The sequence below is a fragment of the Saccopteryx bilineata genome, chromosome 2, assembly GCF_036850765.1.
Source record: "Saccopteryx bilineata isolate mSacBil1 chromosome 2, mSacBil1_pri_phased_curated, whole genome shotgun sequence".
In the NCBI taxonomy this organism is placed as follows: Eukaryota; Metazoa; Chordata; class Mammalia; order Chiroptera; family Emballonuridae; genus Saccopteryx; species Saccopteryx bilineata.
In genome coordinates, this window is record NC_089491.1 from 115,792,899 (window position 1) to 115,904,549 (window position 111,651).

Below are 111,651 nucleotides of genomic sequence, written 5' to 3' on the forward strand. Positions count from 1 at the left end.
GCTGGCACGGCCCCAATGCTGAAAGGTAGCTCTCCAACTTTATTCTCAGCAATTCGTTCCTTAGGTTTAAAAATTCTTCAACATCTTCAAGAGTCCTTTATTAATTCAATTTTTGGAGGAGTAATGCTATCAGTGAACAAGAGTGAGATGACTCTAGGCACTTAGCAGAGTTGCCTGGAGCCAGCCTAGTAACATGGACAATATGCCTCAGGACTCAGGTGCATTTATGTCCATAGACTGCATTCCAGGGAACTCTAGATGTACCTGTGGCATAGGATGAAGATATTGGAGTTTACAATTTTAGTGGAGTGATGTTGGAGACTCCTGCAGTAGGTCTGATAAGGCCTCTGTTGCCTGGCCCTAGGAAACACTTGTGCTCAGGAAATGCCATTCTCTGAAATGCAATTGAGTTGCCCCATGTTCTGCGGTCCAGACTAATATTATTGATACTCCACTCACTACCTATCTTACCCTCTTGGGATGGGACTCAGGGGTAGGGGACTCTTTTGCTTTTTTGTGTTCCTTGGTTCTTTCCATTGTAAATTTATTCTTTACCCAAAGAGGCAGGGTGAACAGAAATGTTTTCGCAATACAAAACTCTTGAGCTCTTCTTTGTCAAGGACTAAAGAAATCCCTTCGGTAGGATGGTGGAGAGTACCGGGGAATGTCCTGCGGCCAGTTTGTAATCTCAGATAGGTTGTTTGTACTTTACTAGTAATTCACCTCACTTCTCTCCTCTCACTATTTTTTAACCATTGGACTCTGACAATGAGACACAGGGGAAGAAAACTTCCAGGAACACTGTAGAGAAAAAGTAAACCATTCTGGATTGTAAAGACTAAAGGAAGCAGAGGTTTTCCTTTCCAACACACTTGGTAAGTAGCTATAATTTCTCACATTTATTTCATCTCGTGGTTCATATAAAAGTGAATGGATCCGAATTCAGAAATTTTATGAGAAAAATGTGGAAGTGTACTATATGGCTCCCTCACTACATTGGTTTTCTTCTGAATTATAACAAGTTGTATTTTTGGAATGAATTCAGTCAAAAATATTTATTGAGCACCTACTATGTGTCAGACACTGAGCTAGACCTTGGGTGTGTAGTGGTGAACAAGATGAAGCAACTAAATTCATGTCAGGAAGTGGTAAGTGCTGGAGAAAAATAAAGCTGGTGAGAGGAGAGAGAGTGGTAGGGAGGGTGGGGGCTTGGGTGGCTCTTTCCAAACAGATGACATTGTCCAGGGATGTGAACGGGCGAGGGAGAGGGCCGCACAGGTATCTGGGAAGGTGTTTGCAGACAGAGAACTTGGAACAGTGCAGGTAAGAAGAGGCTAAGCCAGGAGAGTGCTATGTCCCACACTGCACCCCAGATGGGAGGCAGAGCTTACCCTCTCCATCTCCTCTGTCCAGCCTGGCTCTTCCTGTGACCAGTTATTCACACCAGCAAGACAGATAGGTGAGGTAAGGAGAGAATAGAGCTACCTGTTTACCCGCCCTCCTGGGCACCATGCTCTTCCCACCTAGTTGAACAGCCCCAGGCTCTGAATCTGGTGGACCTGAGGGAGTCAGGGTTTTCTCTCCTGAAAGAGAATGCAGAACACTGCTGAGTCGGTTCTAAAAATTGCCAGAGGGCAGTGCGTTTTCATATTTCTAGCCATGAGGAAGGCTGAGAAAGGCTCTAAAAATTAAGGTATTCTTGGTCTTTAACCTCATAGGCCCACAGTTATGGAGAACTTTCTGCCTTTATTTATTTATTTTAAGGGAGAGTGAGAGCAAGAGAGAGAGAGAAATAGAAGAGAGAGAGACAGGAAGGGAGAGAGAGGGTGAGAAACATCAACTTGTAGTTACTTTCACTTTAATTGTAATTGAGCTTCTCCTAGGTGCCTTGACCAGCCTGTGCCAGTGTCCCCTTGCTCAAACCAGTGACCGTGGCCTCTTCATATCAGCGACCTTTGGGCTCAAGCTGGTGAGCTTTGGGATCGTGTGGAAAATCCTCCGCTTAAGTCAGCTACTCCATGCTGACAAGCTGCGCTCAGAGCCAGCAACCTTAGGGTTTTGAACTGGTGACCGCAGCATTCTGGGTCAACACTTTGTCCAGTGCACCACCATCAGTCAGGCAGAACTTTCTGCTTTTAGATAAAACCAGACTATATCTTGTATTTGCCATTTGAGTGTCTGACAGTCATTAGCAATTCTAGACTTGTGCTAATTAATATAGTGTCCACAAGCCATATATGGTTATCAAGCACTTGACATGTGGCTAGTCTGTGTTGAGATGTGCTGTAAATGTAAAATATACTAGGTGGGGGTTTTTGGTTTTTTTGTTTGTTTGTTTTTTGTAGCAGAGACAGAGAGAGTCAGAGAGAGGGACAGATTGAGACAGACAGACAAGAACAGAGAGAGATGAGGAACATCAGTTCTTTGTTGCAGCTCCTTAGTTGTTCATTGATTGATTTCTCATATGTGCCTTGACCGCAGGCCTTCAGCAGACCGAGTAACCCCTTGCTCAAGCCAGTGACCTTGGGTCCATGCTAGTGAGATTTGCTCAAACCAGATGAGCCCGCGCTCAAGCTGGCGACCTCGGGGTCTCGAACCTGGGTCTTCCGCATCCCAGTCTGACGCTCTATCCACTGCGCCACTGCCTGGTCAGGCTGGTGACCTTGAGTTTCAACCTGGCAAGCTCAGCATCCTTGGTCAACTCTCTATTGACTGCGCTGCCACTGGTCAGGCTCTTTTTACTTTTTTCTGTTCTATTTCTTTCTTATTGGGGGGGGGAGAGGAAGGGAGAGAGAAGAGAAGAATCAGCTCAGCCTGACCAGGTGGTGGCACAGTGGATAGAGCATCAGACTGGGATGTGGGTGACCCAGGTTCGAGATCCCGAGGTAGCCAGCTTGAGCGTGGGCTCATCTGGTTTGAGCTAGGCTCACCAGCTTGAGCCCAAGGTAGCTGGCTCGAGCAAGGGGTCACTCGGTCTGCTGTAGCCCCCCAGTTGAGGCACATATGAGAAATCAATCAATGAACAACTAAGGAGCCACAACAAAGAATTGATTTTTCTCATTTCTCTCCCTTCCTGTCTGTCTGTCCCTCTCTCTGTCTCTGCCACAAAATAAAAAAAGAAGCATGAACTCATAGTTGCGTCACCATAGTTGTTCATTGATTGCTTCTCATACGTGCCTTGATGTTTGAAGAGTGGGGCTCAAACCAAGCCAGTGAGCCCTTGCTCAAGCCAGTATCCTTGGGCTTCAAGCCAGCAATCATAGGGTCATGTCTATGATCCCATGCCCAAGTCAGCAACTGTGTGCTCAAGCCGCTGACCTCAGGGCTTCGAACCTGGGACCTCAGCATCCCAGTTCAACGTTCTAGCCACAGCACCACCACTGATCAGGCTTTTTTTACTTTAATGTGGCCACTAAAGCCGGACCAGTGGTTACACAGCGGGTAGACTGTCGACCCTGAATGCCAAAGTCACTGGTTTGAGAACCAAGGTTGCTGATTTGAGCTGGAGTTTACCAGTTTGAGCCCAGGGTAACCAGCTTGAGAACAAGGTTGCCGATTCGATCCCTGATCAAGGTACATATGAGAAGCAATCAATGCATAACTAAGTGGAACAGTAAGTTGATGCTTCTCTCTTTCTCTCTCATCCCCCCCCCCAATAAATAAATAAATAAATAAATAAAGATGGCCACCAAAAAATTTAAAGTTACATATATATGTGGCTCCATTATATTTCTGTTGGATAGGACCCGTCTAAATAGATTTACAGTTAATTTTCTTAAACCTAATATAACCTACTCCAGCATCTTTCTACTGTTTCAGAAAGTTCTTTATAGCTAATCTAAATTCCTATATTGCAGCTATATTAAAAATCTCTCCTCCAAGCCACAGTCGAGATGGAGGCAAACTGGTTCTTGCCTTCCTCATGATAACCTTTCATGCCTTTAAATATCTTTACACTTTTTCTTTTAAATGTTCATCCTCAAAACTGAATAGTGCCATTCTTTTTTTTCTTCTTCTTATTTTCCAAGTGAGAGGAGGGGAGATAGAGAGACAGAGTCCCACATGTGCCCCAAGCGGGATCCACCTGGCAACCTCTTTCTGGAGCCATGCTTCTAACCAAGCTATTTTTAGCACCTGAGGTGGAGGCTTTATGGAGCCATCCTCAGTGCCTGGGGCTGATGCACTCGAACCAATTGAGCTATGGCTGTAGGAAGGGAAGAGAGAGAGAAGGAAAGAAAGAGAAGGCGGAAGGGTGAGTATGGGGTGGAGAAGCAGATGGTTGCTTTTCCTATGTGCCCTGACGGGGAATCAAACCCAGGACATCTACACTCCAGGCTGATGCTCTATCATTGAGCCAACCGGCCAGGGCCTGAATAGTGCCAATTCTTACGTCTGGTGGTAGGATGGGGAGGAGAGTTCATTTGGTACAGTGAAGTCATCCAGTCAAATGCCCTGCCTCATAAGGAAATTCCAAGAATATTCTTCATAAAATGGATTATTCAGAACTAGACAAACAGCTCCCTTGAGCCCATGGAGGGCGAAGGGCAGCCAGTTCTATTTTGGGCCTTCTCCTCTGGCCCTGTCAGATCTGCTGAAGATAATAGTGAAGCTGTTTTCCAGAACTCTCCTGTCCAGCAAAGGTCTCAGAAAGTCTGTGCCACTTTTGGAACTTGATCACCTTATCTCCATTCCCAAAGGTAGATCTTCCAAAGACTACCAGGCTAGGGCAACTTTTTATATTTGACACTATGATGTTTTCCTCTATTTTATCAATGGCAAAGCCACGGCGAAGCGTTTATCTCTACTGATGAAAGCAGACTGAACATGGTATATTGAAATGAACTCAGACAAGCTTGGTCAAGTATTCCAACTTGGTCATTTACTAACTGGGTGCTTTGGGTGAAGCACTTAATATTTTTTATTTTTATTTTTTTATTTTTTTATTTTATTTATTCATTTTTAGAGAGGAGAGAGAGAGGGCGAGAGAGAGACAGAGAGGAGAGAGACAGAGAGAGAGAGAAAGGGGAGGAGCTGGAAGCATCAACTCCCATATGTGCCTTGACGAGGCAAGCCCAGGGTTTCGAACCGGCAACCTCAGCATTTCCAGGTCGACACTTTATCCACTGTGCCACCACAGGTCAGGTTTTTTTAATTTTAATTTTTTAATTTTATTTATTCAAATATTTTTGAATCCACTCCCTCATCTGTAAAACTGAAATAACATGTAACTGTAGAATTGCTGTGAAGTTTAAATGAGAAGCAGAATAGCAAAGTGGTTAAGAGCTCTGTATGCCTCAGTTTACTCATCTCTAAAATGGACATTATAATGTGACCAGTGGTGGCACTGTGTATACAGCATCCACCTGGGACACTGAGGACCCAGGTTCGAAATCCTGAGATCGCCGGATTGAGCATAGGATCATCCAGCTTGAGTGTAGGGTCGCTGGTTTGAGCATGGATTCATCAAAATGATCCCAAGGTCACTGGCTTGAGCAAGGGGTCATTGGCTCACCTGGAGCCCCCCGGTCAAGGCACGTATGAGAAGTAATCAATGAACAACTAAAAGGCCACAATGAAAAGTTGATGCTTCTCATCTTTTTCCCTTCCTGACTCTCTCTAAAATTAATTAATTAAATGGAGATTATAATGGGACCTACATCATAGTGTTGTGAGGATTAAATGCACTGATTCATGAAAAGCTCTGAAAATATTACCAAATACATAGTCAGTGCTGAGTAAACGTTTGCTATTATTTGGGAACTGTACACACACATGCACGGGCTTTCATGTCTGTGCTCACATGCGCGCGCGCACACACACACGCACACACTTCTCCCCTTTGCTCTCACAGGACAACTGGATCAGGTATCCATTATCTTGTTTCTGGCACTATTTTAATTGTTTACTTGTCTATCTTCCCACTAGACCCTAGGCTTTTTATCAGGGTAAGGTTTTCATGTTTTTTTGTTTCTTCTTTCTCTTCTTACACCAAATTTGTTGAATGGATTGTTCAGCAGGACTCTGGAGGACACAAGAGGAAACAGGTCACTGTTCCACCAGCTACTGAGATGATGAGATGCTGGAACAGCCTGTTGAGCCCCCAACCTGGTTTTTCCAGTTATAGAATCCAGCTGCTGTCATAGGGACTCACTTAAGAGTGATTACCCTTTCTATTCATCCCCTTTCCCTTCCACCCATGGAGATTATTTTCCAGCCTCTCTTGCCCTGGGCTCTGTACCCTAATCTTTACCCTGCAAGCGCCCTTGAAGAATTTGACAAAGTTGCTCCACTCTTTCCCAACATTCTGTACCCCTGAGCTCTGACAGAGACTCTGAGTCACCTTTCCTCTGCTGTCAGCAGTTCTCTTTCTCCCTCCTGTGTTTATCTACTTTCTTTCTATTTTTATTTATTTATTTATTTATTTATTTATTTATTTATTTACAGAGACAGAGAGAGAGAATCAGAGAGAGGGATGGATAGGGACAGAGAGGCAGGAACAAAGAGAGATGAGAAGCATCAATCATTAGTTTTTCATTGCGACACCTTAGTTGTTCATTGATTGCTTTCTCATATGTGCCTTGACTGGGGGCCTTCAGCAGACCGAGTAACCCCTTGCTCGAGCCTGTGACCTTGGGTCCAAGCTGGTGAGCTTTGCTCAAACCAGAGCCACACTCAAGCTGGTTTGAGCCTGCACTCAAGCTGGTGACCTCGGGGTCTCGAACCCGGGTCCTCCACATCCCAGTCTGACGCTCTATCCACTGCGCCACTGCCAATCAGACAAGATGGTATCTAAGTATTTTATTTTTATTTATTTATTCATTTTTAGAGAGGAGAGAGAGAGGGCGAGAGAGAGACAGAAACAGAGAGAGAGAAGGGGGAGGAGCTAGAAGCATCAACTCCCATATGTGCCTTGACCAGGCAAGCCCAGGGTTTCGAACCGGCGACCTCAGCATTTCCAGGTCGACGCTTTATCCACTGCACCACCACAGGTCAGGCTACTTTCTTTCTTGTTTCAATTTCCCTCCAGTTTTTCCTTCCTCCTTGCCTAAGCTCTGGGCCTGCCCTTGGCACCCATGGACATGACCTCCACTTTGTAGTGATGCTCGTGCTGACAAAATCACTGACCATTGGCCCTGGCCAATTGACTCAGTGGTAGAGCATTGGCCCAGCATGTGGATGTCCCAGATTTATTTTTTTTTACAGAGACAGAGAGAAAGTCAGAGAGAGGGATAGACAGGGACAGACAGACCAGAATGGAGAGAGATGAGAAGCATCAATTATTAGTTTTTCGTTGGGCATTGTGACACCTCAGTTGTTCATTGATTGCTTTCTCATATATGCCTTGACCGCGGGCCTTCAGCAGACCGAGTAACCCTTTGCTCGAGCCAGTGACCTTGGGTTCAAGCTGGTGAGCTTTAACTCAAACCAGATGAGCCTGTGCTCAAGCTGGCAACCTTGGGGTCTCGAACCTGGGTCCTCGGCATCCCAGTCCTATGCTCTATCCACTGCGCCACTGCCTGGTCAGGCAGGATGTCCCAGATTTAGTTCCCAGTAAGGGCACACAGGAGAAGCGCCCATCTGCTTTTCCAACCTACCTCCTCTTGCTTCTCTCTCTCTCTCTCTCTCTCTCTCTCTGTCTCTCTTCTCCTCCTCTTCTGCAGCCATGGCTCAGTTGGAGTGAGTTGGCCCTGGGCCACTGAGGCTGGCTTCATGGCCTTTGCCTAAGGTGCTAAAAAATGGCTCCGGTTGCAAAGGAGCAATGCCCCAGATGGTCAGAGAATTGCCCCCTAGTGGGATTGCCAGGTGGATCCTGGTCAGGGCATATGCAGGTAGAGTCTGTCTCTACCTCCTCTCCTCTCATGAAATAAAAAAAAAAAGAGAAATAAAATCACTGACCATTATCTAGGAACCATGTCACAATGCCTAGTGTTTGTGCTTAGTGAACAACCAATGAAAATGATGGTGGGCTAAAGGAAGCCACATTGAAACTTCTACCCTGGAATTTGAACAATGGCAAGATGCAGCTGCATTATCTTACAGGCACATGGCATTTCTAAGGACCTGTCTCGGGATCTGCAGAGAGTGTTGGCTGAAGACTAACTTGAGATGGGAAGCCATATGAATAACCACAGAGACCGTTAAATAAAATAATAAGGAGCAGCAAATACTTACAGGGTAATGAAAAGACTAAAATGTATGTGATTCAGTGGACAGTACAACTGGACAGTACAAGTAGGAAAGGGCTCAAAGGTGGAGAGGAGCATGAAGACAAAGGGCTCGAGCCAGTGAGGCCGTGATGAGTAGGAGGGTCCTGTAGAAGATGGAAATGAGTTTGGGGCATGCTGGACAGAGGATCTGGGCTCTGATTTGTCATCAGAGGGAGCGGCAATGGGAATTTTTGAAACATGGCAACCAGATGCGAGACAGCCAGATGGAGACAGAAGATCATCGTTTGCCAAGTGGCTGGCCCTGCATCCCTCCAGAGGTTCCCAGCCCCACAGCTTCCAACATTCACTGACCCCCAACCACCCCTCAGGCCCCCAGCAACCTCAGAAACCTGAACCGGCCTCAGCGACCCAGCTCATGAGACTTATCTAGGGCTTAGGGAAAGTGAGGCTGTGGAACGGCAGGTGTTGACCCCAAGGAGGCTTTGAAAGCCTCTGTGCTGAGAGGAATTAGGGTCTCTGCAGCTGGTGGCACTCAGCAGAACACAGAATGCTCTGCGAAGTGATGTGCTGGGTATGTGTGTGGGGAGTCGGGGGTGGGGGTGGGGAGCGTCCCTGCCTCCGGCCAGAACTACTCCCAAAAGTTGTGGTGAGAGAACAGATCTTTAAGGCAGACCCAGGTTACATGGGTCCCCAACTTCACTGCACTGAAGGCTTTCAGGAACTCCATATTCATTACGGTACGTGAGAGTGTGGGGGCAGGGGATGGTGTTCATGGCTGCTGGCAGGCTGAGCTGAGGATTGCCTTACAGAAGACCTCAGGCCCAGGACGAGATACAGATGGATGCTATTCTTGTCGCCCAGATCTCCACGGCGCATTGAGAATTCAGGGATCTTGCTTCTGCATCTCTGGCTGGCCACTAGACAGGAGGGCCCCTGATGAAGTTGTAGTCCACTTGCCTGCAAGAAGGGTATACTGTCCAGAGACCAGAGCAGAAAGTTGTGGGTGGGGTAGAAGTCCTGATGTGAGGCTGACCACTTCTGGGTGGCCTGGGCCTGCCAAGTCAGGAGTCTGTGTAGGTGCAGCTCACCTTTCTGCTCTCTGCTAGCTCCTGGCCAGAATAGGTGGACCTCTCTGAAGAATTCCAATGATGTTCTTCCTTCCACCCCTAAGTCTTCATATGAACTCTAAATATCCCCCAGGCCTCTCACTGTGTAGATGACAAAACCCCGGCATCATGGGCAAGTAGCTGGAGAAGCAGGGTGCCAACACAGGCCTGGAGTCCTAGCTCACAGCCTGTCTGTGCCTCCTATTCTACCACCAGGAGGCCGGGGACTGCCTGTCTTTGTGGCCTGGAGCAATCATTTCTCCAATGGACCTTGATAATACTGAAGACATGTGACTTTTCTTTTCTTTCCTTAAGTGAGAATGGGAGAGGCAGAGAGACAGACTCCCACATGTGCCTAGACCCAATCCACCTGGCAAGCCCTCTATGGAGTGATGCTCTGCCCATCTGGGGCTATTGCTCCATTGCTCAGCAGCTGAGCTATTTCAGTATCTGAGGAGAGGCCATGGAGCCATCTTCAATGCCTGGGGCCAACTTGCTCCAACTGAGCCATGGCTGTGGGAGGAGAAGTGAGAGATAGAAGGGAGAGGGGGTTGGGGTGGAAGAGCAGATGGTCGCTTCTCCTGTGTGCCCTAATGGGGAATTGAACCTGGGACATCTACATGCTAGGCCAATGCTCTATCACTGAGCCAACCAGCCAGGGCTTTACTTGTTTTCTTTCTTTCTTTCTTTCTTTCTTTCTTTCTTTCTTTCTTTCTTTCTTTCTTTCTTTCTTTCTTTCTTTTTTTTTGTATTTTTCTGAAGCTGGAAAAGGGGAGAGACAGTCAGACAGACTCCCGCATGAGTCCGACCGGGATCCACCCGGCACGCCCACCAGGGGCGTCGCTCTGCCATGAGCGACCAGAGCCACTCTAGCGTCTGGGGCAGAGGCCAAGGAGCCATCCCCAGCACCCGGGCCATCTTTACTCCAATGGAGCCTTGGCTGCGGGAGGGGAAGAGAAGAGACAGAGAGAAAGGAGGGGGGCGGTGGAGAAGCAAATGGGCGCTTCTCCTATGTGCCCTGGCCGGGAATCGAACCCGGGTCCCCCGCACGCCAGGCCGATGCTCTACCGCTGAGCCAACCGGCCAGGGTGTTTTCTTTCTTTCTTTTTTCTGACAGAGAGAGACAGACAGAGATAGGGACATACAGACAGGAAGGGAAAGAGATGAGAATCATCAATTCTTCGTTATGGCACCTTGGTTGTTCACTGATTGCTTTCTCATATGTGCTTTAATCAGGGAGCTACAGCAGAGTGAGTGACCCCTTGCTCAAACCAACGACCTTGGGCTCAAGCCAGCGACCATGAGGTCAAGTCTATGATCCCATATTCAAGCCACTGATCCTGTGCTCAAGCTGGTAAGCCTGCACTAAAACTGGTGAGCCTGAGCTTATGCTGCATCACCCAGTGCTCAACTGGTGACCTTGGGGTTTCAAACCTGGGTCCTATCTGACTTTGGGTGATGGGTATGCAACATAATTGAACGACAAGATAACCTGGACTTGTTATCTTTGAATATATGTATCCTGATTTATTGATGTCACCCTATTAAAAAAATAAAATTATTAAAAAACAAACAAACAAACAAAAAACCACCTGGGTCCTCTCTGTCCCAGTCCGACGCTCTATCCTCTGCACCGCTGCAGCTCTATCCTCTGCACCGCTGCAGCTCTATCCTCTGCACCGCTGCAGCTCTATCCTCTGCACCGCTGCACAGTCAGGCGGGCATGACTTGTTTTCTAATGACCTACCCAGTTCTGACACGTTAGGGTCCTAGGTAAAGGGACCTTCTTTTTTCTGTCACCATTCCTAATCAAAAGTGGGGAGAATAGGATATTCCCAGAGTCCTGATGCTTCTCTGAGTACTCAGGAAATTCTCCTTCACCTCTGGTTTGTATCCACGCACCCCATACACATACCATGGAGAAAGTTGGCAAAGAGAAGGACTGTTGACTAGAATTACAGATTTGGAATTATAAGGAAATTTGGAAACTCTCTATACACACCTTATTTATTTACTAAGATTTTATTTATTGATTTAACAGAGAGAGGAGGAGAGGGGGAAGTGAGAAGTATCAATTCATAGTTGCCTCACTTTAGTTGTCCATTGATGATTTGTCAGATGTGCCTTGAATGGGCAAGCCCAGGGTTTCCAACTGGCAACCTCAGCATTCCAGGTCACTTTATCCACTGCGCCACCCAGGCCAAGACATGCCTTATTTATTAAAGTTTTTTTTTCTTTCTTAAATTTTATTCACTTATTGATTTGAGAGAAAGAGAAAAAAAGAACATCAATTTTTTTGTTCCACTTATTTATGCATTCATTCATTGATTCTTGTATGTGCCCTGACCTGGGATCAAACACAGAACCTTGGCATATCAGGACAATATTCTAACTAACTGAACTTTCCATCCAGGGCCCCTTAAAATTATTTTTAATTGAGATGAAATACTCATCAGATTTACCATTTTAAAGTATACAATTCAGTGGCATTTCATTCATTCATGATGCTGTGCAACTACCACTTTTATCTAGTTCTGAAATATTTTCATCACCCCAAAAGAAAACCCTGAACCCGTTAAGCAGTCAGCCCCCATTCTCTCTTCCCCTAGCACCTGACGACTCAATTTACTTGCTGTCTTTACCTATTTGCCTAGCCTAGATATCTCATAGAGCGGAACCGTACAACAGGCAGCCATTTCTGGCTTCTTTCACTCAGCATGCTGTTTTCCAGGTTCATTGACATTGGAGTGAGGATCAGTACTTCACTCCTGCTTATGGTTGAGTAATATTGCATCCACTTACTACTATTACCCTAGGAACAATGGTCATGGTTTATTTATGGAGGGTACAGTGTGCCAGACACTTTGCCAGCACTTTACTTATGTGACTTGATGTAGTCTATTAATTTATAAACTAGCGGCTGCTAGGTACACATGACAAAACTGAAAACCTGCGGGGAACAACGACCTTCCCAAAGGTCACCTACCTGGTTAGTGGTTGGTTAACGAGGGCTAGAACCCTGATGGCGTTTTGATTCTCGGGTGCCTACAGGGCTGGAGGGAAGTGGAGACAGAGAGGCAGTTGGGCAGGCCAAGAGAAGCCCAGCTGGGGATGATCTTCAAGGTGGCATGAGAGAGGGGCAAGAAGAGGCGAGGTGGCTCTCTCTTCCGCAGTCTCTCAGCTGCCTCCCCGCTGCCACCCCCACCAGGTCCCTTGCAGGCCCTCCCTCACCTAATCTCCACCCAACCTCGGTCAGAACCTTTCTGACCAATGTGGTTTGCCTGCTTCCCGTGTAGGCCCTTGTCCCTGGCACCCCATTGTGAAAGCTAAGGGACTGGGTCAACTGCAGCACAGGCCCAAGGCCCTAACGTAACGCTCTGGGGCGACCATTCTGACCTTGGCCTGCTCCTGTCCCTCTCTGGAGGCCTGGCCAGGCTTCTTCAGACTTGACTCTTCCATCCTCTACCACCAGTCTCAGCCCAACTGACCTCTGCTGCCCTAAACCTTGTGTAGGAACTGCAACCCAGCAGAGTTGCTTCCACCCCTTGCCCAGACGTCAAATGGTCCATGGAAGGGGTGGGATTGAGGTCCCACCAAAACACTTGCTGCACTCTGACCAATCCAAGTCTTATTCCAGTGGGCTATGGGAGTGGAGGTAACTTCTCACCCACATTTCTTACAGTGCCTCTTCCCCCTGTCCCCCTCTGACACTATCCCCCCACACACACCTTCTTCCTTCCCATTCTCCATTCTGTCCCTAGGAACGGGACACACACACACACACACACACACCCGCTCTCCCTACTCTCCTCCCCAATCCTCCCTCTTGCTGTGAGAGAGTCCTCCAAGGAAGACATAACAATTTAGAATTTTAGTAGAGTCCTGAGGAGCCTGGGCTACCAAGGTGGTTTGAAGTTGAGAAGATGGTGGAGAGGATCTCTGTTCTGAAGAAGCCAGAGTCCTTCAGCCTCTACAAAGGCTTCTTGCTTAAGGTGCATTGCTTAAGAACACTGGAGCCTGGGAGTCTGTGCGCCCGCCGTGGCCCCCTCCCATAGGGAGGCTTTCCCAGGTCTGTCCAGGTCTTCTTTTTCTCTTCCTTGAAAAGGCTTTTGCTGGGTTGTGGCTTGAACAGACAGTGGAGGGGCAAGGCGATGCGGTCCTTTATCAGGGTTTGGTAATTCTTCACGAGATCCTGTCCTAGAGGTGCACTTGGCAGCAAAGCCAGCTTTAGCACCTTCTCCTGGTAATGAGGCAGAGGGTTTGGGCATGGCCAGCTCCTGGAAAAATCATTGGGAAGTGGGTTGGGCAGGAGCTGGAGGCCGAGAGGTTCAAACCTTCCACCAGCCGAGATGCGTTGGTACCTGTTGGCGGGGAGGGGTGCAGAGAGAACAGAGAGGTCAAAGGAGAGATCAGACATGGTGGAAGGGATGAGAAGGGAGAGCTCGACACAGCCCTCCACAAGCCACGAGCAATCAGTCTGTAGGGAATCTCTTCCATCTCTTTTTCTGATGGGATATTAATCTATTCCAAATGGCCTATACCCTGTGTGTGTGTTGGACCTTAGGCGGGAATAATTGTGTTTAGCTGGTCAATCTTCCATCCTTTTGGCATATTATAGGTAATTTTCTTATTTAGATTCTAACCATTTTTTTTTAGAGAGAGGGAGAGAGGTAAGAAGGATCAACTCGTAGTTGCGTCACTTTTAGTTGTTCATTGATTGCTTTCTCATATGTGCCTTGACAGGACCTTGGGTTTTTTTGTTGTTTGTTTTGTTTCGTTTTCATTTTTCCGAAGCTGGAAACGGGGAGGCAGTCAGACAGACTCCCGCATGCGCCCGACCAGGATCCACCTGGCACGCCCACCAGGGGGCGATGCTCTGCCCATCTGGGGCGTTGCTCTGTTGCATCCAGAGCCATTCTAGCACCTGAGGCAGAGGCCACAGAGCCATCCTCAGTGCGTGGGCCATCTTTGCTCCAATGGAGCCTTGGCTGCGAGAGGGGAAGAGAGAGACAGAGAGGAAGGAGAGGGGGAGGGGTGGAGAAGCAGATGGCACTTCTCCTGTGTGCCCTGGCCAGGAATCGAACCCGGGACTCCTGCATGCCAGGCCGACGCTCTACCACTGAGCCAACCGGCCAGGGCCACGGGGTTGTTTTTTTTTTGTTTTCTTTTTTCTTTTTTTTTTGTATTTTTCTGAAGTTGGAAACGGGGAGACAGTCAGACAGATTCCCGCATGCGCCCGACCGGGATCCACTTGGCACGCTCACTAGGGGGCAATGCTCTGCCTATCTGGGGTGTTGCTCTGTTGCAACAAGAGCCATTCTAGCGCCTCAGGCAGAGGCCATGGAGCCATCCTCAGCGCCCGGGCCAACTTTGCTCTAATGGAGCCTTGGCTGCGGGAGGGGGAGAGAGAGACAGAGAGGAAGGAGAGGGGGACAGGTGGAGAAGCAGATGGGCACTTCTCCTGTGTGCCCTGGCCGGGAATCGAACCTGGGACTCCTGCACACCAGGCCGACGCTCTACCACTGAGCCAACCAGCCAGGATGGACCTCGGGGTTTTGAACCTGGGACCTCAGCGTCCCTGGTCGATGCTCTATCCACTGCACCACCACTGATTAGGCCAGATTCTAACTATTCTTCAAGTGCCACATCCTCCACTAACATGGTGCCTGTGGAGAGAGTGAACACAGCACATATACTCCTTCTCATTCTGGCTAACGTGACACTACACAAGAGCCTTTCCTACTCTCACCTGCTGCCTTCTGACACCTGGTCCGATGGCTCCTTCTCCCATAGTCTATAGTATTAGATTCAACAGTGGGAAATTGACTTCTTAAAAAATCCTAGTTGAGACCTGACCTGTGGTGGCGCAGTGGATAAAGCATCAACCTGGAAACGCTGAGGTCACCGGTTCAAAACCCTGGGCTTGCCTGGTCAAGGCACATATGGGAGTTGATGCTTCCTGCTCCACCCCTTCTCTCTCTCTCTCTCTCTCTCTCTCTCTCTCTCTCTCTCCCCTGTCTATAATGAATAAATTAAAAAATCTTTAAAAAAACAACAACAAAAACTCCCCCCAAAACCCTAGTTGAATAGTGGCAAATTTCCTGTGGCTCAACATGCTTTGCACTGGTCAACAGAGAGCCTCTGTGTGCTGTCGCCAGTTTATATCAGAGGTTCTCCGGCCTGGCCGCATGTCAGAACCATCCTCAGGAGCCTTTTAAAAATGCCATGCCCAGCCTGACCAGGCGGTGGCGCAGTGGATCGAGTGTCGGACTGGGATGCAGAGGACCCAGGTTTGAGACCCCGATGTCGCCAGCTTGAGCGCGGGCTCATCTGGTTTGAGCAAAATCCCACCAGCTTGAGACCAAGGTCACTGGCTCCAGCAAGAGGTTACTCGGTCTGCTGAAGGCCCGCAGTCAAGGCACATATGAGAAAGCAACCAATGAACAACTAGATGTTGCAACGCGCAATGAAAAACTATTAATTGATTCTTCTCATCTCTCTCCATTCCTGTCTGTCCCTGTCTATCCCTCTCTCTGACTCACTCTCTCTGTCTCTGTAAAAAATAAATAAATTAAAAAAAAAATGCCATGCCCAGCCTGACCAGGCAGTGGCGCAGTGGATGTAGCGTCGAACTGGGATGCAGAGGGCCCGGGTTCGGCAACCCCAATGTTGCCAGCTTGAGCACGGGTTCACCTGGTTTGGGCAAGGGTCAGCAGCTTGAGCCCAGGGTTGCTGGCTCGAGCAGGGGGTCACTAGGTCTGCTGTAGCCCCCCCCCCCCCCGTCAAGGCACATGTGAGAGAGCAATCAATGAAAAACTAAAGTGTCACAATGAAAAACTGATGAGGATGCTTCTCATCTCTCTCCGTTCCTGTCTGTCCCTATCTGACTCTCTCTCTGTCTCTGTAAAAAAATAAAAAATAAAAAATTAAAAAAATAAAAATAGGCTCTGGCTGGTTTGCTCAGTGGTAGAGCGTCAGCCTGGCGTGTGGGGGACCTGGGTTCGATTCCCGGCCAGGGCACATAGGAGAAGCGCCCATTTGCTTCTCCACCCCCCCTCCTTCCTCTCTGTCTCTCTCTTCCCCTCCCGCAGCCAAGGCTCCATTGGAGCAAAGATGGCCCGGGCGCTGGGGATGGCTCCTTGGCCGCTGCCCCAGGCGCTGGAGTGGCTCTGGTCGTGGCAGAGCGACGCCCCGGAGGGGCAGAGCATCGCCCGCTGGTGGGCATGCCGGGTGGATCCCGGTCGGGCGCATGCGGGAGTCTGTCTGACTGTCTCTCCTCGTTTCCAGCTTCAGAAAAAAATAAAAAAATAAAAAAAATAAAAAATAAAAAATAAAAATGCTATGCCCAGACTGCCCCAGGTCAAGTAAGTTAGTTTCGACTCAACATTTTTCTACAGAGGCCCAGGTGATTCTAAAAAGTACTGTTAGAGTTGAGAATGGCAGGGTTTATATGTAAATGTTCTGTTTCCCAGCAAGATCATGAGACTCTTGAGGCTCAGACCATGTCTGAAACCCTTAGGGTCTCTCATGCCCAGAATGTGCTCTGTGATCAGGCGTCATTTTATTTTTTATTTTTTTTATTTAAAAAAAAATTATTTTATTTATTCATTTTTTTAGAGAAGAGAGCGAGAGCGAGAGTGAGAGAGAGAGAGAGAGGAGAGAGAGACAGGGGGGAGGAGCTGGAAGCATCAACTCCCATATGTGCCTTGACCAGGCAAGCCCAGGGTTTTGAACCGGCGACCTCAGCATTTCCAGGTTGACGCTTTACCCACTGTGCCACCACAGGTCAGGCTTGATCAGGTGTCATTTTAATGATTTATGTTAACCCCTTGCAGAGTTGTGTAAAAGAAATGAAAGAACACCTGGCAATATCATTTGACTAGGTTTTTTTGAGTAATCTAAGTGTCCTTCACCTTTGTAATGCCTCGTATTGGCACATATTGGCCATCAATAATCTCCATTGCAGGGACATTAGAGAGAAGTGAAGGTCCTGAATAATCCTCTCTCAAAATCACCAACTTTTCTTTTTTAAAAAAGATTTCAAATCTTCATTCACAACTTCCCCCTCCAAACCCTCAGTGCTTCTGTTAATGCCCTTAGGGTCAGAATTTGAGATATTCTATCCTTACTCCTCTTTCCTTTCCCTACCACTCATGCCCAGTTCCTGGACTGGACCCAGTATGGCCACCTCGGTGAGTTCCCACGATGCGGGTGGGGATGGCGTGGGGGCTGCGGGAGCTGCAGGGTTCTCAAATAGCTCCTTTTGCATTCCTGTCTCTGCTCACACCAGTCAGCCCTCCAACCCCTTTCTTTACTAAGGCTTCCTACCCATCCAGCCTTCATTTATTTCCTCATCCACTGAACCAGCCGACCAGGGCCTTTAGTGAAATAATTGAGCTCCTCCCTGGCTGTCCTTCCCTTGCCTCCATCCCTTCCCTCCAGATACATTCAGAACAGAGTTTTTGTTTCTTTTAAAATTATTTTTTATTTATTGATCTTAGCAAGAGACGAAGGGGGAGAGAGAGAGAGAGAGAGAACAAGAACATAGATCTGTCCCTGTATGTGCCCTGACCAGGTACCAAACTGGCAACTTCTGTGCTTTTGGACGATGCTCTAACCAACTGAGCCATCTGGCCAGTTGGTTGCTCCAGGCCATAGCAACCCTTCCCTCCCTCTTCTGAATGTCTGTAATAACATCTATTTTTGTTTAGTGCTTCCACATTAGGTATGGTATTTACCACCCCATCTTACCAATGATGAAATTGAGTTTGGAAAAACTAAGCAATTTGCCAAAGTCACACAGCCTGGACTTTACTCCGAGCTTCCGACTCCAGCTCTCAGCTCTTTTTTCCATTAATAACTGACATCCTTACAACATCCACTCTCTGTCTCACTCAGCACTTGGCGTATGAGAGCTTGCATTGATAGCAGTCTTTCCACCCATACATGCACGTATCTGCCTCTCATAAGCTCCTTGAGGGCAGGGACTGAGTGATATTTCTCTGTATCCCCTGGGTGTATAGCACCTGTCTACTACAGTACATAGTTGTATCTACTAATTTTTAGTTAAGTAATTTTTTTATCATTCAGTGAGAGGAGGGGAGGCAGAGACAGACTCCCGTATGCACCCTGACCAGGATCCACCCAGCAAGCCCACTAGGTGGTGACGCTCTGCCCATCTGGGGCATGCTCTCTTGCTCAGCAACTAAGCTCTTAGTGCCTGAGGTGGAGGCCATGCAGCCATCCTCAGTGCCTGAGGCCAAATCCCATGCTGCAGGGGGGTGGGGGGAGAGAGAGAGAGAAGCAAGAAGGGGAGGGGTGGAGAAGCAGACGGGCACTTTTCCTGTGTGCTCTGACTGGGAATCAAACCTGGGAAATCCACATGCCAGCCCAAGGCTCGACCACTGAGCCAGCCGACCAGTGGAATAATTGAGCTCCTCCCTGGCTGTCCTTCCCTTGCCTCCATCCCTTCCCTCCAGATACATTCAGAACAGAGTTTTTGTTTCTTTTAAAATTATTTTTTATTTATTGATCTTAGCAAGAGACGAAGGGGGGGAGAGAGAGAGAGAGAGAGAGAGAGAGAGAGAGAGAGAGAGGAAACAAGAACATAGATCTGTCCCTGTATGTGCCCTGACAAGGTACCAAACTGGCAACCTCTGTGCTTTTGGACGATGCTCTAACCAACTGAGCTACCCGGCCAGGGCCAGAGTTTAGTTTTCAGATTACCAGAGGTGGGAAGGTTAGAGTACCAAGTTAGATATCAGACACAGGAATCAGAGAGAGAGAGGGGTCCCCTGAACATGGGCAGGTGGGCGAGCTCCCTGAGGAAGCAGTGCCTCTTACTTCTTGAAGTCCTTTGGAGGCAGGATGTTGCCATTGCTGTCGAGTGGAGGTGCCCTCACTTCACTCCTCAACTTGAGTTTCTTTAACTCCCTTAGTTCCTTCACTGTCCTGGAAATCATCTGATTCTTCCTGCTCTCGTCCAGGAAGATAGGTGTGGAGTGGATGAAAGTCAGGAGGCTGTTTCGGCCCATACAGGAGGGAGGGGGGATGTGGGGCTGTGCCGGGGGGCGGCAGTGGGCCTTGGGGTCCGTCAGCCAGCGCCAGACATTGCTATCGTAGGGTTTGTCGGGCCTGGTGGGAAAGATGGCGGGCAAGCGCCCCACGTCAAGCCATGTGTGAAAGCCCCAAGTGTGCTTGGCTTCATCCTTCAAAGGATGGATTAGTCGGTGGCGTACCTCGGACTTCATGTCTGTGCAGGGCGGCAGCTTCAGGGCCAGCTGGTGGTAGGCTTGCCGGGTAAAGCCAGGCAATTCCCAGGGCTCATCAGGTAGGAGAAACTCCCGCTGAGCCCGTGTATAGACTGTTGTGTGCTGGGCCAGGAGGGACTCATCGGCCTGGACCATCTAGAGAGAAACAGAAGGCTCCTGGGGCACCCTGCCTCTCCTTCCTAGGAACAGCCCCAGGGGAACAAACTGCCTGCCTCCTCCAGACCAGGACTCTCCACAGCACACCAATGGGCTGGCCAGGCCAGGCCATGTGAAATATAGAAAAAAAGGCTTTTAGCATAAATAACTTCATTTAGCTTCTCTTTCATCTTCTAAGTAACCCCAGAACTTACTTAGGTCTAAAACTCCCTACCCCTGGCCTTGAAGTTAGTTTTGCCAAATTGCAGATGTGTCAGGGGTGGGTCATAAATCCTACCTAGAATGTTTAGAAATGTTTTTGTTAAGCATGCGAAACATTTATCACTACTGATTATCATCTTCAGAGCTTATGGTCTTAAGTGTGTAAAAATATTTTTTCTTTAAATTGATCCTATAGATAAACATTGTAACAAGACAGTAAGATTTAATGAGCTTATTAGCAAGATTAATGAATACATTTTATTGCTTTTGTACCATGCTTCGCTGAGCTCCCCTTCCTTCCTGTACCCCAATCAGTATGTGATTTTGTCTTTAAAAGCTGGCCCCAAACTGTGTTAGGGGCCACATGATTTGGCTGACTTAGGTCTCTGTGCGGTCACCGGCTTTAAAATAAAGACTCCTTAATTTGGCTACTTAATTTTGTGGCAAAACGTCTGTTTCTCGCTGTTCCAATACAACACATTTCCTTTTCTGCCCTGAAGCAGTTACAATGGCTCTGTATTATTCTCATGGACCTTTTATCTTCTGTTCTCTTTCCATCTACCAGTTTTGGGTTTTGACTTTCTACCCTTTCCTCAACTTGAATTTTCCCACTCTTCACTTCTTTTTAAAAATTATTTATTTATTTATGTATTCAGTGAGAGGAGGGGAGGCAGAGACAGATTCCTGCATGTTCCCTGACCGGGATCCACAAAGCAAGCCCACTAGGGGGTGATGCTGCCTATCTGGGGCTACTGTTCTATTCTCGGCAACCGAGCTATTTTAGCACCCTGGGTGGAGGCCATGGAGCCATCCTCAGTGCCCGTTGTGGCCAACTTGCTCCTATCGAGCTATGGCTGCAGGAGGAGAAGAGAGAGAGAGAGAATAAAAGAAGCGAGACGGGGAAAGGTGGAGAAGCAGATGGGCACTTCTGCTGTGTGCCCTGACTAGGAATCGAACCTGGGACATCCACACACTGGGCTAATGCTCTACCACTGAGTCAACTGGCCAGGGCCCCACTTTTTACTTCTCACTTTCACCTGCCCTTTTCATTCTGGTGCCCCATATTCCTGCTCAGGAACTTGTGCTCCCAACAGGGCACATCAGGACTGAGGAAGCCCTGAGGGAAAATGCCCCTTACCAAGCCAATTGTGGAAGGGAAATCTTTCCACAGAGAATGGAGCCTGGGTGCTCTTCTACCCGGACTCCCCCTATTTCTCATTCCCGTCATTGGTGTGTTGCCCTTCCATTAAAATACAAGCAAGTGTAGAAAGCATCTAGACTGTTGGTTCCTTTGCTTCTCTGTGCCGCCCCCCCCCCCAGTGAAATTAATAGTTGCAAACATGTAGGCACTGTGCTAAATATTTACCCACATCTCATTTATTTTCCACAACCCTGTGAACAGGTGTTGTTATGGTCATACCATTCCAAAGATGCAAAAAGCAAGACACAATAAATAACTCACCCAAAGTGCCAAGTGAGTAAGTAGCAGAGCTGGGACTTTGGCCATCTGTCTGCACTAATCATACTATGCTCTTCAAAAATACCTCTACCTCCAGTCCACTCCTAGGACTTTTCCTGTTCCCTTGGACCCAGTCCCCTAAATCGTTTCTATGTGACCACCCCAGTGGGTTGGTTCAGATGTAATAACCAGGCATCTCCTCTCCTCTGTTCTCAGCTCCCAAGACTAAGACACAGACAGTGGAGAGTTCACAGGCTGGGAGATCTGCTGCCCTGGAGAAAGCATGGCCCACCCCAGGAGGACAGCATCTAGCCCAGTAGGGTACTAAAAGGCAGGCCTCAGAGATGGGACCTGCCCCCTACCTGCAGAAAAGGGTCTCTGGTATGTGATGGGTTACTCCACCCTCTGGGTGATCTTCCTGGGTTGCAGGCCATTCTTCTGGGCCTGATTGCCAGGAGCAGCTTTGTAGGGACGACCTCATTGGCAGCATTGTTTGCTGTTGGGGTTGCCATGGGGATGCTTCCTGGGTGGTGCCTCAGGGAGGAGGGCTCACGAGTAACCTCCAGTCCTGACGGCTTCAGGTGAGACAGCCAGGGATGAGACAAGTTTTGACTAGGAAGGATGGTAATGGGAGCTCTACTGGGTAGGACTTGCCTGGGGAAGGTGAGGAGAAAGAAAGCCAGGCAGGCTAGCATTCAGACCCTGGGTTGGGGGTAGCGGTGGACTGGAGGCACCTGTAACTGGCCCATCCTTTCCTCATGTCCTGGATTGTCTGCCCCATCTACTCCTTCCCCTGAGTGGGGACCAGCTAAGCAGGACCAGTGGTTGGGAAGCTGTTTCTGAGTTGGAAAGGCTGTGTGCTTGTGCAGGGTGTGGGAGGCGATCCAAGCTAAAGCCCTTGGCACTCTCAAGTGCTGTGTGCTGGCTTCAGGCCTTGCTCTACCACCTATATCACCCATTTTCTTTTCCAATCCCCCTTTACCTCAGGGACCAGACACTAACACACCACAGACACCAATGTTTCTACCCTGCATTTTATTTAGTAGTTACAGTAGTGTTCTTGTGCTGGCTCATATGCATGTGGTCAGCTGGGGCCTAGGGTGGCTCTTTGCAAAGCCGTGGTACAAGCTAAGAAAGCCAGCCTTCTCAAGCCTGGGGCCAAATTCTCATCAGTGCTAGTCTCTCTGGAAAAATTAGGGACATTAACAGAGAAACATCACATGGGCGCACATCTGTGCACACACAACACTTTGCTTCAGATGCATCAATCCCTCACCTCCAATTCAACTCTAGACACATTATAAGAGACATTTTTTTCCAGGATCTCGTCTTGCAGGAAAGCGGACTTGGAAACGTGGGGAGGGGGGAGGGAGGGGCAATAAGAGGGGCTCTGGCAAGCAGATCTGCTTGTCTGGGTGCCTACAGCAGAGCCCTTGAGGCAGGTGTCGTGGGCCTAGAGGAAACCAAGCACTGCAGGTCTCCCCGCCCCTCACCTTCTTTAGAAACGAAAACCAAGAAACGGAAGCAAACTGAAACTCCCGTCATTCTACCTACCTTCTGGTAGTCTGTAGATAATGATCTAAGGAAATAAGCTTACATTTAAAATTAGAGAATAATTTGTATGATATACACTATTTACAAGGGTACCCTGCAAGAAGCAGGGAAGGTGAGACTGCCACAGTCTGGGAGTTCCTAATCTCTTTTCATCCTGTTCCTGCTATGCCCACCCTTCAGCTCTTGCAGGGAGAGGGAGGAATTGGATTCTTTAGGAGGAAACAGGGTGGGACAGAGTCTAGCCACCAGGGCCTCAAGGTTACAGAGGGCCCAGTGGCTGCTGTGGCATGATGTCTGCCTTGGTATAACCAGGCCAAGTGGGGCGGATGGTCCCTGCTGTCCTTGCTCAGGTGCCTTGGATGACCCAGCCACACGAGTGCCCAGCAGAGTTGAGAGCTTGAGCAGCAAGTCTCTAATGCAGCTCAGAAAGGAACTGAGCCCAGTTAATGTTGTCAGGGCCTAGCAGGTCCTCTTCTAGGCCGGGGAAGCTGATGTCCAGCAGAATCTTGCTCAGGCTATCATTCATTGTGTCCAGAACCAGGCCTTCTGTCAGGGAGCGGTTGGCTGAAAGGCTGGCAACCTGTGGCTCGGGGGAGCCCAGCTTGGGGACTTCTGTATTTGAGGGGGAAGAGCTGCCGAAGGGGTCAGGGTTGAGGTCAAAGGGCTGCTCAGAACTGAGTTCTCGGGGTGAGTCAAAGAGGGGGATACTTTTCAGTGGGGTGGTACTGAGATCCGTCAGGCCCAGGGATTCAGGTAGGGGGCCAAAGGCACCCTGGGGGGTTCGTACTGGGCTGAAATCAAGCCCCCCAACTTTGACTGGGGGTGTAAGCCTCCAGGATTCGGGGCTCAAGGGGAGGACAGATTTGCTCGGGGTGGAGGAGATGGGCAGTGTCTCCTTAATGGGTGTCTTAAAAGGTCCCCCCTCCTCCTGGGAGTAGCCAAACTGGGAGGCAGGCACACATGACTCTGAGGGGAGAGCAAGCTCTGTGGCCTGTCTTGAAGTCCCAGGAGCCTCTGAGAAGAGCAGCTCGGGTTCATCCACACAGGGAGGCAGTAGGTGCTGTTTCCTTCGAGACCGGCTCTTCTCCCTCCTCTCCCTCCGTTTAATCACGAGCATTTCAGAGACACACCGGGCTGGGGACCTGAGCCCACTATAGGACTTCTTGGGCCTTGGAGTGGGAGAGCGAGATGAGTCCTCCCAGGACTGAGAGAGCTCCTCTTTGACAGATGGGCACGGTGAGGGCCACTCTATCAGGGGCGGGCTTTCCACCTTGATGGGCCTCCCTAACTGTGGTGTCTCCTCCTCAGGCTGGATTTCCTCCTCCTTGATGGACTGAACTGGAAGCAGAGGAGACAGCCCTTCTCCAAGCAGGAGTTTCTCCTCTTTCACTGGCCCTGAAGTGGGAAGAGGGGCTACCCCGTCCTCAGCTAGCAGTACCTGAAAGGGAAGCAGGGACAAGGTGAAAGGGAGCTCTCGAGGCCTCGCTTCAACCCAGCCACCAGGCAGGACACAAGATGATGATTTTAAAAAGTGACACGATGCTACTAATCCTCTTTTTGTCTTTTTTTTTTTTTTGAGAGAGAGAGAGAGAATGAGAAAGAGAGAGACAGGAAGGGAGAGAGATGAGAAGCATCAACTCTTAGTTGTGGCACTTTAGTTGTTCATGGATTGCTTCTCATACATGCCTTGATCAGGGGGTTCCAGCGAAGCTAGTGATTCCCTACTCAAGCCAGCAACCTTGGGCTTCAAGCCAGTGACTCTGCACTCAATACAGATGAGCCCGTACTCAAGCCAGCAACCTTGGGGTTTCGAACCTGGGTCCTCCGCGTCCCAGTCCAATGCTCTATCCACTGCACCACCACTTTGGTCAGGCCTCTTTTTGTCTTTCTAAAGTCTTAAAACCTTTTTTTTTTTTTTTTAGCATTAGTGAGAGAGACAGAGAGAGAGCGTGCAATGAGAAGCATCAATTTTTTGTTGCAGCACCTTAGTTGTTCATTTATTGCTTTCTCATATGTGCTTTGACCAGGGGGCTCCAGCGGAGCCAGTGACCCCTTGCTCAAGCCAGTGACCTTTGAGCTCAAGTCTATGATCCCACATTCATTCAAGCCAGTGACTCTTCATTTAAGCTAGTGAGTCTGTGCGCTCAAGCCGGGGACCTTGGGGTTTTGAACCTGGGTCCTCAGTGTCCCAGGCCAACAATCTATCCACTGTGTTACCACCTGGTCAGGCCTCTTTTTTTTTTATTTTAATTTTTTAATTTTTATTTTTTTTTACAGAGACAGAGAGTGAGTCAGAGAGAGGGATAGACAGGGACAGACAGACAGGAACGGAGAGAGATGAGAAGCATCAATCACCAGTTTTTCATTGCACGCTGCAACACCTTAGTTGTTCATTGATTGCTCTCTCACATGTGCCCTGACTGTGGGCCTTCAGCAGACCGAGCAACCCCCTGCTGGAGCCAGCAACCCTGGGTTCAAGCTGGTGACCTCGGGGTCTCGAACCTGGGTCTTCCGCATCCCAGTCCGACGCTCTATCCACTGCGCCACCGCCTGGTCAGGCAGCCACTGACCAGGCGGTGGCGCAGTGGATAGAGCGTTGGACTGGGACATGGAGGACCCAGGTTCGAGACCCCGAGGTCGCCAGCTTCAGTGCAGGCTCATCTGGTTTGAGCAAAGCTCACCAGCTTGAACCCTAGGTCACTGGCTCGAGCAAGGGGTCACTCGGTTTGCTGTAGCCCCACGATCAAGGCACATATGAGAAAGCAATCAATGAACAACTAAGGTGTCTCAACAAAAAACTAATGATTGATGCTTCTCATCTCTCTCTGTTCCTGTCTGCCTGTCCCTATCTCTGCCTCTCTCTCTGTCTCTGTAAAAAAAAAAAAAAAAAAGCTAAAGTTTAAAAAAAACTATTCAATATGAGAATATATGATGAAGGTGGTAGTTCAATTTCAGGAGGAAAAGATAGAGCACTTAGTATGGTGCTGGCATAATTAGTATCTGTCAAAGAAAAAATAAAATTAGGTGCCTACTTTATACCATCTACAAAGACAAAAGAAAAAGTTAAACCACATAAATCCTGAAAGAGAATCTAGGAGACTACATGTACAATCTGAGGGTAGGGTGGCCTTCTTAACCAAGACTGAAAACCCAGAAGCTGTAAGAGAGAAGAGAGACAAATATGACTATATAAAAATTTTAAATCTTCTTGTGGTAAGAGAAACCCATCAATGAAGTTAAGAAAAAATAGAAATAAAAAAAAAATCAGCATAAAAGACAGAAGATTAAAATTTTTTAGGCTAACATTTTTAACAAAGAACTCTTACAAATTATTAACAAAACCCTATGAAAAATAGGCAATGTCCATAAATAAGCATCTCACAGTAAACAATCCCAAGTGACCAAACATAACAAGAAATACTTACTAATAAACATTATATTCACTAATAAACAAAAAAGATGAAATAATTATATGTACACTAAATGGGTAAATATTAAAAGATTAATAATATCAACTGCTAGCAAAGACAAAGGTATTGTCATATATTGCTGGTGGAAATGTGAATTATCACAGATTTTTGGAAAACAACCTGGCAATAGTTAGTAAAATTTAAAATACCTCGTTGCTCAGCAATCTCATGCCTGGGACTCTATCCCGTAGAAATAAAAACACTAGTGAGAAAACACTTGCAGCCTGGCCAGGGAGCTCGGGTGGTAGAGCATCATAATCCCAAAGCACAGAGGCATCTATCTGGTCAGGGCTCATATGGGAACAGAGTGATGTTCCTGTCCCTCCCCCCCCCCAGCCCCCCTCTAAAATCAATAAATAAAAACATTTTAAAGAAAATACTTGCAAAGATATCTGCTGCAATATTGTTCATAGGAAAAAGAACTAGAAACAAAATGTGTCCATAAAAGTGGAATGGTTGGAAAAATTATGGCATAGCCACACCATGGAATATTATGTGGCCATTAACTTTAAGTAGTACGAATGTTTATGTACCTCCTTGTGCCTCTTGACCATCCTGAGTACAATCATACATGTGTCAGGCAACATTAAAAAAAAGCAGATGTAGGCCCTGGCCGGTTGGCTCAGCGGTAGAGCGTCGGCCTGGCATGCAGGGGACCCAGGTTCGATTCCTGGCCAGGGCACATAGGAGAAGTGCCCATTTGCTTCTCCACACCCCCCCCTCCTTCCTGTCTCTCTCTTCCCCTCCCGCAGCCAAGGCTCCATTGGAGCAAAGATGGCCCGGGCGCTGGGGATGGCTCCTTGGCCTCTGCCTCAGGCGCTGGAGTGGCTCTGGTCGCGGCAGAGCGATGCCCAGAGGGGCAGAGCATCGCCCCCTGGTGGGCAGAGCGTCACCCCTGGTGGGCGTGCCGGGTGGATCCCGGTCGGGCGCATGCGGGAGTCTGTCTGTCTCTCCCCGTTTCCAGCTTCAGAAAAATACAAAAAAAAATAAAAATAAAAATAAAAAAAAAAGCAGATGTAGCCTGACCAGGCGGTGGCGCAGTGGATAGAGCGTCGGACTGGGATGTGAAGGACCCAGGTTTGAGACCCCGAAGTCACTAGCTTGAGTGCAGGCTTATGTGGTTTGAGCAAAGTTCACCAGCTTGGACCCAAGGTCGCTGGCTCGAGCAAGGGGTTACTCGGTCTGCTGAAGGCCCACGGTCAAGGCACATATTAGAAAGCAATCAATGAACAACTAAAAGTGCCCCAACAAAAAACTGATGATTGATGCTTCTCATCTCTCCGTTCCTGTCTATCCCTATCTATCCCTCTCTCTGACTCTCGTTCTGTCTCTGTAAACTGGTTATCAAACAAACACGATTTTAAGTTGCTAAAACTATTACTGGAACTAATTTCATTTTTTTAAAAATTTTTTTTATTTTTTATTTTTTAAAAATTTTTAAAAAAATTTTTTTAAATTTTATTTTATTTATTCATTTTTAGAGAGGAGAGAGAGAGACAGAGAGAGAGAAAGAGAGAGAGGAGAGAGACAGAGAGAGAGAAGGGGGGAGGAGCTGGAAGCATCAACTCCCATATGTGCCTTAACCAGGCAAGCCCAGGGTTTTGAACTGGCGACCTCAGCATTTCCAGGTCGACGCTTTATCCACTGCGCCACCACAGGTCAGGCCTAATTTCATTTTTTGAAAAAAAAAAAATGTTACTCTTGAGGGTCAGTGAGCATGAAAAAAACCTCACTACTCAAAGGGTTAAAAGATAGTGAGTTGGAGCTGTGCCAAGTGACTTGGGAGCATTTCCATGAAGCAGAAGAGTATTTGTAAATGCTACCAGTTTCAATGTTCTGTGTATTATATGTGTATTTATAAAAAGGCTATGGCTATATATGTATGTTTATTATACTAAGCATGCATAAAATACAGAAGTGTAATAAACTGTTAACATGGATTATCTTTTCTTTTCTAATTAAGTGGGAGGCAGAGGCAGAGGCAGACTCCTGCATGCACCTAGACAGGGATACACCTGGCAAGCCCCTATAGGGCAATGCTTTGCCCATTGGGTCCACTGCTCTGTTGCTTGGCAACCAAGCTATTTTAGCACCTGAGGCGAGGCCATGGACCTATCCTTAGAGCACAGGGCCAACTTGCTCAAACCATTTGAGCCATGGCTGAGGGAGAGGAAGAGAGAGAGAGGAAAGAAAAAGGAAAGAAAGAGAGGAGAGGGATGGGAGAAAGAGAAGAGAAAGAGAGAAGCAAGAAGGGGGAGGAGAGGAGAAGCAGATGCTCACTTCTCCTGTGTGCCCTGACCGGAATGGAAACCGTGATTTCCACATGCCTGGCCGATGTTTTACCGTTGAGCCAATCGGCCAGGGCTCAACATGGATTATCTTAAGGGGCAATGTGGGTAAAGGTGGAGGGGAAGTAAAAAGAAGAGGAAAAGGACTTCATTAAAACAAAAACAATATACATGCTACAACCTCATTTATGCATGTATGTACAATTATATATGGTAGTATGTATAAAACAATGAAGAAAAAAAGAGCAACCCAAGCCTCTAAATTCCAGAGCCCCTCTGTTTCCAACAGTGAAAAGGGTGGGGCCCTTTTCCTGCTTTGTTACAGGTCAGTTCCTGCTCACAAAAACTTCTCTACAGGGTTAGGTTCAGACCTGGTAGCCCATCAAAATATGGTCTTAACTTACCCTCTGCACCTTCCTCTCAAACTAGACCAATGATATTTACTTATCAACCAGGAGTAATTTCACACACCCTTGACCTCAAGAGGTATTTGGCAATGTCTGAAGACATTTTAATCTAATTTTCACAAGGGTTGGTAGGGGAGGTGCTCCTGGCATCTAGCGGGGAGAGACAAGGGATGCCTCTAAACATCCATCAGTGCACAGGACAGCCCCTCTTCACCGAGCACGGAATTATCCCGCCCTCAATGTCAATAGTAACGGGGCTGAGAAACCCGGAGCTAGGCTGAGCAGTTCATTCCACTATTACTGGGTACAGACCAGCATTTCCTGCCTCCATACTCTCCACTGTTGTCTGTTTACCTAAATCCACTTCTTTCTAAGACCTGCTTCCTTTGAAAACTCTTCCCTAACCATCCCAGCCCATCTATCATAATTACCTTGTCTGAATTTTTATAAACTCATCAGGTCTTTATGGGCCTTCTGACAGGACCAAATCCCCTTTTAACTTTTATAATGCTATTAAATTTTCCATTGTTTTATTACCTTATCTATCCAACTAGATTTATTCCCTTCTCAAGAGACACTTACCAGGGTGCAGTTGCAAGATGTAGGTCCAAACATACTTAACCCTCAGAGGAGAACAGAAGCCACTCACCTTGGGGGCAATGCGGACTCGCTTGCTGTGGCGGGCAAGCTCTGAGCTCATGAGTGAAGCGGCCAGGGGCAATGGCACCTTTACTGAGGGCTGTAGCACCAGTGGCTGGTTCACTGGGAACTGAATGGGTACCAGGTATGAGCTGACCCGGGGTAGCAATGGCTTCATCTTCCGCCCTAGGAGGAAAAGGGAGAGATGAGGAGTAGGGGTCCAGGGAGACACCCCTTCTCAATCCCAGGAGCTGTGCTCTTCTCTGGGCTCAGATCCCTGAGCAAGGCACAGAATCCTGGAGTCTGATCCCCTAAAGCTATGCCCCCAGAACAAGGATGAGGCCTGAGGCCCACTCTCCCATACTAACGTGCGCCCAGTGGGAGTTCAGTTCTGATGGTCTCGTTCCGGCGGAGCTCAGGATTGGGTCGTTTCTGCTGCTGTGCGTGGCAGACAGGAAGAGAAAGAAACCTGCGTTACTAAGGAGGGGGAGAAGGCGGCAGAACCCACTGGCTGCTGTGGTACCGGACACTGAGCTAACTGACAGCCCAGAAACCAAAGCCGCTCTGGGAAGATACAGGTGAGCACAGCCACCAAAGCCTGGTTAGTGGGAAAGGTGGACAGCACACAGACATAAGGTGGCAAGTCCCAGCATCTCATCCATGTGTCCTCATCACCCCAGGGGATGCTAAAGCATGTGGCTCTCGGAGTAGCAAAGAAAAACCAGGGTGTGGCCTTGGCTGGTTGGCTCCGTGGTAGAGCATCAGCCCAGTGTGTGGGTGTCCTGGGTTTGATTCCTGGTCAGGGCACAGAGGAGAAGCACCCATTTGCTTCTCTCCCCCTCCCCCTCTTGCTTCTCTCTTTCTCTCCCACTCTCTTCCCATCCTGCAGCCATGGCTCAATTGAAGTGAGTTGGCCCCAGATGCTGAGGATCGCTCCATGGCCTCCACCCCAGGCGCTAAGAAGAGCTCGGTTGCTGAGCAATGGAGCAACACCCCAGATGGGCAGAGCATTGCCCCCTAGTGGGCTTGCCAAGTGGATCCCAGTCAGGGCGCATGCAGGAGTCTGTCTCTCCACCTCCCCTGCTCTCACTGAATAAAAAAAAGAAAAAAAAAAGAAAAACAAGGGTGAGAGAGAAAGCATGGCTGCCTGCCAGACTGATGCCATGCACTGTGGTTGCTGTCTCACACCAAGCCTGTGGCATGTCCTCCTGCCATCACACCTGCTCCGCTGAGTGCACTTTCATGATACCCATGTGAGGGGGAGTGGGGAGGAGCAGTGGGCATCTCCCTCTTCTGGGGAGAAGAGGTGACAGTCACAAATTCCTCATTCCCAGAAGCCTGGCGTGCTCTGTATTTAGACTGGCAGTCACACAGCCAAGGCTCCCTTCCCCTGCTGAGGGTCCTGTCTCTGTCCACTAAAGCCATGCTGAGCAGTGAAAGGAAAACAAGGCCAAGCCCCGAGCCAGAGGGAAAGAATCTTACTGATTCCAAGTGCTCGGGCGATTGTGGAGACCCTGGTTCCTGTGGCTGGTGGTGGTCAGGCATTGTGGGAGAGAAATGAGATGAAGTTACCACCAGCACGGTCAACCAATATGACCACATTGGGAAAAATGCCTATTCCTGCCTGATGCTGAGGGCCATCCTGGACAACTGTCCCTCCCAGCAGAATAGTTATGGGCACTCTGAAAACCCAAAACAATCACTCATGAAGAAGTAGTTCTGCCGGCTCAGTTTCTGTTCTCCAGCCTAAAGAAAGGCTTTTTAAAAACAAGGTTTCTTAGAATTTCTCTGTAAGAATCACCTCAGATGCTTGTTAAAATCTCTGGGCCCATCCCAGACCCAATGAATCAGAAGCCCCAAGACAGGGGCGTGGGAAGCTCTATCTTAACAAGCATCCCAGGCAATTCTTATCCACAGGGCAGTTAGGGAAACACTGTCCCAGGAAGTCCTCTTATTTGGATTCAAGCAGTCCTGTCTATGGCCTGGTATAGCAACAAAGTGTGTCATTTAGTATTTGTCAATTGTACTTAATTCAGTGAGTTTTATTCAAATCACCTATAGGCTTGCTTGCTTCCAACTTTCCCCGATCAGGTAAGATTATCACAAGGACCACTTGTTTCTTTTTGACGATATTAAGACCTCCAACTCTGGTCCCATTTAGAAGAAACTGGGACACTTACCTTAAATACCTGGTCCAAGGTCAAGTAGCGATTGGCATTGGGGTGAATGGTCCAAAAGGAGACCTTGCCATTGGCAGATGTCTCTCGAACAAACATGTCATGGAGAGACAGGTTATGGCGAATAGAATTCTGAAAGAAGAGACAACTGGTTATCAGCAATTTTAGCTTCAGAAACATCAGCTTTGATGTTTGCTGAGGGGAAATCAACCTCAGGCCTTGCCCACTGTACCCAGCAAAGGCCTTGTCACGCGACCAATTCTCTCCCTGATCTCCATGCTGCAGAGCCATCCACCTCAGCCAGAAACCCGTCTATCCTATGGGGATAAAGACTGGTGCCATTTCTCAGGTGGGTGTTAAATGAAAGACCCCAATAGCTGTCAAGGGCTAGGAAAGAGGAGTGAGACTGTGAAGCAATAATCAAGAGCAAGATGGGAGAGTAAAGAAATGAAGAAACTAGGAAATTTAGTTGAGGTAAGAGTGTGAAGTTAGAAGTTCTACTGGAAGGAAAACAAAACAAAAAACCTTTGGTTTGGAGCTGACTATTTGTCAGTGGATGCGAGCTGTGGCTGACATTACAGCGTGAGCTACAGTGAGTCCCAGGCGTTTCTGTGTCCCTATGAATACAATGAAGGGGCCATCCTTGCCTTCTAGAAATTTTATGTGACATTAGAGGTGAATGATGAGGCCCGCAGACAGCACTGTTTTTAAAAGATCTATTCATAAACCTACTTAGGTCCTCTAGCTGCTGTTCAGTGCAGCACTACAGTGGGCTCACTGCTACATTAGAGTCACAGTCAACCTTAGGTGGTGACAGATGGAAGTGGCTAGAGTTCTTATTGATGATTTTGCCTGGACTCAGTAGGATCAAGTCATAATTCAAAAGACACAATCGTTTTAATTCTAGCATCCTTTGCATTTAATGTTCTCTCAGCACACCAGACACAAAGTGCTGCACGTCTGTGTAGACAAACTGTCAGACCAGAGTGACCTCGACTTGGGTTGTTATGGAACACAGTACCTTCCAGCCTGGCTTGGCCATATGCTTAAAATAGGGGAAGTGGTCCTCGATCCAAGTGTAGATGTCTTTCAAGGTCATGCGCTTCCTTTCAGTGCTGTTGATAGCAAACTGTATCATGGCCATGTAAGAGTACGGGGGCCGCTCGGACACAGAGTCCTGCCAGGATGCTGATGCTCCTGGGACCTCCTCAACCTGAGGGTGTGAGAAACCAGACGGTGAGAGAAAGGAGAACGACGTAGAAGAGTTCATAAGACATTCTCCAGCCTCCCTTAAAGAACATTCCCTAGAGAAACCCCTCATCCCATAAAAATCACACTAGAATAAGCTCATCCGAGACCACTATTCCATAGAATGCAAGTTCAGAATTAGGAAGGGTCTTAGAGATGATCCAGTCCAGTCCCGAGATGTAGAACCACTTCTCTGCCTTAACGAATTTTGTTGAAGATATTACCCAATAGAAAGTGTCCAGTTTTTTTTTTAACTTATTTTAGAGAAAGAGAAATACCAATTTTTTGTTTTACTTGTTTATGCATTAATTGGCTGATTCTTGTATGTGCCCTGATCAGGGCTCAAACCTTCAACCTTGGCATACCAGGAAGATGCTCTAACCAAATGATCTAGCCAGCCAGGAAGTGTAGTTTTTGGTAGTTAAAACTTCTCAGGAAATTTTGGGTATATGTTATGATTCTTAAAACATTGATTTTACATAATAACCACACCCATTTTTCAGACCTGGGGGCCAAGAGGCCTCAGTCTTAGTCCTCTCCCATCCCCTTTCAATGTTTGTGTGAGAGAAATACTATATTTCCAAGTACAGGACAGAAAAATGTCTGCAAAGTACACATTTGATTAAGTCTTAGGCAAGGGTCTGAAAATTCATATTTTAAAAATACTAAGCTTTAAAAAATAAAAAAGGTATCGAGCTTTATTATATTTGTAAGTTTATATACTTTTTGTTATATTTGCATGTTTATATAAGTAACTTTATATAAAGTACACATTTTAAGTGAACGGTCCAATTTTTAACTTATATACACATCCATGTTAATGTTCACTTTTAAAAATTGTGGGATGAATGATTCAAAGGTATATACAACAGAATCTAGGTGTGCAGCGACTATGAAAAACAACCCCAGGCCACACACCTGGGTCAAATCAATTTTGATTGCTGGGGAAATATATAAAATTCACATCTTACTCACTTTATTTTATATTAAAAATCTTTTAAGAAAACTACCTGGTTAACAATGCTGTATTCCTTTCATACTGTTGGGCTGCTCCTTTAAAGTTTAAGCAGCTTTCCAAACTAAGACCTCTTCATCATTTCCTGAATAGTTACTAAGGGCGGAGCACTAAATTCAGTGCTGATGGAATAGGAGAGTCCAAGGAGTCTTTCCTCAAGGAATGGGTGGGCAAGATCCCAAGCAAAAAGGTAGCACAAAACTTATACAGAATTGCACTAAGTGAGCACTGATACTAGAACTTGCAAATTCTGCTGCACTGGCCGCTGAAGGTTCCCTGCATGGGCTCTGATTTCCCTAGTGACAGACAGTTCACCTTAACCTGACTCTGCTCCAGGTGCCGATTCTCCTTTCCCTCCATCTCTTGCTTGATGCTGCAGGAGCTCAGTCCATCCGAACTCATCTTTCCAAGCCATTGGATATTGGTCAAGCTGTTGTTAAGAGTGCAGCCTACTGCTTCACCGCCAGCTAAAGGGGAAATAATCCAAGATGTCACTTAGCTGCCTAATCTGATACCTGGTGGGCCCATCAAAACTAGAGGTTAGGGATCACCTCTCAAGAACTCGACCTTTAGGGAGAAGGGCCATACCTGTTGACTTTACTGTGGCCCTCAGGTACTCTGCCCCATTATGGATTCCAGGAGAAATTCAGGAGCCTGGTTCAAGTTGCATTTCTATCTGGGCCACACTGAGCCTTAGAGATCAGTCAAAGCAACTTATAGAAAAGTTATTGAATATCTACACAGAGAGAACCACTTTTCCTCCTCATGCCTTAATTTTCTCCTTTAAGATGGAGAAAGATTCCTACTTCTTTACACAGTCAATGGGAAGGATAAACAGAAAAAATAAAGAAATCTTTTTCCAATATAAAGAAGGCAAGTAAAAGTGCTAAATGATAATTACAACTCTTTGGAAGGTGCCCAAAGGATCTGGGTCAAGGTTTCAGAATGATTTTCTCCTGGTTCAGGCTACATGCCTGTCTATTGCAGACATCAACATAACCGACTGCAGTCCTTGCCACCAAAGGGGAAAGGCTGAGCTCCTCACCCTTTCGCCTTGCAGACACATACCACAGTTCTCCCATCTCTGCCCGAGAAGGGCTCCAGGTGGTCTAGGAAGATTCACATCCATCACTGCTGGTTTTGGTTTCAGGGGTTCAGTGATCACTTCTGTCCTCTTGGGATCCTGGCTGGTTTGGGCTTGAGGCTGGGATCCTGGAGGGTGACTGGGGGCTCCCCCACAGCTGATGAGGATGAATTTGTTGGGTCCATTGCTGCCACTCTCTTTTCCTTTGGCGGTCAATGCTGTGATGATGCTCTGGATATTGGCATTGTTGGGGACGGCCACCACTTGGGTGCTGGGCATGGTGGGGTGGTTAATAATCTTGATCCCAGCTGGAAACTTGCAAGAGGTGGACTCTGCCACCTCATTGGAGGCCCGCACCTGACCAAGCTCTTGTTGGGCAGGGGGCCTCTTAGCCTCCTCTTCCGATGTCTCATTTGGGGCATTTTGAACAGGAACGGGTAGCCTCCGTCTTTTGAGAATCAGTGGCCTATGGGGGCTGGTTTTCATTATGAATATGTGCTTTCACTCGCCATTGAGAATTACAAGCATGGATCCTGCAAAGTGGAAGGAGCAGCAGGATGTCGCAGATCTGTTAGGATGAGAAGGAGCTTCTGTTAGAGAGAGGCATTCCTCCTCCTATGACCAAGACTGCCATGAGTAATCCTTGGGCCTCTGTAAAGACCTCAGACAAGAAGGAGAGGAGTTACACTGACAAAAGAAAGCTAAAACGGGAGCAAACAGAAGCCAATTCAAATGGGAAAAGTGGGACTGGTTGAATGTAGGTCAACACAGCCAAAGGTCTTCTGGAAGCCTGAGAATGTTTGTCTACAGAAACAAGTGAGGCACTTACAAAAATGTAAAAATATCTATTATTGTCTACTAGAATATAGATCACTTGCTATGACTACAGGGACAGGAATGCTGGGATAGGAGGACATTTTGTAATTAAGAGTCCTGACAAAATCTGATCTCATAATCCATTCTAGGATAGAGCCTTTCTATTTTTATCTCATCTTAGTTTATAAATAAATGGATCAGTGCCAATAGAATCAGGGAAGAAAGGCGAGTTGTACCATGGCACCACTGCCACACCACTGAAGAAACCATCCTGTTCACAAGACCTCAGGTAAAAGGGCAGCTGCTCTCTTCAGGGCCAACATGAAGGTGAGCAGGCTGTGCGCTGCATAACAGGAAGGGGTGCTGTTTTAATTTCACAGGCTAGTATACTTGCATTGATTTTCAAACAGTACATTTTTCTTTCACAATTTGCAAAAATATTTATATAGTGACATTCTAAGTACTTGCAGGTCCTTATTCACATTTTAATTTTCTAAGCATGTTATTGTATTAATTTTTTTCTAGAACAAAGACTATACACCATATCTCCTGACTACTGAAATGTGCTGTTATCAATATGCTAAGGGGTTCTGTAATGTTAAAAAAAACAACAACACAAAACAGTTCTATCTTTTAAAAATATTGTGCTAAATTTTTAAAAATTGTGCTTTGTTGATTTTAATAGATATATAGCATATTTGACCATTATGTAAAATTGTGTGATTCTATTTAGGGGTAATTTGGCAAAGGAACAGGCTGTCTGCTTTTTAGGACATTTGAACATCTCTAAAAATGATTGTTACACTCATGATATTTGCCATTTGCAAGGAGTTCACAAGCCCTTTCCACTGTCTTCTTCTTTTCCTCTATTTCTAGGTTTTCTCCACCTTCAAATCTCAGTTTTACTTCTACCTCCTATCTCATCAAGCCTCCCTCCCTCCCTCCCCTATCAATCAGTAGATACTATTACCCCCTCTCCATCCCCCAGATATCTTCTCAGGCTTAATTTTCCCTTCTCTGCTTTGACCAGCTTCTTCCTATCATTGTCAACACTTTATCTAGCCCGGGAGCCTTCCAGAGTGGCTCCTCTGACCTCACCACCCCATCCTGACCAGAGAAACCTTGCAGGGTTCTCAAGAACCAAGAGAAGTATCCTTAAGAGGCTGATGTGGAGGCAGTGCGGTATTATGGTGAGAGCACCTGGAAGCAGAAAAGTGTGTGGACAGGTTTGTCTTTGACTTAATACAAAATCAGCTCAATCTTCATCCCAGCCAGTGTCTGCCTATGAAAGCAGGCTACCCCTGCCCTGGCAAGAACGCGGGCAAAGTGCGGAGGTCAAACTTTCAGGGAAAGCCGAGGGGTATTTTGAGAAAGAAATGTGGACAGGCCAGAGGGTGGGATGCAGAAAATAATTTGTGCCCTCGCTCAGACGTCCCCCTGAATGTCCTTAAGCCCTCACTGTTGTCCCGCGTCCTGCTGCCGGACTCCCTGCCCGCCGCACCCGAGCCCTTGCTGCGTGCCGGCGCCAACGCCCGGCCTCAGCCTCCATTCCTCCGCTCCCGCTCACCTCCCGACTGCGGTCGCCGCCGCCGCCGCGCTGTGGCTCCCAGGGCGGACTCCGGGCTCCTCCAGCCTGAGGGCCGAGCCAGGGTGCCGGCCGGGGACTCGCGCCGGGCCCGCCGGGTCCCCGGCGGTGCGGGAGGGGTGGGGAATCCCGGGGGATCCCGGGAGGGGAGGGGGTCCCGGTCTGGGAGTCGGGGGTGGGGTCGGGCACCGCAGCTTTCAGTTAGTTCCGCTGTTTGAAATTGGCGCCGGCGGAGCGTTGCGGTCACGTGACGGAGCGTTGCCAATAGGCGCCGGCTCTTGTCTCCGCGCTCCGCTGCGGCTGGAGGATCGGCGTCGGCGGCCGGGACGCCGCCTGGCGGGTAAGGCGGCTGGGCCGGCTCGTGGGGAGAGGGCGGCCCGGGGGGGCTCGGAGGGCGCCGGTAGGGCTCCCGTGGTGGCAGGGCCGCGGGCAACTGGGCGACGGCGGCGCCTGGGGCGGCCCCTTGCCCGGCTGTTGCTCGCACGGTCCCGGCAGCCCTAATTACCCCAGGGTAGGAGGATCCTCCCTGCCTCCCTCGGGCTCTCCCTACCTTTTCAAAGTCTACCCTGGTTGATTTCTTACTGCGGGAACTTGTGTAGACCTTATCCAGCAACTAACCATCGTCTAGTTTCCCGTACCAGATTGAGTAGTTGAGGACAGCATGTAATCTTACGCAAGATTCCAACATCTTAAAAAAAATTACACACCATAAACCTTACCTTCGCTCCGAATCTTCAAATACTGTCTCATTCACTCCCCTCCAAAAGCCAATCTTTTATATATAGTGAAGTACTTTGTTAACTTAGTCAACAGATTTTGTTGAGGACCTAATATGTGTCAGGCCCTGCTAGGATACACTGGCAGAGGTTTGAGTTCACAGCCTATTGGGAGGAAAGAGGGAGCACAGATGTTTTGGGAGAATCAAATAAGCTAATAGAGAGTTATAACTGAAGTGATAAATTAGAGGTCAGTGATAACTGAGTATCTACAATAAGGAGAGTTTGCCTTAGGTAGGCCAGGAAAGGCTTTTCTGATGAACTAAAGCTTGGTAAGATCTTTTATGCAAAGAAGGGATGGAAACCCTCAAAGCTAAGGGAGTAAGGTCTGAAAGCCCTGTGAGCAGAGGGTGTGCTGGGAGATGAAGCTGGAACAGAGGAAGCAGGGCTCAAGTCATAACTGAGGAGCTGGTCCTTATCCAAATGTCAAAAATTTTTAGGGGAAGTGTCAAGATCAGATGCACATTTTTAAAAGGTCTCTGCAGGGGGTGCCAGAGTGGATTACAGTAGACCTGATAGGCCAGGCGTGGCCATGGTTTCTGCCCTGGGGCCAGATAAGAAAGAAAACTTTTTTCATGGGTGGACAAAATATAAAAATTAAAAATTTTTCCAGGCGGTGGCGCAGTGGATAGAACATCTACTGGGATGCGGAAGGACCCAGGTTCGAGACCCCGAGGTTGCCGGCTTGAGCGCGGGCTCATCTGGCTTGAACAACAACAAAAAAGGCTCACCAGTTTGGACCCAGGGTCGCTGGCTTGAGCAAGGGGTTGCTCGATCTGTTGAGGGCCCGTGGTCAGGGCACATATGAGAGGGCAATCAATGAACAACTAGGGTGTTGCAATGAAGGGCTGGTGTTTGATGCTTCTCATCTCTCTCTGTTCCTGTCTGTCCCTATCTGTCCGTCTCTGTCCCTCTCTCTGATTCTCTCTCTGTCCCTGTAAAAATAAATAAATAAATAAAAAATGTTAAATACAAAAACGATTCATTTAAGTAAACAAAATTTTATTATATAATTTGTTTATGAATAAATGAGTGAAAAATTTAATATACAATATATTTTTAATAAAAATATATTTTAATAAAGATAAAATTACATACCGTATAAATATCCAAACTGTATCACAATCAATCAAAACAATATTTAATTAATAGAGTGAGCTTGAAAGGGTTATATCACAAATAAAACAATTATTTTGTTTTACAAACAGCTTGGACACATTTTCAGTTATCAGCTGCAGCTATTGTCTATGCTACAATGCCAGTTGATTCAGCACACTTGACCACAAAAATAATGACTTGTTTGACCTTCGGTGCGCACTGGCAAACTCCACCTAAAAGAATGTGGGTTTCACATCGCCGCTAAACGTCAAACAGTTCATATCAAGTACAGACGAGTGCAAAAGTTGTAAATCTTTATAATGGAATTTTTAAAGAAAAAGAAGTATCGCAAATCCATTCGACCAATTATTGGAAGTAACCCTAGATTAGTCACACGCAGAATTCTTTTCTGCGTATCACTATCTTCTTAAATATCTTGATTTCCAATAATCAAAGACGCTTCCGCTTCTAAGTAGCTGAGATTTTAAAGTAGCGGAGAATATTAAAAATTTAATCACAGGCCGCATAAACTCATTATGCCGGCCGGATCTGGCCCACTGGCCATATGTTGGCCATGCCTGAGATAGGCTATTGCAATTACCCATGCCAGAATTATTGGAACTTGAAGGCTGGTGGGGAGAGAGGGACATTATAGAAGACATGTTTAAGTGGTGTTGGGTCAGATGGGAGAGGGGAAAGGAAAATGTCAGGGTTTTTGGATGCATACCTGGATGAATGATGGTAACATTCTCCAAGCCAGGGCCCTGGAGGATAATCACATTTGTGGCCAGAGTATAAGGGAAATGAGCATGAATCCAGTTTTAAACATGTTACGTTTGAAGTGCATTTGAGACATCTAGTTGCTATCAAATAGATAGCAGTGGGTTATATAGGCCATGAATGTGAAAAATTCTAAGCTGAATATATAAATACTTAAGTCATCTATATCCAGGTGGTTATTGAAACATGAGCAGATGATTGTCTAAAAAATGTATACAGAGTGAGGAAGGCTCCAAAGCTCAGCCAGAGAGAAAAGCCTTAGAAAGAGACTTGACCTCTAATTACAGAAGAAAGGAGGGGATGGCGGCAAATATACCGTATTTCCCTATGTATAAGATGCTCCCATGTATAAGATGCACCTTAATTTTGGGGCCCAAAATTTGAAAAGTATTACATAAAGTTATTGAACCCAAGTTTTATTTATCTTTTTTTTTTTTTTTAAGATTTTATTTATTCATTATAGAGAGGGGAGAGAGAGAGAGAGAAGGGGGGAGGAGCAGGAAGCATCAACTCCCATATGTGCCTTGACCAGGCAAGCCCAGGGTTTTGAACCGGCAACCTCAGAGTTTCCAGGTTGACACTTTATCCACTGTGCCACCACAGGTCAGGCCCTCATCTGTGTCTTTTTTTTTTTTTTTTTTTTTTTTTGTATTTTTCCGAAGCTGGAAACGGGGAGAGACAGTCAGACAGACTCCCGCATGCGCCCAACCGGGATCCACCCGGCACGCCCACCAGGGGCGACCGCTCTGCCCCTCCGGGGCGTCGCTCTGCCGCAACCAGAGCCAGTCTAGCGCCTGGGGCAGAGGCCAAGGAGCCATCCCCAGCACCCGGGCCATCCTTGCTCCAATGGAGCCTTGGCTGCGGGAGGGGAAGAGAGAGACAGAGAGGAAGGAGGGGGTGGGGGTGGAGAAGCAAATGGGCGCCTCTCCTATGTGCCCTGGCCGGGAATCGAACCCGGGTCCCCCGCACGCCAGGCCAACGCTCTACCGCTGAGCCAACCGGCCAGGGCCCTCATCTGTGTCTTAATGATGAATCACAGTCTTCAACAATGAGCGCAAAAACAAGCAGGAAATACAAGTAAAAAAAAATCTACAACCACTCTATAAGATGTGTCTTATATATGGGGGAATACGGTATGCAGTTTTCCATGCTTTCTGGTAAATATATTTTCTTTGATGTCTCCTGTATTCTTTGTGAAGTAGGAAATAGGTCATTTGTTGAGAGAGGAGAGTTCTAAAGTTTCAAGAAAGTGGAAAAGTTTTAAGATAATCTTTGTGGAAAATGAACTTGATACATAAATACAGTAGGATTGCTGCAGTAGTGTCCACTTCGAGCTGGTTAGTTTCAACCCTTCTCACTGTACAGATTGCTACCTTGGGGGAAGAAGGGCTCCAGCCGAGCCAGTGACCTCTTGCTCAAGCCAGCAACCTGGTGCTTAGGCTGGACGAGCCTGCGCTCAAGCCAGCAGCAACCTTGGGGTTTCAATCCTGGGTCCTCAGCATTCCAGGCCAATGCTCTGTCCGCTGCGCCACCGCCTGGTCAGGCAGCACTATGGCTTTCTAATTGGGTTCCTGTTTCCTTTGTCACCCCCTGCCCCCAACCCACCTTTTCTCACAAAGCTCCTCAAGTTACCCTTTAAAAGTATAAATTAGCCTGACCAGGCGGTGGCGCAGTGGATAGAGCGTCGGACTGGGATGCGGAAGTACCCAGGTTCGAGACTCCGAGGTCGCGCGCGGGCTCATCTGGCTTTTTTTGAGCAAAGAGCTCGCCAGCTTGGACCCAAGGTCGCTGGCTCCAGCAAGGGGTTACTCGGTCTGCTGAAGGCCCACCGTCAAGGCACATGTGAGAAAGCAATCAATGAACAACTAAGAAGTCGCAACGAGAAACTGATGATTGATGCTTCTCATCTCTCTCTGTTCCTGTCTGTCTGTCCCTGTCTATCTCTGCTTCTGTAAAAAAAAAAAAAAAAAAAAAAAAAAGTATAAATCAGATTATGTTCCTTCTCCCTTTAGAACCTTTCAGTGGCTTCCCGTCACATTAGGAGTAATTAAATCCATACTCCTTAACCTTGCCCATAAAACCTAGTTTTATCACTTACCACTCTCCAGTTCAGCCTTACTGATCTTACTGTTCCTTGAGTCAGATGTATTCCCACCTGTGGTCATTTATTATTCTTGTAACCTGGATTATTCTTTGCGCACTCTTTCTGTTGTTTGCTTGTTCTTTATTTATTCAGGTCTTTGCTCAAATATCAGTTTTTCGGATTGGTTTTCTCTGACAACCCTGTCTAAAATAGCACTCAGCCACTCAACCCCTTATCCTGTTTAATCACTTCCAACTAGGAGGTAGGTGCCATAGGGTAGGAATTTAATTTGTATTCTGGTATATATTTTCAGCACCTGGACCAGGGTCTGGCACACAGTAGGTACTCAGTTAATATTTGTTGAATGAACAAATAGGTGTAGTATCTGTTTTGTCCCTAAAAATGTTAGTTTCGCCTGACTGGGCGGTGGCGCAGTGGATAGAGCGTTGGACTGGGATGCGGAGGACACAGGTTCAAGACCCTGAGGTCGCCAGCTTGAGCACGGGCTCGTCTGGTTTGAGCAAAGCTCACCAGCTTGGACCCAAGGTTGCTGGCTTGAGCAAGGGGTTACTCGGTCTGCTGAGGGCCCACGGTCAAGGCACATAAGAGAAAGCAATCAATGAACAACTAAGGTGTCGCAAACTGATGATTGATGCTTCTCATCTCTCTCCGTTCCTGCCTGCCTTGACCCTATCTGTCCCTCTCTCTGTCTCTGTAAAAAAAAAAAAAAAGTTTCTTTTCTTTCTTTCTTTTTTTTTTTTTTTTTGTAAATTTAAAAACAATTTATTGATTTCAGAGAGAGGGGTGAAGGAGGGGGAGGGAGAGAGAAACATTGATTTGTTGTTCCACTTATTTATGCACTCATTGGTTGATTCTTATATGTGTCCTGATGTGGGATTGAACACCACAGCCTTGGCACGGGTACATGGGAGCTTGTTATCAGGATGATGTTCTAACCAACTGACCTACCAGGCTGGGGCAAAATGTTAGTTTCTTGAGGGTAGAGACTTTCTCTTTTTTCTTTACCTATATCTCCTCTACCTAGTGATATAAGTCAGAATATGTTATTTTCTTTGTTGACAAAGAATGAGTCATGAGTGTATAGTGGAACCAATGTACCCTTCTGTGTGACTTTCTAGGCTTAGAATGCTCAGCTGCACCCCTCCCATTTAATGTTCTACCTATTGCGTTCAAACTTCTGTTCCACCATTACATTGACAAAGCCCTCATTAAAGTTGATCTGGTTACTAGATTCAGTGGATGCTTTCTCAGACTTTTTATTACTTTCTGGGTCCAGTTGACCCTGCCTCTGTCTCCAGCCTCCCATCTCCACGGAGAGCCCAGGTTCAGGCCTCATCATTTTTCACTTTGGTAACACAGTACCCTCCTAAAACTGGTCCTCCTACTTCCAGGATCCTTGTTTTTTATCTTTTCACACTGTTGCCAAGATGATCTTTCGTTTTTTTTGTTTTTTTTACAGAGAGAGAGTCAGAGAGTGGGATAGACGGACAGACAGTCAGGAACGGAGAGAGATGAGAAGCATCAATCATCAGTTTTTCGTTGCACGTTGCAACACCTTAGTTGTTCATTGATTGCTTTCTCTTATGTACCTTGACCGCGGGCCTTCAGCAGACCGAGTAACCCCTTGCTTGAGCCAGCGACCTTGGGCTCAGGCCGGTGAGCTTTTGCTCAAACCAAATGAGCCTGCACTCAAGCTAGCGACCTCGGGGTCTCGAACCTGGGTCTTCCGCATCCCAGTCTACGCTCTATCCACTGCGCCACTGCCTGGTCAGGCCAGGATGATCTTTCTAAAAGACAAAAAGCAACTATGCATTATGAGACAATTGATAATATTAAATAATTTACATATATGTTATATTAATGGAAATTATGTAATGAATGGGAATATTGTATTTTCTTCAGTTATATCTAGGGCTAGGGAATGTGGTTAGGGATGTGGATGGGTCAGGACGGGCCATGGGTTGATTGTTATTATTGGAGCTGGTTGATGGGTACATGGGAGCTCATTATATTATTTTTTTTTTTATTTTTTTACAGAGACAGAGAGAGAGAGTCAGATAGAGGGATAGATAGGGACAGACAGACAGGAACGGAGAGAGATGAGAAGCATCAGTCATTAGTTTTTTGTTGCGACACCTTAGTTGTTCATTGATTGCTTTCTCATATGTGCCTTGACCGTGGGCCTTCAGCAGACCGAGTAACCCCTTGCTCGAGCCAGCGACCTTGGGTCCAAGCTGGTGAGCTTTGCTCAAACCAGATGAGCCTGCATTTAAGCTGGCAACCTCAGGGTCTCAAACCTGGGTCCTCCGCATCCCAGTCCAACGTTGTATGCACTGCGCCACCGCCTGGTTACGCTCATTATATTATTTAATCTACTTTTGTATATGTTCAAAATTATCTGGGGGAAAAGTTAAGAAACAGTCCAAGTATGATCATTTTTTTTTTCTTAAAATTATTCAGTAAATAGGCTAAAATTCAAACTCATGTGGTACATCTGGTTTTTCTGAACTAACATTGATACCATGTTTGGCCTCAATTCATGCCATTCATCTTTTCATACGTTGTATCCAGCTCCATGGGGTCTGTGATCCCTGAACACATAATATGCTCCTTCATGTCTTTGTGCTGTGTAGGTGCTGCTCCTGGGTGTGGAGTGCCTACCCTCGTTGCCTTTCCCTTGCCCTTCATACCTAGGTCAGCTGTCACTCTCTCTAGAAAGCTTCCCCCGCGGTGAGTGGAAGCATTGGTTCCTTTATTGTAATTGTCTCTCCTGACCCTGGCTGGATAGCTCAGTTGGTTGAAGCATTGTCCCAAAGTACAGAGGTTGCCAGTTCAATCCCTGGTCGGAGCACATACAGGAACAGATTGATGTTCCTGTCTCTGTCTCTGTCTCTCTCTCTCTCCCCCTCTCTCTCTCTAAATAAAATAAAATTAAATTAAAATTAAAAAGAAAAGTAATTGTCTCTCCTGCTGTTGGACTCTCAACTCTTTGAAACAGGGACAGTCTGACTTCTGTGTCCCTACAAGTGCTTGGCACTCAATAAATGATAGTAGAAAAAGTAATTTTTAAATTCCCAACACCCAGCATAGCACTTAACACATGCTTGACATGTGTTCATTGAGCAAATGTTGAATGTGAACTACTGTGTTTTAACTTGATGGTGTAGGTTAGGTCACTGTACTCCTTGCAACTTTCGGTGTGAGTGGTGAGTTGATAGTAGAACTAGCTGGCAGGGTATAAGGAAGAGCTTTTGTTTCTTCTCTGCAGGCATGGGTTGGAATTGGAGCCTCTCCTTGGACTTGACTACAACCAGCACCATGTGGTTACTAATTGCTCTTCATTTACTTATTGATGCCTCCCAGAAAAAAACGCCGCGGAACGTCCCAGAAAGCCCAGCTGCTATTCCACCAACAACCACTGGAGGGCCCCAAGCACCACTATGCATCGCCACAGCTTCCTATCACCCACACTAGACAAGTGCCCAGCAAGGCCATTGACCACAACGTCATCACTTCCTGGGTAGGCCATGGGATTCTTACTTTGACTTTTACTGCTAGGCTTCTCAGAATACTGACTCTTCTGTCCCTTGAACAAGGTTTTCTAAAGAGTAAGATGCATAGGGGCAGGGATAAGAAGGCAATATGCTCTATTGTAAGCCATCTCTTCTGGTGTATCTTCTAAGTTAGAAAAGTTCCACTTGGGTTGGTGGGAATTGGAGTCTTCCCCCTACCCCACATTCCTCTGAAAGAGTTTAGTAAAAAAGTTTCACTACCCAGTAGCTCGGGGAGAAAGCCAGGTAAATGGCAGAACTAGTAAAAAATGAGATTGTTTTCTGAGCTTCATGAAAGAGGTATTTAGCTAAGTACTCTATTTACTGTTTAATAGAGTGAACCTTGGGAAAAAACACAGAAATGGCCTATGTCATATTTTGACAGCTTAAAAGCCCTGGGAAGTAGTATAGCAAAAGGACCAGACAAAAGCATAAAATTTGCTTAGGAGGGCTTAGTAAATATAACTTGTTCAGGATTGCTTAGAAGAACCTTAATACTTGCTTCATGCTTGTAGGAAAAACATAAATGTTAGAATCCTGAGGGTAAGAAGAGGAATGAACATTTATTGAGAACTCATTACATGCCAGGTCCTGTGCTACTTGCTCTCTACCAACACTCTCACTCCCTCTTCTTGCATCCAGCCATTCATTCTTTACCAGGGCCTTTGTGCAGGTAGTCTGCTAGGTGCTGGGATCAGATCAATGGTAAATAAGACTGCTGGTCTCGCCTGACCAGGCGGTGGCGCAGTGGATAGAGCGTCGGACTGGGAAGCAGAGGACCCAGGTTCGAGACCCCAAGGTCGCCAGCTTGAGCATGGGCTCATCTGGTTTGAGCAAAGCTCACCGGCTTGGACCCAAGGTTGCTGGCTCGAGCAAGCGGTCACTTGGTCTGCTGTAGCCCCACTGTCAAGGCACATATGAGAAAGCAATCAATGAACAACTAAGGGGTCGCAATGAAAAACTAATGATTGATGTTTCTCATCTCTCTCTGTTCCTGTTTGTCTGTCCCTATCTATCCCTCTCTCTGAATCTCTCTCTCTGTCTCTGAAAAAAAAACAAAAACTGGTCTTAGAGCGTCAGCCCAGTATGTGGAAGTACAGGGTTTGATTCCTGGCCAGGGCACACAGGAGAAGCACCCATCTGCTTCTCCACCCCTCCCCCTCTCCTTCCTCTCTGTCTCTCTCTTCCCTCTGGCAGCCAAGGCTCCATTGGAGTAAAGTTGGCCCGGGTGCTGAGGATGGCTCCATGGCCTCTGCCTCAGGTGCTAGAATGGCTCCAGTTGCAACAGAGCAATGCCCCAGATGGGCAGAGTGTCGCCTGCTGGTGGGCATGCCAGGTGGATCCTGGATGGGCACATGTGGGAGTCTGTCTGACTGCCTCCCCATTTCTAACTTTGGAAAAACACACACAAAAAGAAAAAGAGGCATTGTCCCCTTTCTTACATGAGGAAATGGAAAAGCATAGAGATTAAATAGGTTGATCAAAATTAGTATCTTCATATCTCTTTCTAATATCTCAGGTGTTTTTGTTTTGTGTCCTTCAAAATAGTGGGTCTCATTTAGGATTCTGGCCTCTGGTCATTAGAAATAATTTCCTCTCTTAGGTTTGCTTGGTATGTGGCTCTCCTCACCTTTCTTTGTTGATCCTTAGGTATCACCTCAGTTTGATACAACAGCAGAAAGCTGGTTCCCAGCCAACAGGAAACGGAAACATCATCACCAAGACCAGGCAAGACGTTCAAGTCGAAGATCTACCACCTCCAAGTTTCCACATCTAACATTTGAGAGTCCACAGTCTTCTAGTTCAGCCACACTTGGAAGCCCCTTAACCCGGGAGTGCCCCAATCATTCAGAGGACATTTCCGGAAGGCACTTAGTTCCAGTGCTCAGTCCCCAAAGCTGTGGGGAACAGTCAGCACATGCACTTGAAAACTTACCTTATATGTTCATTGCACCTGATATCCAGACCCCAGAGTCATCTTCTGTGAAACAGGTGCCTGCTCCCACAGATCAGAGGGAAAACAGCCTGCTACACTGCTCCCTTCACACTAGTACTCCTGAGAGCCCAGAACCTGGGCCTGTCCTGGTTAAAGACACTCCTGAGGAGAAGTATGGCATAAAAGTCACGTGGAGGAGACGACAGCACCTGTTTACTTACCTCAGGGAGAGAGGGAAGCTGAGCAAAAGTCAGTTCCTTGTGAAAAACTGACACGATTTCTGAGACATCAGTAATCTCAAGAAATTGATTGCTGCTGTTCATAGAGCTGCTAAAGTTACTTTTTCTGGCTCATAGAAGAGTACATCAATAAATTGAAATGGGCCTGACCAGGCAGTGTCGCAGTGGATAGGGCGTCGGACTGGGATGCGGAGGACCCAGGTTTGAGACCCCGAGGTCGCCAGCTTGAGCGTGGGCTCATCTGGTTTGAGCAAAGCTCACCAGCTTGGACCCAAGGTCACTGGCTTAAGCTAGGGGTTACTCAGTCTGCTGAAGGCCCGTGGTCAAGGCACATATGAGAAAGCAATCAATGAACAACTAAAGTGTTGCAACAAAAAAACTGATGATTGATGCTTCTCATCTCTCTCTGACCTGTCTGTCTGTCCCTCTCTCTGACTCTCTCTCTGTCTCTGTAAAAAAAAAAAAAAAAAAAAAAAAAAATTTAACCAGATCCTTAGAGTTATAAAGTAATTCAGTTCCCAGATTTGCTTTTTAAAATATCATAAACAGTTTTTAGTGTCAAATAGTTTACTTTATATTTTTCTCATGTTAACTGTTTAAAACATTTAAATATCTTACAGTAACTGTTTAAAGTGTGTGTAAATGGTTGCAGAAGGTTTTTAGAGAATACTGCTTCTGACTGCCAATAATGCAGCAACACTGCCTCCTCCACCAAAGGTCTTTCTTAATTGTTTGCTTTAATCACTACTCAATCCTTTAATCACCTCATTCAAACCAATTTATTCCACATTTTTGAGTACCAACTCTGTTGGGCTCAGTGACAGCTTCCTCTGTGATCTAATGGACAGAAAAAAATCAAAGCAAATTCTGTGACTTTATAGCTGAACTTCCACCTATGCAACTTTGGCTCTTCTGCTGAAACAAGACAAAAGGGCAGCAAGCCCTGTTTTAGTGATTGCGGTAGAATTGGGGAGATAAAGGGGACATGGATAAGTTATTTGGGTATGCTATGTTTTATTTTTTATTTCCAACCAGTGAAATCTGTAAATATTAAATAGGGTAGCAAAATGATTTCTTGGAGTAACTGTTTAAAATGTATGTAAATAAATGTGGAAACATTTCAGTGAATACTACTTATTGCAATTAATGCAGAGCTGCCCAGTCACAAAATATCTCTGTTGTTCTTTTACCACTACAAAGAGCATCTGTTCAACTCCACTCAGCTTTAGGAACCTACTTTGACCCAGCCAGTGGTGGCACAGTGGATAGAGTGTCAACCCCAGCACTGAGATCCGGCTGGATCCCCAGTCAAGGCACATATGAGAAGCAACCAATGGATGCACAACTGGAGTGAAGCAAGGAGTTGATGTTTCTCTCTCCCTCTCTTTCCCTCCTGTTCTGTAAAACAAAAAACCCAAAAAAGAATCTATTCTGCTTCTCTGTGTAAGGTCAAGGCCAAACTTGATTCTGTTTATTTTATAGATGGGAATTTGAACCACAGGTAATGAACCATGTCCAGGGTCACACAGTGAGTTGAGGCTGACCCAGCCAGTGCAATGCTCTGCTCTCCTAGCTTATGACAAGTTCTAGGCCTCTTAGAAGTTCAAAACCAATGTGGAAATCAACTTTGACCTTGGAATACTATCAACTAAATATGCAGTAACTTGTCAGGATGTTTTGTAGGAACTATGATGTAAGTTGGTGGAGAGGAAGGAAGTGACGGTTAGGGACTAAATTTATTGGAACTGAGAGTAGGGATTTCCTTAAGGTATTTGTTCCAATTTTAGTATATGTGCTGCCGAAGCGAGCACATCCTTAAGGTATTTGAATGTTTGAAGATGGTCCATCGGCTGTAGAGGGAGAAGTTAATGATAAAGATTCTTAAAAGAGTCTGTAGAGCAGGTCTAGGAACGCTCTAAAAGCTTGATTGGGCTGGAGTCCGGGAGGCTGAAGGAATTCTGTGCGGTTCCAGCGCGAAAGTAGATGTACGTCACTGGGAGTGACTGCTGGAAGGGGCTATAAGTGGGTTCCCAGGAAGGCTCCGGCGTCAGGGAAGGGTCGGGCTGTGAGAGAACCGGCAGATGTCCCTAAGTCCTCACATTACAGACCTCGGGAAGCGCTCTGGGCGGTCTCTGCATGGACCGTGGGGGCGCTGGGAGGCCGCTCCAGTTGGGGCCTGTTAGTGGGGGCTGGGCGGCTCCTCTGATGGACTCGCTTCCCAGCCGCCAGGAGGTAACGCGGCTGCCCCTGCGGGCGCAGGGGTCCCGGCACCCAGCCCGAGCGCGCCATCCCCGCTCGGGCGCACGCGCCTCTAACCCCGGCTTCCTCCGCTTGTTAGAATTCCTCCCGCAACACCAGGCTGCGGCAAGAGCCAATGAGAGAGGAGCGGCTGGCTCGTGGGCCAGTAAGCGCTGGCGACAGTGCGGGGTGCGGTTGCCAGGGGTGGGGTCCGGCAGCGCGCCAGGCTTGCCACCCTAGCAGCGGAGTCCGGGGTCTGGGCGAGGTGGCGCCTTTCTGAGCTGCTGGAATGGAGGGGTCGCGCTGCCGTCTCGGAGCCCGCGGGGACAGGTCAGAGAAGGATGGTGGCTGGTCTCGTCTTGAGCGGCGAGGAGGGCAGTGCGGTCCTCTGGGCGCTCTGAACGAGAGGGCGGCGGGCTCAGGCCGGGAGGGAGGGGTTGCTTTGGGGCCCCGTCGCCCGGCGGCGGTGGGGGACCCTTCCTCCCAGGGCGGCGGTGGGGAGCGGCGGCTCTGCAGCCTGCCGCCGGGGGCAGGGAAACGCGCGGAGTCCTCGCTGCGAGCTCGCCTTGCCCTCTGTGGGCCTCGCTTTCTCAAAGCGCGTTAACGCCTGTGCCTCTCTACCGCCTCGGGAGTGTCCTAACAGATTGGAGTCTCCCGAGGACGTCGGAGCGGAAGGCTGCGGGCGGTATTTAACACTTTGCTCTAGTGCCATTGCTTCAGGCAGGCAGTGCCCAATTCTGGAACCGAGGCCGGCGGTTGAGAATGCAAAAGTCTTCTTTTGCTTCTGTTTTACAGTAATTATGTCTTATTCAAGATTGGTTTGTCTTATTTGCAACGTACCATGCCTCTTGTTTGTGCTCCTCTTTGTCGGCTATTTCTCTTTTTCTGCCTCCGCCAGAAAGAAAACAATCCGAAATCTCAGCCTGACGATTTTTTGTTTGCCAGGTTAATGAAAAGTTAATGGGAGCGGCGTGAAATCATTGGCTTAAATCTCTGGCATTGTCTGAAGATTTAAATCTTACACAACGACTGTATTTCCCTCTTTTTACTCATGCCGAGGCAGATATTTAGCGTGTGAGGATTTGGTCTGATATTTAGGTTAGTAGATATGTAAACGATTCTAAACCATTTAAAAACGTCACAGAGGAGGCACCCATTTTCCTCTTTCGTCAGGTTTTCTTTATGTGATAACTGCTTGGTGGAATTTATTCACTGCAATTTCTTTTTTTCAAGTCGAGAAAACTACATTTACAAGAATAAATATAGAGGTAGTAGGAGGGGATAAAGTTAAAATTGAGCGTCTTCGTTGAATTCAGATGGTATTTGTTCAGTTGTGGGTACTCTAAATCTTAATTGAATAAATTTAAGACAGTTAATTTCATGGATACCAGATGTTTGATGTGACTCATAATTTTGAGGGGGAATAAAGAGAATTGACTTTGAAATTGAGACTGGTAGGCCCTGGCTGGTTGGCTCAGTGTTAGAGAGAGCGTTGGCAGGCGTGTGGATGTCCCGGGTTCAATTTCTGGTCAGGGCACACAGAAGGAGCACCCATCCGCTTCTCCCTCCTGTCCCCCCCTACCCCTCTCAACCCCCCGTGCTGAGGATGGCTCCATGAGCTCGGTGGCTGAGCAATGGAGCAACGCCCCAGATGGGCAGAGCATTGCCCCCTAATGGGCTTGCCAGGTGGATCCCTGTAAGGGCGGATGCGGCATTCTGACACAGCCTCCCTCCTCTCACTGAATAAAAAAAAGAAAAAGAAAAAAAGAAAAAAGAAATTGAGACTGGTTAATTTATTGGATCCGAAGTTTGAAAGGGTAATTTTAAAGTTCTCTCTTTTTCTTTACAAAGAAACCAGTTCTTTAATTTAGACTTGACATCAAAGGGGAATGTTAGTCACCAAATGTTTCTCCTGTTCTATGTAATATTAGCGCAGCCTCTATTACTGTTAACTCGTTTGTTATTTAGAGGGAGTGGAATGTCTTGCTCTTTTGGTGCTGGGTTGTATATTTAATGTTTTTCATGAAGTTCATGGATAGAATTTTTGGCATTAATATTTTTCAGTGTGAAGTGTAATATCTGACTTTGAAGTTTCCTGTTTGTTTTTCTCCTTTGAATTATGTGACTCTTTTACCAGGAGTCAGATTTATATTCATCATAGTAGAAAATTATTAACAAATAACTTCAAGTATCTTTCCTAGGTCTGAAATATTTAGTGAAAATTGGAGATGGAATTTGAAACTCTCTAAGGACCTTTGATGAGGTTAGGCATTTGATATTATGGATTCTGTAGAGATGACAGCAGTTGGCTGGTGCTAGAATTTGAGCTCTCTGTGGCCTTTTGTTTCTGATCAAGAATTGAAGGTGTGGTGATAGATACTGCTCAGGGTGATGTGACCTTGTGACCCAGAGTTGACTAAGGAGGTCTTCATCTGTGGTTTACCCATACTCCATGATTTCTCTTTAGAAATATGAGCAATAGTAGTGGCTGGAGGTATGTCTTGGCCAGGCTTCTTATTCTTTCTCATGTTTTCCCTTTTTAATTTATTTTTAAAAATTTTTACTCAACATAATAGTTTCCAGGTCCCTCCATATTGTTGCAAAAGGTAATGTTTCCTTCTTTTTCATAGCCACATAATATTCCATAAGCCAGGCAGAGAAAGAAAAATATCATATGACCTCACTCATTTGAGGAATCCAAGGAATAATAAGAACTGAGGAACGGAATTGAGACAGAGGAGGGATCAAAGGGACCAGAGGAAAAGAGGACAGAGGGAAAGGGGATGAAAGGATGGGATAAACCTGAAGGGAAGGGGGGAGGGTGCTTTAGGGAGGAGGGCAAGGGAGATGTTGAGAGGAATAGGGGGGAGGGTGCTGTAGGGAGGGGGGCAAGGGAGATGTTGAGGGGAATAGGGGGGAGGGTGCTGTAGGGAGGGGGGCAAGGGAGATGTTGAGGGGAATAGGGGGGAGGGGGGAGGCATTTGCGGTGACCCTAGAATCTATGTAAACACAATTAATTAAAAAAAATCTTTATTTTATTAATTTTAGACAGGGAAAGGGAGAGAGAGAGAGAGAAAGACAGAAACCTTGATCTGTTTCTGTATGTGTCCTGGATTGGGATCAAACCGGCAACCTTTACACATCGGGATGATGCTCTAACCAAGTGAGGTGTTTGGCCAGGGCTTGTTCTCCCTTTTTAAAATGTTTAATCAGATCAGCTCATTGTTAGCACACAGACTTACCCAGTGCTTAAAAATACTTAGGTTAACCAATAACCAGTTCATGTCTACGATTTGTTTGGCAAATATCAAAAGGTATAGTACAGCCTGATCAGTGGTGGCACAGTGGATAGAGCATTGACCTGGTATGCTGAGGACCAGGTTCAAAACTCCAAGGTCACTGGCTTGAGTGTGGGATCATAGACATGATCCCATGGTCACTGACTTGAGCACAAGGGTTGCTGGCTCGAAGGCCAAGGTTGTTGGCTTGAGCAAGGGATCACTGGCTCGGCTGAAGGCCCTTCCCGGTCAAGGCATGTATGAGAAGCAATCAATGAACAATTAAGTGATGCAACTACGAGTTGATGCTTCTCTCTCAAAAAAACTAAAAAAGTATATAGTACAGGCCTAATAATGTCCAACATGCATATATTTCTCCAATCATGAAGATTACATACAGACCTAGAAAGGAAAGAATAATCCCTCTGAGAAATTTCCTTCCCTCCAAGATCCTTGAGTCTAAGCTGACAGACTTATATGTTTTTAGAGTAGTTTTCATTTCTGGCTTTTCTTATTTTTTCCTAGGGAAGCTCTGCTGTTTCTATGCATTTGTACTCATTGAAAGAAAAGGTGTTCCTTCTTATCAAGAGGAAAAGTCTGGTTGAATTGCTCAGAGGAGGAGTTGAAGGTGCCTTGTCCCCTGCCCACCCCCTGTTAAACAGAAGCACTTGTGAGCATTTAATGGGCTTCCCTCCATGAGGCTTCAGGCCACCAGGGCCCAGACCTGACCAGCAAACACCCTTAAACTCCTCAGCTCTTCTGAAGAACTTGGCCTTCACAGTGACAGGCTGCTTTGGGAACCTTCCCTGCCCCAGAACTCTGTAGGAGCTGATCACACCACATCAATGATAGGAACAGCCAGTCTTTTCTGGGCAGTATTTTTATCCATGTCTGCTCACTGACCGAGGGCCACAGTTGATCAAGGCTGACAGTTGGGCAGGAGCTCTGGTTCATCTTTAAGTGGTAATGTCTCATCCCAGTTTTCCCAAAGTAACCTGGGTGATGTTTGTCGAAGTTGATCCCATGATTATGCAAGCCACCAGCTGTACCTCGGCCTCCTGGGTGCCTCCTGTGCTTGCAATGCAGCCGTAGCCATGGCTCACGGGGCCCTGAAGTTTTTGGTCTTAGTGTGGCTGGCATGTTGGTGGCTGAGATGCCTTGCTTCTTTGTCTTTGGGGATTTTAGGACTAGAAGGGGTCTAGATAATTCCCTATTTGAGAGTAGTTCTACGGTGGAATTGTTTTCTTTCGAACTCGAGTTTCCTGTCATCTGCTTTTGCTTTATTTCGTCTTAGGTCACTAGGAGTAAGATCTTTGTGCTACTAACTCAATTCGGCTTCCTCAGGTATCCTTACTGTTCGTAATAATGGAAGCTGCGGCCCTGGCCGGTTGGCTCAGCGGTAGAGCGTCGGCCTGGCGTGCAGGGGACCTGGGTTCAATTCCCGGCCGGGGCACATAGGAGAAGCACCCTTTTGCTTCTTTACCCCCCTCCCCTTCTTCCTCTCTCTCTCTTCCCCTCCCGCAGCCGAGGCTCCATTGGAGCAAGGATGGCCCTGGTCGCGGCAGAGCGTCGCCCCCTGGTGGGCAGAGTGTTGCCCCTGGTGGGCGTGCCGGGTGGATCCCGGTCGGGCGCATGCGGGAGACTGTCTGACTGTCTCTCCCCGTTTCCAGCTTCGGAAAAATACAAAAAAAAAATAAAAAAAAAATTATGGAAGCTGCAACATTTTCCTGGACTGGTTAAGCTTAAGTCCACTTTGCCTAAGAGAAGACACAGTATCCACATGCTGCTTGATATGCTGTCTTTATTTATTCACTTAATACTTGGTATGAGTCTTGATAACGGAATTGTCCTCTCTGTCCCCTTTGCCATAGAACTTCTGTGAAAGCATTCATGATGAGCACTATCATAAGTCACAGGACCTCTGGAGAACCAGGGTTCTGGAGAAGATGATAAGAATACTTTTATTTTGTGTAAGATGGCACTTACTGTTTTACCACATGGCACTGTGGTAAGGGGGAAACACTGCAGAGCTTCTGCTGGGCTCCTGAGTTCAGGCCCAGCCTTTTCTCTCTTGAGCGGTGTTGCCTTAAGCAACTCATCTCCTTCTTTGGCTTCAGTTTTCTTTGGAAAGTGAGGGCTTCTTCAGATTCCCTCAGTGATTATAATGGATAGTAAAATAACAAATGTATATATTTGAGCTGCACATGGGTCCAATTTCAAAAGGTCCAAAATAATATTAAGTGGAAGCTATGTCTTTTCTCATCATCTCCATGTCATGTAGTTTATTCATTGGTAAGTTTCTTAGGGGACTTCCAAAATTACCCTATGTGTTAAATAATCTTTTTCCAGACTTAAAGTTTGATTATTTTGAGTTTTAAGGTATGATATAATAGTCTAAACCAGGGGTCTCAAACTCAACTCAGCATGTGGGTCGCAGAGCAAGATCACAGCCGTTCTGCGGGCCGCACTAGGTCTACAAAAGGCAACTGTTACGCAACACTTTTCTCACTGCAGTTGAAAACAAAAAAAAAATCAGTACAAAATTGTTCGGCGGGCCGCATGCGGCCTGCAGGCCGCAAGTTTGAGACCCCTGGTCTAAACTATGAGATATACTTTCATTCTGGGCAAGATCTATTTTTAGAAAATGAACTATAGTTGCTGCAGGTTTTAATTTTTTTCCTACGGTAACTACTGTATAGAAAATAGGACTGTAAGAAGTAAACGAATTATTTTTCAGACAGGCTTCTGGGAAAAAAATCATTCTATTTAGCTTCACAGGAAGAAAGTTTAATAGGTCTATAGTTTGCCTTTAATTTTAGGTTTTAGAATGAAGCAAGGATTGACTTGTTTCCCTATTGAAAGCAAGTGTAATTTTGTTATGGTGATTTGATCTGTCATACAAGCTAGAGGCAAAGCAGAAAGTAGTGTTTTGACTAATGTTCATGAGCTGTGTTTATAAAAAGGAGGAGATATTTTGTGTAGGAATATGTGAAGACATGCAGGCTAACAGTCAGAGAGGCGCCCTAGGGCAAAAGCCCTGAGCAGAATTGAGTCTAGGGGCCTCTCTGACCCTGTACTGGAAACAGTGCATGCTGGAAACAGCAGGATAAGATTCAGCAACAAAGAATACGTTTAGGCTCTCAGAACAGAGGTTAGGAGTAAGCATGTTCCTTGTCCTTTTTCACCCCCTGAGAACTTCTGCTGTCTGCTTCCTTGAGTTATTTGTACTGGCTAATAAATATCTGAGTAAGGCTGAGGGCGGGGCTTCAGTCCTTCTATCTGCTGACTGGGGCTATTGCCTCCCCTCAGCCGGTCTGAACATTTCATCTGGTCTCGGGGCACTTCATTGTCTCCATGACAAGTGGTGCCCCATGGGAGGAATGGGAACCAAACGATAGGTTTGCTACTCTGAGTAGTTCATTGTCGCTGTGACAGTTTTGGACCTAGTGGCTTACATTTGTGTATCCTTTGCAGTGCTTTCGCATATTTAATCTTTCTTTAGCTTCATAACACTGAAGAGAGGAGGACTGGTGTTGTTATCTTTATTTTATAAGTGGGGAAATGAAGGCTCAGAAAGGGTGTGATGTACCTAAGGTCACATGACAAGTAAATGGCATAATCAGAAGTAAAATGCACACTTTTTGTTGTGACATCTTAGTTGTTCATTGATTGCTTTTTTATTTTTTTATTTTTTGTTTATTCATTTTAGAGAGGAGAGGGAGAGACAGAGAGAAAGAGAGAGGAGAGACAGAGAGAGAGAAGGGGGGAGGAGCTAGAAGCATCAACTCCCATATGTGCCTTGACCAGGCAAGCCCAGGGTTTCTAACCAGCGACCTTAGGATTTCCAGGTCCACGCTTTATCCACTGCGCAACCACAGGTCAGGCATGATTGCTTTCTCATGTGCCTTGACCGCGGGCCTTCAGCAGACCGAGTAACCCCTTGCTCAAGCCAGCAACCTTGGGTCCAAGCTGGTGAGCTTTGCTCAAACCATTTGAGCCTGCACTCAAGCTGGTGACCTCAGGGTCTTGAACCTGCGTCTTCCGCATCCCAGTCCGACGCTCTATCCACTGTGCCACCGCCTGGTCAGGCTAAAATTCATACTTTTGACTTCTAGTCTCCTTTTTTCTTTCCTTTTTTTTTTTTTTGTATTTTTCTGAAGCTGGAAACGGGGAGAGACAGTCAGACAGACTCCCACATGCGCCCAACCGGGATCCACCTGGCACACCCACCAGGGGGCAACGCTCTGCCCCTCTGGGGCGTCGCTCTGTTGCGACCAGAGCCACTCCAGCGCCGAGGAGCCATCCCCAGCGCCCGGGCCATCTTTGCTCCAGTGGAGCCTCGGCTGCGGGAGGGGAAGAGAGAGACAGAGAGGAAGGAGAGGGGGAGGGGTGGAGAAGCAGATGGGCGCTTCTCCTGTGTGCCCTGGCCAGGAATCGAACCCAGGACTTCTGCACGCCAGGCCGACGCGCTACCACTGAGCCAACCGGCCAGGGCCTTTTTTTTTTTTTTTTTTTTAAGTGAGAGGAGGGGAGATAGACTGTCGCATGAGCCCCAACCAGAATCCACCCAGCAAACCCCATCAGGACCTAATGCTCGAGGATCAACAACTATCTTCAGCACCTGAGGCCAACTCTTGGACCAACTGAGTTCCTCTGTGCCTGAGGCTGATGCTTGGACCAACCAAGCGTTCCTCAGGGCCCAGGGCCAGTGCTTGAGCCAGTCGAGCCATTTGATGTTAGAGAGGAAGAGTGAGAAAAGGGGGAGAAGGGAAAGAGGGAAGGGTGAGAAACAAATTATTGCTTTTCCTGTGTGCCCTGCCTGGGGATTGAACTTGGGATGTGTGTACACTGGGTAGTCAGACACTCTGTCTACTGAACCAACCAGCCAGGGCCTAGTCTCTGTCTTTCTTTTTCTCACACATTATCAAAATATCTACTTAAGATATTTTGGATGCCATTTTTGCATGTAAATGATAACTGATACTGACTGCATTCTTTTTCTAAAAAATAATATTTTATTGATTTTAGAGAGGGAGGAAGGGAGAGACAGTGAGAGGGACAGGAACATCAATTTGTTCCTGTATGTGCCCTGACTGGGGATTGAACTGGCAACCTCTCTGCTTTGGGCGATGCTTTAACCAACCTAGCCATCTGGTCTGGGCTTTGGCTGCATTCTAATTATTTTTAGGGAGAGCAGTGAAGAAATCAGACTTTGGTGAAGTACAAATGTCAGTTAATTTTGTCCAATGGGAAAGGAGTGGAAATATTTATTTGGTGTTGTTAGTAGGCAAAGGGATGGACGTTCATCTTTACACAAGAAAGAAGGGAAATAGTAGCATGCCTTAAGAGAGAAAACGTAACCTGAGTAAAGAAGAATCAGGCATGGTGGAATGAACTAACGTTCCTTTTTAAAGCTATATAGAATAAATAGTTTCTTTTAACTTTTGGATCAAATCATACATTTTAAATAGTCTTTCTGTTTGGTTCACTTAAAAATGCTTTCTATGTTCGTTATGTAGGACATGCAAAATGAAGAGGGGTTCACTGTAAACTACCATATTTTTTTTTAATTTTTAATTTTTATTTTTTATTTTTTACAGAGAGTGAGTCAGAGAGAGGGATAGACAGGGACAGACAGACAGGAACGGAGAGAGATGAGAAGCATCAATCATTAGTCTTTCATTGCGCATTGCAACACCTTAGTCGTTCATCGATTGCTCTTCCACATGTGCCTTGACCGTGGGCCCTCAGCAGACCGAGCAACCCCTTGCTTGAGCCAGCGACCTTGGGTTCAAGCTGGTGGGATTTTGCTCAAACCAGATGAGCCCGCGCTCAAGCTGGGGACCTCGGGGTCTCGAACCTAGGTCCTCTGCATCCCAGTCTGATGCTCCATCCACTGCGCCACCACCTGGTCAGGCAGTAAACTACCATATTTTTTGCTCTAGAAGACACACCTGACCATAAGCCATGCCTAGGGTTTTAAGGAGGAAAATAGGAAAAAAAAAAAATTCTGAACCAAGTGGTTTGTTAAAATATTTAATAAAATAACCGTATTTTTTTAAAAGCTCCATAAGATGCACGGGCATTTTCCCCTCCACTTTTTTGGGGGAAAAAAGTGTCTTATGGAGCGAAAAAGACAGTAGTTTTTCTTGCTGCATTCTCTGGGGCCAATTGAATGATCTGATTGCTATAATCAGTTGCCAACCTTTTCTTCTCATTGTCCTCTCCTCGAACAGTTCTCTCTTCTTTCTGATGGTCCCTACAAAATGGGCCTCTTAGGAAATACATTTTCATTCCTTCACTTTAGTTCCAGTGTGTGGTCATTCAAGTAGAAGAGAGATGGGCCTAGAATACTAACATTTCTCCTCAAATGAGGAAGAATGGCTTTCAAAGGAGTCTTTTTCTGGCAATTCTAATTTGATCTCTGTGTATTTTGTTCCAGAAGCATGTTTTGTTTCATCCAGATGTGGTTTAGGTGTTTCATTCAGGCTTTGGACAAGGTGAATCTATTTGTCAGTTAACTTAGAGACAGTTAATTTATAAATATTGAATAGTTATTACCAGCCCTGGCCAGTTGGTTCAGCAGTAGAGTGTTGACCCAGTGTATGAAGTCCTGGATTTTATTTCTGGTCAGTGTACATAGGAGAAGTGACTATCTGCTTCTTCACTCCCCTCCCCATCCCACAGCCATGGCTCGGAAGAGTAAGTTGGCCCTAGGTGATAAGGATGGCTCCGTGGCCTCTCCTCAGGTGCAAAAATGGTTTGGTTGCTGTGCAACAGAGTTGGTGCCCTGAATGGGCAGAGCATCTCCCCATAGGGAGCTTGCTGGGTGCATCCGGTCAGGGTACATGCAGTAGTCTGTCTCTGCCTCCCCTCCTCTCAATTAAAAAAAAATGTAGCTATTTCCCTAACGGACACAATGAAATCTGATGACTCTTTTTTAGTATCTGTCTATACTATAATCAACTCCTAATCCATTCACTGTCTTGGAAATTCTTTTACCTAAAAATACCAGATGAACTGGTGTTTTTACAGAAAAGATTCTTGGTAGACATCTTGAAATACCATAATAATGAAATTCCAGAATCTCTGCTGACCATTTGAATATATGTGGTCAGTGGTGCGGCTTAGCATGCTGAATTGGTAAGACTTGGGACTGAATTCTAGATCTTTCACTAATCAACTGTGTGACCATCAGCAAACAGCTTCATCTCTGAATTTCAGATACCTCTGAAATGGGATTGTAGGTTTATTGTGAGAATTAGATGAAATAATATATAAAGTATTTAATGTAGTTTCTGACACAGTATTACTAAATGGAGCTATATTGCAACTGGCAACAAGACAACATTTTAAGTATGCAATTTAAGTTTTTAGCAAATTTGCAGTTTTGTAACTATTGCCAAAAGCTAACCTTAGAACATTACCATCACCCCTCCTGCCAAAGTAACCTCATTTATAGTTGTTCCCTCTCCCATTCCCCATTCCTAGCCCAAGGCAACCACTAATCCACTTTAGGCCTCTGTAGATTTGTCTATTCTGGACACTGCATATAAATGAAATCATGATATATGGTATTTTTTATGACTGGTTTTTAAATTTCTGAAGTGAGAAGTGGGGAGGCAGAGAGACAGACTCCTGCATGTGCCTGTCCGGGATCCACCAGGGGGTGATGCTCCATCTGGGGCGTTGCTCTGTTGCAAACAGAGCCGTTCTAGCACCTGAGGTGGAGGCCATGGAGCCATCCTCAGTGCCCAGGCCAACTTTGCTCCAGTGGAGCCTTGGCTGCCGGAGAGGAAGAGAGAGACAGAGAGGAAGGAGAGGGGGAGGAGTGGAGAAGCAGATGGGCGCTTCTCCTGTGTGCCCTGGCCAGGAATCAAACCCGGGACTTCTACACACAGGGCCGACACTCTACCACTGAACCAACCGGCCAAGGCTGTGACTGGCTTTTTTGACTTAGCAAAATGTTTTTGAGATTTATTCATGGTATATGTTGCATATATCAGTACTTCATCCCTTTTTATTGCTGAATAGTAGTCTCTCATGTAGCTATACAGTGTGTAATTTACCCATTCATTACTTGATGGGCATTTGAGTTGTTTCTACTTTCACTATTATGAGTAATGCTACTGTGAATATTAGTGTCCAAGTCTTGTGTGGACATGTTTTTGTTTGTTTGTTTGTTTGTTTTGTATTTTTCTGAAGTTGGAAATGGGGAGGCAGTCAGACAGACTCCCACATGCGCCCGACTGGGATCCACCCGGCATGCCCACCAGGGGGCAATGCTCTGCCCATCTGGGGGCGTCGCTCTGTTGCAACCAGAGCCATTCTAGCACCTGAGGCGGAGACCATAGAGCCATCCTCAGCGCCCGGGCCAACTTTGCTCCAGTGGAGCCTTGGCTGCGGGAGGGAAAGAGAGAGACAGAAAGGAAGGAGAGGGGGAGGAGTGGAGAAGCAGATGGGCGCCTCTCCTGTGTGCCCTGGCCAGGAATCGAACCTGGGATTCCTGCACGCCAGGCTGGCGCTCCACCACTGAGCCAACCGGCCAGGGCCTGGACAAATGTTTTAATTTCTATTGCACACCCAGATAGAGTTGTTGCGCAATATGGTGACTCCATCTTTTACAATTTGAGGTAGTATCAGACTGTTTTTCAAATGGCTGTAACATTTTACATTCCCACCAGCAATGTATGAGAGTTTTAATTTCTCTGTATTTTCTTTTATTTATTTATTTATTTTTAAAATTTTTAACATTTTTTTTTGTATTTTTCTGAAGCTGGAAAAGGGGAGGCAGTCAGACAGACTCCTGCATGCACCCGACTGGGATCCACCCGGCATGCCCACCAGGGGGCGATGCTCCGCCAATCTGGGCATCGCTCTGTTGCAACCAGAGCCGTTTGAGCGCCTGAGGCAGAGGCCATGGAGCCATCCTCAGTGCCCGGGCCAACTTTACTCCAATGGAGCCTTGGCTGCGGGAGGGGAAGAGAGAGAGACAGAGAGGAAGGAGAGGGGGAGGGGTGGAGAAGCAGATGGGGCTTCTCCTGTGTGCCCTGGCAGGTAATCGAACCCAGGACTCCTGCACGCCAGGCTGACGCTCTACCACTGAGCCAACTGGCCAGGGCTGTATTTTTTTTTTTTTAATTTTTTAATTTTTAAGTGAGAAGAGAGGAGATAAGGAGGCAGACTCTCACATGCACCTGACTGGGATCCACCCAGCAACCCCTGTCTGGGGCCAATGCTCAAATCAGCTGAGCTATCCTCAGTGCCCAGGGCCAACACTTGAACCAATCAAGCCATTAGCTGCAGGAGGGGTCAAGGGAGAGAAGGGGGAGAAGGATGGGGAGAGAAGCAGGTGGTCACTTCTCTTGTGTGGCCTGACAAACCCGGGACCTCCATTCACCAGGCTAGTGCTCTGTCCACTGAACTCACCAGCCAGGGCTCTGCATTTTCACCAACGCTTGTTACTGTCTATATCAGCGGTTCTCAACCTGTGGGTCGCGACCCTGGCAGGGGTTGAACGACCAGGCGACCCCTGTGTTTTGGTCGTTCGACCCCCACCGGGGTTGCGACCCACAGGTTGAGAACCGCTGGTCTATATTATTTTTAAAATTCAATTGATTAATTTTAATAAATTGGTTAATAATGTTATATGTTTCATGTATACAGTTCTTTAATACATCACCTATATATTATATTGTGTGCTTACTCGCCGAAGTCCAGTTTCCCTCCATCACCAAATATTTGACCTCTTTACCTATTCACCCTCCTTGCATGCCTCTTCCCCTCTCGTCAGCACCCTCCCATTGCCTGTGTCCATGAGTGGATTAGTTTTGTGTGTTCGTTTGTTATTTTCTGTTATATATCTCACATATGAGTGAAATCATATGGTTCTTGTCCTTTTCTCTGACTTATTTCACTTAGCATGATAGTCTCAAGATCTATCCATGATGTTGCAAATGGCAATATTTCACCGAGTTCAATATTTTTACTGGCAATTGTGATAGGGAGTTGCCACAAAAACTTTATCAGAAGAATAATAATAAAAGTAATTTTGATTGACAGGTATAAGAGTCCTGGTTAGCAAAGTTAATTGAATGTATAATTGGAAGATATACCACCTTGGAGGTGCTAATATTAATCATCATTTGGTTTTCAGATGTAGTTTGATGAAAGAATTAACAGTATATACAGTGAGTTAAAGTTTAAGAATGTGTTTAAAGCCTGACCAGGCGAAGGTACAGTGATAAGAGAATCGGACTGGGACGCAGAAGACCCAGGTTCAAGGCCCTGAGGTCGCCAGCTTGAGCTCAGGCTCATCTGGTTTGAGCAAAGCTCACCAGCTTGAGCCCAAGGTTGCTGGCTTGAGCAAGGGGTCACTCGGTCTGCTGCAGCCCCCAGTCAAGGCACATATGAGAAAGTAATCAATGAACAACTAGGTGCCACAACAAAGAATTGATGCTTCTTATCTCTCTCCCTTCCTGTCTGTCCCTCTGTCTCTGTCACCAAAAAAAAAAGAATGTGTTTAAATATCATAGCTGCCAGCTTTTCTCATATAGAATAATAATCTGACTGATTATCAGCTATATAATATAACTGATACTAAGTATAGTTTGAAATATTGCCACAATGAAGTGTATAACTGACAGAGGAAAATAAATGAGAAAACCAAAAAAGAACAGAGCAGAAGCCTCTATCATCTCAGCAACTAGGTCCATGCATCTCTAAAAGATTTACCGTATTCCCCGTGTATAAGACGCACCTTAATTTTGGGGCCCGAAATGTGGAAAAAAAATGTATTACATAAAGTTATTGAACTCAAGTTTTAGTCACCATAAAATTTATATAACTCCATCATTGTCCAAACTCCCATCCATTATATTGTCCTCATCTGTGCCTGATGACAAATCACTGTCTTCATATATTGATTGCCACATTCTCAGTTCCATCTATATCTTTGGAAATGCCACAGTTCTATAACCACTGTATAAGACACACCCAGTTTTTAGACCCCAAGTTTTTTGATAAAAGGTTCGTCTTATACATGAGGAATATGGTACTTTTTAAAAGTCTATGGTGGCCCTGCCTGGTTGGCTCAGTGGTAGAGCATTGGCCCGGCATGTGGATGTCTTGGGTTCAATTCCTGGTCAGGGCATATAGGAGAAGTGACCATCTGCTTCTCCACCCTTCCCTTTTTCCCTTCTATCTTTCTCATCCCCTCCTGCAGTCAAGGCTCCACTGGAGCAAGTTGGTCAAGGTGCTGAGGATGAAACCATGGCCTCGTCTCATGTGCTAAAATGGCTCCTGTTGCAATGGAGCAGTGCCCAAGATGGGCAGAGCATTGCCCCCTAGTGGGCTTGCAGGGTAGATCCCAGTTGGGCGCATGCAGGCATCTGTCTCTGCCTCTCTACTTCTCACTTAAGAAAGATACACACACAAAAAAAGTTTATGGTAATGCATATAGTTAGTAGGGTAGGCACTATTTTATTAAGTCTGAAAGATTCATCTGCCTGACCTGGTGGTGGCGCAGTGGATAAAGCGTCGGACTGGGATGCGGAAGGACCCAGGTTTGAGACCCCAAGGTCGCCAGCTTGAGTGCGGGCTCATCTGGTTTGAGCAAGGCTCACCAGCTTGGACCCAGGGTCGCTGGCCCCAGCAAGGGGTTGCTCAGTCTGCTGAAGGCCCGCGGTCAAGGCACATGTGAGAAAGCTATCAACGAACAACCAAGGTGTTGCAACGCGCAATGAAAAACTAATGATTGATGCTTCTCTCTCTGTTCCTGTCTGTCCCTCTCTCTGACTCACTCTCTGTCTCTGTAAAAAATAAATAAAATTAAAAAAAAAAAGATTCATCTGAGGTTTATAATTAAAATTCAGAAGTTTATTTTTATTCTTATTTTTTAAGTGAGAGGAGGGGAGATAGACTCCTGCATGTGCCCTGACCAGGATCCACCCGACAACCCCCATCTGGGGTAGATGCTCAAATCAACCAAGCTATCCTCCTGAGGCCCAGGTTCAGACCAGTGAGCTGTCCTTAGCGCCTGGGGCCATGCTCGAACCAGTTGAGCTACAGGTTGTGGGAGGAAAAGAGGGAAAGTGGGGGGTGGGGGGAGCAGATGGTACTCTGAGCCGGAATCGAACCTGGGACGTCCATATGCCAGGCCAAATGCTCTATCCGCTGAGCCAACAGGCCAGGGCCAAAAGTTTTTTCTTTTCTTTCTTTTTTTTTTTTGGTGACAGAGACAGAGAGAGACACAGAAAGAGGGACAGATATGGAGAGACAGGAAGGGAGAGAGATGAGAAGCATCACGTCTTTGTTGCGGCTCCTTAGATGTTCATTGATTGCTTTCTCATATGTGCCTTGACTGGGGGGCAGTAGCAGAGTGAGTGACCCCTTGCTTGAGTCAGTGACCTTGGGTTCAAGTCAGCGACCATGGGGTCATGTCTATGATCCTACGTTCAAGCCTGTGATCCTGCGCTCAAGCTGGATGACCCTGCGCTCAAGCCAGTGACCTCAGGGTTTTGAACCTGGGTCCTCTGCTTCCCAGGTCGATGCTCTATCCACTATGTCACCACCAATCAGGCTAGATTAAGGCAAAAGGTATCTTTTCCATCTAACTTTAAAGTTCATTTATTTATGAAACATTTCTTTCACAGCCTTCATGTTCTGTGTGCCATGTTTCATTAGTAATGTTAAGTAATGTCAGAAAGTGTTGATGTTTGTAAGTTTCTTTGTATTGCTTTTCTATTGAGTGTTAGAAGTGTTATCTCTAAAGTCATGAAAGTAATTACTATGTATGTCACTTACGAGCTTATCAGAGACATTGTTTTGGTAGTTGCTTTGTTGTAGTGAAAACAAGAGAATTCTCAGAGAAGTGTAGAATGTGTCTCCAGACAGCTGTGGCATAAACATCTATGAAAGACATTGATGTGGATAAATTTAGCTTCTGGCAGATGGGTCTGCAGATTGGCCTTGAAATACACTGTTCTAATTAACTGAGTTATCCGGCTAGGGCTAGTCAGGACTGCGTTATAGAAAAGAGATGTGTTGAATTGGGCACCTGAAACCTGTATAATTATGTTAACAAATGTCACCACAATAAAATCCAAAAAAGAAAGAAAAATGAGCCTAGGTGGGGCTGCTTTGGCTCACTGAAATAAGAGAAAAGGGGACCATGGAGACAGTTCCAGGGGGTTAGCCTAAGAAGAGTTGCTGCTGCCCATTGCTCCCCTGGTTGCAAGTCTGGTGGGGTCCTTCAGAGCAGTCTTTTTCTTTCTTTTTTTTTTTTAATTTTTTAAAAGATTTTATTTATTTATTATAGAGAGGGGAGAGAGAGAGAAAGAGAGAGAGAAGGGGGGAGGAGCAGGAAGCATCAACTCCCATATGTGCCTTGACCAGGCAAGCCCAGGGTTTTTTAAATTTTATTTTATTTTATTCATTCATTTTTAGAGAGGAGAAAGAGACAGAGAGGGATAGAGAGGAGAGAGGGACAGAGAGAGAGAAGGGGGGAGGAGCTGGAAGCATCAACTCCCATATGTGCCTTGACCAGGCAAGCCCAGGGTTTCGAACCAGTGACCTCAGCATTTCCAGGTCGATGCTTTATCCACTGCGCCACCACAGGTCAGGCTCTTTTTTTTTTTTTTTTTTTTAATTTAAAAAATTTTTCTGAAGTTGGAAACGAGGAGGCAGTCAGACAGACTCCCGCATGCGCCCGACCGGGATCCACCCGGCATGCCCACCAGGGGGCGATGCTCTGCCCATCTTGGGGCATCGCTCTGTTGCAACCAGAGCCATTCTAGCGCCTGAGGCAGAGGCCATAGAGCCATCCTCAGCACCTGGGCCAGCTTTGCTCCAATGGAGCCTTGGCTGCGGGAGGGGAAGAGAGAGACAGAGAGGAAGGGGGGGGGTGGAGAAGCAGATGAGCTCTTCTTCTGTGTGCCCTGGCTGGGAATCGAACCCAGGACTTCTGCACGCCAGGCCGATGCTCTACCACTGAGCCAACCAGCCAGGGCCTCAAATTGTTTTATTCTTAGTCACATTTAATGGAATAAAAAGTTGACTTTTAGTATACAGTGGTACCTTGAGATAGAAGTTTAATTTGTTCTGTAACTGAGCTCGTAAGTCAGTCAAGTCATATATCAAACAAATTTCTCCCATTTAAAATAACTGAAATAGATTTAATCTGTTCCAGTTCTGTGAAGCATCCCCAAACCATCCTAAATTATGAAGAAAGACATGTTTTGTTCTTTTTCAGAGACAGAGAGAGAGAGAGTCAGAGAGAGGGATAGATAGGGACAGACAGGAACGGAGAGAGATGAGAAGCATCAATCATTAGTTATTCATTGTGACACCTTAGTTGTTCATTGATTGCTTTCTCATATGTACCTTGACCGTGGGCCTTCAGCAGACTGAGTAACCCCTTGCTTGAGCCAGCGACCTTGGGTCCAAGCTGGTGAGCTTTGCTCAAACCAGATGAGCCCACGCTCAAGCTGGCGACCTCGGGGTCCCAAAATTGGAAATTGGGTCCTCAGCATCCCAGTCCAACGTTCTATCTACTGCACCACCGACTGGTCAGGCAAAAGACATGTTTTTAATTAAGAAACACACGTATACTTTACCAATGCATAACAAAATATATGAAATAAAAGAAAAAAGTGTTATTTAGTACTGTATTCTTACCTTGGAGACAGACGAGTGTGGCTAATGGAGGTGAATGGCGGAGGAGGAGGGAAGGAGGAAGGGATGCAGGCACTGTAGACACGTAAACTAAAACTGCACTTTTTTTTTTTTTGTATTTTTCTGAAGCTGGAAACGTGGAGAGACAGTCAGACAGACTCCCGCATGCGCCCGACCGGGATCCACCCGGCACGCCACCAGGGGGCGATGCTCTGCCCCTCCGGGGCGCGTCGCTCTGCACCAGAGCCACTCTAGCGCCTGGGGCAGAGGCCAAGGAGCCATCCCCAGTGCCCAGGCCATCTTTGCTCCAATGTAGCCTTGGCTGCGGGAGGGGAAGAGAGAGACAGTGAGGAAGGAGGGGGGCGTGGAAAAGCAAATGGGCGCTTCTCCTATGTGCCCTGGCCGGGAATCGAACCCGGGTCCCCCGCACGCCAGGCCGACGCTCTACTGCTGAGCCAACCGACCAGGGCCAAACTGCACTTTCTTTACTTAAAATGAAACCACAAAACCTTAATGGTAAAAATAAATGCACTTTCTTAACTTTAAACTTAACCTAAGCTTAACATTACGTATTTTTCATTTAATCATCACCTGTTTTTGCCTTTTTGGCTGCACTTTCGGTACTTTGACTTGGAGGACTTTTGAATAAAAATCTATCCAAAGAGGTTTGCTTTTGCTTGCCTTTTAAAATGTTACAGAAATGTCCTGACCTGTGGTGGTGCAGTGGATAAAGAGTCAACCCAGAATGCTGAGGCTGCTGGTTCAAAACCCTGGTCTTGCCTGGTCAAGGCACATATGGGAGTTGATGCTTCCTGCTCCTCCCCCTCCTCTCTTCTTTCTCTCTCTTTCTCTCTCGCTTCTCTAAAATGAATAAATAAAATATTTAAAATAAAATAAAATGTTACGGAAATGTGACAAACAAGTGTCATTAAAAAGTGCTGAAGCCCTGGCGGGTTGGCTCAGCGGTAGAGCGTAGGCCTAGCGTGCGGAGGACCGGGGTTCGATTCCCGGCCAGGGCACACAGGAGAAGCGCCCATTTGCTTCTCCACCCCTCCGCCGCGCTTTCCTCTCTGTCTCTCTCTTCCCCTCCTGCAGCCAAGGCTCCATTGGAGCAAAGATGGCCCGGGCGCTGGGGATGGCTCTGTGGCCTCTGCCCCAGGCGCTAGAGTGGCTCTGGTCGCAACATGGCGACGCCCAGGATGGGCAGAGCATCGCCCCCTGGTGGGCAGAGCATCGCCCCTGGTGGGCGTGCCGGGTGGATCCCGGTCGGGCGCGTGTGGGAGTGTCTGACTGTCTCTCCCTGTTTCCAGCTTCAGAAAAATGAAAAAAAAAAAAAAAAGTGCTGAAGCACGACCAGTTGAAACTTTTTTTGGGTGTTTCTTTTCAGTGAAACCTGAAAGCTTCTCCCACATTGCCATCATGTCTTTAATTTCACTTGTAGAAATCACTTCCTTGGAGGCTGCCTCCTCCTCACTACTAATCTCTTGCAGAAGTTCTGTATGTTGCATCATCTGTAGCTCCTTCAACTCCTCAGTTGAGAGTTCCTCCTCATGTTCCTCGACGAGCTCGTTTACGTCACCCTCATCTACCTACAGACCCATCGACTTTCTGAGGGACACAATCTCCTCCAACGCTTCTACCTCGGTCTCGGTCTCTGGTTTGAATCCTTCAAAGTCCCTGTCTGCAACAACATCAGGCCATAACTTTTTCCATGCCGAGTTCAAGGTTCTTCTTGTAACCTCTTGCCATGCCAAGTCAGTAATGCGTAAACATATCATAATATTGTAATGATCTTTCCAAAACTCTCGAAAGTTTAGAATTGTATTTTCAGTCACCTCAAAGCAATGGTGGAACAAATGCTTTGTGTAAAGATTTTTAAAGTTGGAAATGACCTGCTGATCCATAGGTTGCAAGATTGAAGATGTGTTGGGTGAGAGGTAGAGGACTTTCATGAATTTGAACTCATCAAGGATGTCATCTTTAAGACCAGGTGGGTGGGCTGGAGCATTTTCGAGGATTAGTAATGCTTTCATCGGGGGTTTATTTTCTTTCTTTCTTTCTTTTTTTTTTTTTTTGTATTTTTCTGAAGCTAGAAACAGGGAGGCAGGCAGACAGACTCCCGCATGCGCCCGGCCGGGATCCACCCGGCATGCCCACCAGGAGGCAATGCTCCGCTCATCTGGGCCGTTGCTCTGTTGCAACCAGAGCCATTCTAGCGCTTGAGGCAGAGGCCATAGAGCCATCCTCAACGCCTGGGCCAACTTTGCTCCAGTGGAGCCTTGGCTGTGGGAGGGGAAGAGAGAGACAGAGAGGAAGGAGAGGGGGAGGGGTGCTTCTCCTGTGTGTCCTGGCCAGGAATCGAACCCGGGACTCCTGCATGCCAGTCCAATGCTCTACCACTGAGCCAACCGGCCAGGGCCAAGATTATTTTCTTGAAGATATTTCTTCACTGCAGGACCAAAGACGAGATTTACCCATTCATTAAAAAACTGCCGCATAACCCATGCCCTAGCATTGGCACTCCACATAACCTCATAACCTGCAGTTTTTCTTTAAGAATATTGTGAGTCTTTTTTTTTTTTTTTTTACAGAGATAGAGAGAGAGATAGATAGGGACAGACAGAAAGGAACGGAGAGAGATGAGAAGCATCAATCATTAGTTTTTCGTTGCAAATTGAGACACTTTAGTTGTTCATTGATTGCTTTTTCATATGTGCCTTGACTGTGGGGCTACAGCAGACCGAGTAACCCCTTGCACAAGCCAGCGACCTTGGGTCCAAGCTGGTGAGCTTTGCTCAAACCAGATGAGCCCGCGCTCAAGTTGGCGACCTCAGGGTCTCGAACCTGGGTCTTCCGCATCCCAGTCCGACGCTCTATCCACTGCACCACCGCCTGGTCAGGAGGGTACCACTGTATTTTAAAAATGCCTTTACAGCCTGACCTGTGGTGGCGCAGTGGATAAAGCGTCAACTTGGAAACGCTGAGGTTGCCGGTTCAAAACCCTGGGTTTGCCTGGTCAAGGCACATATGGGAGTTGATGCTTCTTGCTCTTCCCCCTTCTCTCTCTCTCTCCCCTCTCTATAATGAATAAATAAAATCTTTAAAAAAAAAATGCCCTTACGTGGTGCAAAATTCAGAAGGATCTAAAGTGTATGTAATAAAAACGTAAGGTTGCTTCCCATCCTTTTACGTATTTAGCTTTTCATCCTGAAGGCAACACTGGTACAGCTTACTGTGTATTCTTCCAGCCATATTCTCTGTAGTTCAAATGAAATATATATATATTTTTTCCTTTGTAAATGGTAGCAAATAGCGCCCTTGCATGTTTTTCACCTTGCCTTTTTCAAATAATAAAGACAAGCCAGTATTTCTGTATTTTATAAGGTCTACCGGAAAGTTCTGTCCTTTTCTATCACAACAAGCTTCGACATGTAAGCACATGTTTTGTATTTTTCCGAAGCTGGAAACGGGAAGAGACAGACAGACTCCTGCATGAGCCCGACCGGGCTCCACCCGGCATGCCCACCAGGGGGCGACACTCTGCCCACCAGGGGGCGTCACTCTGTTGCGACCAGAGCCACTCTAGCGCCTGGGGCAGAGGCCAAGGAGCCATCCCCAGCACCCGGGCCATCTCTGCTCCAATGGAGCCTCACTGTGGGAGGGAAAGAGAGAGACAGAGAGGAAGGAGAGGGGGAGGAGTGGAGAAGCAGATGGGCGCTTCTCCTGTATGCCCTGGCCGGGAATCGAACTTGGGACCCCTTGCACACCAGGCCGACAGTCTACCACTGAGCGAAACGGCCAGGGCCTAAAATTTTTTTTTTTTTTGAAGGGCAAAAAATTCAAAAATGAAGAAGATATCAAACAAGCACTGGTTCAATTTTTCGCATCAAAAGATAAAACATTTTTCAAAAACGGGATATACAAATTGCCCTCACACTGGCAAGAAATCAATAATAATGGCAATTATATAATAAAGTTTATTGACAGAAAAATTTGTATTTTATTCCAAAAATGGACAGAACTTTCCGGTAGACCTTATATTTATATCCATGCAACAGTAATAGCTACAAAGTTATATAACATTTTATTTATGATCATACTGGACAGTTGGCTAAAGTTAGAATTAATAAGTTAAGGTGCATTAAAACAATAATTCTGTAAATTTGCCTAAAGAGGCCCTGGCCGGTTGGCTCAGCGGTAGAGCTTCGGCCTGGCGTGCGAGGGACCCGGGTTCGATTCCCGGCCAGGGCACATAGGAGAAGCGCCCATTTGCTTCTCCACTCCGACGCCCCGGAGGGGCAGAGCATCTCCCCCTGGTGGGCAGAGCATAGCCCCTGGTGGGCGTGCCGGGTGGATCCCGGTTGGGCGCATGCGGGAGTCTGTCTGACTGTCTCTCCCCATTTCCAGCTTCAGAAAAAAAAGAAAAAAAAATTTGCCTAAAGATGAGATTCTCTAAGAGTATACATTTTATTTATTAGTGAACAGAAATGTTATATTTTTTACCAGTTTTAAAAATTTTTTCTCTTCAAGAGAGAGAGGAAGGGAGAAAGAGAGGGGGAGGGAGGGGGTATAGCAACTCATTGTTCCACTTAGTTCTATTTAGTTGTGTACTTATTGACTGCTATTTTTTTTTAAGTGAGCGGAGGGGAGATAGTGAAACAGATTCCTGCATGCACCCCAACCAGGATCCATCCGGCAACCCTCCGTCTGGGGCCAGTACTCAAATCAGCTGAGCTATCCTCAGTGCCCAGGGTTGACGCTCACCAATCAAGCCACTGGCTGCAGGATGGAAAGAGGGAGAGAAGGGGAAGAGGGAAGGGGAGAGAAGCAGATGGTTGCTTCTTTTGTGTGCTCTGACCAGGAATTGAACCTGGGATATCCATATGCTGGGTCAATACTCTAGCCACTGAGCCAGCCATCCAGGGCCATTGGTTGCTTCTCATATGTGCCCTGACAAGGGATTGAACCCTTGACCTTGGCACTCTGGGATGACACTCTATCCACTGAACTACCCAGCTAGAGTAACTTTACTACAACGTTTTTTGTTTGTTTTTAGTGAGGAGGGAGAGAGAGAGAGAGAGGGACAGACTGACAGGAAGGGAGAGAGATGAGAAACATCAACTCATAGTTGTGCACCGTAGTTGTTCATTGATTGCTTTCTCATATGTGCCTTGACTAGGGGTCTCCAGCTGAGCCAGTGACCCCTTGCTCAAGCCAGAGACCTTTGAGCTCAAGCCAGCAACCTTGGGGTTTAAAACCTGGGTCCTCAGCATTCCAGGCCAATGCTCTATCCACTGTGCTATCACCTGGTCAGGCTCCAATATATTTTTAATATTTCAAAAACTAGTATTAGAGGCCTGACCAGGCGGTGGCACAGGAAGTGGAGGACCCAGATTCAAGACCCCGAGGTCGCCAGCTTGAGCGTGGGCTCATCTGGTTTGAGCAGGTTCACCACCTTGAGCCCAAGGTTGCTGGCTCGAGCAGGGGGTCACTCGGTCTGCTGTAGCCCCCTGGTCAGGGCACATATGAGAGATCAATCAATGAACAACTAAGGAGCCGCAATGAAGAATTGATGTTTCTCATCTCTCTCCCTTCCTGTCTGTCTGTTCCTATCTGTCCCTCTCTCTGACTCTCTGTCTCTGCCACACACACACAAAAAAAAACAAAACTAATATTAGAAAGATAACTGTGTGACCATTATATAGATTTGAGATTTTTATTTATTGGGAATAAGGAAATAATAGAACTCTGGGAGGTAACATGGTATATGTTTAGATTGTTATTTTATTTTAAATTTTATTTTATTTTGATAGGGACAGACAGACAGGAAGGGAGATAGATGAGAAGCATCAATTCTTCGCTGTAGCACCTTAGTTGTTCATTGATTGTTTTCTCATATGTGCCTTGACCAGGGGGCTACAGCAGAGCAAGTGATCCCTTGCTCAAGCCAGCAACCTTGGGATTCAAGCCAGTGATCTTTTGGGCTCAAGCCAGAGACCATGGAGTCATGTCTATGATCCCATGCTCAAGCCAGCGACCTTTCTCTCAACGTGGTGAGCCCATGCTCAAGCTGGATGAGCCTACATTCAAGTTGATGACCTCAGGGTTTTGAACCTGGGTCCTCTTGAGTCCCAGTCCGATGCTCTATTCACTGTGCCACCACCTGGTCAGGCTATCTTTTTTATTAATAGATTTTATTTTTTAGAGGAGTTTTAGGTTTATAAAAAAAGGAACAGAAAGCACAGAGAGTTCCCATATATACCCTCACTTCACCTCCTCTGTTTTTCTAATTAGTGGCCCTGGCCAGCTGGCTCAGTGGATAGAGTGTCAGCCGGGGGTATGGATGTCCCAGGTTCGGATCCCAGTTAGAGCACACAGGAGAAGCAACCATCTGCTGCTTTTCTCCTCCCTCTCTCTTGTCTCCCTCTCCCCCTTTTCTCCCTCTTCCCATCCCACAGCCAGTGGCTCAGTTGGTTCAAGCATTGGCCCCAGGCACTGAGGGTAGCTCATTGGTTCGAGCATGAGCCTCAGGTGCTAAAAATAGCTCTATTGATTCAAGCATGGGTTCTGGACAGGGGTTGCTGGGTGGATCCCAGTTGGGGCACATGTGGGAGTCAGTCTCACTATCCCCCCTCCTTTCACCTAGAAATAAAATTTCCGGCCCTGGCTGGTTGGCTCAGTGGTAGAGCGTCGGCTCGGCATGCAGGAGTCCCGGGTTCGATTCCCGGCCAGGGCACACAGGAGAGGCGCCCATTTGCTTTTCCACCCCTCCCCCTCTCCTTCCTCTCTGTCTCTCTCTTCCCCTCCCGCAGCGAGGGGGGAGCAAAGATGGCCGGGCGCTGGGGATGGCTCTGTGGCCTCTGCCTCAGGCGCTAGAATGGCTCTGGACACAACAGAGCGACGCCCCAGAGGGGCAAAGCATCGCCCTCTGGTGGGCATGCCGGGTGGACCCTGGTCGGGCGCATGCGGGAGTCTGTCTGACTGCCTCCCCGTTTCCAACTTAAGAAAAATGAAAAAAATAAATAAATAAAATAAAATTTCCAATTAGTCACATCTTGCATTAGTGTGGTACACATATTGCAATTAATACTTTAAAAAATTTTTAAAAAGATTTTTTTATTCATTTTAGAGAGGAGAGAGAAAGAGAGAGAGAGAAAAGGGAGACACAAGGGGGGAGGAACAGGAAGCATCGACTCCCATATGTGCCTTGACTGGGTAAGCCCAGGGTTTTGAACTGGTGACCTCAGTGTTCCAGGTTGAGGCTTTATCCACTGCGCCACCACAGGACAGTCAATACGTTTTTTTTTTAACCTTGTTACTTAACCCCAGACTACCTACTTTAAACCCTGTGAGAAATAATTTCTGCTGTTTTGGAGCATGTCTGTTTTGTCATCTCTTCCACCAAGTCTGCACTGACCCTTACCAAGTCACAGAACAGTTTATTCATACCATGGCTTAGTCTTATCCCACTAAGCCCTTTGTTCCTACAGGGAAGGATCTGTGTCTGATAAGTCAGAATCACCCACAGCACCTAACACAGTGCTTTGCACTTAATTTATCATTCATTAAATGCTTTTCAAATTGTTTTTTATTGATTTGAGAGAGAAACTGATTTGTTGTTTCATTTATTCATGCATTCATTGGTTGATTCTTATATGTGCCCTGACTGGGGATCGAACCTGCAACTTTGCTGTTTGGGGACAACACTCTGATGGTAACCAGCTGAGCTAACTGGTCAGGACCCTCCATAAAATGTTTTTAATGAATGAATGAATCATGAATTACCGTGGTGTCGTAGAAAGACCAGGTGATTAGAATCAGGAGACCTACATACTGGCTGCTACCAACTAGCTTTGTGACTTTGGCCAAGGACAAGTCAAAAGTCAGTCACACTCTGGATGGAGAGGGCAGTGTCTTTGTAAATAAGTATTTGTCAGCACTTTCATAGACATCATTTGAACCTCAGAAACCACCTTGATTTTTAAAAAGTTTACTTACTGATTTTAGAGAGGGAGGAAGAGAGAGAAAGAGAAGCATTAACTCATAGTTTCTTCACTCTAGTTGTTCATTGATTGCTTCTTGTATGTGCCTTGACCAAGCAAGCCTGGGGTTTTGAATCAGTGGGATCATAGTTCCAGGCTGATGCTCAGTCCACTGCACCACCACAGGCCAGATGAAAAACCATCTTTATTTTTATTTTATTTTATTTTTGTATTTTTATGAAGTTGGAAACAGGGAAGCAGTCAGACAGACTCCCGCATGCGCCCGACCGGGATCCACCCGGCACGCCCACCAGGGGACAATGGTCTGCCCATCTGGGGCGTCGCTCTGTTGCACAGAGCCATTCTAGCGCCTGAGGCAGAGGCCATAGAGCTATCCTCAGTGCCCGGGCCACCTTTGCTCCAGTGGAGCCTTGGCTGCAGGAGGAGAAGAGAGAGACAGAGAGGAAGGAGAGGGGGAGGGGTGGAGAAGCAGATGGGTGCTTCTCCTGTGTGCCCTGGCCGGGAATCAAACCTGGGACTCCTGCACGCCAGGCCGACGCTCTACCACTGAGCTAACCGGCCAGGGCTTATTATTTTTTTAAAGTTTATTTTTATTTTTATTTATTGACTTTAGCGAGAGAGGAAGGGAGATAGAGAGAGAGAGAGAAACATTGGTCTGTCCTTGTATGTGCCTTAACTGGGGATTGAACCAGCAATCTTTGCACTTTGGGTTGATGCTCTAACTGAACTATCCAGCCAGGGCTAAATAACATGGTTTTAAAAGTATTTTCTCTTTATATGCTTTCTTTTTATTTTTTAAAACAGTGCCTTTGAAGATGAGATAGTGAAGCTTCGACAGCTGAAACTAGATAATCAGGTGAGCAGAGTCTTCTCTTTTGAAATAACTGGAGAGCTGTACTGACCATGATGCGGGTGGTCTGGACTTGGAAGTCTTGGCAGGGTCATGGAAAAAAGATCTGAAAGGAAAAGGCTCTGATGTCACTCACTAAGCAGTGTCTGGACCTGGCATCTGCTGAACCAAGGCCCGGGCAAGGGCAAGACCAAAGTACTTTCATGACATCAGCAGTAAAACTGTCAATGGAGAAAAAAAAAACTGGCCTCAGATTTGTAATTACTGAAAGTTCCTTGGCACCTTTCATAAGAATTAGAAGAATGTTAACATTGTTATTCTGTGTACCTGTTTGGTCCTACTGCTTTAAATACCTCTGCGCTGTAATTTCATTAACTTCAAGACTTTTTTCTTACCCTAATCTGCAGATCTGAACATGCTGCTGTGCTTGTTTTAAAACTTCTATTGCTTGTAAAATAATTTTCTTCACAGCCACTGGTCCCAGTTTTAGCTATACATTAAATTTTTCTCCTAGTGATTTGATTTATATTTGTTTCCTCCACTAGACTAAGTTCCATGAGAACAGGAAGCAAGTCTGTTTATGGTAACTTATATCAGAAGTTCCTAGCATAGGACTGGGCACATAATAGCCCTTCATTAAAATTTGAGTGAAGGAAGGAATAAATGAACAGAGTTTTATGTTGTTATATGCTATGATCATCACGGTTATTCTGCTTAGAACCTATACCCAATATAGCATATTTGCTTTTTCATATAAATGTGGGTTTTTTTTGACAGAGACAGAGAGAATCAGAGTGAGGGACAGATAGGGACAGACAGGAAGGGAGAGAGATGAGAAGCATCAATTCTTCATTGTGGCTTCTTAGTTGTCCATTGATTGCTTTCTCATATGTGCCTTGACTGGGAGGCTACAGCAGAGCGAGTGACCCCTTGCTCAAGCCAGCGACCTTTGGGCTCAAGCCAGTGACCAGTAGGGTTATGTCTGTGATCCCACACTCAAGCCAGTGACCTTGTGCTCAAGCTGGTGAGCCCACGCTCAAGCCGGTGACCTTGGGGTTTCCAACCTGGGTCCTCCATGTCCCAGTCTGATGCTCTCTGTGCCACATAAATGTTTTTTAATTCTGGAAATGCTATAGTTCTAGTCTACCTATGTAGGATTGTTAAGTATTAGTGTTTATTTTATTTAAAAAAATTTTTTCTTTTCCAAGTGAGAGGAGGGGAGATAGACAGACTTCCACATGCACCTCAACTGTGATCCACCCAGCAACCCCTGTCTAGGGCCAAAGCTCTGTCCACATGGGGCCATGCTTGAAACCAAGCTATTTTTAGAACCTGAGATGGAGGCTCCATGGAGCCATCCTCAGTGCCCAAGGCTGATGTGCTATAAACAGTCAAGCCATGGCTGTGGAAGGGGAAGGGCAGGGTGCAGAAGCAGATGGTTGCTTCCCCTGTGTGCCCCGGCTGGGAATCAGACCCGGGACATCCACATGCCAGGCCAACACTCTGCCACTAAGCCAAACTGCCAGGGCTTAAACTCTATAGGTAACTAAAAAAACCTCCCAAGTTTTGAAGCAGCAAGTTTTGTTTTGCTTCTTTATGTTGGAATTAATAATGGGACTTATAGCATGGCAAATTAAATGTGGAATCATTAAAAACTAGGAAAGAGGTCTCCGGAGAGCATGCAGGGATGTGCAGAGTAACCTTCCACAGCAGGGCACGGCGGAGATGCAGATGGGAACGCTATGCCTGTACGCTTGAGTATGGCCACCCCACCCCTACCCCTGCAGGGCATCTTCCAAACCCTTGTGACGATGGCACTGCCCTAGAGACAGTGATAGCATTCCACTGCCCCTCAGGCCACCAGATGGTGGAGCATGGCGCCTAGTGGTCTTCAGGGATCTCATGTGCAAGTGGGTGCTGCCATAGGAGACCTCATGCTTCAAGGCTGCGGTGATTGCTTCCATTGTTGGCCGCACCAGCAGCTTACTCGCCAGGGCCTTCCTCACCTGCTGCCTTATGAAGTGCTTGGAGAGCAGCGAGCATCAGGCCTCAGCATTGCAATAGGGCTGCCCAGCTTGGCTTCAAGGGTCTGTGATGGCAGTGGTGCCGTGGCAGGTTCAGAGCTGTGCAGCTCCTCCCAGCCAGCTGCAAGGTAGCCACAGCTTTGCCACCTGTGGCGAGGGCACCACTAGGCTTGTTGGTGTGGACAAGGATCCTGGGGCTCTGAGCCTATGCTCTGAGCTTTTCCCATGCCCCGGTGGCAGTGCACAGGGCAGACCTTGCCTGCTCCAGGCTGAGAGAGTGCCTCGCCACCCTATTTTCCACACCCTGAGAGCCAGGCCCACCCACCAGCCTGCCACCTCCATCTCCACATATGCACAGCTCCAGATTGATCCATAAAATCCACTTCTGGGCAGAGGGATTCTTTAGGATGAGCTGGCTGATGTCCAAGGCTGGGGCCCCAGTGTGATGACTAGCCCCAGGGTGAGCCCTCTCTAGTTGTTTGTTTATTTACTTACTTAATTTATGTATTGTGTTTACATAGATTCAAGTGTCCCCCAAATACCTCCTCCCCTCCCCCATGTTCCCCAGTACATCCCCCCTGTCCCCCTCCCTGTAACGCCCTCCCTGCTTCCCTCCAGGATTTGCTTTTCTGCTCTCATCTCATCCTATCACCCTATTGTAGTGGTTTTTATGGCTTGAAACTACTGCTGAGGTTAATATACAAGCTGCACCTCCCTTCATCTGTCATCTGTGCAAGAGATTGGTGCACATTTTAAGCAAATCTAGTTTTTTATGGCATAGTAGGAAAATGGCAACAAACTTCCCAGCAATTACAGATGGCTTCCTGGGCACCTACCTCCCCAAGGTTGCTGCTTCTAGGTGGATACCCAGCTAGGGTTATGCATCTGTCATGTTGGTGAAGAGTATAAAATAAATAATTTTTTTAATACCGAGAAAGTAAACTAGGATATAGAGACTAATCTTCCTGGGATCACAAAGAAAATTCTGGTTACATATTATTTATCGCTTCTGCAAAGATCAGAATAATTGTGATGAGCCCTCATTTTCTGCATTCCATTGCATAGCAAACTATATTTAGGGGAGGAATAACCATATAGCTTTAGATCTTTGCTTGATTTATTTTTATATGGCTGTGGTCATCTACCAAGTAATTATATAAGACTTGTTTTTGAATTTTGTGTGGTTTCTGAATAGATATATTTTCTGGATTTAAAAAAAAAACTGCCCACAGCTCTGGCTGGGTAGCTCAGTGGATACAGCGTCATCTTGGCGTGTGGAGGTCGTGGGTACAATTCCCGGTCAGGGCACATATGAAAAGCAACCAATGAGTGTACAACCAAAAATGGAACCATTAGGTGGAACAACAAATTGATGCTTCTCTTTCTCTCTCTCTCTCAAATCAATGGAAAAATGAAAAAATTTCCTCCAAATTTTATAATTTTTATTTTTTTCAGTGAGAATGCTACATGTGGTATAAATGTTGGGATTTTGTGAGCCTTTTTATAGCACAAATATTTTTTTAAAATTACGTTTCTAATGGTTATAAAAGCATATGGTGCCTGACCTGTGGGGGTGCAGTGGATAAAGTGTCAACCTGGAACACTGAGGTTACTGGTTTGAAACCCCGGGCTTCCTGGTCAAGACACATATGGGAGTTGATGCTTCCTGCTCCTCCCCCCTTCTATCTTTCCTCTCTCTAAAAATGAATAAGTAAAATTTAAAAAAAAGAAAAAGAAAAGCATGTGGTAAGAATTCAAATAATACAGAAAAGATATTTGATGAAAAATACCCTCATACACAGTACTTGGCTTAGTTCTTAACCAGAAGCAGTCAGTGACATCTCATGTATCCTTCCAGAGATAGTCAATTAATATAGGAACAGAAAATGTTACAGGAATTTTTTTTTTTGATTCGACAAAATTCTCTGTGGACCAGATGTATAAATTTCGGTGTTGAGTAGTATATGGAAATATTGTCAGAACCCTGAACTGCTGCCATGCTCATAAGAAGGTTATTCGCGGGCGTCAGGGGATTTGCTCAGGTGCTGCCTGGACATGCACATGGTTGTCACAAGGAGGCATCACCACCTGTGAGTCCACCATGGGGCTAGATACAGAGGACTGGTTCCAGTGCTTCTAGAGCTGCCATTGTTAGTGTGTGATTTTAAGGCAGATCCTCAAACTTGGGACTGGTTATTTCATTTATAAAGCGAGGTTAGCGGTGGCGCAGTGGATAGAGAATTGGACTGGGATTCAGAGGACCCAGGTTCGAGACCCCGAGGTTGCCAACTTGAGCGCGGGCTCATCTGGTTTGAGCAAAAGCTTACCAGCTTGAACCCAAAGTCGCTGGCTCCAGCAAGGGGTTACTCGGTCTGCTGAAGGCCTGCGGTCAAGGCACATATGAGAAAGCAATCAATGAACAACTAAGGTATTGCAACGTGCAATGAAAAACTAATGATTGATGCTTCTCATCTCTCTCCGTTCCTGTCTGTCTGTCCCTGTCTATCCCTCTCTCTGACTCTTTCTCTGTCTCTGTAAAAAAAAATAAAAATAATAATATAAAAAAATAAAAAAAAGAACTGAGTCAAGAAAGGATCTTAGAGTATGGACGTTAGAGCTGAGATGGAGATGTATAACCCTATCTATCTATCTATCATCTATCTATCTATCTATCTATCTATCTATCTATCTATCTATCTAATTTTATTCAGTAAGAGGAGGGGAGACTGAGAGACAGACTCCCACATGTGCCCTGACTCCCACATGTGTCCAACCCAACAAGCCCACTAGGGGGCGATGCTGTGCCCATCTCCGGTGTTCCAGCTGAGCTCTTCTTAGAACCTGAGGTGGATGGAGGCCATGAAGCCATCCTCAGCACCCAGGGCCAACTCGCTCCAACTGAGTCATGGCTGCAGGTGAGGAAGAGAGAGAGAGATGCAAGTGGGGGAGAGATGGAGAAACAGATGGGCACTTTTCCTGTGTGCCCTGACCAGGAATTGAACCCTGGACATCCACACACCAGGCTGGCGCTCTGCCACTGAGCTAACTGGCCAGGGCCTCATTTCTTTCTTAAGTGGGAAAATTAATTCACAAGGATTCTGTATGAGGATCAATGAAACACTAAATGTTCAAAGTAGATAGGTCTTGTCATAACTCTCCTAGCTATAATATCAAATTTTTTCCTAGAGAGCATTGCTGGAGAAGAAGCAGAGAAAAAAGCGCCTTGAGCCACTCATGGTACAGCCAAATCCAGAAGCCAGGCTACGTCGGTCTAAGCCAAGAGGTAGTGAGGAGCAAACACCTTTGGTGGAACCTCAAACCCTTCACAACAATGTCATCCTACATGGTGTGTATTTAGGCGGCATCTCTTACTGCTGGGGTATAGTTTTTACAAACCCAAAAGACACAAGGATTCTTAGATGGATCAGAGGAACAATATTTCCATCATCACTAGGGCGCCTTCATAAAATTTTATAATCAAGTTCTGAGTCTTTGAGTTAGAATAAAAGCAATGAACTAATCAGTAGAAGATACTATAAAGTTTATGTCTACCCTAGAACTGTTATTTTTAGATGCCAAATGAATTAACCTTTTTGAAGAGCTTATAAGTCTTGATTTTTACATTGTGGCAGAGTTAAATTTGAAGCCAGGACTAAAGAGAGCATCCATTCTTCAATAGGTAGGACTCAAAAGATTATCTGAAGATGAGAGGAGGAAGGAAGAATATGATTCAGAGCCTCTAAATCAAATCCCCTGAGCTGTTGACTTGTACAGGATTTAAACTTTGAGAACCCCCTTTGTTGGCATAGTCTCATTCTTAAGTTTCTCAATGCAACATTAAGTACATTTTACATTAGTAAGAGTCAAAGCATGGTAATAAAATGAACACCTGTCCTGGATTATTTTGTTAACAAATGTCCTCATGGATGTTAAGGAAAAAGGAGATGTGAAATTGTTTAATGGTTCTTAATTCTGATCACATACACCAAATCCACACAGTTTAAGAGTGGATTATGCTTTCTCTTTTTTCTTTTCTTGTGGCCCCTAGGCATCGATGGTCCAGCTGCCTTCCTGAAGCCAGATGCTCAAGATGCGGACATGAAACTTCGTGTTCTCTCAGTTAGCTCTTCTGTTACAGAAGAGGACACTGAAGGAAGTGTTGATGGGGAAAGCACTTTGGATACTGCTTCCAAGCCAGATCTTCAGGAGATTCTCCAAAAGCATGGTGAGGATTGGTCAGGATTTTAAGGCAATTAATTGTCTCAGTCATTTATAATCTTTTACTTTCTTTCATTGTTGGTTAACAATCTAGATGACTCAAAATTGCTTGTAATGTGTGGTGTAGGACTTTACAGAGGTGACAGTGTTAGGCACCTTTGACACCTGAAAATGGGGCACTGTCAACAATGGTAGTATTTATCCTATTGCCTAAGAAAAATAAGATAAATAAAATGTGAAACATCAGCAGTTTTAGCTACTATATATGGCTCTTCCTTTTTTTTTTTAAAATTTTTTATTCATTTTAGAGAGGAGAGAGAGAGAGAAGCGAAAGGGGGAGGGGTGGAGAAGCAGATGGGTACTTCTCCTGTGTGCCCTGGCCAGGAATCGAACTCGGGACTTCCACACGCCAGGCTGACGCTCTACCACTGAGCCAACTGGCCAGGGCTTCTTTTTTTTTTTTGCTAGTTTATTTTTAGTTCCTACCCTCTTCCTTTGACAAGCTTGCCACTCCAAAACCTCACTCCGCCTCCATGTCACAGTTTATATGGATCAGGCGAAAGAGAAATAGCTAGCTTAATGGAAACACAAGCTGGATCAAAATATATTGAAGTTAATAGTTTTTGCACTAGCACCTACTTTCTGCCAGTTGAAGTTACCATTTCCATACATATTCCTGTACATTTCAGACATCCCTTTTAGTCTTATTTCCTTTTTAGAAGAATAATTTTATAGGAGAAAGAATTAAGTGTCTCTTTTTCAGATGAGACACTGAAACTCAATAATGAATAAATATTTATTGGGTCTCTACTTTGTAATCAATTGGTGGGCATTGTTAGATCCTGGGCTATATGAATCAGATGATTGTACCACAGAATTATAGAATAGATGTATGTTCAAACAAATTCATACATTCATTAATTAAAATATATATTGAGTATGTACTATATACCAGGCACTGTTCAAGGCACTTAGGATACAACAAATCCTGCCTTTGAGGAGCATTTATTCTGATTGAGACTTCATGCACTTAAGTAGCCAAGAAAGCATGGAGAAGAGTGCCCAACCCAGATTTGAAGGTTTGCAGAGCTTTCCAGAGAAAGTGATGTCTCAGCTAGAGCCTAATTCAGGAGGAGGAGCTGGCAAGTTCAGAATGGCTGGAGCTGGGAGTGTGAGGTGATGGGATGAGTTTTGGAAGCGGAATGTAGAGAGATGAGTCTGGAGAGGTAAGTGGGCTCTGATTATATAGCCCACATTGAAATTTGTACTTTTTTTTTTTTTTTTGTATTTTTTCCGAAGCTAGAAACGGAGAGAGACAGTCAGACAGACTCCCGCATGCGCCTGACCGGGATCCACCTGGCACTCCCACCAGGGGTGAAGCTCTGCCCACCAGGGGGCGATGCTCTGCCCCTCCGGGGCGTCGCTCTGTTGTGACCAGAGCCACTCTAGCGCCTGGGGCAGAGGCCAAGGAGCCATCCCCAGCACCCGGGCCATCTTTGCTCCAATGGAGCCTTGGCTGTGGGAGGGGAAGAGAGAGACAGAGAGGAAGGAGGGGGCGGGGTGGAGAAGCAAATGGGCGCTTCTCCTATGTGCCCTGGCTGGGAATCGAACCCGGGTCCCCCACACGCCAGGCCGACACTCTACCACTGAGCCAACCGGCCAGGGCCAGAATTTGTACTTTATCTGAAGATATGTTTCCTAAACAAACAAGAAAACAAAAAATAAGACTATCAGTATCTCCTCCTCAAGTCATATAAATATAGTTTTTAATTGAATAGTTTTTAATTTTCAGTAAGAAGTACTTCATAAATCCAAAGTAATAGTACTTCAGCCCTGGCCAGAAAGCTTGGTTGGTGTTAGAGCATTGTCCCACTATGCAAAGTAACAATATTTCAGACATTCTCATCTTGAATTAATTAGAATAAAATGAACAAAATGCAGGGAAGAAAGTGACTGATAAAGAGAACAATGGACAATTGAATTCTTTTATGTGGTAAAATATTCAAACAAAATTTACCATTTTTTGCCTGACCATGCGGTGGCGCAGTGGATGGAGCATCGGACTGGGATGTGGAGGACCCAGGTTCGAGACCCCGAGGTCGCCAACTTGAGCGTGGGCTCACCTGGTTTGAGCAAAGCTCACCAGCTTGGACCCAGGGTTGCTGGCTCGACCAAGGGGTTACTCAGTCTACTGAAGGCCCACGGTCAAGGCACATATGAGAGGGAAATCAATGAACAACTAAGGTGTCGCAACGAAAAACCGATGATTGATGCTTCTCGTCTCTCTCCGTTCCTGTCTGTCTGTCCCTATCTCTCTCTCTCTCTGTCTCTGTAAAAAAAAAATTAAAAAAAACTTTACCATTTTAACTTTTTTTTTTTTTTAGAGACACAGAGATGGACACAGAAAGAGAGAGAGATGAGAAGCATCAATTTGTAGTTGTGTCACTTTTGTTGTTCATTGATTGCTTTTCATCTGTACTTGACTGTGGGGCTCCAGCTGAGCCAGCGACCATGGGGTCATATCTGTGATCCCACGCTCAAACCAGCGACCCCAGCTCAAGTTGGTGAGCCTGCACTCAAGCCAGTGACCTTGGAATTTTGAACCTGGGTCCTTAGCATCCCAGGTTAATGCTTTATCCACTGTACCACCACTTGGTCAGGCCCATTATAACCATTTATAAGTGTGGAGTTCTGTGGCATTAAGTACATTTACACTGTTGTGTAACCACTACCCATCTCCAGAACTTTTTCATCTTCCAAAATAAAACTCTGATACTCCGGTTTCTCTTCAGATTGCATAAATCTTTCCACTTTTACCAAAATAAAACTCTGTACACACTAAACAATAACTTCCCATTCTCCTCTCTCCTCAGTCCTTGGTAGCCTCCATTCTACTTTCTGGCTCTTTGACTTTGACTATTCTAGGTACCTCATGTACGTGGAGTCATAACAATATGTATCCTTTGTGTTTGGCTTATTTTCTCTGAGAAGAATGTCTTTAAGATTCATCCAGAATTCCATTTCTTTTTTATGACTGAATAATAGTCCATTAAAAGTGCATACCAATTTGCTTATCTGTTTATCACTTGATGGACATTTTGGTTACTTCCACCTTTTGAATATTGTGAATAATGCTGGTATGAACCTTGATGTACAAGTATCCATTTGTCTGCTTTCAGTTCTTTTGGGTATATACTCAGAAGTGGAATTGCTGGGTTACATGGAACTCTATATTTAATCTTTTAAGGAACCACCATAGTGTCTTCTACAGTGGCTGTGCATTTTTACATTGCTACTAGCAATTCATATGGGTTCCAGTTTCTCAAAATCCTCACCATCATTTACTTTGGTTTTTTGATAATAGCCATCCTAATAGCTTGTGAAATAGTGTCTTATTGTGGTTTTGATTTGCATTTCCCTAGCAAATGACCAGTGATGTTGAGCATCTTTTCATGTGTTTATTGGCCATTTATAGATCTTTTTTGGAGAAATGTTTATTTAACTCCTTTACCTATTTTTGAATTGGTTTTGTTGTTATTTAGTTGTAGTACTTTATATATTCTAAATACTAATCCTTTATCAGATATATGATTTGCAGATATTTTTACTCATATGCATAATGTTTTTTGGGGTTTTTTTTTGTATCTTTCTGAAGTTGGAAACGGGGAGGCAGACAGACTCCCGCATGCGACCGACCGGGATCCACCCAGCATGCCCACCAGGGGGCAATGCTCTGCCCATCTGGGGCGTTGCTCTGTTGCAACCAGGGCCATTCTAGCACCTGAGGCAGAGACCACAGAGTTATCCTCAGCGCTCGGACCAACTTTGCTCCAGTGGAGCCTTGGTTGCGGGAGGGGAAGAGAGAGACAGAGAGGAAGGAGAGGGGGAGGGGTGGAGAAGTAGATGGGCACCTCTTCTGTGTGCCCTGGCCAGGAATCGAACCCGGGACTCCTGCACACCAGGCCGATGCTCTACCACTGAGCCAACTGGCCAGGGCATAATGTTTTAAAGAACTAAATTAGGGTGGCAACAGTGGGAAGAAAAGACAAGGATATAGCTGAGACTCTGAAGAAAGAATCCTCAAAAAAAAAAAAAAAAGCCTGACCTGTGGTGGCGCAGTGGATAAAGCATCGACCTGGAATGCTGAGGTCACCAGTTTAAAGGGCTTGCCGGTCAAGGCACATATGGGAATTGATACTTCCTGTTCCTCCCCCTCCTTCTCTCATTCTCTCTTTCTCTCTCACTGTCTCTCCTTTCTAAAATGAATAAATTTAAAAAATTTAAAAAAAAAGAATCATCAAGATTTGGATAAAGTAGCTGTTTTTTAAGTCAAAATAGCTTGGAATGTTTTAAGCAAGAAAATTTAAATTCTCTGTGGTTCAAAGATTTTTTTAAGTCAGTTTTGTTGACAGTTGTTCCTTTTCTACAGGTATCTCAGGTAGTTTGAACTTTGATGAAGAGACAGATGAGGAGGAAGAAGGAAAGACATTAAGATCTCATTCACCATGTTCGGAGGCAGAGAGACCCAATTCTGCATCCAGCCAGAAATCAGTCACAGTATGTAGTTCTGAAACTTCTTCCTTTGGAGCTAATTTATTTATTTTCCAGATGTCTTCCGTATTTAAATATCATTTGAATGAGGGTTGCTTCAAAAGATTTAAGCTCAAATTTAGACTGAAAGTCCATGACCTCTCTAATGTCTTGTGTCTCACCCAGCTATTGTGAAGCTATATCCCATTTTTGTACTTAGTGCCTTTGGTGCTCTCATAATGTATATATTCACATATTTACTTAACCTCTCAGAGTTTTTCATTACTTTATTAGTAGACTGAGAATGTAAGGATAAATCCATCAGCTATTTCATCCATTAAGTATCTTCTCAAAGAGAATACAGTGGTGCCTTGACACACAAGTTTAATTCGTTTCATGGCTGAGCTCGCGACTCAATTTGCTTGTGTGTCAAATTGAATTTCCCCATTTAAATTAATGGAAATGCAATTAATCTGTTCCGGCCCCAAAAACCACACGACTTTTTTGTTTTATATGCTTTTAAATAAGAAAATGTACTTTATAAATAACAAATATACACACACACATACATAATAAGAGAGAATGTAAAGAAATAAACTGGTTTATGAAACGTATTTGCCTTCGAGGTCAGGCAAAGATGCTGGCAGAGGGAGGGGAGACATTAGCATAACAATGTCCCTTCCCAAGCAGAAAGGTAATTAGCAATTTCATAGATAGCTGCCCAGTGCCATTTTTAACAATAAAAGTGAGCAAACTCAGAAAATACAAATTTTACAAACTCATTTGCCCAACAGTCATCATTTTCTTCACTGACTTTTGGCTTTTTTTGCCACACTTTTCTTGTTTTCACTTAGAGGCCATTTCAACAAAAACCTTTCCATGGGAGTTTGTTTCTTCCTCCCTTTCAGACTGTTTGGCAGGCTATCTAGTGGAGGGTGGCGGAAGCTCGTGATTCAAATGTCCACTCATGACTTAAAGCAGAAAATCCCACGAGTGTCTGCTTATCTCTCAAATTGCTCATGATTTAAAGTGCTTGTGTGTCAAGGTACCACTGTATGAAGTTTTTCTGACCCTGCATCCTATAGCTCATGTATGGCTCTTCTTTCAGGATACAGTAGCGTCCAGTACTTCCACCCAACAAACTGATAACCAGCTGGGAGAAATAGGGAACTTAGAGGACTTTGCTTATAGTCCTGCTCCTCGAGGGATCACAGTCAAGTGTCGGATAACCAGGGATAAAAAAGGAATGGATCGGGGTCTCTTCCCCACTTACTACATGCACTTGGAAAAGGATGAAAATCGGAAGGTATGAATCAGTTCTTAAGAAAAATCTTGAGAGAGGCGAAGAATGTGAGAATAGATGAATAGATTGCTGATTGGTCTGTGATGGGGATAGCACTGGGATTAGACCCGCTTGGCTGGAGTGTGGGGTAGATTGTGGATGGGTCTGGAATGGGGAATAACACTGGGATTAGACCTGCTCAGTGGCAGATTACTAACTGTCAGTTGCTATGATCTTTTTTTTTTTTTTTTCTGAAGTGAGAAGCTTGGGGGGGGGGCAGACAGACAGACTCCTGCATGTGCCAGACTGGGATCCACCTGGCATGTCCACCAGGGGGCGATGCTCAGCCCATCTGGGGCGTAGCTCTGTTGCAACCAGAGCCATTCTAGTGCCTGAGGCAGAGGCCTTGGAGCCATCCCCAGCACCCGGGCAAACTTTGCTCCAATGGAGCTTTGGCTGTGGGAAGGGAAGAGAGAGACCGAGAGGAAGGAGAGGGGGAAGGGTGAAGAAAAAATGGGCGCTTCTCCTGTGTGCCCTGGCTGGGAATTGAACCCGGGACTTCCACATGCCAGGCCGATGCTGTACCGCTGAGCCAACCAGCCAGGGCCCAGGTGCTATGTTCTTGTTGTCTTCAAAGAACTCACAGTCTAATAGGCAAGATCTGCCCCCACCCCAAAGAAAAAGAGTTTTACCCAGAATGTAAGAAAATGGAAGAGAGTATTTGAATGTAATTATTTTCACCTCCATCCTGTTTTGGGGGTCGGGGGTGTTACTGTGTGCTCTTTAGTTTTTATTTTTATTGTGGTAGAACATGACATAGAAGAAAGGGCAAGTTTTAGGGAATAGGAGGAATTGGAACTATAGAAGAACACATAAATGAAATGTCCTGTTTCTCAGCCTAGAATTTCTAGTTTACTATTACTTAAGTTTGAGACAGTTTAATACTTGTTAATGAGCAATGTATTTTGTATTAATACCAAGTATAAGTGAATGGTTTTAGGAACCTCAAATAAGATGATGATAATAGATATCATTGTTATTTTTTTTTTTGACAGAGAGAGGGACAGACAGGAAGGGAGATGAGAAGCGTCAATTCTTCATTGAGCCTGCTTAGTTGTTCATTAATTGCTTTCTCATATGTACCTTGACTGGAGGGCTACTGCAGACCGAGTGACCCCTTGCTCAAGCCAGTGACCTTGGGCTTCAAGCTGATGACCTTTGGGCTCAAGCCAGTGACCATGGGGTCATGTCTATGATCCCACGCCCAAGCCAGCGACCCCTTGCGCAAACCGGAAGAGCCTGCACTCAAGCTGGCAACGTCTGGGTTTTGAACCTGGGTCCTCCACGTCTCAATCCAATGCTCCATCCACCACACCACTGCCCAGTCAGGCAATATCATTGTTATTATAACCACTATATGTTGAGGGTTTGAGGCATGTGCTATATGCTTTATAAATGTTATCATCTTGCCTGACTGGTGGTGGCATAGTGGATAGTGTCGACCTGGTACACTAGTTATTAGCTTTGAAACCCCAAGGTCACTAGTTTGAGCATAGGTTTATCTGGCTTGAGCACAGGCTCATCAGCTTGAGTGTGGAGTTGCTGGCTTGAGCACAGGGTTGCCAGCTGGAGCCTGGGATCATCAGCATGGTCCGTGATCTCTGGCTTGAGTCCAGAGGTCATTGGCTTAAAGCTTAAAGTGGCTGGCTTGAGCAAGGGGTCACTGGTTCAGTTGGAGCCCCCCAGTTAGGGCACGTCTGAGAAGCAATCAGTGAGTAACTAACAAGCCACAACTATGAGTTGATGCTTCTCATTTCTCTCCCTTTCTGTCTCTCAAAACAAACAAACAAATAAATAAGATTACCTATAATCCTTATGACAACTGGGTAATAGGTTTTATATCCCTGCTTTATTTACAAGGAGTTTAGGGAGTGATATCCTGCCTCAGATCACATCAATAAGTGGCAGAGCCAAATTCAAATCATTATCTGCTACCATTAGATATGGTAGTGTTTCTTTAGCCACTACTATTCTACTTCCCTGTTATTTTCCAAGTCCAGTAGGGTTTAGCAAGGAAGCATAAATATGAGAGTATTCATATCACTGAAATCACAAAAATAGAAACATCCCCCCCCCAACAAAATACAAAAAGGAATATTAGGAATGCAGTTGCAATGAAGAATGGGAAGGGTAGGTATTCAGGATTCTGTTTCTCCTAGAGTTGGAAAGACTCTTATTCATGGAATTTGATGGAGCTTTTTAAAAAGACATTGGAGGTCCTGGCCGGTTGGCTCAGTGGTAGAGCGTTGGCCTGGCGTGTGGAAGTCCCGGGTTCAATTCCCGGCCAGGGCACACAGGAGAAGCGCCCATCTGCTTCTCCACCCCTTACCCCTCTCCTTCCTCTCTGTCTCTCTCTTCCCCTCCCACAGCCAAGGCTCCATTGGAGCAAAGATGGCCCAGGCGCTGGGGATGGCTCTGTGGCCTCTGCCTCAGGCGCTGGAGTGGCTCTGGTCGCAACAGAGCGATGCCCCAGATGGGCAGAGCATTGCCCCCTGGTGGGCATGCCAGGTGGATCCCGGTCGGGCACATGCGGGAGTCTGTCTGACTGCCTCCCTGTTTCCAGCTTCAGGGAAAAAAAAAAAAAAAGACATTGGAGGCCCTAGCCAGTGGTTCAGTGGATAGAGTGTTGGCCTGGCATAGGGACGCTCTGGTTCAATCCCTGGTTAGGGCACACAAGAGAGGCAATCATCTGCTTCTCTCCCCCTCTCTCTTCCCCTTTTCTCCCTCTTCTCTTCCTGCAGCCAAAGGCTTAATTGGTTTGAGTGTGGCCCTAGATGCTGGGGATAACTCAGTTGGTCCAAGCACGTCAGTCTCAGGTGCTAAAAATAGTTTGGTATTTGAGCATTGGCCCAAGATGGGGGTGCATGAGGGAGTCAGCCTCACTATTTCCCCTCCTGTCACCTAGAAAGAAATAAAAAGATCTTGGAGGTTTTAGGAATAGATTTGTAAATAATTATATAAAGAACTGAGCCTAGTGCATTTAGTAGGGAAACACTGATAGTGAATTCTGAGAAGCATTATGAAGGTTAGGAAAAGGGATAAAGACTCACAGATGGGTCTTCTTGGAGAAAACACCAAATGGTAATGACACCAAGGACTGAGACAGGGTGAGACTGGGCCCTGAAATGGAGGCTTCTGTGGCTTCTGTCTAGGGTGGGGATCGAGGCCACGGAGTTCATGAGGCAAGGCCAAGGACAAGGAGTGGATGCCCTTCACTAAGCTAGGTCGTCTGGCCAAAGACATGATCAGGTCCCTGCAGGAGACCTATCTCTTTTGCCTGTCCATCAAGGAATCTGAAATTGTTGATTTTTTTTCCTGGGGGCAACCCTCAAGGATGAGGTTTTGAAGATTATGTAAAAGCAGATTCGTGTTGGCCAGGAGACCAGGTTCAAGACATTTGTCACCACTGGGAATTACAGTGGCCATGTTGATCAGGGTGTTACATGCTACAAGGAAGTAGCCATTGCCATCTATAGAACCATCATGCTGACCAAGTCTCCATAGTCCCTGTGCGGTGAGGCCACTGGAGGAAAAAGATTGGCAAGGTGACTGGCAGATGTTGCTTTGTGCTGGTGAACTCATCCCTACCACCAGTGCACTGCCGTTGTCTCAGCTGCTGGGCCCAAGAAGCTACTGTTGATGGATGGTGTTGAGGGCTGCTACACCTCTGGCAAGGGCTTCACTGCTGCCTCAGGCAGCTTTGCCAAGGCCGCCTTTGACGGCATCTCCAAGACCTAGAGCTTCTCTCACCCCTGACCTCTAGAAAGAGACCATGTTCACCAAGTCTCCATATTAGGAGTTCAGACCATCTTGTGAAGACGCATACCAGATTCTCCATGCAGAGGATCCCAGAGTCCAGCTGTGGTTCCCACATAATTTTATACAAGAAAATTAAAGTGAATTAACCCTGTGTAATAAAAAAACCCAAAAATTTGACTGCTTGGGACTTGATAGACACTGCTAAACACTGACTGAGTAGGTAAAACAAACTATAGCAATTCTCTTGCCTGACCAAGCGGTGGTGCAGTGGATAGAGCGTCGGACTGGGATGCAGAGGACCCGGGTTCAAGACCCCGAGGTCGCCAGCTTGAGTGCAGGCTTATCTGGTTTGAGGAAAAAGCCCACCAGCTTGAACCCAAGGTCGCTGGCTCCAGCAAGGGGTTACTCGGTCTGCTGAAGGCCCGCGGTCAAGGCACATATGAGAAAGCAATCAATGAACAACTAAGGTGTTGCAGCGCGCAATGAAAAAGTAATGATTGATGCTTCTCATCTCTCTCCGTTCCTGTCTGTCCCTGTCTATCCCTCTCTCTGACTCACTCTCTGTCTCTGTAAAAAATAAAAAAAAAATAAAAAAAAACCCCAAAAATTTAGCAATTCTCTTGACTTTATTTTTTACCCTTTTCCCCCTAGATATTTCTTCTTGCAGGTAGAAAGCGGAAAAAGAGCAAAACATCCAACTACCTTATCTCCACTGATCCAACAGATTTATCTCGTGAAGGGGAAAGTTATATTGGCAAACTCAGGTAAGAGTAGCCTTGTATCACTTTCCTATTCTTTCTGGTACTTTTATTCCTGTTGTAAAAAATAATATAAATGGAGCCACTTTAAAAATGGAGCTGGAGCTGACTTGCATGTCTTATGCCTCAAACCTTTGGAATGTTAGAATAGGGCAAAATAATCTTTGAACGCGGCAGCAGTGCTGGATAAAGATAACAAGAAAGCAGATATTATGATTACCAGGCTGATGGCCACCTGACCAAAAATTAAAAACATCATTTAGAATTAGTGTCACTGTGTTAGCTTACCTGCCCCACTAGCAGTGCCTGCCTCGTATTGATGTAATTGTGCTCCTTCCCTTTCTCATACGTGCTTCTTGCCTTTTCCCCCTAATCGGAACATTGGGCTTCTGCCTAAATCAGCGCTTCCTGAATAGCTATTATTCTTTTGAACTCAAATAAATGCGTGTTGCCTCTCACTTTGGCCTTTCATTTTTAGGTTAACACAGTAGTTTAAGAATAATCCATATCTTTTTTACAATGAGCACATATTAATGTTATAATCTAAAGAAAAAGAGGTTAGAAGAAAATCTAAGTCCTTTGTTTTAATGAGAGATTTTGAAAAAGTGATGAGGAACATTTAGACATTTGGAGGACAGGCACATGGGCTTCCATTCTGTTAGACCTCTCCTAGACTGTGTAGGAGAAAAAGTATAGATCATTATGGTGACTTTTTTTGTTGATTCTAGATCCAACCTCATGGGGACGAAGTTTACAGTTTATGACCATGGTGTCAGCCCAGCTAAGGCCCCAGCTCTGGTAGAAAAGGCCTATACCCGGCAGGAGCTAGCAGCCATCTGTTACGTGAGTGCTGTCTTCAGCATTTACTCTTCTCCGTAATTTCCTGAATGTCACACTGGCATTTCACACTTAACATAACCTACGTGGAACTCGTAATCTTCCCTTTCAAGCATGTTTCTGTTTCTTTGATCCTTCTGTTGCTGGTATCCTTTTCTCTATATATTCCAAGTTTTAATTATTTATGAATTTCCAAGTTCTTTTTTTTTTGTACTGTTTTAATATGCCTTGTCTTATCTACTCTTCCCTTTTCCTAATGCCATTGGATTAACACAGACCTTCATTACTTCTTAGTCCATTGGCCAGAGGCTACAATAAATTACAAACTGATCTCTCTGCATTTAGTCTTTTTCTGTCTGTACTCCTGCCAGGTTAATCTTTCTAAAATAACTCTGGTTGATCTTGTTCTTCTTCTTCAAATCTTTCATAACTACCCACCGTGTACGGAATAAAGCCCTAACCCTTGAGCCTTTCCTTGCAGATGTCCTAGAGGCACAGCCCCGGCCACCTGGTTCTCATTATTTTGGCCACAGTTGCCCTCCTGTGCTCCACCATGTGATCTTCCCTCTCCTGAGAGCTGTCCCTTTTCCTTCCCGCCCTTTGCCATATCAACTGATGCCACAGAGAGTCCTGCCCACTGGATGTGGTTGACATTCCTTTGTACACCTCCCGTGACACCCAGTGCTGCCTCTCAGAGTTGAGTAAAAGAAAGGAAGGTGTTAACCTAACTCAGTTGTTGCTTGATCTCAAAAGTCTCAACACTTTAAATATGTGTGACTCTTGTGTATATGTATATGTAAATATATGTGTATACACACACAGCATATATCTACCTGTTTTTTTTTTCACTGAATTTATTGGGGTGACTCTGGTTAACATAATTATACAGGTTTCAGGTGCCCAGTTCTACAACACATCTCTTTATACTGTATTATATGTTCACTTCCCCAAGTCAAGTCCTGGCCCATCACCAGTTGTCCCCCGTACCCTCTTTCCTACCTATTTAATGTGCTTATTCATATATAACTGCCTGGCTTGACAGATAGTTGAGTTTCTTGCCTCCTGATACAACCCATTTAATTTACACTGTAATTCTCACTGTAGATTATATAATGCCATGCCCTCATTACAAAATAAATATTTATTTTTTTATTTTTCAGTGAGAGAGACAGAGAGATGAGAAGCATCAACTTGTAGTTGTGGCACCTCAGTCATTCATTGATGGCTTCTCATACTTGCCTTGATGGGGGAGGGGGGCTTCAGCCAAGCCAGTGACCGCTTGTTCAAGCCAGGGACTTAGACTTCAAGCCAGCAACTATGGGATCATGTCAATAATTTAATACTCAAGCTGGTGACTCCTTGCTCAAGCTGGTGAGCCAGTACTCAAGCTGGATGAACCCACACCAAAGCCAGCTATCTTGGAGTTTTGAACCTGGGACCTCAGTGTCCCAGGTCAATGCTCTATCCACTGTGTCACCACAGGACAGGTGGGAAATAAATATTTATTGATGACAAAATTGGACAGTTTGCTCACAGTTGTCTCAAAGTTCATTTAAGATTAAAGAGTAAGGCCTGGGCCCTGGCCGGTCGGCCTAGCGTGCGGAGGACCCGGGTTCGATTCCCGGCCAGGGCACATAGGAGAAGCGCCCATTTGCTTCTCCACCCCTCCGCCGCGCCTTCCTCTCTGTCTCTCTTCCCCTCCCGCAGCCGAGGCTCCATTGGAGCAAAGATGGCCCGGGCGCTGGGGATGGCTCTGTGGTCTCTGCCCCAGGCGCTAGAGTGGCTCTGGTCACAACATGGCGACACCCAGGAGGGTCGCAACATGGCGACGCCCAGGATGGGCAGAGCATCGCCCCCTGGTGGGCAGAGCGTCGCCCCCTGGTGGGCGTGCCGGGTGGATCCTGGTCGGGCGCATGCGGGAGTCTGTCTGACTGTCTCTCCCTGTTTCCAGCTTCAGAAAAATGCAAAAAAAAAACAAAAAAAAAACAAACAAAAAAAAGTAAGGCCTGACCAGGCAGTGGTGCAGTGGATAGAGCGTCGGACTGGGATACGGAAGGACCCAAGTTTGAGACGCCGAGATTGCCAGCGTGAGCGCAGGCTCATCTGGCTTGAGCAAAAAAAAAAAAAAAAAAAGGGCTCACCAGCTTACCCCAAGGTCGCTGGCGCAAGCAAGAGGTTACTCGGTCTGCTGAAGACCCACAGTCAAGGCACATATGAGAAAGCAATCAATGAACAACTAAAGTCTCTCAACGAAAAACTGATGATTGATGCATCTCTCTCTGTTCCTGTTTGTCCGTATCTTTCCCTCTCTCTGTCCCTGTAAAAAAAAAAAATAAATAAAAATAAGAAGTTAAAGTCATGAAAAACAAAAAGATTAAAGAGTAAGCCTGGCCTGTGGTGGCACAGTGGATAAAGTGTCAACCTAGAATGCTGAGGTTGCCCTGGCCAGGTAGCTCAGTTGGTGAGAGTGTCGTCCCGAAGCACAGAGGTTGCCGGTTTGGTCCCTGGTCAGGGCACATACAGGAACAGATGGATGTTCCTGTCTCTGTGTCTCTCTCTCCCCATTCTCTCTCTAAAAATCAGTAAAATAAACATTTAAAAAAGAAAAATGGAATGCTGAGGTCACCAGTTCAAAACCCTGGGCTTGCCCAGTCAAGGAACATACAACAAGCAACCAATGAACAACTAAAGTGAAGCTACTGTAAGTTGATACTTCTCACTCCTCTCACCCCCTCTTTTTATAAAATCAATAAAAAAATCTAAAGATAAAAGAGTAATAGTAAGTTTTCAAGCCAATAGAAGCTATTTTAAGTTCAAGTGTACAAAATTAGGTTTAAAAAGAGGACTATAATTACTTTCCTGGTCTTGATTCTCTAGCTCTCTTTAATTACAGTAATAATAGCTTTTAGTGCTCTTGATATTGTCAGCATTTTACATGCCCAAGTAAGTGAATTGTCTTGTTTTTCTTTCTGTTTCCAAGTTCTGTCTTGCTTACTTTTCTTCCAGGAAACAAATTTACTTGGATTTAAAGGTCCTAGGAAAATGTCTGTGATCATTCCAGGGATGAATATGAGCCATGAACGGATCCCATTTCGGCCTCAAAATGTAAGAACATATTTAATCAGCAAAGGATTCTAAAAGACAAGAATTCAATACAGAAGAGATCCAAAATGGGTCGATTCTTCCAGAGCCCCAAACAGGAGTGTTGCTCATAGTCTTCGTTAGCAGGGCCATCCGTCCAGAACTCGGGATAAGGACAGCTGCAGAGCAGTTGCTAGAGTGCTTGATTTGCAGCCACTCAGTCTGCAGTGCAAATGCTAATCTGTAAGAATAAAAAAAAAAATCCAGCATATTTTTGGCTTTCTTTGTTTCTGTTTTACTCTTCTGCAATGGAGAAAATATTCCCCTACTCTCTCTTTGCCCTCATAGAATGGAGAACACATGGTTTTCTTATGCTTTTCAGTACAAAGTAATGATTTTCCTTTCGAATAGGATCATGAGAGCTTGCTTTCAAAATGGCAAAACAAAACCATGGAGAACTTGATTGAGCTGCACAACAAGGCTCCAGTCTGGAATGACGACACTCAGTCCTATGTCCTGAACTTCCATGGCCGGGTCACACAGGCATCTGTGAAGAATTTTCAGATAGTCCACGAAAATGACCGTAAGCCATCAGACAGCTGTATGGAAATAGAAGGAAGCATGTTCTTACACGGTGGGGAAATGAACATTTCCTATTATTGATAGGAAGCTATATTCAGGATAGACTTATCTAAGAAATGATTTCTTTGGAAAGATAACAGTTTTACCGTGTTGAGGACTGAAGAGAGAGAGAGATTTCCTGTGGGCAATCAGAGAAGTCTTAAATGAAGCTGTTTGGGAAGCAAGTGCAAATGACCTATCAGAAAAGGTTCCTTGCAGCTTGTGCTGTTCCCAGCAAGCTTCTCTTGACTTGTCTCTCTTCTTCCCTCTTTGTGCTGGTCAGGAGTAGTCTCTCATTCTCTTCAGTTGAGGGGAATCATAATAGAAACTTTGTCCCTCTCTTCTTGTCTGTCTCTCTTAAAAAAAACAACACCCAACTTTGCGTATGGTTAGCAGACATTCTTCTTTTTTTTAAAATTGGTTTTAAAGAGAGAGAGAGAGAGAGAAAGGTGGGGGGGGGGTAGTAGGAACCATCAACTTGTAGTAGTTGCTTCTCATAAGTACGTGCCTTGACTCGCCAAGCCCGGGGGTTGGGACCAGCGACCTCAGCATTCCAGGTCAACACTTCATCCACTGTGCCACCACAGGTCAGGCTAGCACATGTTCTTGTTAATACCACTTTCATTCTCCCTAAAAGTTTCCCATTCTAAAGAGACCTGATTAACCGACCTATTTGGAGGATTTTTTTTCTGTATCTTAACAGGCTTTTCCCCAGTATGACCATATTATCTTCTAATGTAATATTTTTTCTCTGTTTCTAGCTGACTATATAGTCATGCAGTTTGGACGTGTGGCCGATGACGTATTCACCCTGGACTACAACTACCCAATGTGTGCTCTGCAGGCCTTCGCTATTGGGCTCTCTAGCTTTGACAGCAAACTGGCATGTGAATAGACAGAAAGCATGCAGAGCTGGACCCCTTTTTTTTTTTACAACAGCGTTCAGGAGCGGATAGCTGTCTCCCTTGCTCTTGTCCCAGAACATGAAGAGAGACAGCCTGCCCCTTTTGGAATAATCCCTGAATGTATGCATGTATGTGTATATACATATGTGTGTGTGTGTGTATCTATATAATGTATACACACGTATATGTTTACACACAGACTCCACTTCTCTGGCTTTCACAACCTGGTCAGGGCTTCCAGTTTAACAAAGGTGAGAAGTTATTCAAAGCACAGGAAGTTTCTTGTCCAGGGCACGCTGGCGACTCCCGAGGTTACTGCCCCTGCCAGATTCCATGCTTGGAAACTTGCAGCTAGAGTCAGGTTCTAATAATTAAACACTTGGATCTCTTTTTTTGAAGATCTTTTCAGAGAGGGGACAGTTCCTTAAATTGACTTTAGCCTTTAGGGTTGCACACTTTATCTATAAATGGCCAGATAGTCTCTCTTATTACAACTCGGCTCCATCACTGCAAAAGCAGCAACAGCCAATTTATACACAAGCAAGTGTGGCCGTGTTCCAGTGAAACTTCATTTACAAAACCACAGAGGTCAGATCTGGCCTGTGGGCTAGTTTGCCAACCTCTGCTTCAGATACATCTCTGTACTCTCTGTACTTGGGCATTTCCGAAATGGCCTGTAGTGATGAGATGATACGAGTGGGAAATGGATATCTCCAGGAAGCAACAGTCCTACAAATTGGATCCAAAGAGGTACTTGGCTGCATTCACTATTATGAAGTGTTACCTTGTCTTGGTGACAGTGGTTTTTGGAGTATCATTTACCATCAGAACTGGGAAACCTGAAGTTCGTGGTCATTTGAGTCCATACAGGGGGGTTCTGTTACACTGCTCAGCACACCCATGGGAGGAGCCAGTGTCAGCCACTTCACCTACCTGGACAGAAAAAGTTGTGCACAGTAGGAAACAAATCTAAAATTGTCTTTATCACATGGAGTGTGATACCTGGTTTTTAGAGCTAGCTTGTTCCCGTGGTGCTTGGAAGGCACTGATGTCACAGCCTCCTCTTCCCTTCCCTCAGAGCAGATTGGCACCAATCTTAGTCAAAGTGGCTATTGCCAAATTTGTGATCAGTGATACAATAATTACGTGGCTATGGCCAAATTTGTGATCAATGATATGAAAGTCATACAATTGTCTTAATTTCAGTTTAGACTGAAAACATAAACTCAAGAGGGACTTAGTGTAGTTGAGACTGAGAGTAATTTGACAGTTGCCTTCATTTTCAACCCAGGAGTGCCTCCCACATCTGTATATGGAGCCTTTAGTATAGAGGGACACACATACCTGTAGACCATGTAAGAAGTAAGAGACCATCGTGTATTAAAACTTTCATTGTCAAAAAACAAACAAAAAAAACCCTCATTGTCATTCCTAAGAGATCTCAGGAAAGGCTTGGTGAAGACCAGCCAGCTAACTCTTGAGTTCTGTAGACCTTGTTGGGAAGAACTTTGGGCTTATTTTCTTGACGTAAATATTGTACTAATCAGCTCCGGAAAGCCTGGTTCACTGGTACAGATCAAGCTCCTGTCAGTCTTCCTCACAGGTCATGAGTTTTGCTAAATTCAGGTTATTAGCACCTCCCCAAAAAACATGACTCGGCTACCAGCTCACCAGTCTTGGAGTGTATTTGAATCTTGAAAATCCAATAAGTTGGTGAGTTCTGCATTCAGCATTGCCCGCTTCCCAAGCCTTGGTGCAGTGAGCTATTTGCCAGCATGGGGCAAGGAATCAGTGGCTGTTGCTCCATTCTGTTTCCCTTCTCTGGACTTCCTTTCTGTCTCCACTTCCTGTTCCATGCTCCACATCAAACAGCAATATGAAAGGAAGTGTGGGAGACGAAAAGACCCTGGCTCCTCCGCCACAGGAAAGTCCTACCTGCTGTGTTGTGAAATTATTGGTTTCCATCTCAGGCATGCTTCCCATCAAGTGCCTCCTTCATAGAAGTGCCCAAAGCCCTTCAGACTTCAGGCACCACCTCCCTCATATAGTGTCAGAGGAGCTGCCCTCCTTGAAAATTTACCTCTGATGCAGTAATTGACAACATCTGGAGAAGGGGACCTCTTGGGCTGGCCAGATCTAATCCTGCTTCCTGCTCCCTCTGGCTCAGACATTTATACCCTGGCTTCATGTACTTACTACCTGGATGTGCAGGTGATTGGTTTTACATAAATCATATTTATACCTTTTGTATGCTACAGAAATAAAAAATTTCTATAAAAATGGGAGTGTTGCCATTCTTCTTTGCAAAAGTCCATCCCTTGTGTGGTTCCTACTGTCATGTTCTCTAATAGTAATTTTCATCCCTTGGCAACAGTGAACTAACCTTCCAGGAAGCATCACCATAGCTCTTTCCCAAGGGAGCACAGGATCCTGGAGCCTGTGGAGTCTGCGTTCCAGAGACGGTCTAGACTCATCCTACATGTTACTGAGTTTTCTGGATAGATGATAGCAAAGAGCCAAGCATGGGGGGGGGGCACAAAAGGGTAGGGTTTGTCTGGTTCTGGATGCCTACACTGTCATTTTCCTGGGTCACCTTTGTTGGTGTTTGCTGATTCAGCAGCAAAACAAATCAAATATCCAATAGTGGAGTAGGCCTTTTATCTCTTTCTATTAAGTGTTTACTTTGTGTGTGTGTGTGATAGAGACAGGAACAGACAGACTAGAAGGGAGATGAGAAACATCAATCCTTTGTTGCAGCACCTTAGTTTCTCAGTGATTGCTTTCTCATATGTGCCTTGACTGGGGGACTACAGCAGACCGAGTGACCCCTTGCTTAAGCCAGTGACCTTGGGTTCAAGCTGGTGAGCCTTGCTCAAACCAGGTGAACCCGTGCTCAAACTGGCGACCTCGGGGTTTCGAACCTGGGTCCTCAGCATCCCAGTCTGACGTTCTATCCACTGCACCACCATCTGGTCAGGCTGTTTACATTTTAAAGCTACCTTATATGGGACAAGTTGAAAAATACAGGTGTTCATAAGTCTTGACGAGGCTTTCCTGCTCTTCCCAGTGTCATAGCAATGAGGCACATGGAGAACAGCAAGAAGAGCCTAAAAATCAGGATGAGAGCTGGAGTCAGAGTTTAGGTCTTAGTTTTTCACATTTTTTTTGGCTAAGGTGCATGGCTGGCCAAACAGGTTATTTGTGACTTATTTATACACTTCAGTTACCAGGAAGGAATAATATCAATGATTATTGACATGAAAGCTATCACCAAGTGTTATTTAAAAATCTAAAGCAGGTCTGCAAAAGGCTCTTTTTTGGTCAGTTTAATAGACCATAAAAGAAAAACTAGCATCAACTGACTTCCTTTAGATGGCATTATTGGTGCAGAAATAGATTTTTTTAAAATTATTTTAGAGAGAGATAGGAAGGGAGAGAGAGGAGAGGAAAGTATCATATAGTTGCTTCACTTTAGTTGTTCACTGCTTCTCATACATGCCTTGGGCAGTGGGGGTGGGGGGTGGGGAGCTCAAGCCGAGCCAGTGACCCCTTGCTCATGCCAGTGACCTTGGGATCATGATGATTGATTCCATGCTTAAGCCGGCAGGCAACCTTGGGGTTTGAACTGGGGACCTCAGCATTCTGGGTCAGTGCTATATTCATTGAGCCACTACTAGGTAGGCTATAGGTGCAGATATAAAGTGATAGATTGTGGCAAAATTCCTGAGTTCAGGCCCTTTTTTATGCCAGTGATTTGTCATATGCCTCTTTCCTCATCTGTCAACTGAGATTTTGAATTATATGATCTTCAAAATTTTTTTTCTGCCTGACCAGGCGGTGGTGCAGTGGATAGAGCGTTGGACTGGGATGCCGAGAACCCAGGTTCGAGACCCCCGAGGTCACCAGCTTGAGCGCAGGCTCATCTGGTTTGAGCAAAAACTCACCAGCTTGGACCCAAAGTCGCTGGCTTGAGCAAGGGGTTACTCTGTCTGCTGTAGCCCCATGGTCAAGGCACATATGAGGAAGCAATCAATGAACAACTAAGGCATCGCAACGAAAAACATCATTGATGCTTCTCATCTCTCCATTCCTGTCTGTCTGTCCCTATCTATCCCTCTAACTCTGTCTCTGTAAAAAAAAAAAAAAAAAAAATTCTTAGTGGAGGAGAGAGAAAACTCCTGCATGCTCCCCAACTGGGATCTACCTGTCAACTTCTGTCTGGGGCCAATGCTTGAATCAACTGAGCTATACGTAGTGCCCAGGGGCAACACTCAAAGCAATCAACTCACTGGCTGTGAGAGGGAAAGAGAGAGAGAAGGGGTAGAGGGAGGGGGATAGAAGCAGATGGTCGCTTATGTGTACCCTGACTGGGAACTGAACCCAGGATGTACGCATGGCATGCCAATGCTTTATCCCCTGAACCAACTGGCCAGGGCCCAGCTCTTCAATTTTTTTAATTACATGATTCTTCCCACGCATGCTAGCAACAATATGGAATTTCTATAAATGTGTTTTGACTTGAGCTCTGGTTACCTTCTGGACAGACACAAGTTGTACATGGCTGCAGATACTGCTGGGAGAACATACAGACCTTAGGAAAACACCGGGGCTACTTGAGCTAAGGAATTAGAGGGGAGATTATAAAATGGTGGAGTGCATGAAGTAGGAGAACAATCTTATGCTGAAGAAGTGCAGGACCTTAAGGCTGCTTTTTCCCAATCACTGGACACATCTTGCTCCATGAAGAAAATCCTGGGATGTTGCAGGCTGCCCTTCTCCTCAGCCTCCAGCTCCCCCTCTGGACGGAATGGCTCCTGCCCATGTATTCATGCCCTATGTCTGATAATCGGCTTCTTTCCAGTCCATAGTTCTACACTTACTCATGTGGACCCTTGCTAGGGGCTTGCCAAGGATGGATTAGATTCTGTCCCACTCCTCCGACACATTTCATTTCATTTTTATTTTATTTTAATTAATTAATTTTTTACAGAGACAGTGAGAGTCAGAGAGAGGGATAGACAGGGACAGACAGGAATGGAGAGATGAGAAGCATCAATCATTAGTTTTTCATTGCACATTACAATACCTTAGTTGTTCATTGATTGCTTTCTCATATGTGCCTTGACCGTGGGCCTTTAGCAAACCGAGTAACCCCCTGCTTGAGCCAGTGACCTTGGGCTCAAGCCGGTGAGCTTTTGCTCAAACCAGATGAGCCGCGCTCAAGCTGGCGACCTCGGGGTCTCGAACCTGGGTCCTTCCGCATCCCAGTCCGACGCTCTATCCACTGTGCCACCGCCTGGTCAGGCCCGACACATTTCTTCATCAACTGCATATTGTTTTGCCTGCTCTTCCCAGTTTGGTCTCTAGTTATCATACTACATGTATATTCTTAATATTTTTTTCTTTGCAAGAGAAGAGAGGAAGGGAGAGATAAGCATCAACTTGTAATTGCATCACTTTAATTCATTGATTGCCTCTCATATGTGCTTTGACCAGAGATTTTAAGTCAAGCTAGTGACCCCTTGCTCAAGCCAGCAAGGTTGGAATCATGTTGATGATCCCACACTCAAGCCAGGGACCCTGCACTCAAGCTGGATGAGCCCATGCTCAAGCTGGTGACCTTGGGGTTTTCGAACCTGGGACCTTAGCATCCCAGGTCAATGCTCTATCCACTGTGCCACCACTGGTTGGGCTCAATGTATATTCTTAAAAAGTCTTATCGTTTTCTTTTTTAACTGACATAACTCTTTCCTCATCCACAAAAACCTAAGGACGCCACAGTTCATGCAGGATTTGCCTCTGGTGCTTCATTATTGCCACAGATGGTTTCATGGCACCACCTATTGACCAAGGACGCACATCACAAGTGCGTTAAAACGAGCACAGATTCTGTAATGCATGTAAGTTACAAAAGGCTCACGGTGACTTCAACAACGACCTTTTAATGTACCCACTAGAATTATGCTATGGCTTGACTCTTCTGCAGGACTGAGAATAGTAATATTTCTGGAGTTTAGAAACCAATTGAGGTAGTCCAGGCAAAAAGCCTGGAACCTGGCACATTTGGTATAGGATAGTGGCAAATATTGTATTTATTCACGTTCATTTAAAATATAACAATGGCCTGACCAGGCAGTGGCACAGAGGACAGAAACAGGACTGGGACACAGAGGACCCAGCTTTGAAATCCCGAGGTCACTGGCTTGAGCATGGGCTCATCTGGCTTGAGCACAGGCTCAGCAGCTTGAGTGCGGGGTCGCCAGCTTGAGCATGGGATCATAAACATGACCCCATAGTCACTGGCTTGAGCCCAAGGTCCCTGGCTTGATCAAGGGGTCACTCACTCAGCTGTAGCCCCCTGGTCAAGCCATATATGAGAAAGCAATCAATGAACAACTAAGGAATCGCAATAAAGAATTGATGCTTCTCGCCTGACCAGGCAGTGGCGCAGTGGATAGAGTGTAGGACTGGGATGTGGAAGGACCCAGGTTTGAGACCCTGAGCTCACCAGTTTGAGTGCAGGCTCATCTGGTTTGAGCAAAGCTCACTAGCATGGACCCAAGGTCACTGGCTTGAGCAAGGGGTTACTTGGTCTGCTAAAGGCCCACGGTCAAGGCACATATGAGAAAGCAATCAAAGAACAACTAAGGTGTCACAACGAAAACTGATGATTTATGCTTCTCATCTCTCTTCGTTCCTGTCTGTCTATCCCTCTCTCTGACTCTGTCTCTAAAAAAAAAAAAAAAAAAAAAAAAAAAAGAATTGATGCTTCTCATCTCCCTTCCTGTCGGTCCCTCTGTCTCTCTCTGTCTGTCACAAAAATAGGAAAAATACAAAAATGGAGCCTGATCTGTGGTGGTACAGTGGACAGAGCATCGACCTGGGACGGTGAGGTCCCAGGTTCGAAATCCTGAGGTTGCCGGCTTGAGTGCAGGCTCATCGGCTTGAGCATAAGATCAAAGACATGACATCATGGTCGCTGGCTTGAGCAACGGATCAATAGCTCTGCTAGAGTGCCCTCCTATCCCATGAGATGCAATTAATAAACAACTAAAAAGTGCCACAAATACGAGTTGATGCTTTTCATCTCTCTCCCTGCCTCTCCCTCTTGTGCATTCTCTTGGAAAAAAAAAAAGACTATACTGTACTTAAAGCCTTTTTCCATATCTGTCCCCTCTGTTTCCTTTAACCTGTCCTACTCTTTTAAAAATTTTTTTTTTTAATTCATTTTAGAAAGGAGAGAGAGAGAGAGAAGGGGAGTTGAGCAGGAAGCATCAACTCCCATATGTGCCTTGACCAGGCAAGCCCAGGGTTTCGAACCGGCGACCTCAGCATTTCTAGGTCGACGCTTTATCCACTGCACCACCACAGGTCAGGCCCTGTCCTACTCTTATGGTTAAGCACTTTTAGTTTCTTTCCAGTATATCTTTCAAGTTTCTTTATTAAACATAAAAATGTATTTGTAATTTTTCAACCTTTGTGCACAAAAGGTAGCATACTATATACTCAGCTCAGTAACTTGCTTTTTTCAGTTGATATCTCCTGGAGGTATTCCCATGTAAATGAATACAATCCTTCCTCATACTTGTTTATGTTCCACAGTGCTTCTCACCTATCTCTCCCTTCCTGTCTGACTTGCTTGCTGGAAAAAAAAATGAAAGAAAATTTAAAAGGAGGCCCTAGCTGGGTGTCTCAGTGGATAGTGTCCTCTCGGTGCAATTAGATTGCGGGTTTCATCCCTGGTCAGGGCACTTATGAGAAGCAGTGAGTGCACAACTAAATAAAACCATGTGGAACAATGGGTTGATGCTTCTTTCTCGTTCCTTCCTCTCTCTCTTCCCCTTTCCCTCCTCCTCCTCTCTCTCTCAAATCAATGGGAAAAAAAAATTTTTTTTTAAGTGAGAGGAGGGGAGATAGACTCCCACATGTGCCCCGACCAGGATCCACCTGGCAACCCTTGTCTGGGGCTGATGCTCGAATTAACTGAGCTATCTTTAGTGCCTGAGGCTGACACTCGGACCAACTGAGACATTGGCTGCAAGAAAAGAAGAGAGAGAGAGAGAACGGGGAGAGGGCAGGAAGAGAAGCAGCAGATGGTTGCTTCTCATGTGTGTCCTGACTGGAGATTGAACCTGGGACTTCCACACTCCAGCCAGGGTCTGGAAAGAAATTTTTTTTAATCTTAAAAATAAATAAATAAAAAGAGCCCTGGTCAGATAGCTCAGGTGGTTAGAGTGCTGTCCCAGTAGGCAAAGGTTGTGGGTTTGATCCCCAGTCAGGGCATATGTAGGAACAGGTAATCTTTCTTCCTCCCTTTCCTTCCCTTCCTTCCTTTCATTTCTCTTTTCTTTTCCCCTTCCTTCCTTCCTTCCTTCCTTCCTTCCTTCCTTCCTTCCTTCCTTCCTTCCTTCCTTCCTCCTTTTCCTTCCTTTCATTTCTCTTTTCTTTTTCCCTCCCTCCCTCCCTCCCTCCCTTCCTTCTTTCATTTCTTTCTTCCTTTCTCTGTCTCTCTCTCTCTCTTTCTTTTTTTTGTGTGAGAGAGACACGAGACAGAGATAAGAGGGAACATGACAAGAGGCATCAACTCATAGTTGTGGCACTTTTTAGTTGTTCACTGATTGCTTCTCATACATGTCCTGACTGGGGGGCTCCAGCTGAGCCAGTGACCCCTTGCTCAAGCCAGCGACCTTGGGCTTAAGCCAGTGACCCTATGTTCAAGCGAGATGAGACCGTGTTCAAGCCAGTGACCTCAGAGTTTCCAACCTGGGATCTCGGTGTCCCAGGTCGACGCTCTATCCACTGCGCCACCGCAGGACACCCCTCCTTGTACATTTTTTAAATGAAGATCCTAGATACCTGATCCAAAAGACTCCTTCCTTGGGAACCTCAAAGAAACAGAATTGTGTGGAGAAGGCTTCAACTGCTGGGCTCTGGAAACCAACTGTTTTGTTTCAGTCTGGAAATATACTGAATTAGTTTGCTAGGGATCCCATAATAAAATACCAGAGATTGGGTGAATTTGACATAAATTTATTTCTCAGTTCTGGAAGTTAGAAGTCCAAGATCAAGGTGTTTTAGCTTTGTTTTTTCTGAGACCTCTCTCCTCAGCTTGCAGATGGCCTTCTTCTGCCTATGTCACCATGTGGGTATATTCGCTGTGAGTTGTCTGTGTCCTAATTTTCCCAATCAGATTGATTTAGGGCCCAGCCTAAAGATCTGATTTTAATTTACTTACCTCTTTAACCCCGAGGTTGCCAGCTTGAGCGTGGGCTCATCTGGTTTGAGCAAAGCTCACCAGCTTGGACCCAAGGTCACTGGCTCGAGCAAGGGGTTACTCGGTCTGCTGAAGGCCTGCGGTCAAGGCACATAAGAGAAAGCAATCAATGAACAACTAAGGTGTTGCAACAAAAAACTGATGATTGATGCTTCTCATCTCTCTCTGTTCCTGTCTGACTCTCTCTCTGTGTCCCTGTAAAAAAAAAAAAAAAAAAAGCCTGACCAAGCGGTGGCACAGTGGATAGAGCGTCAGACTGGGATGCTGAGGACCCAGGTTCAAGACTCCGAGGTTGCCAGCTTGAGCGTGGGCTCATCTGGTTTGAGCAAAAAGCTCACCAGCTTGACCCAAGGTCGCTGGCTCGAGCAAGGGGTTACTCAGTCTGCTGAAGGCCCGCAGTCAAGGCACATATGAGAAAGCAATCAATGAACAACTAAGGTGTAGCAACGCGCAACGAAGGGCTAATGATTGATGCTTCTCATCTCTCCGTTCCTGTCTGTCTGTCCCTGTCTATCCCTCTCTCTGACTCACTCTCTGTCTCTGTAACAACAAAACAAAACAAAACCTGTAAGGATATTCAACATTCAACCAGGAGGATGAAGTCCTGAGGTCACACCACTGCAGCTGCGATCATTTGTGATCTCAGAAAGTTAAAATTTGGAGGAAATAAACCAGTTTGATCTCCAAATTTCCTCTCAGTAGTCCATGCTGAAGTGAAACTCAAAGGTTGTTCAGTCTCCATCTTGGACCCTGTCCTGCCTTCCTCTCAATCCTCTGAACCTGGCTGGATCCATCTACCAACTCAACTTAGTCTTCCTTTTGTTTGAATTATCTCAGTTAATTGTACCACTAATTGTTCAGTTGCCAAATTTAGTGATTTTCCTTTTCTCTCTCACCCTCACCAGTTCTTGTTGATTTTACCTCTGGACTATTTCCTCAACCCGTTCCCACATCTTCAACCTCAGGACCACTGCCTCAGTTTAAGGCAGCTGATTCTCTAATTCAGCCGCAACACTGTGCCAGAGGGGTCTTTCTGATGTTGGTACTGATTATATCATACCTGTGTCTAAAGAACCTTTCGATAACCAAACTTTTTAAAAACCTGATTCTAGAGAGAGGAATGGGAGAGAGAGAGAAACATCAATTTGTTGTTCCTCTTATTTATGCATTCATTGGTTGGTCCATGTATATGCCCTGACCTGGGATGGAACCCACAACCTCGGTGTATCAGGATGACGCCCTAACCAACTGAGCAACCTGGCCAGGGCTGATTCTCAAACCCTTCAGCATGAGATCCAATGATCTTCACAACCTGGCACCCACTTATTGTAATCTATTCTCCCCAGCTCCTATTCTCCAGCCACACCAGTTTATAAGACTTCTAACAACCCCTTCTGTACCACCCCTTTGTGGGTATTCCAGTCTTAATTTGGCAAACTCTCATTTATGTTAAAGAGCTAAATCAGCTCTCTTTTCTATAACTTGAATTTCATTGTTCCTTATTTTGGTTTTTCATTGAACTTTATATAATTGTGTCTTCCCACCTACATTGTGAACTTCTGGAGGGCAGGTCAGGGACCTACTCCTGCACTTAGCAGAGTGCTCAGTCAACATTCAACAAATGGCCTGATCTGTGGTGGTGCAGTGGATAAAGCGTCAACCTGGAAATGCTGAGGTCACCGGTTCGAAACCCTGGGCTTGCCTGGTCAAGGCACATATGGGAGTTGATGCTTCCAGCTCCTCCCCCCTTCTCTCTCTCTCTGTCTCTCTCTCCTCTCTCTCCCTCTCTGTCTCTCTCTCTCTCCTCTCTAAAAACGAATAAATAAATAAAAATTAAAAAAAATTTTAACATTCAACAAATGACGGTTATATTAAAGGGACAGTGCCTATATATTGTCCTGTACTGCAATCTTTTCATGTGTATGACATATGACGTGTGACCTGGTGTAACTCATTATTTAACAAGAATACCAGGATTTATATCTGCAAATGAGCTGCTGCCTTCAAAGTCTTCTCCTTATGAGATGGGATATTTCCTCCAGTGATGCTGTCATTGCTCAAAACGTCTCTGGAATACTTCTCTTAGAAACAGTCATGGCATGCATAGATAGCACTTTCTTTCCATATCCTCTGTGGTAGCATTTTTCTTTTTCTTTTTTTTACGCACAATCTATCTCAGACACCAAGCTTGGGCTGGGTGAAAGATAAATCAGACATTTATTCAGTCTTCAAGGAAGTTTCTGTTTGTTAAGGGAGATGAGATCTTGACAACCATTGCAGTTCAAGGTTAACTAACTGATAATAGTCTGTTGAGATTAGGTTTGATTTTTGAAAAAAGCCAAAAGTCCTTTGGTTTCAACCTCTCAACAAGGTGGATGACAGAGGTATGTGATAACATGCTGCTTTAAGCCAATGTGTTCTGAAGACTTCCAGTACTTCTCTCTCCTCAAGATACTAAATTCTGGTGTGTTTGTTTAAAACCCAGACTCCCACTTGTGGCAATGCTCTTCCATGGATAACCTTCCAGCTGAATGGTAAACTCTTTAAGGGTGGGTGTTGAGGTCGTATCCTTCATCACTGCTTTACAGCACATGGTGGACACATAATAACTTGGATATACATTCATTGAGTTACTCCTTTGCCACTGTGTACTCTTTGTAGTGACAGCTCTGCAGATCGACAAAGGACAGAAGACAAAGACTGAAGGACTAAGGCCGGGAGGGCACCCGTGGGGGCCCTGGCGAGAACCTGGAACAGGGGCCCGGAGTTCCTGTTTCCAGGTTCCCCGGAGCTAAGGTCCCTTGGTGGGAGCTGCAGGGAGGGAGCAGCCCTTCCTGTGCGTCAGGCGCCCGCCCCTTCCCCGGCCTTTAGCGGACTTGGGCGGAGGGATGTCCGCCCGCATCTGGGGACGCGGAGGGTAGCAGGGTGCGAAGCCGGGTCCGGTCCACCCACAGGCCATCGCCGCCCTGGCTAAGAGGAAGGTTTCCAGCTCCTGGGAAAGAGACGCAGAGACTCCGCCCGGAGGGGCAGGAACCCGGGGCTTGGGGAGGAGGAAGAGTCGGGCGCAGAGATCAAAGGGAAAGTTAGTGAGCCGGAGCCGCTGAGTCCTATCCAGAAACTAAGGTCAAAGTT

General features: G+C 45.9%; 4 protein-coding genes and 1 pseudogene across 11 annotated transcripts; 3 read left to right on the forward strand and 2 right to left on the reverse strand.

Annotated features, from left to right (window-relative positions):
- Positions 1-13,553: 13,553 nt before the first annotated feature.
- On the reverse strand, positions 13,554-21,798 carry TEX52 (testis expressed 52). Of its 3 annotated transcripts, none has more exons than XR_010728882.1 (2): positions 21,724-21,798; positions 13,554-13,635 (listed from the first exon to the last, which is right to left on the reverse strand). XR_010728882.1 is itself a non-coding variant. In XM_066254774.1 (2 exons), the coding sequence occupies exons 1-2, from the start codon at positions 21,793-21,795 to the stop codon at positions 19,114-19,116; spliced, it is 639 nt and encodes a 212-aa protein (XP_066110871.1). The 3 variants fall into 3 exon arrangements, 1 of the variants encoding a protein (XP_066110871.1); XR_010728883.1 differs by lacking the exon at positions 21,724-21,798 and adding an exon at positions 19,513-19,584; XM_066254774.1 differs by lacking the exon at positions 13,554-13,635 and adding an exon at positions 19,114-19,680 and having other exon boundaries at positions 21,724-21,795.
- A 596-nt stretch (positions 21,799-22,394) lies between these two features.
- FOXM1 (forkhead box M1) lies at positions 22,395-37,799 on the reverse strand. 5 transcript variants are annotated; one of them, XM_066257690.1, is made up of 9 exons: positions 37,627-37,799; positions 35,228-35,811; positions 34,481-34,626; positions 32,918-33,109; positions 31,900-32,028; positions 31,202-31,246; positions 30,088-30,157; positions 29,730-29,905; positions 22,395-24,353 (listed from the first exon to the last, which is right to left on the reverse strand). In XM_066257690.1, exons 2-9 carry the CDS (start codon positions 35,727-35,729, stop codon positions 23,328-23,330), a joined length of 2,286 nt encoding a protein of 761 aa, XP_066113787.1. In that variant the 5' UTR covers positions 35,730-35,811; positions 37,627-37,799; the 3' UTR covers positions 22,395-23,327. The 5 variants fall into 5 exon arrangements, with proteins under 5 accessions (XP_066113787.1, XP_066113786.1, XP_066113784.1 ...); XM_066257689.1 differs by having other exon boundaries at positions 30,088-30,154; positions 34,475-34,626; XM_066257687.1 differs by having other exon boundaries at positions 34,475-34,626.
- On the forward strand, positions 36,290-49,256 carry RHNO1 (RAD9-HUS1-RAD1 interacting nuclear orphan 1). 2 transcript variants are annotated; one of them, XM_066257694.1, is made up of 3 exons: positions 36,290-36,386; positions 45,671-45,922; positions 47,604-49,256. In XM_066257694.1, the coding sequence occupies exons 2-3, from the start codon at positions 45,755-45,757 to the stop codon at positions 48,159-48,161; spliced, it is 726 nt and encodes a 241-aa protein (XP_066113791.1). In that variant the 5' UTR covers positions 36,290-36,386; positions 45,671-45,754; the 3' UTR covers positions 48,162-49,256. The 2 variants fall into 2 exon arrangements, with proteins under 2 accessions (XP_066113791.1, XP_066113790.1); XM_066257693.1 differs by lacking the exon at positions 36,290-36,386 and adding an exon at positions 37,922-37,984.
- Positions 49,257-50,570: 1,314 nt separating this feature from the next.
- Positions 50,571-100,618, forward strand: TULP3 (TUB like protein 3). Its single transcript, XM_066257700.1, has 11 exons — positions 50,571-50,696; positions 77,125-77,176; positions 82,381-82,540; positions 83,243-83,419; positions 87,842-87,969; positions 89,051-89,248; positions 93,695-93,807; positions 94,530-94,644; positions 97,645-97,743; positions 98,131-98,302; positions 99,102-100,618. Exons 1-11 carry the CDS (start codon positions 50,656-50,658, stop codon positions 99,233-99,235), a joined length of 1,389 nt encoding a protein of 462 aa, XP_066113797.1. The 5' UTR covers positions 50,571-50,655; the 3' UTR covers positions 99,236-100,618.
- Positions 89,329-93,189, forward strand: LOC136323708 (small ribosomal subunit protein uS5 pseudogene; annotated as a pseudogene).
- Positions 100,619-111,651: the final 11,033 nt, after the last annotated feature.

Coding starts and splice junctions, on each gene's coding strand:
- TEX52 (XM_066254774.1), bottom strand. CDS start 21,795: ATGGCCTGCAACCCAGGAAGATCACCCAGAGGGTGGAGTAACCCATCA. Junction 19,681..21,723: donor CCAGAGACCCTTTTCTGCAG/GTAGGGGGCAGG, acceptor GTTTCTCTCTAG/ATGGTCCAGGCCGATGAGTC.
- FOXM1 (XM_066257687.1), bottom strand. CDS start 35,729: ATGAAAACCAGCCCCCATAGGCCACTGATTCTCAAAAGACGGAGGCTA. Junction 33,110..34,474: donor TGGAGCAGAGTCAGGTTAAG/GTGAACTGTCTG, acceptor TCACACCCTCAG/GTTGAGGAGGTCCCAGGAGC. Junction 24,354..29,729: donor GAGTCCGCATTGCCCCCAAG/GTGAGTGGCTTC, acceptor CTTCCCTTTCAG/GTACTGCTAGCTGAGGACGG.
- RHNO1 (XM_066257694.1), top strand. CDS start 45,755: ATGCCTCCCAGAAAAAAACGCCGCGGAACGTCCCAGAAAGCCCAGCTG. Junction 45,923..47,603: donor ACAACGTCATCACTTCCTGG/GTAGGCCATGGG, acceptor GTTGATCCTTAG/GTATCACCTCAGTTTGATAC.
- TULP3 (XM_066257700.1), top strand. CDS start 50,656: ATGGAGGGGTCGCGCTGCCGTCTCGGAGCCCGCGGGGACAG. Junction 82,541..83,242: donor CAACAATGTCATCCTACATG/GTGTGTATTTAG, acceptor TGTGGCCCCTAG/GCATCGATGGTCCAGCTGCC. Junction 83,420..87,841: donor GGAGATTCTCCAAAAGCATG/GTGAGGATTGGT, acceptor CCTTTTCTACAG/GTATCTCAGGTAGTTTGAAC.